This window comes from Theropithecus gelada, chromosome 2, assembly GCF_003255815.1.
Source record: "Theropithecus gelada isolate Dixy chromosome 2, Tgel_1.0, whole genome shotgun sequence".
NCBI classification, from domain to species: Eukaryota; Metazoa; Chordata; class Mammalia; order Primates; family Cercopithecidae; genus Theropithecus; species Theropithecus gelada.
The window spans coordinates 32541894-32673610 of NC_037669.1; the positions used below are offsets into that span (position 1 = coordinate 32541894).

At 38.3% G+C, this 131717-nt stretch overlaps 3 protein-coding genes across 13 annotated transcripts; 1 reads left to right on the forward strand and 2 right to left on the reverse strand.

The window, feature by feature from the left end:
• Nucleotides 1-9202: 9202 nt before the first annotated feature.
• ATG3 (autophagy related 3) lies at nt 9203-43840 on the reverse strand. Its single transcript, XM_025376168.1, has 13 exons — nt 43796-43840; nt 43349-43531; nt 40250-40291; nt 29743-29792; nt 26815-26885; nt 25185-25292; nt 20692-20741; nt 18468-18549; nt 14805-14839; nt 14397-14552; nt 13180-13307; nt 10953-11021; nt 9203-9474 (listed from the first exon to the last, which is right to left on the reverse strand). Exons 2-13 carry the CDS (start codon nt 43418-43420, stop codon nt 9393-9395), a joined length of 945 nt encoding a protein of 314 aa, XP_025231953.1. The 5' UTR covers nt 43421-43531; nt 43796-43840; the 3' UTR covers nt 9203-9392.
• On the forward strand, nt 43218-64700 carry SLC35A5 (solute carrier family 35 member A5). 8 transcript variants are annotated; one of them, XM_025376166.1, is made up of 8 exons: nt 43878-44163; nt 45287-45435; nt 50045-50143; nt 51477-51607; nt 54540-54607; nt 61086-61246; nt 61719-61866; nt 63218-64700. In XM_025376166.1, the coding sequence occupies exons 2-7, from the start codon at nt 45306-45308 to the stop codon at nt 61835-61837; spliced, it is 708 nt and encodes a 235-aa protein (XP_025231951.1). In that variant the 5' UTR covers nt 43878-44163; nt 45287-45305; the 3' UTR covers nt 61838-61866; nt 63218-64700. The 8 variants fall into 8 exon arrangements, with proteins under 8 accessions (XP_025231950.1, XP_025231951.1, XP_025231946.1 ...); XM_025376165.1 differs by lacking the exon at nt 43878-44163 and adding an exon at nt 43218-43366 and having other exon boundaries at nt 61086-61866; XM_025376161.1 differs by having other exon boundaries at nt 61086-61866.
• Nucleotides 64701-84428: 19728 nt separating this feature from the next.
• On the reverse strand, nt 84429-121612 carry CCDC80 (coiled-coil domain containing 80). Of its 4 annotated transcripts, XM_025376156.1 has the most exons (9): nt 121170-121611; nt 120578-121086; nt 118278-120166; nt 110052-110208; nt 98445-98581; nt 96514-96662; nt 89617-89720; nt 87028-87108; nt 85133-85631 (listed from the first exon to the last, which is right to left on the reverse strand). In XM_025376156.1, exons 3-9 carry the CDS (start codon nt 120153-120155, stop codon nt 85285-85287), a joined length of 2853 nt encoding a protein of 950 aa, XP_025231941.1. In that variant the 5' UTR covers nt 120156-120166; nt 120578-121086; nt 121170-121611; the 3' UTR covers nt 85133-85284. The 4 variants fall into 4 exon arrangements, with proteins under 4 accessions (XP_025231943.1, XP_025231941.1, XP_025231942.1 ...); XM_025376157.1 differs by lacking the exon at nt 120578-121086 and having other exon boundaries at nt 121170-121612; XM_025376155.1 differs by lacking the exons at nt 120578-121086; nt 121170-121611 and having other exon boundaries at nt 118278-120537.
• Nucleotides 121613-131717: the final 10105 nt, after the last annotated feature.

Sequence of the window (131717 nt, forward strand, 5' to 3'; positions counted from 1 at the left end):
TAAACATGAAGGTGCAGGAATCTCTCTGATATATAGATTTCCTTTCCTCCAGATAACCTTAGTGAGATTGCTGGATGTTAGGGTAATTCTATTTTTAGTTTTTTTGGGAAACCTCCATAATGTTTTCCATAAAGGCTAATTTGCCTTCCCACTAACAGCATATCTCTGCATCCTCGAGCATTTATTTTTTTGTCCTTTGATAATAACCAATTCTAACTCGGATGAGATATCTCATTGTAGTTCTGATTTGCATTTCCCAGATGATTAGTGATGTGGAGCATTTTTCATATCCTTGGTCATTTGTGTGTCTTCTAAGAAATGACTGTTCAGATTCTTTGTCCATTTAAAAATCAGATTTTTTTTTTTTTTTTTTTTTGCTGTTGAATTGGTTCTTTGTATATTGGGAATATTTGTCCCTTGTCACATGAATAGTTTGTAAATATTTTCTTGAATTCTACAGGTTGTCTCTTTACTCAGTTGTTTCATTTCCTGTGCACAAGCTTCTTAGTTTGGTATTATTCCATTTGTTTATTTTTGTTTTTGTTTTAATCTACTTTGATTGGTTTGGGTATACAGTGAGAGATAAGGGTTTAGTATCATTCTTCTGCATATGGATATACAGTTTCCTCAGCATCATTTATTGAAGAGGGGGCTCTTTCCCCAGCATTCTTGGCATCTTTGTCAAAAATCAGTTGGTTTTGAATATGCAGATTTTTAGGTTCTCTGTTCTATTTCTCTATGTGTGTGTTTTCATGCCAGTACCATGCTGTTTTGGTTACTGTAGCTTTGTTGTATATTTTGAAGTCAGGTAGTGTGAGACCTCTAACTTTGTTATTTTTGCTCAGGATTCCATTGGCTATTTGTGGTTCCACGTGAATTTTAGAATTGTTTTCTCTATTTCTATGAAGAATGACATTAGTATTTTGATAAGGATTGCATTAAATCTGTAGATTGCTTTGGGTAGTATAGTCATTTTAACATTAATTCTTCCAATCCATGAGCATGGGATGTCTCAATTTTTTTTTTTTGCCTCTTCAGTTTCTTTCATCAGTGTTTTATAGTTTTCATTGCAGTAGTCACTCATCTCTTTGGTTAAATTCATCCTTAGTTGTTGTTGTTTTTGTAGCTATTGTAAATAGGATTGCTTTCTTGATTTCTTTTTCAGCTAGTTCATTATTGGTGTATAGAAATGCCATTGACTTATTGACTTTCGCATTTGGTTTTGTATCCTGTAACTTTACTAAACTCATTTGTCAGTTCTAAGAGCTTTTGCATGGTGTCTTTACATTTTTCTATATATTATAGAATATCATGTTATCTACAAAGAGGAACAATTTGACTTCCTCTTTTCCACCTTGGAGGCCTTTTATCTCTTTCTCTTGCTTAAATGCTCTGGCTAGGACTTCCAGTACTATGTTGAAAAACAGTGGTGAATGTGGGCATCTTGGTCTTGTACCAGTTCTTAGAAGTAAGCCTTTCAGCTTTTCCCCAGTCAGTATGTTAGTTGTGGACTTATCATATATAGCCTTCATTATGTTGAGGTGTGCTCCTTCTATACACAGTTGTTGAGTTTTGTCTATTTCTCTCTCAAGACTTGGGAAGTTCTCAGCTATTATTTCATTAAATAGGTTGTCTATGTTTTTCCCCATTTCTTTTCACTTCCGAATCCCTAAAATGCTAATATTTGTTCACCTGATAGTATCATGTAGACATTCTTCATTCTTTTATATATATTTTTCTGCATGTACAAATGTGTTATTCAAAACACTTGTCTTCAAGTTCAAAATTCTTTCTTCTGCTTGATCTAGTCTATTGTTGAAGCTCTCAATTGCATTTTTTATTTCATTCATTGAATTCTTCAATTCCAGGACTTCTCTCTCTTTTTTTTTTTTATTCTATGTTGAATTTCTCACTTAGATCATACACTGTTTTCCTGGTTCCTTTGTATTGTCCATTTGTGCTCTATTGCTCCTCACTGAATTTCCTTATTTTGAATTTCTTTTTAGGCATTAGCTTTCCTTTTCTTTGGGATCTGTTACTGGGGAAAATTATTGTGCCCCTTTATTGTGTCCTGTTTCCTTGCTTTTTCATGTTTGTGTCCCTGTGTTGACATTTGTGCATCTATTGTAACCACTGCTTCTTCCAATTTTATGGAGCAGCTTCCATAAGCAGAGTTTTTCCTTACATTTATCTATAGTGTCAATTGGGTAGGTTGCTTTGGTTTTCATTCTGGGTGGGCACAATAGTGTAGTCTCCATATTTTCTTAAACTGTAATAATCAGTGGTGTCTGCAAGTTACTCACTTTAGGCTGCAATTGTTTGTGGAGGCTATGGCAAGACTTTGCTGGAGACAAGAATGCTGGGCAAGCCAGCTCTTAGCTCTCAGAGGGGGCATGCTTGGGTACTGGTGATGGTGACTGCAGATACCAGGTCAACCAGTCCTTGGGGCTCCTGGGCAATGGGTGCAGGCATGCAGCAGCCTTACCACTATAGCGGGCAAGGTTGCTGGTGATGGTGGGTTGCAGGCAAATTAGTCCTTGGTTCCTGGACACCATGCATAGGTGCCAGTGGCAGCAAGCCCTGGGCAGGACAGTCCTTGGACTATGGGTGGCACACATGGGCAAGTACGTCTCAGGCTCTGGGGAGTGCACATATTGGCTATGTTCTGGGAGCAGCCTCGCGGATGTTTTGGACTTCCTTTTCCCCAGGGTATAGGATGCTGACTGGGCTCAAGTGCCGAGAACAAGACTTTGCTGGGGTCCAGCTTGTGTTGTGATGCTACAACCCTCGGAGTGGATGTCAACAGGGTCCCAGGGAATGTGGAGATGCAGGGTCTACTGGGCACCTGAGCACAATGTAGTACAGTGGTAGTGCCACTCTCAAAGTGGTACTGTGCTATAGCAGCTTGGGTACCAGGGTGTCAGTGGGATCCAGTGTGAATTCTCTCTCTGAAACAGTATAGTTGGCAAGAACTCCAGGCAGCTCCCTATTCTAGGGTCAGGACCTGTGAGGGATAAGGGGCTCTCATGTAGGTAAGATTGCAAACATCTGTTGTGGGAACGAGGACTGCTGGGGATCTCCCATTTATCTTTTCCCTAGAATGCGGAATCCTTCTCAGCTAAAAGCCAATCCAAGTTGGGTGCTTTGCTTTCCCCTCTCTGTTGCCATCTTGAGTTTCTGTGCCTTAGGGTCCCTGTCACTTCCCTGTTGAATCCCCAGTGTTCTCCCTTGGACACTCTATTCAACATGTGGCTATCTACTTGTTTGGCTTTTCTTTTTGGAGGTGAGTGCTGGGCACCTTCAATCAGCTATCTTGATGCCTCCAAATTTTTTAAAATTGAGATTCCTGGCTGTGCTAGTGAGCCTCCAAGATGGTTCACAATCATCATCTAATGACATCCACACACTTGTGTAGTTCCCTCTCACACTGAATAGGCTGACCTCTATTACCAATAGGATACTGAGGAAATCACATCATGTGAATTTTGAGACTAGGTCATAAGAGATATTGCAGCTTCTGCCTTACTCTCTTAGATGACTTGCTCTGGGAGGAACCTGCTGTCATGTCCTAAAGACACTAAGCAGCCTTCTGGAAAGGTCTGTAAGATTAGAAGCAGTCAATATAGCTCGACCAATTTGCCAGTGATTTGAGTTGTCACTGCAATATGTTCCCTTAAATCTTTGGAAATAGGAAGAGTATAAATTGTAAACACAAAGTATCCTCCATTCTGTGGCCTAACAAGTAGTAAGATTTACCTATGAAACAACTTACTGCAGTTCATGCGCTTAGGCCTGCTATTCTACAGGCCTGCTATTCTACTTAATATTTTTCTACAGGCCTGCTATTCTTTCTACTTAATATTTTTCTACAGGCCTGCTATTCTTTCTACTTAATGTTTTTCTACAGGCCTGCTATTCTTTCTACTTAATATTTTTTAGGAGACGTTGGGCTTAAGTTGCTTGGTTGTCTCTCCTTTTTTGCAATAGAAGCTCAAATCCTACAAAATGAACTATGCATTCTTCAGACGAGTAAGTTTTGCAGAGTGCTTTGGGGGTTCTTATATCACTAATTTATTTGAATTATGAAAGGGGCCAGCCCCTACACACCTGTGAGTGTTTCTCATCAGGTGGGATGAGAGACTGCGAAAAGAAGTAAGACACAGACACAAAGTATACAGAAAGAACAGTGGGCCCAGGGGACTGGCACTCAGCATATGGAGAACCCACGCTGGCACTGGTCTAGTTCCCTCAGTATTTATTGATCACTATCTCTACCATCTCGGTGAGGGGGATGCGGCAGGACTACAGGGTAATGGTGAGGAGAGGGTCAGCAGGAAAATAGGTGAGCAAAGATCTCTGTGTCATAAGTAAGTTTAAGGAAAGGTGCTGTGCCTCGATGTGCACGTAGGCCAGATTTATGTCTGACTTTACACAAACATTTTAGTGCAGTAAAGAGCAGTATTGCTGCCAGTATGTCTCACCTCCAGCCATAAGGCGGTTTTCTCCTATCTCAGTAAATAGAACGTATGATCGGGTTTTACACTGAGACATTCCATTCCCAGGGACAAACAGGAGACAGATGACTTCCTCTTATCTCAACTGCAAAGAGGCTTTCCTCTTTCACTACTCCTCCTCAGCACAGACCCTTTACGGGTGTGGGGCTGGGGACGGTCAGGTCTTTCACTTCCCATGAGGCCATATCTCAGGCTATTACATGGGGAGAAACCTTGGACAATACCTGGCTTTCCTAGGCAGAGGACCCTGCGGCCTTCCACAGTGCATTGTGTCCCTGGGTACTCCACGTTAGAGAATGGCGATGACTTTTACCAAGCATATTGCCTTCAAACACCTTTTTAACAAAGCACATCCTGCATAGCCCTAAATCCATTAAACCTTGAATCAACATAGCACATGTCTCTGCGGGCCCAGGGTTGGGGCTAGGGTTATAGATTAACAGCATCTCAAGGCAGAATTTCTTAGTACAGAACAAAATGGAGTTTCTTATGTCTACTTCTTTCTACATAGACACAGTAACAGTCTGATCTCTTTCTTTTCCCCACAGAATTACATTTTAAACATATACCAACTATTTTTCAAACTGCTAAAAAAAGTAAACAACATGTTATATACTAAATGCTTAGTATACCATGAACAATCACATTACACTTCCAAGTAAAATCATTTATAGGCAGAGGTTGGAACCATTTTTCCACAATTTAGCTTAAGGAGTATATCCTGAATTGGCATTTTAAACAACATAGAGACTTCCTCCTCGGGATGTAGAAAGTTGGAAGTGTTGATTTCACCCTGTAGTAAAAAAGGAGCAGGACTAACTTCAAATTTAAGACTTTTTGAAAACTCTCAGGAGACCTGAGGTTTCAGAGAAAACAACTGGTCCAAAATCTCCTCTACAGAAAGAGATGACACAAGCCCACTTTGGGTAGTTCATCTAAAATAGCTGACAAACTGGTGAAAGTCGAGTGCAGAATAAGGTGAAAGCCCTGAGGCTGAAACCCCTGGAGAGGAGACCACATCCTCTTACAGGCTCTTCTTGCAGGAACTCCACCTGGCACTCACAGAAATAAAAAGAACCTATGCATTGTGGTGGAGACCTAGGGGAGGGGAATGTTAGCTATGCACGAGGGACAGAAACTCTACCAGGATCTTTCCCTTCTATAACTACTATAGAACAAAATTCCTTAAAAAAACACAAACTATCAAACTCACACAAGAAATTGTCCGGCCGGGCGCGGTGGCTCAAGCCTGTAATCCCAGCACTTTGGGAGGCCGAGACGGGCGGATCACGAGGTCAGGAGATCGAGACCATCCTGGCTAATACGGTGAAACCCCGTCTCTACTAAAAAATACAAAAAACTAGCTGGGCGAGGTGGCGGGTGCCTGTAGTCCCAGCTACTCGGGAGGCTGAGGCAGGAGAATGGCGTAAACCCGGGAGTCAGAGCTTGCAGTGAGCTGAGATCCGGCCACTGCACTCCAGCCTGGGCGACAGAGCGAGACTCCATCTCAAAAAAAAAAAAAAAAAAAAAAGTTGTCCTATATATAATGCTACATTTTAAAACTTAAAATATCCAGGCCCCAATGTTTTACTGGCAAATTTAGCTTCTATGCAACCTCTTCAAGAAAATAAGAGAACACATACTACTCAACTCATATTATGAGGCATTATTCCTAAACTGAAACCAGACAAAGACATTAGAAGAAAACAGTCCAACATCCCTAAAGAATGCAAATGCAAAAGTCACCCCCCCACTCCAAATTTTACAAAACCAAATCCAGCAACACATAAAAATGAAACTACAGAGTTCATTCAAGGAATGCAAGGCTGTCTCAATAGTTAATGTAATTCACCAAATTAACAAACTAAATTTTAAAAACTATATTGATCATCCCAAGAGATAAAGAAAAATAATTTGGAAAACTTCAACATTCATGACAAAAACTCTCAGCAAACTAGAATTTGAGGGGAGCTTCCTTAACAGAAGGCATCCATAAAAAGCTACAGCTAACATTCTACTTAATAGTGAAAAACTCAATTGCTCCAAGATCAAAAACTAGGCAAAGATGTCACCTGTTATCACTCCTACTCAACATTATACTGGACTTCCTAGAAAGTTTATAGCCACCTAATAGCACCAAAAAAACTCAAAGTACTTAGGTATAAATCTAACGAAATATGTACATGATGAAAGGAATTTTAAAAACCTAGAGATATATTCTATTTATAAATTTGAAGACTCAATGTCGTTAAGATGTAAATTCTCCTTTACTTGATCTACAGATTGAAGGCACTTAAAATCCCAGCAAGCTGATTCTAAAATTTATATGGAATGGCAAAGAAACTAGAATAGCCACAACAATTGTTGGAGGGTTCACACTATGCTATTTCAAGGTTTACCACAGTAATCAAGGTGGAGTGAAAGGCAGGCATGTTGGCTTATGCCTATAATCCCAACACTTTGGGAGGCTGAGGCAGACATATCACTTGAGGCCAGGAGTTCGAAACCAGCCTAGCCAAAATAGTGCAACTCTGTCTCTACTAAAAATACAAAAATTAGCCTGACGTGGTTGCACATGCTGTATAATCCCAGTTACTTGTGAGGCTGAGGCATGAGAATCACTTGAACCAGGGAGGTGGAAGTTGCAGTGAGACGAGATCGCATCACTGCAATCCAGCCTGGGTGACAGAGCAAGATTCTGTCTCCAAAAAAAAAGACAAAAAAAAATAAAATAAAATAAACCGTGTGTGGGGGGGTGATATAAGCAAAAGAATAGGCATACCAGTAGAACACTACAGTAATAATTGTTTCAGGCAAGATTCATTGATTAATGCTAAAATTACTAGATGAAACTTAAAAACTGGATATTTTTATTACCTCAAAATATCTCTCCCAAAATTTACTGATTACTACTGTGGTGGTTTCTCCAGAAAGCAAAGATTAATTCTTTTCCCTTGTGGCTATAAACTTCTATAGACTTAGTGATTCACTTCTAACAATGGAAAGGAATAAATATTAAACTACATAGAGTAGAGAAACCTAGCAAACATCACCTTAATTAAGTACTATAGACTTAGTAGTACTAAATGCAATGAGAAATACATAATGTAAAGGGAAAGACACATAACTTCTGTGGTATGCTTCCCCAAAATTCATAACCTCAGGCTAATAACGAGGAAACAATGAACAAACAACTGAGGAAATGTGAATAAAATCTGTAGTTGATAGTATCAGTGTTAATTCCTTAGTAAAATATTGACATATAGGAAGCTGAGTGGAGTACACAGGACTCTTGTGCTACCTTTGGAACGGTTCTATAAATCTTTATAAAATTATTTTAAAATTAAAAGTTAAAAAAGTTAATACCATTTGCTATGTATGTAAATCTAATGTTTTAAAATACTATGAAACTAAAATTAGAAATAAACTCGAAGTGAAAATTTGTAAGATTATCCATAATCTGAATTTCAAGCTTTTCAGAACAAATCTATTGTTCATCAAAACTCACTTTTTCAATGAGTGCTATAAATCTGAACTCATAAAAACACATTTATACCATTAACACATGCGCTTTTATTTATACACTGGATAACCATACAAATATTTCAATTGTAAAAAATATCCTGAAATTTAAAAGGTTTGACCAAAAAATTATTTGTGCCACCTAGTGGTGACTGAGATAAATATGACTACTTAACAACAACAGAATTGAGGGATTGAAGATGCCTATACTTTTGACAAATAAAACTTAACTGGGAGAAAAATGCTGACAATGTGATAACATTTAATATTTGAGATCATGTAAATGAAAGATACTAAAAAAAAAAAATTCCAGTAAAATTGGTTTAAAAGATCAATTTAAGAAAGGAGAGCAGTTTTCTGTCTACATGAACAAGCAGAATATTTTGAAGTATGAGGATGACGTCCATGTTTATCATCTCCGTATTATACCATATCAAACACCACAATACCTCCAAGTCATTAACTTCATTATGGAGATTTTCTTGTAATACAATAATTGATTGGAAAAGGGAGGAAAACAAAGAAAGCAAGGAGGGTATTCTTAAATGATGAGGAGAAAATAAAACAAAACTATGGACAAGATTAGCCATTCCACTTTGTGCAGACTACTGAAAGAACAAAGATGAGGAATGTAGTGGTATAAAGAGAACAAAGGGCTTAGGTTTTCCTCCTTGGCTTTCAGTATGTATCCTAGAGCAGAATACTTGCCTTTCTAAACTCCTATACCTAGATCTATAAGCTGATATGACAGAATAAACTTATTATCCCTTTAAATTCTAGTATTCTACCAGGCAATCACAATAGAAGAAATATTCCCGAATCCTTAATAAAAAATAATTTTGGTGCTATGAACTTAATACAACAATTGGGAAACATGTAAGTAATAGTACTTAAGAGTTCATGGCAAACAGTAAGCGCATCATAAATATTAACTATCAGCAGACAGGAAAAGGTAAGAGAAAACAAAAGGAACAAAGAAAAGAAAGAAGACAGTCTAGCACACAGTGTTTTCTAATCCTAGTTTTGAGCCTTATACATTTAATACCTTCCTCATAAATGTGAACCAAAAATAATCTGTCATCATTCTATATGAGACAGATGTCTTCACTTATTATTATTTAGGGGAAATCAAATCATAACCTTTTAATAAGAAGCAAGAAAAACTGTCTCTTTACACTGATTTTTATTAAACAAATAAGGCTGGTAGCGGAACATATTTTTATTTAATGCATAAACATATAAGTCCCTTTATTAGAGAAACTGTATATATTGATGAATATGGTCAATGGTCACATCTATGGGTTAATTCTTTGAAAATCAGAACCAATAATTAGGATAGATTTTATGCTCTCTTCACTACATTGTGAAATGCCTTGTGTAGTCATATTCTATTGTTGGAATGACAGCTTGTACAAATTTCAAGAAAATAAGAAGATACCTAAAGGTTTAGTTAAGGAAAATAAGATTTGTAAACAGTTCTATGTTTTAAGCCCATGTTGTAATTATCCATTTTATTAAGCCATTAATTTCTCAAAAAAAATCAAAAACCCTTAAATTAAGTCTATTAAAGAATTCAACTATGCAAATTTGTGTCTATTTAACATGAGGCTCTTTAAGGTTATCTGACCACTCATTCTAATATTGAATTTGAAGCTTCTTAATGAGTAGGCGTTCATATAAGCACAATTACTTTGATATAAAAATAAAGGGACAAAGCTATACATGTTTAATCGAGTACAAAATGTACTCATTTACTAGACCCCTTTAAGTTTGCTAGAGTTATGTCAGAAAATAAGGCAGAATAGACTATAAAAGTACTGTAGCAAAAGAGAAAAAACTTAAATGAAAACCCTATATAGTAGACTGATTCTAGGTTACTGTATGTGTTTGTCAGACTGCTTTACTGGACTGTCTTTAATTAAATTCTGAAATTTTTTTATGTTCATTGCACTTAAAAACGTTAAGAGCTTACTTTTCATTGGAGGAAACCAATTACTATTATGAATTATATATAGACAGTCTTCCCAGTTGCTTCCTAGTATCCAGCATAGAGATGTGCCAGTTAGGCACAATAGGACTTTAGGAGTAAATATGGTTTGGACTGGAAGTTTCAGGTTTGTTTCAATATCAAATCAGCTCATAGTTCTTCTTAGGGACACACTTTATTAGCAACGCCCCTCAGTCTGAGTCTCCATATCTAATCTAACACTTAGTAACAGAAACCACCACCATGTCAACTATTAACCTAGCATGAAACTAATTCAAGCTATCTGGCATCTTAATCACTGATTTTGACTGTGTGATGAATCTATGCTATGCGTACAGGTACTTTAGGATCCAACAGTTTGCTTGGGCATTAACTTGAATTTATTACTTTTGTCAATCCAAGAAAACTGAGTAGGAAAACTATAGTAAGATACAAGAAAGGTGCTACTGTCTTGAGAAAAATGAACATACTATATTTTAAGAATATCTAAAGCACTTCATGTAGTACATTAATTACTTTTTAATTTACCTATTTAAGTTGAATTATTTGCTTCAGAGACACCTCCGATTGACACACCCTATAATTTTACTTTTACCTGATGGGAAAGTACATTTTTGGTAACAAGTTAAATTGGAAATATACCTAAGAAAAAGATACTCATGTTATTACTCTAAATTAGTAGTTACCTCTGTAACAAGGCTGAGCTACTGCTACACATGGGGACATGTTCTAATCAACTAAGCAAGGTGTAACTACCACAAAAAACATTTTCTAAATAAATTAAAGACTTCCACTAGGATTTTCAGATATGAGAAGTTAAAACAAGTTATAGGTACTATGTCATTAAGGTTACACTAAATTTCTCAAAAAAAAAAAAAAAAAAATCCTAAAGCCATTTTGCCATTAATCCTACACACAGGGAAGGATACATATGAACTCCAAGTTCTCCCCCTCCTTCTGCAACAGTCTCAATGATTTTCTTCATCACCTCAGCATGCCTAGAAGCCAAAAAAAAATTATTAATGTAGACCGATTAGACCAAGAGGAAAAACACATTTTCATTTGTAAAGAAATCGACCGTATTACTGTCAGTGAATTAATTTTTAATATAATAGTTACATTACAAACTTATCTCTCCCACCATTCCCCAATAACTATAAAGTATTTATTAAAATAGTTAAATTATAAAATATCTCCCCTCCACTTCCAAAACACAAGATTATAGATTGTTATGCCATGCAAATAGTTTTACCAGTGGAGGGCGTAATCTTAAAAAGCTATGGTAGTCACAGCAGGCACAATGGCATTAGTTAGTGTTCTGATAATTGGGACAGATAAGGCAGGCAGAAAACCAGGGAAGAGGAAATCATGAAGGAGAAAATGTGGAATGACAGCTGTTTGCTCTAAGAAACAAAAAAGAGTCATATCACGCAAATTAAAAAAAAAAAAAAAGGCACAAGGTGTCAGTTGGACAAAAACGCAAAGAGGTATCTATAATCGTGTGATCTGGGCTGTTGATTTAGTTGAGAACAAGCCAAAACTGAGAGGGTTTAAGAAAAGATAATTGGTCAGAGTTAAGAGGTTTGTATTTGTTTCTTTGTCCTAATGCATATTCTAAAATTTATCCAATTCTATGTAAAAACAATTATTTTTGCTTATAAAAAGAAAGGTATTTATTTATATGAAGTTTCTATCCTATCTATACATCATGGCCAATTGGTATCTCTCCTGTGCTACAGAAAATAGTGGTATCAAAGTATCTAGGCACAGAAACTAAGAAAAAGACAATTTTTAAAGAAAGTCTTTTTAACATACCTTGGCTTAAATAATGCTGCTTCAGTTTTTACGACTATAACCTTCGACAGAGGCAGTCAACTTAGAATATGAGAGGGAATGTATCATTCCAGAGGATTTGAAGGCACAATCTGAGGTAGCCCATAGAACGGTCTAAAATATCCTTGAAGTTTTATTTTACAGGCACTCAGATTTTTTGAAATATTTGTATCCCATTCCACAATATAGTCATCTATTTTATTAAAATGTTTAACATAATTACCAGTTAAATTACTTTTCCCCCAACTGAGTAAATTTTACATCTCAGAAAGAAATATGCTTCAGTTTGATAAGCACCATCCTAAGACCTTAAACCATAAGAGGAATCAAGAGAATAACTCTAAAAACTGAAAACTTTTTAGATTACATAATTCAAAACTAAAGCTAATGGCTCCTAAATTGTTTTTCATAGCTAGCAATTAAAGTTTCAGACATTAAAAAAATGAAAAAATGATCAAGGTCTCCCATGGGGTTAAAGTTTGAGAGTAAAGAGGTTGCAGAATATGAGAAGAAAATATTAAAGGTTGTTTTTAACTAGAGGGAAGAGAAAACGAAATGTTTCATCTAATTGGTCAACAGAATGAGTTTCACTGAAAAATACTGTTACCAGTAGGTAACCAATATTCACTGAAAAAAACTTACTACTATTTTCCAATCAACGGCGAAAGTTATCTATTAGAAATAACCAACCTAAAGAAATTAGCATGTAATAACTTTTTTTTTTAAAGAAAAATTCTGAACAAATCATGTATATAGGTTTAGCTTCACAGATTTGGCTCTGTGAAAAGCCACTGACACAAAGAAAATCCCAATATATAAACGCACTTGACTTGCTAAGGCTGACGAACTCTCAACTGAAGAACATACATACATATATCTCCCTTCACTAATCAATAAAAGAAAGCAAATAGGTCACCTAAAAAAATCACAAGGTTAACTCTATGGTCTACATTCACAGAAAAGCAGTCACAACACAGCAAACCACATCTAAATGATGACTATTTCTGAGTCAAAAACAGAATCTTCCAAACTGTTCTGGGAGCTAAAAAGTGTAGTAAAATCACAAAGATCCATCTATTCTACAAACACCCACAGAGAACAAAAAAATTTTTAACGTATTAAACTTAAATTGGTGAGTTGTTTTTTTTCTTTTTCTTATATATGTAAGCAGAAGAAAATTTCTAAGGAGGACAAGAGAGAATTTTACTTGTTTATTAAGAAAATTTTTTTCTGTTAGGGTTCTATGTTTCAAGATTCTCAAGTAACAAATCCATGAAATATACAATCACACCAAAAAATATGTGTATCTCTACATATACATACCTGCATGGGTGAACTGAACACATAGGAGGTGGTGGCAGATGAGGGTGATTTTCAATGGTCACTGTTTTCTTCACATGATCTTGACTGATGTCTTCATACATGTGCTCAACTGTTAAAGGCTGCCGTTGCTGAAAGCACAAAAAATGCTGTGAAATTACTATTTAGGGCCGGGTGCAGTGGCTCACTCCTATAATCCCAGCACTTGGGAGGCTGAGGCGGGTAGAACACGAGGTCAGGAGATCAAGACCATCCTGGCCAACACGGTGAAACCCCGTCTCTACTAAAAATACAAAAAATTAGCAGGGCGTGGTGGCGGGGACCTGTGGTCCCAGCTACTTGTGAGGCTGAGGCAGGAGAATGGCGTGAACCTCAGAGGTGGAGCTTGCAGTAAGCTGAGATTGCGCCACTGCACTCCATCCACCCTGGGCGACAGAGTAAGACTCCATCTCAAAAAAAAAAAAAAAAATTTACTATTTAGAAACTTTCAGCCTAAATCTCAAGGTTTCTAATATATTTAGTTCTCCATCTCACGTCACTTGCAATTTAGAATTCTAGACTGTTTAGAATGATTTCCGGGAAATTTTACAATTTATTAATATCAAGGACAGGAAGGAGTCATAGCCAAGCTCTGTGACAGCTACCCCCTAATGCAGAAAAAAAATCTCACAAAAAGACAAGTTTGTGGCTGTCAAAACATTTTATAGCTTTGTAACTCATCTTTTAGACTGATTTTATTTTCTTGTTTCCTATATACAGCCATAAGAATGACAGATTAAACAAGTTAATCTTATATCAATTATCCTTTAATTCAATTAAGCAGATGAGTTTTCTGTCTTAAGGGGAAAAATACATACATACAACAATCCACTTTCTTCACATGTGACAATGGTCATTTTCTAAATGCCTACATACCCAACTGATGTAATCCCAAACAAAATTTAAATTTCCCTCACATTTTGAAGGCATAAGCTTAGAGGTCAAGGAATATGTAACAGACTATTTCTGTTTATGTCTTAGCATTATTGTTGCTACACTGAATAATTCATAGTTCATTCAAAATAAGAAAGAATCAAGTTCAACATTAATCATAAAACTGTAAAACAAATGATTTCCAACATTTAAAACACTACAATAAATACCCATGGACCTAATGAAGAAGAAATTAAACCCAACAATTTAAAATATTGATATTAAAATATAATGCTTCTAATTTTTACCTCATCATAGCCAAACAACCATAATCGTGGAGTCTGGTAATATTTATCATAAGTGATGTAAAGGTCGTAAGTTCTGGTTTGCAAAATAGCATCTTCACCGCCAGCATCAGTTTTGGCTTTACAAGCTTCTACTATTTTGCTTGTATCTAGGGTAGCCTGGCACATAATAAAAGAGAAAAATTTACAACCATTAAATCAGTATGAACGTGACATTCTAGAAAACCTATTTTTTCCATTGTATATTTTGTTTTCTTAAGGGTAAATGAACTTGAACTCAAAGCTAAATTGTATATGCTATAATCAATATGAACAAATTAGAATTTCTTTGAAAGATCAATATATTAATAAGAACACGAATCCCCAAGTTCATTCATTAAAAATTAACTAAAGAAAACTCAATTTACAAACCTCATCTGTTTCCAACAATCCACTCTCTTCATATTCTGTTATAAAAAGCAACAAAAGATTAATCAAGTTCAAGAAAATTGCCTAAACCAATTTAAGTATTACTTCATAGTAGCATTCAAAAACTGGGATTTTGCCGTTGTTTTTAACAAAGATATTGAATAGATATAAGTGAGCTAATTTGATACTTCCAAAGGCAAAAGCCCAGAGAAAGTCAGCATGTTTAAGGCTTGACATAATAATGCTGTAGAGTCCTCAGTGGCTCCACAGTGTATACAAGGCTACTTCTATAACTGCATAAACATGTTCATTAAAGTCATCGGTGACCTCCTCTTTGCTGAATCCAGTGGTAAATTCCCAGTTTTCATCTTAATTGACCTATCAGGAACACGTGGCATTTTTTAGTCCCTTCTCCTTGGAACATTTTCTTTCCTTGGCTTTTAAAATATGGCTTTCCTCCCACATCACTGACTGTTGCTTCACTATCTTCTAGGCTGGTTCCTCTTCATCACCTCTACTTTAAAAGAACCATAAAATCAAACACTGCAGTAACCAAGGGCTCAGTTTCTGGACCTTGCCTCTCCTCTATCCACACTTATTTCTGTAACGATTTCATCCAGACTCAATGACTTTAAATATTGATGACTTTCAAATTTATTCCCTGCCTGCAGACTTGGATATTTGTTTATTTCACTTCTCCACTAGATAACTAATGAACACTGCAAATATCGCATGTCTAAAACTGAGTTCCTGACTCCCTCTCCAAAGCTAATCACTCTTGATTTTTCCGCATCTCAGTTAATGGTATCTTTCTAGAAGCTCAGGTCAAAAACCTTGGAGTCACCCTTGACTACTCCGCTTGTCACATATGACATCCAATCCAGCAGCAAATCTCTTTGGCTCAACTCTCAAAATATTCCAGAATTCTACTGTTTCTCACCACTACCAATGTTATGACCCTAGATCAAGCCACCATCTTTTCTTGCCTAGATTATCGAAACAGCCCCCTGCTGTCCCCTTCTCCCTTCAGTCTATTCTTACCACTGCACCGTGGTTCTGTTGAAATGTTAAATCATGTCGCTCCTCTACTTGAAAAGAAAAAACCCTCCAATGGCTTCTCTCACTCTGAGTTATGTCAAGACCTTATAGAACCTGGTCCCTGGTTACCTGACTCCACCCTTTACTACTCTCCCTTCTCTTCTATCTGGACATAAGCATACCTTACAGTATTTTACATAAGCCACACACATTCCCACCTCAGGACCTTTGCACTCTTCCCTCAGATACCTAGTTTCATTCACTTCCTTCCAGGCTTTATTTTAATGGTGTGTACTTTCAATTAGGTTTTTCTTGACCAACTTATTTAAATTGCAACACTCATTCCCACCCCAAGATTCTCTAGCCCTTTCCTCCTTTATTTTTTCCTTAACAATTATAACTAATACAGTATATCTTTTGCTTATCTATTTTTTGTCTCCATTGATTAGAATATAAACTCCACATGAGATCATGTCTACTGCTTTAGCTCCAACACTAAGGACAATACCTGATAAATACTGTACTGCCCAATAAATAATTTGTTCAATAAATGAAAATACGTTTATATTAGATACCATCAACACTATTGTTGAGCAAAATTACATATATAGCAATTCTTTAACTCTATCTAGGGGAAATATAATAAACATACTAAATGACTACCAGATATTTAAGGCAATCCCACAGCTTGTACTTTGAAAACAGTGCTTTAATCGAAGGGTTCTATGCCACCCCACCAACCCAACTTGGTCAACTATGCCATTCAGAGACAGATGAAATTCAGAAATAATATTTGTGCAAGAAGGTGATAAGTTCAGTTTCTGACAACTATGAGACATCCAGGTGGAAATGAAACTGAAATAAATCTGAAGTTGAGAATATCTAGGCTAGAGGATTCGATATGGAAGTCCCTAGCATACAGATGGTATGTGAGGCTGCTGTGATCAATTCTGGTTACAAGTAATTCATTCAGATTTCCTTAAGGAATAGCAGTTTACTATGAAAGTAAGGACAAGAATCTCACTGAAATTTAGGAACAGATATAGCTAGGTTTCATGGGGAATTGAAAGTAATTTTGAAAACAAACAGAAAGGTACTTTTTTGGTCCAGCAAGCATCACTTGCCATTATGGTGTTTCAACTCTACCTGGCACCATCTTCTACTTCTGCATACTACAAAACACAATCTATCTCACTCTAAAGTCTATGTATTTTTGGGATTCAGCTGCCTTACAGCCTTCAATGCCTGCCCTTTTTTCATATCCTTTTCCTTTTTCCGACTTCTTACACATCCACCCTATTTACATATATAAATATATTCATATTTAAACTCTCACAAAGTATTGGATGTAATTTATACGCTATCTTTCTTGTTGCAGAAATTCTCATGCCAGACTACAGAATGCCATTACAGAAGAAAAAATCTGGCAGTAGAGAGAGTAAGCAAGGAAAAAAAAAAAGAAAGAAAGAAACCCATGAAACAGTAACATTTAATTGCTGAGGGAAAGAAAAGAATCATAGATTACTAGAAGAAAGAGTCCAGGAAAGAGGAAGAAAACCCAGTGTTATAGAAACCAAAGGAGGAAAAAAAAGAGGAAGATACGGTTAACAGAATCAATGCAGAAAAGGTAAGTGTAATAAAGATAAAATGGATTTAACAAAGAGGTCACCCTGGTGACAGCAATTTTTTCATCTACTTTTAAATATCTGAGGTTTCAAATGTATTGAAAAAGATTATCATGCTCATGAAATACAAAGCTTTGAATAACCATGTGCTAACAGACCCATACTTCTCTGATTTTAGTGGGTTTCTCTCTCTTGTAACAATGATTCACTAATGCAGTGATTCTCAACTGGCAACTCTAGGAGGAGGACTTCTCAGAATCTTGGGAAACTGAGGGGATTCTGTGTAGTTCAAAAGGCCCCATTAGCCAGGCACAGTGGCCCACACCTGTAATCCCAGCACTTTGGGAGGCCAAGGTGGGCAGATCATAAGGTCAAGAGATCAAGACCATCCTGGGCAATACGGTGAAACCCCATCTCTATACTAAAAATACAAAAATTAGCTGAGTGTGGTGGCGTGCATCTGTAGTCTCAGTTACTCGGGAGGCTGAGGCAAGAGAATCACTTGAACCCAGGAGACGGAGGTTGCAGTGAGCCGAGACTGCGCCACTGCATTCCAGCCTGGTGACAGAGTGAGACTCCGTCTCAAAAAAAGAAAAAAAAAAAAGGCCCCATTGAAACTATCTTCAGGTTTTAGTAGAAAGATGCTATCAAAGAGGGAAAAGAAAATACAAAATGCATAATAAGCAAACTTTGTTCTGCTCTGAAATAATTTGGTTAGGAATTAGTATCTTGCAGCTGTACCCAGTATTAAATATTTATGTCTAATAGTTATTCCAATAAAAATGATGTTGTCCAAGACTATGTTCGGAGTAAAATAGAGGAGTCCAAGATCAAGGTAAGTTTTACACCAATGAAATTTTCATAAACTAAACATATATAAAATATACCATAGGCTGCTATATGCTAAACTTACAACTCAATGAAGAATTCTCAATCCGCATAAATTACAAATATTCTAAATCAATATTCTAGTGGAATTGAAGCAAATCTAGAACAGGGATACCTTCCATATCTGCAGCTTCTCCTTCATCTTCCTCTTCTTCCTCTTCACATAGTGCTGAGCAATCTTGAAGTCTTATATTGTCCTTTGAAATTAATTACATTTAAATTCACTTAAATATATTCAATATTTAAACACTGAACACCCATGTGCTAGCACAGTGGTAACCACTGTGAAAATAAGAATGATAAGGCAGTTCTTCTCCACAAAAAACTTAAACTCCAATGGAGATAATGAACTCATACATCAATCATTAAAAGTAATGTGCTAAGTGCTGTGACTGAAAAATAACAAAGGTTATTATGGGAGCAGTAAGAGTCATCTAAGCTAACTATTTAAAAATAATCGCCAGTTGCACTTCCAATAAAACAGTATTTTTGGTCAATCAGTTCATTAGTATTAGAAAATCAGGTCAATATTATATTAACTTGTGCACTTATAATTTAAGGGGAAAAAGTGCATATATTTATAAATCAAATATATTATAAGCTAAAATATAAATCAAACACTATTACACTCTAATTTGTTAACAATATCCTAGCTGAATTAGGCAAGTTGTCGGACTTTACAATTATTAAAATGCACAAAATATCAGTTTAATTTCTTAACTATATTAGCTCTAGAGTGAAAGAACAATACTGACCAACAGGTTTAACATCTGGCTATTGTTTTCACAAAATTAATATTCTGAAAATCTGAAGTCAACATAAGTGGATAAATTGAACATTTAGTTTTACCTAGGTTACATTTTACTTAGGGGTGGTTTTATTTAACACTATATGTTTAAAACTTAAATCATTCTTACACCCAAAATTGAAACCACAAAACCACTGTCAGTGTCTCAGTAATTATTATATGAGCTATTATCTAACAAATTAATCATTAAGAAAAATTTTCATCATATTGGTGATATTTATACTTGATAAAGTAGAATACAATAGAAATTGACAACCAAGATTAATACTTGCGTTTGGATGGCAAGTATTCTAAGTTATAAAAAAATTAAAGGTATTACCATAAGCCCATCCACGAAAATCACTATCTACACTACTCTGCCATTTATCATTCCCAAAGTCTGAAGCATACATAGTAATGGTCAGAGTAAAAAAGATCTTCTGAAACAGCAAAGCAATTTGTGTGATTTCTCCTTAAGTCATTCAAACACTCCAAAAAGTCGAATTTCAAAATGAAGAATTCTCAGGCCAAATAACTAAATCTTAAAGCATAAAACTGTACCAAGAAACCCCACAAAACTTGTCTTAATTTCTATCACTTTCTGTTAAGCCCCAGTTACAAATCCGGAAAGATCCAAATGACAAAATCACATAAAGAATATCTTTAGTAATTGTTGTAGCAAATGTGTCGTAAGACTAGCAACACAATTATTCCACCTAAATGGTCTATCCTCTAAGTGATCTGACGGATAAAAAAATAACTAAGACAAGGGTGAGAGCATTTTATATTATATTTTCATATCATTTCAAACAACTACAGGTATATAAAAACATGAAGACAACTGCAATTGATCTCTCTGAGAAATGAAAAGCTAATCTAATACCTACGACAGCCTAAAATAACTCAGAATTTCCAAGCAGAAAAACTCTATCCAATTATGTTTTACCCCATAAGTCATGCAATAAAACTTAACTGATTAAGCTTCTATTCATTCAAAATGTTACAAATTTGAATGATGCAAGCTAAAGTTTGCTTTCAAATATTCAAACAAATAAACCCCAAATTACCAGTAGTTGAAGAAAATACAGAGAATGATTAAATTGCTTATGGCACTATTTAACCTATAAAATTTAAATGTTAATATATCCTTAGCATCTACTAGTAAGCAAGTAGTTAATTCCACCCCAAAATTCTCTGCTTACATGACATTTGGTACTAAATACATTTTAAAACAAAAGTCATCTCTTTTAAACTAGCCTAGAAGTCACTCCAGTCAGTGAAAATTAGTAGTTTGCACAAGCTACAATCTAAAAGCTGTTTTACTTAACCATACTGCAAATTAAGGAAAATACGAGATGCATTAGGCAGCAGTAGCGTTTTGGTGTGTTGAGACAAAAAAATGAATGGGGAAGAAAGCTGGAATTTAAAAGAGCTTGATAATAAATAACCAGGGTTTTTATAAGACAGATATGGTGATTATATATGTGTGCGTAGAGATAGATAGATAGGCAAATAACTAGTCATTAAATTTAAAAATATAATTAAGCAGTACCTTGTTTTCCAGTGTGATCTCTTTAACTGCTTCGGTTATTCCTGTAATACCTATGTAAAATTCAGCAGAAAAGAATAATTAAAATTAAACTGCAAACACCCTATTTACTTATTAAAGTACTATAAAAATGCTGAAAATTCTCACAATTTCTCTGAAAAAAGGAGGCAAATAATAGTAGTATCTTTACAAATGAACTCTAATAAGAATAGTCACAATGACACCTCCTCAAATTTTGAAAAACTCATTAATATTTTACCATGAATTATCCTGCCATTCTTCACTTATTATTCCTTACTTTCCTTGTTAGAATCTCTATCACACTTTCTCAGAAACAGAACAGTTTGACCAGGTGCGATGGATCACGCCTGTAATCCCAATGCTTTCGGAAGCCGAAGCGGGTAGATCATCTGAGGTCAGGAGTTCGAGACCAGCCTGGCCAACAGGGTGAAACCTTGTTTCTACTAAAAATACAGAAGTTAGCTCGGCATGGTGGCGTGTGCCTGTAGTCCCTGCTACTTGGAGGCTGAGGCAGGAGAAGTGCTTGGACCCGGGAGGCGGAGGTTGCAGTGAGCCGAAATTGCACCACTGCAATCCAGCCTGGGAGACAAGAGCGAAACTCCATCTTAGGGGGGCAAAAAAAAAAAAAGGAAAGAGAAGAGTTTAAGAAACTACAGGACTCGTATGTACATTTTAATTAAACTTGCATCAAAATTTTCTCAAAGCTATTAGTTATCTTAATATAGGCTGATTATCCCTTATCTGAAATGCTTGGGACCAGAAGTATTTCCAGTTTTTTTAGATTTTGGAATATTTGCATACTTACTTACTGGTCAAGTATCCCTAATACAAAACTTCAGAATGCTCTAACGCGCATTTTATTTGAGCATCATATCAGTGCTCAAAAAGTTTTGGATTTTGGAACATTTCATTTGGATTTTTGGATTAGGGATACTCAATCTGTTTGTTATTTGCTTCATAAATGTAGGATACCCAAAGGTAGTAATATCATATCACATTTATATGGGGCTTTCCACTGTTTCCACATCTTATTTAATCCTTACAATGACTATCCTATAAGGAAGTTACAGTAATAATGTATTCGTATGAAGAAATGAAGTCACTGGAGAGATGACCTGCTTGAGTGTTATACCCAGTTAAATGATGAAATTGGGATTAAAATCCATACAAGCTAACTTTTGGTTCAATTCTCTTGTACTCTGCTGGGCAAATACCTCAAAATCTACTTGTCTCAAAGAAAGCATTAAGCAGGTGGCAGCACCACCAGTCAGCTAGATAACATTTCTACTTCAAAGTACCTGTCAATGTTAACAAAATAGTTTAACAAGAAATACCGTAAGACAATAGCATCTAAACTTACTAAAGAAAAACCCTGAGTACAGAATGTGCTTAGCTCCTTTGCTAATCTTCTAAAATTTGAGATGTCTGTTCAACATGCCTAAACAAAAGAATAAATAGCTCACTTTCACAAATAAAATAGGTCAAAATCCATAGGTCTAGCACAAAGCTTTTACTTCAGTTTTTCTAGAAATTACTATATAATAGGTATGATTATTTCATAACAGTAAAACCCAAATTTTAACATACTGAATTGACTGTTTTTAAAGTCAATTCAGATTGATTTTAAAGAAAATCAATATCTTTAATTTGCCAAAATATAATAATGTAGTAGTATGCCATTAAAACACTTCTAAAAGTAGGATATAGTTGACAAAGAAAAAGAAAGCTCGAATGACTAATGAGAGTAATTCTCTCAAGGGTTATGATAATTTTATGTCAACTTGGCTAGGTTATGGCACCCAGATGTTTGGTCAAACACCATTCTAGATGTAGCTGTTAAGGTATTTTTGAGATGTGATCAACATTTAAATAAGTAGACTGGATAAAGCAGATTACCCTCTACAAGATAGGGGGATATCATCCAATCAGTTGAAGGCCTTTTCAGAAAAAGACTGAGGTCCTCCAGAAGAAGATATTCAGCCTCCAGAACGCCTTAGGACTAAAGCTGCAATATCAACACTCCCTGAATCTCCAGTCTGCCGGTGTGCCCTGCAGAATTCAGACTTGCCAGCCCACATAATCACACGAGCCAATTCCTCTAAAACAAACAAACAAGCAAGCAAACAAAAAAAACCTATCTACCTATATCTATACCTATACCTATGCAATAGTCCTCACTTATCTGTGGGGGACATTCCAAGACCCCCAGAGGGTGTCTGAAACCATAGATAGTACCAAACCCTACCTACGCTGTACATGACGGTTGACCTGATAACAGAGTTGGCTATTAAGTGACTAATGGCTGGGTAGCATACACAGCAGGGATACACTAGACAATGGGATGATTCACCTCTTGGGCAGAACGGATTTTATCACGCTACTCCAACAGTGAGGGCAAAAATTAAAACCCATGAATTGTTTATTTCTGGAATTTTGCACTTAATATTTTTGGACCATGGTTGACTACAAGTAACTGAAACCACAGAAAGCAAAACCTACTCTGTACACATCCTATGGGTTCTGTTTCTCTAGAGAACCACGAATAATACACAAGCTTATACAAGAAAAAGCCCAGGAAAGCAAGGATAAAGCAAGGGACTCTGAGTTGAATAAGGAACCAGTATCTGGCCTCGTAAGTCACTAACTTGACATTAAAAACAACGCACAATCAATGGTTCCAGTCAGTCAACAGAGAATTTCCTACTGATGTGTTGCCAACATCTTCCAGGCATGGAAAAACCAAAGCAGAAGAGCTAATAGACTTTCACTAGTCAGTGGGAGGAAAAGAAGGATGATTTCTGAAATTACTTTCAAAAGTTTTTCAATCTGTTATTTCTTTTAGGCTTTGATATAGCACTCAACTCACTAATAAGCCAATAAATTTCAGATCAAGGAACCCAAGTCCTAAATCTTTGCCTATATCTCCGTAAGGAAAGAGGCAACATCCTTTATTAAGAGTAGAGGAGAAACTGACCTAAGAAGAAACTTTTACTTGGGCAGATACTTAGCCCTCTGTCTACTGCAGTGAGTCTCAACTGAAGGCAGCAATTTTTTCCCCCATGAAACATTCAGCAATGTCTGGAGGCATTTTTGGTTGTTAAAACTGGGGGATGCTACTGGTATCTAGTGGGTACAGGCCAGAGATACTGCTAAGCATTCTACAATGCACAGGAAATAATTATCCATTCCAAAAAACAATGCCAAGGTTGAGAAACCCTGTTCTATTACTACTAAGGATATAGCTCCTAATCTCTAGGACTCAAAGGGAGAAAAACTTGTATTTAGTATCAAGGACTTAAACTTAGAGCACATTTTCCATTCCAAAGAGCAGTGCCAATTTGAGAAACCCTGTTTTATTACTACTATTAAGGATATACCTCCTAATCTCTAGGACTCAAAGGGAGAAAAATTTGTTTTTAGTATCATGGATTTAAACTTAGAGCACATTTTCTTCATCAAAACAAGTAATAAATGGTAGTCAGCTTCAGCAGCACTTAATATGCATTTACATAGTTATATAAATATAGTGGCGAAACAGTGTTTTAGGACTTAGAACAAAAAAGTATATTCAGGGTTTCAAATAAATCATGGAAACACTTATAAAAACCTTGCATTCAACTCATTTAACAAATATTTACTGAACAACTTCTATATCATACACTGTGATAGATACGGAGAATTCAACAACAAATCTTTACTTTCATGGAGCTTACAGCACTAAAAATTTCTTTTAGTTGTTATTTAACAATTATTAAATACTTAATAGATGTCAGTTCTCTGGGTAAATGTGAATACAGTATAGTTCCTGTCATAGAGGACCACATAATCCAGCAGTGGAATGACAATGACATGTAAGCAAGAGACAGTAAAGCAAAGTAGTATGCATATTCAGCATCTCTGATGGACTTTTTTCCCCCTCTATCTAGGAACTAAGAAAATAATATTGAGTATTTTCAAGTTGCAATGGAAGTAGCAGGTATTATAGAAATTTGGCATACTCTGGCCAGGTGCAGTGGCTCATGCCTGCAATCCCAGCACTCTGGGAGGCCGAGGCAGCCAAATTACGAGGTCAAGAAATGGAGACCATCATGGCCAACAAAGTGAAACCCCATCTCTACTAAAAATGCAAAAATTAGCTGAGCATGGGGGTGCGCACCAGTAGTCCCAGCTACTCGGGAGGGTGAGGCAGGAGAATCGCTTGAACCCGGTAGGTGGAGGTTGCAGTGAGCAAAGATCACACTGCTTGCACTCCAGTCTGGCGACAGAGTGAGACTCTGTCTCAACAACAACAACAAAAATAAATAAATTTGGCATACTCTAAAGGCTTCTTTTTTAATATTTGTCCTCCCGCTTTTTTCATGTAAGTCTACTGGGACAAAACTATGCCTTATGTATCCTCTTTTTTAAATCTAGGCTATTATAAAAGATTGTGAAAGAGTTTAAACTAAATGTATGTCATTCTATTCTCCTCTTACCTGTGTTGTGATATGTATCTACCCATCCGCCATCACCATCATCTTCTTCAATGATAGCTTCCAATTCATCTGAATATTCCATCTGTTTGCACCGCTTATAGCACGGCACTATAAAAAAATGGTAAATACAGTTACTAGCACATAATCTGCTAACCATAAACCCATTAGAAAGAAGAGCTTAGTCCATAAAATAGGGTGTTTATACCACCAAAATACTAAGTGAATATTATGTTTCACTTTTAAAGGTGATTAAGAGTTACATTCAGCCCACAGACACAAAATTATTTGGCTACATTTACCTTTTCCTAAATAGCTTTGTCAGAAGACAAGCAGAAAGTCTCTATTGGGAATGTTCTATGCATTCCTTTACCATGATGGTCTGTGAAGAACAGCAGGCTGAAGTTCAGTGTCAGTCTAATGAATAATAATACCTTATTTTAATGGCTTTACTCTCAGAACATGGAGCTACCAGCTGTCATATTCAGTGGTGGTAAAGGTGACCTCTTGTTTTCAAAGCTAAAGTAAATTTCAATATAAATTTTATAATTCATATTTAAGTTCCAGTTATTTACAATGGATAAAACAGTTTAAAATTCACCAACCTTCTGATTTTTACTTCTTTATACCACACTGGTAAGTTGTTCATACAGTAAATGTGTCAATTAACAGGCATTATTATTCACAAGCCTAAGATTGGGTAATTATACGGTAAAAACATTATGGTATAAGGTCAACAAATTGCTTTTTAATCTCCTGATTTTTTTAAACAATCAGGATATAAATTATCAGCCTTTGTAAAAAGAAATATACTGTAGAAAAGAAAAAACTGTTTTGTACACATTATTTTCCCTTTCCTATAATGAGTAAATTGGAACAGAAATCAATGTACTGTTCTGTGATTAGTAAGGAACTATTAACAACCTTTTGATGTTGTTTTTAAATTTAACTTCATAAATAAAACATTACCTGTTTCCACCAGGCGCGGTGGCTCACGCCTGTAATCCCAGCACTTTGGGAGGCCAAGGCGGGCAAGTCACCTGAGGCCAGGAGTTCGAGGCCAGCCTGACCAACATGGCGAAACCCTGTCTCTACTAAAAATACAAAAATTAGCAGGGTGTGGTGGCAGGCCTGTAATCCCAACTACTTGGGAGCCTGAGGCAGGAGAATCGCTTGAACCCGTGAGCCGAAATCGCGCCACTGCACTCTAGCCTGGGCAACACAGCGAGACTGTCTCAAAAAAACCAAAAATAAAAAAACCACTACCTGTTTCAAAATATTTTTGTGCCCTTCTATGACACAACGGGTAATAACATCTTCAGCTCTGTGCTTTTAGCTATCATAGGTAGTATGAATTACATTTTCCATACAAAATTGCAGTCTAAAGAAGGTTAAAATCAAATACCTAGAAAGATTATTATGAAGCCAACTTCAAAAAAATCCACTTAGAAGTCTAACTTTCCTTAGGGCCCTCTTCCTTTATATCTTGACAACTATATGTTTTTGGCAGAAAGAAATAACAGAAAGAGGAGATAAAACCAAGGAAAAAATTTTCAAGCAACAGAAAAACCCAGAGCTTCATTTTAATATACCTCTGTGCAAAATTTATTAATATATGCAACATAATTCTTACCATTTTTGGTTACCAGAAATTGTTTGCCTGCTGGTAGGTATGCCTTCACTTTCAATTCTTCCCCTGTAGCCCTTTAAAAACAGTGAAAAGCACCAAAATACAAAATATATTTTAATAGGCAAATATAGAGCAGAAAGTATCACATATAAATCTCAAAATGACATAATCCATACTTCTCAGAAAATTGGTTTAAAATTGATTTGGGAAGGATTCCATTAAGTAAGTATGTCAAGGCATGGAAAAAAGCGCAACAATAATCTAAGTGAAATATGCTGCTCCTCAGTAAGTTGTAGCCCATTGTATAATCTCTCACATTTTTAATCCTAAAGTACTGCTGCTCATCTTGAGAACAAGGCAGAAAAAAAAGCTGCAAGACATTATGTAATAATGTAGGTGGCTGGCAAAATCCCTGTTCCTATCACTGTATTAAAATCAGAACTAAGAGACAAAAGATGCTTTGAATCATAAAATGACAATATTAATAATTCTTGAAAACAAAAAACCCTTTCATTCAGTGCTTATTAAGTATAGAATTTAAGTCTCCAACATGTTATTTTCAATTAGTCTTCATAACTCTAAACAGTAGAAAATATAAATATCCCATTTTATAGTTAAGTAAACTAAAGATTAAACAGATCAAGTTGCCTATGATCACAAAACTAGGTGGGAGAGCAAGGATCAAAGCCAAGTGACTTCAGGGCTCCTACTTTTAAACACTGCTCCCTCTGTGGGTCAGAGCCAACTATCTACATTTCTGAGCTGCTCTGGCACCTCTTCTTAAGAATTTGTGGGTCATCTGAAAATGGTGAGAGGTGGAATGGTATGTGGTGTCTGTCACAAACATATGAGCATAAATTTGGAGTTCTGCTGTCTTTTCAAGCTTCAGTCTAAAGTTCAAACCATTGATCTGGGCACAAGGTAAAGTCAGGAAAAGCCCTAAAATTATTTGACAGTCTTCTAGGCTTCTTTTGACTAGTCCCAAGTGTCAAATTCAACAATGTCATGGCAACACCCGAAGTTCTAAGGGAAGAGTTAAAATAAGGTCATAATAGCACTTGTGCACATGAAGGTATATAAGCATGAAGGTATAACCTGTCTCTAGCACTGATTTAAAATGAATTTTTCCTTTGGCCCAGCAATTTAGCCAAAAGTGTGGACACTAAAGTGGGGTATAATTGAGTTCTAAGTTACAGTAAAATCATTGTAATTCATAAAATGGAATAAAACTCCTAGTACCTGCTAAAAAAGAGATCCTGTCCATATATACAAGCCCCTACAACAATGCTATAAATCAAATATCTACACTACTTAAACAATTAAGCTGGTAGAACAAAGAAATCTCAATGCTTATCATATTGAAAAAAATCCTAAATCACTTATTTTCACAAAGTGAATATTATTGTAAACATCATGTCCCTATTTGACTTGAAATACACATAAATTATAGACCAGAACCTAGCTAAATATAGTTTTAACAGAATACCTGGAATATAGAAAAAAGAAAAACCTTCATTAAATCAGAGAGCTTCTATGACATGAATTTAATTTTAAATATGGAACAGAAAACAAACTTGAAACTTTAGTCTTTTGGTACATAAATAATGCCCTACAAAATAAAGAGTAATTGAAAAAGGCAGTGACAACTGTTTCAGCTACATGGTAAGTACTAAAATGCAGGAGAATAACAGGCCACAGATGAAAGAGCATTTCAAGGTCTTTAGATATTAAGAAAAACATTATCAATTGGAAACTTATTAATTATAGAACTCCTATCTCCAGTCAAAACTATACTTTTCAACTACAATTGAAAAAAAATTTTCAGAAAAAAAAAGATATAACAAGTTGAAGCACCTACATCCAAACAAGGTGATAATTCCAAGCAATTCTAGTTTAAATAAAAGTTCTGCCAATATTTCAGCTACCAACAGGGAATCTTTATCATGGGTACTTGAAAGTAATAAAACATTGTGATTATTCAGAATATTTTAAAATATAGATTGTGAAAACTGCTAAATTGCTTAAAGTACTTTAGTAATTAAAATAAAAGCTATTAAAAAAACAAAAACTTAAAGCCTCTTAAAAGCAGACTTACATGAAGGCCTTAATTGGTATCATAAACCTTTCTTTTAGCTTTAGCTAGTTTCCTAAAGATGGAGCATACTTTTGAACCTAATGGAAAATGTTTATGTCTTATATTTTAAAGAAAATAAAACTGCAAAATCTCTGCATTTATTAATGCCACAAAAATGTTCAATAAATTTTGTTAATTTGAAAAAAAGCCTGTTCAAATTTTTTTTTTTTTTTTTTGAGACTGAGCCTCACTCTGTCACCCAGGGTGGAGTGCAGTGGCACCATCTCGGCTCACTGCAAGCTCTGCCTCCTAGGTTCATGCCATTCTCCTGCCTCAGCCTCCCAAGTAGCTGGGACCACAGGCACCCGCCACCACACCCGGCTAATTTTTTGTATTTTTAGTAGAGATGGGGTTTCACTATGCTAGCCAGGATGGTCTCCATCTCCTGACCTCATGATCTGCTCGCCTCAGCCTCCCAAAGTGCTGGGATTTCAGGCATGAGCCACTGTGCCCCGCCAAAAACCCGATCAAATTTTATTAACCTATTATTCAACAAACCAGAAGGTCAAACCTAAACACTCTAAAGAAAAGAAATAATAGTAAAGAAGTAAATGCATTTTTCTCAAATAAGTCCACCTATTGTGCTAACATAGCAAAATAACGTGGGTACAACACCCACTTGTTCTTCCTCTATTTTATTTTGAGTATCACTGGGGGCACCGTTTAACAGAAAAATCTGCGGGGAGTAAGTTAAACTGGTCATTCTAATTTTCATCCATCAACCTGTTTTGCAAATTGCTATAATTCTGAAGCCATGCCTTTTACTAATTTTCTATTCTTTACTCAATATTACTTACCATTGCCAGGTTGGACAGTGGTGGACTAAGTGATCTCCAGCTGCCACAAACTATTCAGGATTTAGAAGTAATATGAAAAAAAGAAAAAAGAAAAATCAAACATCACTTAATGTGCAAGGTGGCAAAATACCAAACTGATGGCCCTAGGTAACATTGAAATCCAGTAAGCAATTAAAATATAAACAGCACCAAAGCTGCTCTACTAGCCTCAAGATTTATTTTTGATTATGACTAAACTGCAACATTTTCTAACGTCCATAAAAAAATTCAAATTAATGTTGGAAGAAAAAACGTCAAGTGCTCTTTTTTAAAAATTCAGTTTTTATCATTGGATTAAGTAATGCCAAAAGCAGTATCATGAAATTGATAAAGGTAAGGCTATCAGATTTAAATTGTCAAAATCCATTTTAAGGATACAAAAATGTAGACACATTCTTGTCAAAGATTGAAAATACAATAAAAATCCAAAAAAATTACTAAATAGATATAAGTCTATGATGTAAATCTACTTTATTATATCACAGGGCACACTTCTTCCTCTTTTATTATTTTTAAAAATTTAAGTAATTTTGAAAGTGTTTTTGCACTCCTAAAAGAGAAATGCAGTGCCAAAACAATGGGAAAAAATTAGAAGCTTTTTGGTCTCACTCTGAAAACACCTACAAAATTAACAAATTGAATCCTCTAACAAATCTTAGGCTTTCTAAGCGGGCTGAAATATTGTACAAGTTTTTGTTTTTCTTCAGAAATAAAAACCAGATTCAGGGAGATAAACTTTAACCATTTGAGAATTATCAGTTTACTCGAACATGAGCTGATCTTACTGGCTAACAGAAATCCTGCTCATAGTCTGTTAAGCATAACTGCAGTGTTCCAACTCAAGCAGAATGCGCATTGTCAGGCCTCGGAGCCCAAGCTAAGCCATCATATCCCCTGTGACCAGAATGTGTACATCCAGATGGCCTGAAGCAACTGAAGATCCACAAAAGAAGTGAAAATAGCCTTAACTGATGACATTCCACCATTGTGATTTGTTTCTTCCCCACCCTAACTGATCAATGTACTTTGTAATCTCCCCCACCCTTAAGAAGCTTCTTTGTAATCTTCCCCACCCTTAAGAAGGTTCTTTGTAATTCTCCCCACCCTTGAGAAAGTACTTTGTGAGATCCACCCCTAGCCGGCAAAAAACATTGTGCTCCTAACTCCACAGCCTATCCCAAAAATCTATAATAACTCTTGATAATCCCAGCACCCTTTGCTCTCTTTTCGGACTCAGCCCACCTGCACCCACGTGAAACAGCCTTGTTGCTCACACAAAGCCTGTTTGGTGGTCTCTTCACACGGATGCGCGTGACACGCGTATACTTGCCAAATTACTTCTATTTCGCAAAAGCTCTAGCTTAAAATCTTGTATCGTTCATGGGTTTATTATACAGCAAAAAATTACAAAATATTTAATCTCTAATACTTTTCTGAGAAAGTATGTCTACATAAAATACTCTATTTTGAGCATACAATTCTATCAAATAATTTTTTTTTTTTTTTCTTTATGGAATCATGCATTTATTTTGATGTTAATGTCTTAAACAACAAAAACTTCACACATACTAATACATTACCAGTACTGCATTTCTGAAACTGATGCTTTTTCTTAGTTATTTTATTTTTTATTTTTTATTTATTTTTTTAATTTATTTATTATTATTATACTGTAAGTTGTAGGGTACATGTGCATAACGTGCAGGTTTGTTACATATGTATACTTGTGCCATGTTGGTCTACTGCACCCATCAACTCGTCATTTACATCAGGTATAACTCCCAATGCAATCCCTCCCCCCTCCCCCCTCCCCATGATAGGCCCCGGTGTGTGATGTTCCCCTTCCTGAGTCCAAGTGATCTCATTGTTCAGTTCCCACCTATGAGTGAGAACATGCGGTGTTTGGTTTTCTGTTCTTGTGATAGTTTGCTAAGAATGATGGTTTCCAGCTGCATCCATGTCCCTACAAAGGACGCAAACTCATCCTTTTTTATGGCTGCATAGTATTCCATGGTGTATATATGCCACATTTTCTTAATCCAATCTGTCACTGATGGACATTTGGGTTGATTCCAAGTCTTTGCTATTGTGAATAGTGCTGCAATAAACATACGTGTGCATGTGTCTTTATAGCAGCATAATTTATAATCCTTTGGGTATATCCCCAGTAATGGGATGGCTGGGTCATATGGTACATCTAGTTCTAGATCCTTGAGGAATCGCCATACTGTTTTCCATAATGGTTGAACTAGTTTACAATCCCACCAACAGTGTAAAAGTGTTCCTATTTCTCCACATCCTCTCCAGCACCTGTTGTTTCCTGACTTTTTAATGATCGCCATTCTAACTGGTGTGAGATGGTATCTCATTGTGGTTTTGATTTGCATTTCTCTGATGGCCAGTGATGATGAGCATTTTTTCATATGTCTGTTGGCTGTATGAATGTCTTCTTTTGAGAAATGTCTGTTCATATCCTTTGCCCACTTTTTGATGGGGTTGTTTTTTTCTTGTAAATTTGTTTGAGTTCTTTGTAGGTTCTGGATATTAACCCTTTGTCAGATGAGTAGATTGCAAAAATTTTCTCCCATTCTGTAGGTTGCCTGTTCACTCTGATGGTAGTTTCTTTTGCTGTGCAGAAGCTCTTTAGTTTAATTAGATCCCATTTGTCAATTTTAGCTTTTGCTGCCGTTGCTTTTGGTGTTTTAGACATGAAGTCTTTGCCCATGCCTATGTCCTGAATGGTACTACCTAGGTTTTCCTCTAGGATTTTTATGGTATTAGGTCTAACATTTAAGTCTCTAATCCATCTTGAATTAATTTTCGTATAAGGAGTAAGGAAAGGATCCAGTTTCAGCTTTCTACTTATGGCTAGCCAATTTTCCCAGCACCATTTATTAAATAGGGAATCCTTTCCCCATTTCTTGTTTTTCTCAGGTTTGTCAAAGATCAGATGGCTGTAGATGTGTGGTATTATTTCTGAGGACTCTGTTCTGTTCCATTGGTCTATATCTCTGTTTTGGTACCAGTACCATGCTGTTTTAGTTACTGTAGCCTTGTAGTATAGTTTGAAGTCAGGTAGCGTGATGCCTCCAGCTTTGTTCTTTTGACTTAGGATTGTCTTGGAGATGCGGGCTCTGTTTTGGTTCCATATGAACTTTAAAGCAGTTTTTTCCAATTCTGTGAAGAAACTCATTGGTAGCTTGATGGGGATGGCATTGAATCTATAAATTACCTTGGGCAGTATGGCCATTTTCACGATATTGATTCTTCCTATCCATGAGCATGGTATGTTCTTCCATTTGTTTGTGTCCTCTTTTATTTCACTGAGCAGTGGTTTGTAGTTCTCCTTGAAGAGGTCCTTTACATCCCTTGTAAGTTGGATTCCTAGGTATTTGATTCTCTTTGAAGCAATTGTGAATGGAAGTTCATTCATGATTTGGCTCTCTGTTTGTCTGTTATTGGTGTATAAGAATGCTTGTGATTTTTGCACATTAATTTTGTATCCTGAGACTTTGCTGAAGTTGCTTATCAGCTTAAGGAGATTTTGGGCTGAGACAATGGGGTTTTCTAAATATACAATCATGTCATCTGCAAACAGGGACAATTTAACTTCTTCTTTTCCTAACTGAATACCCCTGATTTCTTTCTCTTGCCTAATTGCCCTAGCCAGAACTTCCAACACTATGTTGAATAGGAGTGGTGAGAGAGGGCATCCCTGTCTTGTGCCAGTTTTCAAAGGGAATTTTTCCAGTTTTTGCCCATTCAGTATGATATTGGCTGTGGGTTTGTCATAAATAGCTCTTATTATTTTGAGGTACATTCCATCAATACCGAATTTATTGAGCGTTTTTAGCATGAAGGGCTGTTGAATTTTGTCAAAAGCCTTTTCTGCATCTATTGAGATAATCATGTGGTTCTTGTCTTTGGTTCTGTTTATATGCTGGATTATGTTTATTGATTTGCGAATGTTGAACCAGCCTTGCATCCCAGGGATGAAGCCCACTTGATCATGGTGGATAAGCTTTTTGATGTGTTGTTGAATCCGGTTTGCCAGTATTTTATTGAGGATTTTTGCATCGATGTTCATCAGGGATATTGGTCTAAAATTCTCTTTTTTTGTTGTGTCTCTGCCAGGCTTTGGTATCAGGATGATGTTGGCCTCATAAAATGAGTTAGGGAGGATTCCCTCTTTTTCTATTGATTGGAATAGTTTCAGAAGGAATGGTACCAACTCCTCCTTATACCTCTGGTAGAATTCAGCTGTGAATCCATCTGGTCCTGGACTTTTTTTGGTTGGTAGGCTATTAATTATTGCCTCAATTTCAGAGCCTACTATTGGTCTATTCAGGGATTCAACTTCTTCCTGGTTTAGTCCTGGAAGAGTGTAAGTGTCCAGGAAATTATCCATTTCTTCTAGGTTTTCCAGTTTATTTGCGTAGAGGTGTTTATAGTATTCTCTGATGGTAGTTTGTATTTCTGTGGGGTCGGTGGTGATATCCCCTTTATCATTTTTAATTGCGTCGATTTGATTCTTCTCTCTTTTCTTCTTTATTAGTCTTGCTAGTGGTCTGTCAATTTTGTTGATCTTTTCAAAAAACCAACTCCTGGATTCATTGATTTTTTGGAGGGTTTTTTGTGTCTCTATCTCCTTCAGTTCTGCTCTGATCTTAGTTATTTCTTGCCTTCTGCTAGGTTTGGAATGTGTTTGCTCTTGCTTCTCTAGTTCTTTTAATTGCGATGTTAGAGTGTCAATTTTTGATCTTTCCTGCTTTCTCTTGTGGGCATTTAGTGCTATAAATTTCCCTCTACACACTGCTTTAAATGTGTCCCAGAGATTCTGGTATGTTGTATCTTTGTTCTCATTGGTTTCAAAGAACATCTTTATTTCTGCCTTCATTTCGTTATGTACCCAGTAGTCATTCAGGAGCAGATTGTTCAGTTTCCATGTAGTTGAGCGGTTTTGATTGAGTTTCTTAGTCCTGAGTTCTAGTTTGATTGCACTGTGGTCTGAGAGACAGTTTGTTATTATTTCTGTTCTTGTACATTTGCTGAGGAGTGCTTTACTTCCAATTATATGGTCAATTTTGGAGTAAGTACAATGTGGTGCTGAGAAGAATGTATATTCTGTTGATTTGGGGTGGAGAGTTCTATAGATGTCTATTAGGTCTGCTTGCTGCAGAGATGAGTTCAATTCCTGGATATCCTTGTTAACTTTCTGTCTTGTTGATCTGTCTAATGTTGACAGTGGAGTGTTGAAGTCTCCCATTATTATTGTATGGGAGTCTAAGTCTCTTTGTAAGTCTCTAAGGACTTGCTTTATGAATCTGGGTGCTCCTGTATTGGGTGCATATATATTTAGGAGAGTTAGCTCTTCCTGAATTGATCCCTTTACCATTATGTAATGGCCTTCTTTGTCTCTTTTGATCTTTGATGGTTTAAAGTCTGTTTTATCAGAGACTAGGATTGCAACCCCCGCTTTTTTTTGTTCTCCATTTGCTTGGTAAATCTTCCTCCATCCCTTTATTTTGAGCCTATGTATGTCTCTGCGTGTGAGATGGGTCTCCTGAATACAGCAGACTGATGGGTCTTGACTCTTTATCCAGTTTGCCAGTCTGTGTCTTTTCATTGGAGCATTTAGTCCATTTACATTTAAGGTTAAGATTGTTATGTGTGAACTTGATCCTGCCATTATGATATTAACTGGTTATTTTGCTCGTTAGTTGATGCAGTTTCTTCCTAGCCTCGATGGTCTTTACATTTTGGCATGTTTTTGCAATGGCTGGTACCGGTTGTTCCTTTCCATGTTGAGTGCTTCCTTCAGGGTCTCTTGTAAGGCAGGCCTAGTGGTGACAAAATCTCTAAGCATTTGCTTATCTGTAAAGGATTTTATTTCTCCTTCACTTATGAAACTTAGTTTGGCTGGATATGAAATTCTGGGTTGAAAATTCTTTTCTTTAAGAATGTTGAATATTGGCCCCCACTCTCTTCTGGCTTGTAGAGTTTCTGCCGAGAGATCTGCTGTGAGTCTGATGGGCTTCCCTTTGTGGGTAACCCGACCTTTCTCTCTGGCTGCCCTTAAGATTTTTTCCTTCATTTCAACTTTGGTGAATCTGGCAATTATGTGTCTTGGGGTTGCTCTTCTCGAGGAGTATCTTTGTGGCGTTCTCTGTATTTCCTGGATTCGAATGTTGGCCTGCCCTACTAGGTTGGGGAAGTTCTCCTGGATGATATCCTGAAGAGTGTTTTCCAACTTGGTTCCATTTTCCCCCTCACTTTCAGGCACCCCAATCAGACATAGATTTGGTCTTTTTACATAATCCCATACTTCTTGCAGGCTTTGTTCATTTCTTTTTCTTCTTTTTTCTTTTGGTTTCTCTTCTCGCTTCATTTCATTCATTTGATCCTCAATTGCTGATACTCTTTCTTCCAGTTGATCGAGTCGGTTACTGAAGCTTGTGCATTTGTCACGTATTTCTCGTGTCATGGTTTTCATCTCTTTCATTTCGTTTAGGACCTTCTCTGCATTAATTACTCTAGCCGTCAATTCTTCCACTTTTTTTTCAAGATTTTTAGTTTCTTTGCGCTGGGTACGTAATTCCTCCTTTAGCTCTGAGAAATTTGATGGACTGAAGCCTTCTTCTCTCATCTCGTCAAAGTCATTCTCCGTCCAGCTTTGATCCGTTGCTGGCGATGAGCTGCGCTCCTTTGCCGGGGGAGATGCGCTCTTATTTTTTGAATTTCCAGCTTTTCTGCCCTGCTTTTTCCCCATCTTTGTGGTTTTATCTGCCTCTGGTCTTTGATGATGGTGATGTACTGATGGGGTTTTGGTGTAGGTGTCCTTCCTGTTTGATAATTTTCCTTCTAACAGTCAGGACCCTCAGCTGTAGGTCTGTTGGAGATTGCTTGAGGTCCACTCCAGACCCTGTTTGCCTGGGTATCAGCAGCAGAGGCTGCAGAAGATAGAATATTTCTGAACAGCGAGTGTACCTGTCTGATTCTTGCTTTGGAAGCTTCCTCTCAGGGGGTGTACTCCACCCTGTGAGGTGTGGGGTGTCAGACTGCCCCTAGTGGGGGATGTCTCCCAGTTAGGCTACTCAGGGGTCAGGGACCCACTTGAGCAGGCAGTCTGTCCCTTCTCAGATCTCAACCTCCGTGTTGGGAGATCCACTGCTCTCTTCAAAGCTGTCAGACAGAGTCGTTTGCGTCTGCAGAGCTTTCTGCTGCTTTTTTGTTGTTGTTGTTGTTGTTGTGTAGCTGTGCCCTGTCCCCAGAGGTGGAGTCTACAGAGACATGCAGGTTTCCTTGAGCTGCTGTGAGCTCCACCCAGTTCGAGCTTCCCAGCAGCTTTGTTTACCTATTTAAGCCTCAGCAATGGCGGGCGCCCCTCCCCCAGCCTCGCTGCTGCCTTGCCGGTAGATCACAGACTGCTGTGCTAGCAATGAGGGAGGCTCCGTGGGCGTGGGACCCTCCCGGCCAGGTGTGAGATATGATCTCCTGGTGTGCCTGTTTGCTTAAAGCGCAATATTGGGGTGGGAGTTACCCGATTTTCCAGGTGTTGTGTGTCTCAGTTCCCCTGGCTAGGAAAAGGGATTCCCTTCCCCCTTGCGCTTCCCAGGTGAGGCGATGCCTCGCCCTGCTTCAGCTCTCGCTGGTCGGGCTGCAGCAGCTGACCAGCACGGATCGTCCGGCACTCCCCAGTGAGATGAACCCAGTACCTCAGTTGAAAATGCAGAAATCACCGGTCTTCTGTGTCGCTCGCGCTGGGAGTTGGAGACTGGAGCTGTTCCTATTCGGCCATCTTGCTCCGCCCCCCCTCTATCAAATAATTCTAAGAGTAACCTCTTTTAAGATGAAACATTAACAAGATACAGCAACTGGATTCCTGACTTTGTTTCTGTTCTTTTACTTCAAATAAAGTTATTATTTAAACAGCTTAAGTAAACAGCTTAAGTAAAGACAAAAACCAAAATAAAAACAATAGTCTCTTCCCCAAGTTTTGAGCACTTTGAGGTCATTGCAACCAGATGCTACATTTAGCTCTGTGGTTATCAGGAACTAATTTATTACCATTAAAAGTAGTAATTTAACAAAATGAAAGCAAAATAAATAATTAAAAATTCTTTCATTGTATTGCCTTGAGGTAACAAGACAAATATTTTGTCTCATAGTCCCTATAGCAGCTTCTATTTAAAAACAAGAACACTAGAAGGCAAGAAAAATGAAAAAACAACAACAACAACAACAAAAAACCACACTTGCACTGATAATAAACACGTGTACATCTGCCCTCGTTAGCAATGGCCACCATTACTTGCTTCATGTGTTCAAATACTATAAGATTCAAATTTCTAAATGATCAATATTGCTTGCGGTAGCTTTCTCTTAGAGACTAAAAATGTTCTCTTGTGATCTTTATTATCAGTATATAATACTGACTAACTCCAACAAGAATCAATGTTTACATCTTGGTGAGCAATTCCACTCCTCAAGCTAACCTCAATTAATAGTATTCTGCTTAATCAAATCATACACATCCAACATTAGTGTTTCCTTTTTTTTTTTTTTTTTTTGACAATACAGTATCAGATACTAGCTGCTCCTCTTTTTAAGCACAATACTGTCACACCTCTGAATGAAAATAAAAAGACAGCTGATGTCTGGCAGAAACCCAGAAACAGTAAAAGGAAACAAATGAACAAATCAACTCAGTATATAATATTTACACAAAGCAAATGATGCCTTCCCATTTCCTTCTCCAGACTCATTCTACTCTAGCTCAATCCTGTAACTGTGCTCTATCCCAACACTGCATTATGTGCTGGGCACCCAGCTGGGCTAATTTGGCCTTGGATTTTTTTAGAGGGAGGAAAGTTCATAAATTGATTGATGTTGTAATTAAGTGTAACAGTTATTTATTCTAGGATGAATTCCTGTTTTGAAACTGCTTAATTCTATCCAATGACCACGGACTTGCATCTCTAACTGCAACTATCTATTCAACAATTAGTCATCTTCACAGAGGAAATAAAACCAAAGAGAGCAAGAACAGCATACTTTCATCTCCGCTCTTGATTTCAGATAAAGAGCCATGGTCAAATTACACCTGCTTGGCAAGAATGTTAATGATATCCTTAAAATCAAAACTTAGTTTTATTTGGCATTTGAGGTATAAAACCTAAGGCAGAATAGGATCTTTACAGAAGGTCTAGCCCACAACCGTTATTTTATAGATGAAGAAACATGAAGCCTCGGCAGGTATAGCATAACTGATTTCCTCACTAGGAGAAATTACAGATATAGGTCTAGAAGGCAGGTCTCCTAGATTATTTCCATACTACCATGTGTCTTCACCTAAAATAAAAGACAATTTGAGATAAAAGATCAGTTAGGCAAACCATTCTTTTTTTTTTTTTCTGAGACGGAGGCTTGCTCTGTCACCCAGGCTGGACTGCAGTGGCGCGACCTCCGCTCACTGCAAGCTCCGCCTCCCAGGTTTAAGCCATTCTCCTGCCTCAGCCTCCGGAGTAGCTGGGACTACAGGTGCCCGCCACCACGCCCAGTTCATTTTTTTGTATTTTTAGTAGACAGGGTTTCACAGCATTAGTCAGGATTGTCTGGATCTCCTGACCTCGTGACCCGCCTGCCTCGGCCTCCCAAAGTGCTAGGATTACAGAAGTGAGCCACTGCGCCTGGCCAAACCATTCTTAAAACTCACAAGGATTTGGACAGATTCCATTACAACTGAAAACTGAAAGATCAGTTAATTCTCTAGCTCGACATCCTGGACCTTAACAGCAGCAGCCTCATCATACAATGAGGTTTAAAAAGTTTGTTTCAAAACAGTGAATAAAGTTCTATTGCCAATAAGTGGTGTTTTCATTGACAGTAAAAATAAAATAAAATAAAATAAAAAGCTTAAACAGTCTTTTATTAAGAATAACATAAATCTGATAAAACCGTAACTATTCATAAAATTGGAGCCTGGAAAGGTTTTTAGCCCAGTATTTATTTCTCCAGGGACAACAAAATAAACTAAACAAAAAAGAACTCTTAAGATAAACAATATCTAAGTAGTGAGCAAAGTTTTCCAATGAAAAGCATGAAGACTCACACTTGATGTAGACAGAACCAAGACACCACAAACACTACAGAACTTACTGCACAGCTCAATATAACACCAATACAAATGAAGGATAAGTGATATAGGACTCGTTTCGATCCCTTCTTTCACCCTCATTTCTAAATAAAAAGGAACTACAGAGAAATACGAGAAGTGGCAAACTGACAGGGAAGTTACATCTTTTCCTGTATGGGAAGTAGAAATTCCCATAAATCACAAACAGTCATAAAACCTAATTTTACTCAAATCAAAATTAAAGTTCAAGATATTTTCTTATGAAGCAGAAAAGCCACCTAGTTTAATACAATTGTAAAATGAAAGGGCTTCAGTATTATCTTCAGCACTCACCTCTTCTGGGGTAATTACACCTGTTTCCTTAAACTTTGATTCCTAAAAAAAAAAAAAAAGCAAAGAAAAACATTATGTTTCACTATCAATTAAATATATTTTTGGGGCAATTATTTGCCTGGTGCCCTTCCAGGCAATGGAGCACATGCAAAAAAAAAAAAAAAAAAAAAAAAAATCAATCTATCTAATCTATAATCTATCTATCTAATCTATCTACCTACCTACCTCCCTCACTGGTATCTATCTATATCTATCTATTTGTTTCACTCACTGGTAATGACCACAGGAATATACAAGTCTAATGTAGGAAACAGACATGAAAATAATTATAATACTATCGGATCAGAGCTATAATAAAGCTCTATGTAGAAACATTCCTTTTTTTTTTTTTTTTAAGACGGAGTTTTGCTCCTGTTGCCCAGGCTAGAGTGCCATGGCGCTATCTTGGCTCATGGTAACCTCCACCTCCCGGGTTCAAGCGAGTCTCCTGCCTCAGCATCCCAAGTAGCTGGGATCACAGGCATGCGCGACCACGCCTGGCTAATTTTTGTGTTTTAGTAGAGACGGGGTTTCTCCATGTTGGTCAGGCTGGTCTCGAACTCCCGACCTAAGGTGATCCGCCCGCCTCGGCCTCCCAAAGTGCTGGGATTACAGGCGTGAGCCACTGCGCCCAGCCAAGATCTATGTATAAACATTCTAAGATTTAAATAAAAATAAAGCCTTACAGAGATTCTGTGAAATGAATAAATATCTTTATTTTAAAGCACAGCAAAAATGTCTTAAAGATGTTTAGACATCTTACAATTCAGCCAGTCTTATTTACACTGAATAATGTTAGAAACCAAATCTAGAAATCATTTAGCATCTTCCCCTAATTCTCATCTCCACCAAGATATTGACACACTATTCTCTCCTCTAAAGCAAGAATGCTACTGACTAAATTTTTCTAAACTTTAAGTTATACGTAAGATTTTCTGGTAGAGTCTACAAAAATGAAAACACTCATTTATAAACATTATTCATTCAACAAATGTTTACTATGTACCGGACACTATTTGAGGCAGTGGCGATATTTAGGTGTGAACAACAAATACAAATGTATTCTTGCCCTCATAAGGAGTTTCAACTCCAGTTGAGGAAGGAAAGCCAAATAGTAATGAATAACATGCCATAAAGAAAAACGAAGCTGAGAGGAATCTGTGGGGTGGCTGGGGAGAGATGGCCATTTAAAATAAAATGTAAGAGAACAAAGACTTCACTGAATAATGACTTGAAAACCTCAAGGAAAGGAACATGCCATAAGGCTGTAAGTGAGAAGCGCGTTTCAGATAAAGGGAAGAGCACATGCAAAACCCCGAACCAAGAGCGTGCTTAACGGAGTAATAAAGAGGAGATCAGGTTAGCTTAACCAAGAGCAGTCAGGGGATGGAGTAGATGAGACTGGGGCCTCTACCAATTAAGCAGAACCTTAGCGATGACTGTAAGAACTTCAGTGTTTACTGCACGCACATACTCCAAACAAAACATGATTTTTCTTGATTTTTACTTGCTAGGAAAAGACTACTACTTATTTCCTGAGGACTTTGTTTTTTCTCCTTGCCCTCCCTTATCTAGCAGGAAACTAAGGATTCTCTCTGTAAATCAACAGTTTGCACAGGAGTATCAAGGAGACAGTCATTAATTCTCTCCTTTCTACTAAAAACATAGATCATACATACTGACATGCTAACAGCTCCTTTTCAGTTTGGTGAGCAAGTAAGATGACTCCTGAAAACTAATTCTACATCATAAATTTTATATTTAATTTAGGCAGTCTCTTGCTCCTCTCTCCCTGAAACTAAAAAGTTGTAACAATGGTGTATTATTAAAATACTGTATACCTAGGTAGATATGATATTCTGAAAAGTTACCATAATATGTAAAAGCATTTGATTCAAATGTGAAAATTATTTTCCAATCTTAGTTTGACTGAATAATCTTAAAATGACTTTCACGGTAAACAAATGTAAGCAAAGCAACAGTTGAAATTCTCATTTATAATCGCTGGTTTATTTCTTACTTGGCCAATAAGTTATTCTTTTAAAAGGAGTTTTACAAAAACGTATTTAAAAAAGTACAGACCAAATATTTTCCTTTGTCATGGAAAGGGAGAAAAGCAAAACTCTCCACTATTCTTAGCATATTAGGGTATTTCACCCCCACATTGAGATTGGTACATTCTAATTGAAAGCTTAAAAACAACTAGGAAAAAAAAAAAAAACTAAGCAAGAACTTCCCATTAATTTACTATTATTGCTCACTTTTCAGAAAGCAAAAATGAAGTTACAACAAAACACTTAACTCCAAAAGAGTTACAAAAGCAAAGCTTGAAGGCAGTTGAAATTTACTTTTGAAAATAAAAAAAAAAAAAATCAGTCACTACTGTAACAGCTAATGTGTCACAATTTTTTACTTTAAAAATGCTGTACTGCTGCCAACATATTTTAAAAAATTACACAGCCAGGAAGATCAAACCGTGCCTTGTTATCACTAACAATCAGTTACGGCTATCTGAAAACCTTGGGAAAAAGGTTTTGCTCGTTAGATGGGTTCAAGGTTACTGAATTAGATAATGTTGCCAATTTCACCTCGTTCCTCTGAAATCTAAACGAGTTGAGATCCCAGTCACAACTTACCCACTACAGCGAACTTTCTATGAAACTTAAAGGAAAAGTGACATATGTCAAACACTGAATTCATTTTTTAGAAAGAGAAGCAAAATCCTTGTTTAAAAAGGCTAAAAGACTTCCAGTCTTTGGATTTAACGATCTTCAATCTACTCGGCCGCCAAACACCCTTCCAACTCGACGTACCCGACCGCGCAGAGTTATGACGGGCGAAGGCAAGAACACGCACAGAGCGTCCCCTTTACCCCTGAGGGGTCAGAAAGCCCTAACGAACAGCCAGTTAAGACTACGGATGAGGACTGCACGTTTCCCTGGGTCCCGAGCCCTACCGCCTTCCTACACCTTCCTACACCGGCGGGGACTCCTGCGGCGACCGGTCCCTGAAGAGTCGAGCAAGTGCCAGACAGCCCCTGGCAAGCCCGGCCTGGCTTACCTTGAGGACCGGGGTCAGGTACTCAGCCACTTCCAGTGCCTTTCCCTTCACCGTATTAATCACATTCTGCATCCTGGGGCCGGAGTAGCGGCCGGCCCCGCGACGGGATGGAAAGTGCAGCCGGGTCAGGGGCCGGGGAGTCAGAAAATGTCCTCGCTGCCACCGACTCACATCAGCACCCGGCTGGTAGCACCCGAGGGGACGGGACGCGACGCGACGGGACGGGCGGGACGAGGGGGCGGGGCGGCAGGCACCACGCGCGAAGACAGGGTGCTCGATCCTTGAGCCCCAGGCAGCCCGCGACCGACCGGGCCCAGCTGTCACCCAGCCGCGAGGGAGGGCAGCCAAGCCGAGAGGAGACCTGAGGAGATAAGCGGCCGCACGCGCACCCCTCGCCCTCTCGGAAGCTGCCTTTCCTCGCTTTGCTTCACTCGCGCCCCTTCCGGCTTCCCCTTCCTTCTCACTCTCTTGCCGTAGCTGCGCCGCCACCTGGGCCTCACGTGACACTGACTCTCCCGGCACGTGACGTGAGAAAGGCCGGGTTGGGGCGGGATAAGCGGCTTCTCCCCTCCTTCCGGAAGCCTAACACTGAACGCGGCTGCGCAATGGGTGTTGGGTGCGCTTTTTCACAGTCCCGACGTAATTGTGTTTTTGTTCCGCAATTGCCGGCTTAGAGGCAGAGGCTCTTTCGCCTATATCTACTATAGCTTCTCCACGTATGGACCCTAAAGGCTACTGCTGCTGCTACAGGGCCGGGCAGTTACTGTCTCAACTCTAGGATGTGCGTTCTTCTACTGAAAGCTCTTCTGAGGGAGGTAACCGCGCCCCGCGGGCAAGGAATTGCGCGTGCGTCTGAGGGGAAGGTGAGCCAGACAAGAGCCCTACTGCGCATGTGTGACTAGAGGGGTATTCCCTGACTGTGAAAGGAAACCTGGCTGCCTCCTGTTGGGGAGGCGTCTTATTGGTCTCCTGTACGCGTGCGCCCACTTGGGCTGTCGGTATTGGCATTTATCCCCCCTCCCCGCAGGCTCTGTGTGCTATTCCTACGGTACGCTGGGAGGCTTTGGGCAAGTTACTTACCCAACCTGGGGTTTAGTGTCCTCAACCTATTAAAAGAGGGCCTTAGACTCATTGATTCCTACGATCTCCTCCATTTCAAACACTAGTTCAGTAAAACTTTACAGCAGTGTTTCAGATATTTCCATTTTGGTCGTTATTGTAATGAAGTCTGTCCTAATAAGCTTTTTCCTTAGAGGGAAAAGAGGAGGAAAATACAATTCTGAAAGTCTCGTCTTACAGCAAAATTATTTACTAATAAAAGTAAAAGCTAGGCCGGGCGCGGTGGCTCACGCCTGTAATCCAGCACTTTGGGAGGCAGAGGCGGGCGGATCACGAGGGCAGGAGTTCGAGACCAGCCTGGCCAACATAGTGAAACCCGTCTCTACTAAAAAGACAAAAATGAGCCGGGCGTGGTGGCGGGCGCCTGTAGTCCCAGCTACTCTGGAGGCTGACGCAGGAGAATCGCCTTGAGTCCCTGTAGGTGGAGGTTGCAGTGAGCCACGACCGTGCCGTTGCAGTCTATCTAGCCTTGGCGACAGAGCGAGACTCTGTCTCAAAATACATAAATAAAATTTAAAAATAAAAGCTAAAATTGCTTTGAAGAATTCTTTTCTGCTGTTGCAAAGTGTCATTTGCTCGTCTGCTATCTTTGTCAGCACGTCTATTCTGGTTCTACCTTTTCTGTCTCTAGAGTACTCCTCTTATCAGATTTTCACTTTCCTTTTCTCATAGTTTCTTCTCTACGCCTCAGCTTTCTTGGTGTTGATATAGTCATAGCCAAACATTTTTTTTAAATTCCTTTTCTGTTCTCACCATCGATGGTATTTGCGTTTAGGGTCTGCCAACAAGGTTGTTCAAGAAAGTATTTTTCTCTTTAAGGCAATTAAAAAACAGTGGAATGGAAAAACAGTGCTGTAGTCATCCTATAATATGCTCCTTGTCGACAATGTATACGTTCCTGCTAGGTGCCATATTCATTGCTTTAAGCTCAAGTCGCATCTTACTGGTGAAGTATTCTGCCAATGAAGGTAAGTTAAGACTGGGTATATGTATGGAGCACGTCCATCTAATCACATCTCTCTCATCTTTGGTTTTCTTATATATAACATGGAGATAATAATGCCTTTTGCTTCATGTGAGTGATAAAGCATATTTGAAATTGATTATTTAACCTTGCATTCCTCAACAAGAAAAAATGTTTGATACTGGATGAAATGTGAGTCAAATACAAAAATCAAACCCTTTAGTGAAGAACCAGTCATAACATTTGACTATTGCTTCAATCAGCAGGTGTTTCTGGACCTATAGCAAAATGTGTAATTGCACCTTATTTTGAAGTAGAAGGATATATTTGTTTGGTCACTTGGCATTTGTGAGGTACTTACTATTGTAATTACTGTATCAATGGTAAAGTGTCAGCATTATATTGGGCAATGATCCTGTGTCAACAGTATAAATTATAAGCTCTGATAAGTATGTATTTAAGAAGTTTTTTTTTATGTAAGGATTTAAGCAAACACTTTAATTCCACAAAACTGTATTGAGTACTTCTTACTAGTTATTGAGGTGAGGATACATACAATCATGACATGACCTTTAATGGTCTACTTGGAGAGTCAGATGTGTACCTAAGTCTCTACTGCAGTTAACATTTATCTGCCAGGCACTAGTCTAAGTATTAGCAGCAGGTTCAACGTGCATAAGTTATAGACCTTGTCCTCAAGACTTAGTTTATTAGGAGAGACATAAATGTAAACACATCATGAAAATCCATTATAATAACTGCAATAATTGATATATCCTGAAGATGCAGAGATTATCTAGAGGATAAAGCTATATATTCTGTTTGGTAGGGGATGATGTGGAGTTCAAATGGATCAGAGAACAATTCTCTGATTAGGGGACAGTTGATCCACTAGAAGTCAAGGTGAACAAGAGTATTCAAAACAGAGGCAACAGCCTGTAAAAGGGAACAGAGGCATAAAAAGCAGGATATGTAGTTTGAAATTACCAAGCAAAAAGTTTAAGGACTAGCAGCCAGGTGCAGTGGCTCATGCCTGTCATCCCAGCACTTTGGGAGGCCAAGGCGGGCAGATCACTTGAGGTCAGGAATTTGAGACCAGGTTGGCCAACATGGTGAAACCCCATCTCTACTAGAAATACAAAAAATTAGCTGGGTGTGTTGGCATATGCCTATAATCCCAGCTACTCGGGAGACAAGCAGGAGAATGAACCCGGGAGGCAGAGGTTGCAGTGAGCCGAGATCATGCCACTGCACTCCAGCCTGGGCAACAGAGCAAAACTGTCTCAAAAAAAAAAAAAAGAAAAAAAGAAATATAAGGACTCAGAAGAGAGAGAAGGAGTGGTTGGCTGGAGAGGGTTTGGTAAGTCTCAGATTATTAAGGACTTCATATTCCATGGTAAGGAGCTAGGACGTTAGTCTCTAGGCCAGTCTGAGGGGTAAAGGATACTTGAAGGATTATAAATAGGAAGGTAAAATGAGGGCCTATTGTGGTAACTGGATGGCAGTGGAAAAGACAGGAAGCTCAATAGCCAGTTAAGGGGTTATTGCAAGTTAAAGCCATAGGTGATGAAGACTAACATTGTTTTGGAAGTAGTAAGATAGATAAGGAGTATTCAGAACATAGAAAAGACAGGATTTGGAGAATGTGTTAAATATGAAAATTAAAAGAGATAACATTGTATAGCTCCAGGGTTTCTGGTTTGAATGCTGAGTGGATTGATGATGTTCTCAGCTGAGATGGAGACTATTAGGAGGAAGAGTAGGTTGGGCAGAGTTTGAAAAGATTGTAGTTGAACAGGTCAGGAGCTATGTCCTTACTGCAGTTTTCTGCAGTATCTGGCATATCATGCACATGAAAGAAATGCCAATTATATTAATAAGAGGTAGGTTTTCATTTGGATTTTTATAGTGGGCAATAAGTTAAATGTTCTAGAATATAGATTTGGGGACATTAATGTTAAATTGATATTTAAAACTTAAGGAACAGAGAGAGGGAATGAGAAAATAAAGAGGGCCAAATTCCGAGGAATGCCAGCATTTAAGTGGCATGAGGACACTCAAAAGCATTAAGGAGAAATCGTTAGCAAGATGGGGTAACTAAATGCACATGACTCATAGAAAGGCAAGAAAGAGTTTGAAGACTGAGAAAGAATTGCGACATCATGATAAGCTAAAGATTAAAGGATACCCTTTAGAATTAAGAATGAGAAGATGTTTGATAATCTCAGAGAGGAGTTAGTTTCAGAAATCAGATTACTTGGAGGTGAGACCTGAATGGAAAGTGAGTAAAGGGCACATAAAGAATGTTGATACTGTTTCAGGGAGAGATGGAGAAGGTATGGTAGCTAGAGGGTGTAGTATTTTATATTTTGTTTTTCAGATGGGAGAGTTTTGAGCTTGTTCGTAGGCCAAGGGCAGTAAACCAGTTAGTAGAGAGGAAGATAAAGATACACTAGGCTGGGCGTGGTGGCTCACGCCTATAATCCCAGCACTTTGGGAGGCCAAGGCATGTGGATCATGAGGTCAGGAGATCAAGACCATCCTAGCTAGCACAGTGAAACCCCGTCTCTACTAAAAATACAAAAAATTAGCCGGGCTGAGGCAGGAGAATGGCGTGAACCTGGGAGGTGGAGCTTGAAGTCAGCTGAGATCAGGCCATCACACTCCAGCCTGGGCAACAGAGCAAGACTCCATCTCAAAAAAAAAAAAGGATACACTGAAGCCAAAGGAAATGGAGCCAAGTATCTGAGGAGTAGGGAAGATTTGTTTGTTTTGTTTTGAGATGGAGTCTCGCTCTGTCTGGAGTGCACTGGCGTGATCTCGGCTCACTGCAACCTCCACCTCCTGAGTTCAAGCATTCTCTTGCCTCAGCCTCCCAAGTAGCTGAGATTACAGGCATGTGCCGCCATGCTCAGCTATTTTTTTTGTATTTTTAGTAGAGATGTGGTTTCACCATGTTGGCCAGGCTGGTCTCAAAACTCCTGACCTCAAGTGAGCCACCCACCTTGGCCTCCCAAAGTGCTGGGATTACAGGCATGAGCCACCATACCTGGCCTGAAGGGAAGGTTTTAAAGGGGAGATTAGATGAATAGCCAGGCCTTGGCCCTTTCCTCTGGGGCTGAAGGGAAACCAGTGAGGATGAATGCCATGTAGAAAGGTATGTTAATGTGGGCAGGAGATGTGTGGAGGGAAGTCACATACCATGTTGTCATATGGTCTGGGATCGGCCATGAAAGAACTGCAAGAAAACCACTGAAAAGCAAGAACAAGCTAAAGAACAGTGACAAGGGTTTGAAAGTTATAATCCAAAGTCCCTCCTTCTTATGTGCACATGTTGGCTTATGTGTATCATGGATCATGAGAAGTATCATTGGAGGATAACAGTGTGAGTTAAGTCTAGCATTTAACTGAGAAAAAGGAGATGTTTTGACTGTGCTTTGAATGATGGGGTAAGTTGAACAGGCAGATATTTAAATTCAGGTGAACATTTATTAAGTGCCTACTAAGTGCCAGATATATGAGGGTGACAAACATGGTCCATTTCTTGTAAGGATCTTCCATTCCATTTCATTCCGCACACTTCCAATGTGACAAGTAGTGCCATAGAGGTTTAGAGGTAGTGCTATAAGAACAGAGATGAATGAAGAATTGATTCTGATTAGTTTGAGAAGGTCAAGGGAAACCACAGAAGAGAGGAAGAAAGTGTTCTGAATAGACAGTGTCCACTTGGTTTTTTTTCCCCTACACTTGGCCAATTTTGGTTTAATGTGACTGAGAGAAGCAAGCAAATATTTTCAAAAGTGGGGAAAATGCATTCCTGAAAATAGTACCCAATAAAGTTTATGTTTATCCTTGGCAAAATTGTAAAGCAAGTTGTTTGTAAGCATTTAGAAGAGATGGATAAAAGTTGAGATGAAGTCATACCAACCAAACCTCACCTCCTAATTCTATTGATTTGCAATTTAGGACGTAGCTTTCCAACTCATTAGTGGCTTTGGATGTGTCCAAGTATTTCCTCTCGGCCCTAAAGGTAGCAGAGCCCTAGGCTAGTTGCCTCTTGCCTCAGATAGTTTCCTTCTTCCATTTATCCCAGAGTGCCAGACAAATATTAATGTTTTCCGTGTGTACGATGATATAAAACAGATTGGAAGACTCTTAAGGGAATGTCATAGACAGAATGTACCTCAGTTTTAGCAAGGCAAACAAATCACAAGAAAAATTATGAGCTGAGTAATAATTCAGCAGGTCAGTTTATAACTGAGAAGTCGGTGTTGACTGATGGTCAATTTAGTAGGCAGTCTCTAATGCCATGCCACAGAGCATTCTTTGCCCTTAGTCCTAGCCTCCTCAACATATTTATTAGCAACTTGGATGAAGACATGAGAGGCATGTTTAACAAATTCAAAGATAATAAAAAGCCAAATGGGATAGGGATAGCCAATACATTAGGTGAATTGATTAAAAAATCCAAAGGAGCAAAGCTAACTGGAAGAAACTTAATATAGCCAGTAGTAAATCCAGCTTTTAAGTTTTTAAACAATTATAAGTTATACTGTATATAAACATATATAGAATAAAATGTATAGTTAAAAAACATTTCTGTTACATTTCAGAAAACAAGTATGATTATCTTCCAACTTCTGTGAATGTGTGCTCAGAACTGGTGAAGCTAGTTTTCTGTGTGCTTGTGTCAGTCTGTGTTATAAAGAAAGGTAAGTCTTGAAATGGTGCTATATACTTGTTAAAAATCACAAGACCAAAAAATGTTAGAACTGAAAGGAATATTTTATATCATTTAGCTTAGTCCATTAAATTTTATATGAGGAAGCTAAGATACAAACATAAGTTTGTTTTAGAGGTAGAGAAACAAGCTCAAAGAGAAAGTGTTATGCAGAGCTGCATAGGAAGGGGAGGAGCTGGGACACCAACTTACGTTTCCTAATGCCCTTCCTATTACTCTATCTTGTTACTTGTTCTGTGATAGTTGCAGTAAGTTAGTTTTTATTCAAATTAAAGATTTTCTAAATCATGTGCTGTCTAACTTGAGATGTATCATATTTCAAAATAGTTCCCATTTCCTACAGGGAAGGTAGAATAGTGCAGTGGCATCAGAGACTGTTCTGGGGCAGATTATTTTCTCTGAGCTGCAGTTTTCTGAGCTATCACATAGGGATACTAATTCATTTCTCAAATGTAAAGTATATAGTCTTCATGGAATGTATATGCTCTTTAATGTATATTAATTCTTCACCTTAGTTCCCCAATTATTGCACCTCCGCTCCCTCTGCCTCTTTTATCTACCTTCACACGAGGTAAACATAAACTTTAGAGCATTAAAGTGTTTGCCCAGCAAGATCTCTTTTCATACCCCAGGGTTTCAAACTTTGCAGTTTCTAGTTAGTGACTACTTTTCTTAATCTCATAAAACTCATGATTTGCAGGGCCTTAAACTGCCTTTGTTTTCTTTTTGTGTTACGTTCTCTGCTACAGTGCCTAAGTTTTTAGAAACCTAGAGATGGAATAATAACTGACTAGGATTACTAAAAGTTAACTTTCTCTAGTTCCATATATATCAATTTCGATTTAGTATCCCCCTTTCCTGATTTGCCCTGGGGGGCAAAAATTCCAGTATGAAGGCTTGTTTTTTTTTGTTTGTTTGTTTTGTTTTTGTTTTTGTTTTTTTTAACTTATTCTCACTTGTTGATCTCCCTCTTGGCCTTATGCTCTTACAGCAGTAAGTGAAACCACATATATATCCTGAGTTGCCTTAAGTAATACTTCTGTTATCTCAAATTAATGGGAATTAGGATAACCAGTAGTCCTAAGGTTGTTGCTGGTTGTCAGTGATGAAACTGGTGGGTTGAAGAGAGACAGTAATGAAATTCCCTATTGTCTTTGATTACTTTTAGCTAATATTCTCTTATGGAGGCACGTTTAGGAAGCTCCCTTTAAATAATTGTATCAGTAATCAAGTGCAGTGGAATTTCTCTAAAAACATGGGCATTCTCATCAAGGTCATTTATTTACACTGTATTTCTTTCTAAGATCATCAAAGTACAAATTTGAAATATGCTTCCTGGAAGGAATTCTCCAATTTCATGAAGTGGTCCATTCCTGCCTTTCTTTATTTCCTGGATAACTTGATTGTCTTCTATGTCCTGTCCTATCTTCAACCAGTAAGTAAATATGACAAAGAAACTATCATTGAAAAGATACGGAGAAATAAATCCCAGAATTAATTTTTTTTTTTTAATCATTTTTGTTGGCATTGTTAGTTCCTCATTGCCCTCACTGGCCTTCCTGAGATTTCCCCAGAATTATCTGAGTACTGAATTATCAATACGCATTCCAGATTCTCCTAAATGGTCAAGATTACTGTATTAAACTGGGCTGACTACCATGGGGGAGTTTCTCCCTAGGCCAAGGAATCCGAAGCCACCTCTTTTTATGTAACCCTAATTAGTATACCTATTTTCTGAGACGTCCTGTGGCCACTAACCTCTAATATTAATCTCAGCATCCAGGACCTCATCAAAGAGAACTTCCCTGATTAACTCAGAAACTTACACACTCAATGTACCTTTCTTACACCTGTTTTAGTGTAGTTTGTATGAATTTTATTTGTATGGTTTTCTTTTCTGTTAGTCCTATCATTTAACCAACAAGTTCTTCGAGGGTAGGGATCATGTCTTCCCAACTAGAAATGCCATCTATAATTGATAATGCTGGAAATACTTCTCATCTTTCTTGGCATCCTTTATGTCAGTTTAGAAAGCCATTAGTAATCCGAACTGGAGTTTGGTTTTCTGCTTTCACCTATTACTCAGTTTGGGTCACAATAGGTCACATGGATATTTCCCCATAATATTTTATAAAATGAAGATTGCTATTGCCTTTATTGCCAAAATGTGTTTTAAATTTCTTTAAAAAGTAAATTTAGGCATTTGATTATAAATAGGATTTCTATTGCTACCAGTCTTCTCTGTGAAATTTCTTAAATATAAGCAAATCAGTTTTAGAGTGGGGTGAAAAGGAGGGCTCAATACAGAACTGTATTAGCCTGTTCTCACACTGCTAATAAATACATACACCCAAGACTGGGTAATTTATAAAGGGAAGAGGTTTAATAGACTCACAGTTTAATAGACTCCAGAAGGCTGGGGAGACCTCACAATCATAGCGGAACACAAAAGAGGAGCAAAGTCATGTCTTACATGGCAGCAGGCAGGAGAGCTTGTGCTGGGGAACTCCCATTTATAAAACCATCAGAACTCATGAGACTTATTCACTACCACGAGAACAGTATAGGGGAAACTGCTGCCATGATTCAATTATCTCCACCAGGCCCGGCCCTTGACCTGTGGGGATTACAATTCAAGGTGAGATTTGGGTGGGACACAGCCAAACCCTATCAAAAATTTTAGTAGAAAACAGGTGTTTGACTTTCCACAATTTAGAAGCTGCGTAACTAGGCAGGCCCAACTGCTTACAGTTTCAATTGCCTCCTCTATAAAACAAATAATAATAATAATAATAATAATAATAATATACTAGTTCAAAGGCAGCAAACTGGGCCAGTTGATGACCTGAAGTTTTCTTCGACTCTGTAATGCATGTTGCTAGTAAGTGTCCAGTCCATCTAAATCTGTTCTCTCCTAAATTCTTAGAGAATTGCCATCCCCAACAACATAATCATGCAAATTCAATAAATAAATTTTATTGTATTTTATCACAGATTTGCTCTAAACTTGTGTCTCTTCTCTGTGTCCCCCAGTACCAAAGCAAAATGGCAACTTCCTTATTTTTCTTCCAGCTTATTGCTTTGCTCTTCCTTCCTGATTTTGTACAACCATATATCTTACAGAATAAAACACTTGCATACTCTGTGTATTGCTGTGCCTGAGCCTATTGAAGGAATTAAATAGAGATGCCTGGAATGTTTGGGGCAAAGAGCTCTGATGTTTTATTTATTTTATCCTCTTGCATGGAAAGAGTTTTCAGAATTTTCAGAATTCATCAAGCCAGTCAGGCTGCATGGTTAGGCACTTTTGCGTTGCCCTTACTGTGATTGATCAAGGCCACTATTTCCACACTTCGCAGCCACTTTCCTCTTCTCCTCTTACTCATCTCCTAACTATGGGTTCACAGGCATTTTTCTACAGAGAAGTACGCTGAGAAAACCTTAAAATGGTGGTTCCCATAAGAATTCAGTAGAAAAACAACAATGTTATATTCTTGGAGTTGTTGCCATTTTTAATTGAGTTTACTCTTATGTTTAATTTAGCTGCATATTAGCCATGTTTATTTTAATTAGTGGGTATATATGACTATTAATATCTTTTGGGGTTTAATCACCTTAAAGTGATAGCAAGCAGGAAGGCAGGGTGAAGTACATCCTAAGATTTGCATTAAAAAATTATTACTGTTGTCACATCTGATTATGGGCAGCAATGATGGAATTTCATGCTTTCTGAGCATAATGTATACATGTTCAGATTAATACTCTCATGTGTGAAATAGGACTGAATTCGTAAAAACAAATGGTTTTAAAATCTGGCTGATACATATCTAAGTGTTCAGAACAACTTGAATCAGTGCCCAGGACTGTCAAGTATGAGTTTGGTATTGAGTTACTGCAGTTCAACCAGGAAAATCGATACATAACAATTCTTAGAATGGTAAAGATGCTTAAAAAAATCTATACTTCAATTTTCTTACTATATTAATGGGCCAAACAGTACCTGCCTTCTATGTGACCATAGAAACAGTGTTAAAAATCCATAAGGCACTTTGAGAACTTTGAAAAGTAGGCTTCATAAGCATAGTAACTGTCATTTCTAGACCTAAACCTTTGGAATTTACAAGTAATTTCAGATCTGTATATAAAGATTATTTTCACAGGCAATGCCTGGACAATAATTTGATCACATCTACATAAATTTAACAAGCGACAAAACTGGAATTTAATCCTCAGGTGAAATTGCTACCTTAATAACCCCTCTGTTTTTTGACCAAAAAGCTTTTGTTGTCAGGTGAACTGCCAAGCTAGGACATTTCTGAGGTCAGTACTTTGTTTGGATTGTAACTCTATCTTCTCTTTCTTTCTAGGCCATGGCTGTTATCTTCTCAAATTTTAGCATTATAACAACAGCTCTTCTATTCAGGATAGTGCTGAAGTAAGTAACTTGCTGTGAAAACATATATCATACTTTAAAATAACACAGCCCAATTTCAAATGATACACCCAGAACACTGAGCCCTCAGAATCCCGAAGCCAGGATTTTGTTCCTAATTGGCTTTGTGTATTGGGCATGTTTAAGCCATGTAGAAAGCAACTCCAGTGCTAGTCCATCTAAATCCTCTGTGATCAGATGAATGAAAATGTCTTGAGCATCTTAAAAATAAGATAATTAACTGTGTTATAATTAGCATTTTCATATTTAGTGCCAGATTTTCAACAAAGAATTAATGAGCTTTTTGTGCAAAATCTTTCTGCACTAATAGGGAAGCAAATGATTCCTAAGATTGTTAATATATTTGTAATTTGGAGTTTGGAGATGATAGATAATGGCCAGTTTTCTATTAAACTATTTGAGATGAGGACGTGATTTATGCACTAATTAGCACAGGGTTTGTGTGAAAAATCTAGTCAAAATTACCATTAAGAAGGATAGGTTTTTAAACTTTTAAAAATGTTATCACCAATTTTTACTATCTCCAAGAAGACCGTTGAATAGTACATTTTTAAGTAAATTGAGCTCTCTTCAAAGCAAAAGGCAGAGTGTCCTAAGGCAGGAAGATGATACAGGATCTGCATACTTCAGTTTAATTTCTTACTTAATGATAATGATTAAATAAAATTAATTTCTTATTAAATTTGTTGCGTTTTTTGTAATTTTACATTATCTTTTTTATTGATTGATTCTCAGTGTGCTGATAGTATGTTCTTTCATAATTTGAGTATATGAAAGGGTGACTGGCTTGGTACAAAGATTTAATTTGTTGAGTCCGTGATATATTTATTATATAAATTATATAAGATTCCTGATAAATTTTCTTTTACCCTGAGGAAACATTTAATTTGATAGCTAATGTGAGAGATAAGGAAAAAGTGAACATTACATTTAGCCCAGTTTAAATGTTAGCGTTCATCGAAGTTTGTTCTACATATCTGTTTTTCAGTTTATTTGTGAATTGTGAAAATAATTCTTTAGCAAGTTAAAAATGATATTCCAAAAACATTTTGAAGTCTTTGAAATCAATTTGAATCTCACTTTGTAGTATAAAAAGTTGACTTTTGAGAAAATGTATACAAGCAATAATATTTGTATATTGATTCCTGTGATAGATGAGAGATGCACTTCTGTGAAGATAAATAGAATGGTTCCAAGACCATTTCCATATTCCAAGATGATAAAAGGATCACTATTTAATAAGGGAGTACAGGTCTCAAAAACATGTGTTTTCAAAGTGTTTGTCGTTTACTTTTAATGAGTACAGATGGTATTATACTGAAGTTGTATAATATAAAAATATTATATCAAAATTACATCAGTTTAAAACTGAATTTACTAAAGACTAAAAGTATGTATTGCCTGACTTGAAATTGGCCAGTAGCTCTAGTTCTATCCTATAGTAAGTATTCCTTGTTAACTTTTTAAGCATTTAACTATTTGTTTTAAGAAAGTTCATTCTAAGTTTAAATCTAAATTAAATTTTAAATATTTGCTTTTAATACTAATTATAATATTGATTATATTTTGCTAATTTTAATAATAACTAACTCTGGTATGAGTTAAAGTTCAAAAACGTTTCTACATACTTTCTTATTTTCAGAGGAATAATATTGATTCTTAGACATATATTTGCTTTGTTGTTGACATCTCTCTGTTTTGAATCCTTGGAAAGCAGCATGCTAATAATCTAATGTTGTCTTTTATGAGAATGTCTTTTAAGTGTTTTATTACTTTTTTTAATTTTTTGAGACAGAGTCTCACTCTGTCACCCGGGCTGGAGTGCAGTGCCACCATCTTGGCTCATTGCAGCCTCCTCTTCCCGTGTTCAAGCAATTCTTGTGCCTCAGCCTCCCAAGCAGCTGCGACTACAGGCGCACACCACCACGGCCAGCTAATTTTTGTATTTTTAGTAGAGACAGAGTTTCACCATTTTGGCCAGGCTGGTCTCAAACTCCTAACCTCAGGTGATCCACCCACCTTGGCCTCCCAAAGTGCTGGGATTACAGGTGCGAGCCACTGCGCCTGGCCTTATTACATTTTTTAACTGTTTTTTCTAATTGTGGTATAAAAAGAAAAAAAAATTTTTGCCATCTTAATTTTTTTTGGGGGGGTGGGCACCGAATCTTGCTCTGTTGCCAGGCTGGAGCACAGTGGCGCTATACCAGCTCACTGCAACCTCCACCACCCGAGTTCAAGTGATTCCCCTGCCTCAGTCTCCCAAGTAGCTGGTATTACAGGCACATGCTACCACGCACAGCTAATTTTTTGTATTATAGTAGAGACGGGGTTTCACCATGTTGGCCAAGATGGTCTCAATCTTCTGACCTTGTGATCCACCTGCCTCAGCCTCCGGAAGTGTTGGGATTACAGGCATGAGCCACCACATCTGGCCCATCTTAACAATTTTTAAGCGTACAGTTTAGTAGTGTTAAGTATATTCATGTTGTTGTGAAGTAGATGTTGAACTTTTTCACCTTCCGAATTTGAAACTCTAAGTCCATTAAACAACTCTCCTTTCCCTGCCTCACGCTAACCCCTAATAACTACCATTTCACTCTCTGTTTCTATGAATTTGACTACTTTAGATTCCTCATATGAATAGAATCATACAGTATTTGTCTTTTTGTGACTGGCTTATTTCACTTAGCTTAGCATATTGTCTTCATGGTTCATCCATGTAGCATGTGACAGGATTTCCTTCTGTTTTTTAAAGCTGAAAAATATCTCATTGACGTATATGCTTTTATTACATTTTGAAGTCAACTTAACTTTGTTCTATTTTGATCTTTTTGGAGTTGGTGGTTTGCATTGGTTTTCCCTATTTAATTTACTCTTTGTGAATCATTTGATGGTCTTTTTGCCCTTTGTGATTAAGTTTTGACCTAGGAGTAGCAGCTTAATAGTTCTATCACATATTCTTTGTTTCCCACTTTTCATTTATAATATTAAATCTGTTGTCATACTTGATTGTAGCAGACCTATCAAATACCTTTCCCATACAGGTAAAGAATACAAGGCTACAAAATAAAATAAAATAATTTTAAAAAAATTTTTTTAAAGAAAAAAACAAAAAAATAATTTAAAAAATTCTTAAAAAGAATATAAAGCTACAAAAGCAGGCAAAAGTAAGTCTGGTAACTACTGCAAGGATTACTTGGAGGAATTTGAAAGTGGGAAAAAGAAAAATATTATCTAAATGTCCTATTGTCTTTTCTAAAAAGAATAAAATACCTAAAGGCATTCTCATAAAAGACAATATTAGATTATTAGCATGTTATTTTCCAAGGATTCAAACTTAATGTGAATGTATGGATTTGTTCTTTGAAGTATGAGCCACTGCTTCATGGTAGAAACTGGTAGCAGGCATTATGCCTTGTAGCCTGCTTCCCTGGTTTGCTTGTAACCTAAGCAAAGTTGTATAATCTTGTTTGCTTTAGCTTTGGGAAATGATACCAACCTAAACATTGAGATTGGAGGCAAAAGATAACCAAGACCAGCACTTACTTTTACCTAAAAAATGTATATAAGTTTCTCTGATTTCCTCAAAGAGAGGGTATGGAAAAAAATTATTTTAAAATACATTTTCAAACATGGTGGATGTGTAGGAAGTAAAGGAAAAGTTTAGTTGCTGTACAAAGAACAGAGAAAAGTGCCACTCAGTGGTAGTACAAGCATTTCTCCAGAATCATTCATTCACTTGATAAATTTTCTCTTTGATTTCTCATTATAAATCTGCCCCTTGTCACTCTCTCTGTGCTACTAAGAAATGTGTGTTGTACAGTTTCTAGAGAAAACAATTTTGTGAGTCTTTCCATTTAATTGTCTTCATACCCTGCATTAGTTTACCAAATATAGAAGTGCTTTTATCTGACACAATTTGAACCTATTGCTTAGTTGCTAGGAAAACTTATAGTTGTGAATCATATATGTAAGTATATATAGAAAATAAACAATTTATTTTAACTTAGAGTATGTCAATATACATATATTCATCATTCTTCTAATGCTGAGCTAAAGCGCCTCCTTTGAGTATGTTACTGATTGAAGTTCCTTAGCTCACCTGTATGTTATTAGAAAACAGCTTTTTAGCTTCTGAATGATTTACTTTCCCTTAATCTTCCCAAAGTGTTCAACTTAGTTTTCATATAAACAGCTTCTTGTCTTTTACTCATAGTTTATCATTTGTGTAATCTTTATGTAGGGACAACAGTGAGGTCACCTGGCAAAAACATGTTTAGGAACAGAGATTCTGTGAGCAAACAATTCACTTGGGAGCAGAGGCCCTCAAAAAGAGTAGCCTCCTAGCCACAGGCGTTCAGCTCTGAGCATTCATTACTATGTTTTACAGAGGCAGTGGAGAGATGAGTGGAGTGAGCTTCCACTGTTTTGTATCAGTTAAACTGAAGAACGAATTCAGTCATGCAGACTCAGTTGTCATTTCAGATTGTCAGCTGACTTTACAGGGTAATTTGTTAAGCTTTATTTTCTTTCCTAAAAATCTACCATTTTTTATTTTTAGCTTAATCCTTAATAAATTTTACATTCCTTAGAGCATTACCTTGAATGAGTAATTGTTTACAGAAGGTGTTGTTTAGCTTAAGGATTTCTTTTTTCTTAATATCAGTATTAGTGACAAGTGTGTAGCTGCTAGAAAACTTTTAAAGGAACTGTAGATTATATCATTGCCTCACTTGTATGTGATTTGCAATAATTAATTTTAGAATTTTTTTGTAAAATGGACACCCATTTTTTTATCTCTGTGGTCATTCTATTTGTTTTCTGCTACTGAATGTGTACCAGCTGCACCTTCAGAAATTTAAGTGATTAGTTCACAGTTTCTCACCTGATGACATAAGACTGCGCTAACCCCATCAGTAAGCTCTAGATCTGGCTATTTGAAAATTACGTATGAGAAAGCATGTAATAGTGTGCACAGGTGTGCTGCTATCTAGGCTAGTCTGTGCATTTAGCAGTTTCAGAGCATGAAGCTTTATATGCATACAACTTCCTATATGTGCATCCTGGAAACTTAGAATTATACTTAGGAGGTATGATGATGCAGAAGGAAGACATATAAAACCATGGATCCGATTCCTTCCTTAGTCTTTAAGTACATGACCTTAGGGAAATCTGTTAGGTTAACTGTTTCCTCCCTTAAAGCAGGAATGCCTAAGTGCATGGTAGGTGCTCAATAAATGCTCCAATGTTATACAAATTCTCATAACTTCTGGTTCCCACCTATTGCTTTACACTTCTGCATTTTTTATGTTCCTCTTTTTTTCTTGGTGTTCCCCTTCTTTGCCTAACTAACTGATCTTCAAACATCAAGATTTTGTTCCCCCAAGAGGCCTCCTGACAACGCCAATGAGAATGAGATATTCCTCTTTTCTTTGTCAACATTGTACGTTCTTGTTGCCTTTGCATAGACTCTTCCCTCTGCCTGGATATATCACCAACTCCTTTTTCACATGATAAACTTCAATTTGTTTTTCATCTTTTAGCTCAAGTGTCATTTCTTCTTTGAAGCAATACCTGACTATTTACAGATTCTAGTGTTCCTCAGTATACTCCAGTTGTCCCATTAATCACTTTTCACACATACTGAGATCATTTAGTTTCATTGTTTTCTCACTATTAAAGCATAAATTCCTTGAACATGGAGATAAATCATCTTTATCTCCCCAGCTTGCCTGGCACGTAGTAGCTGCTTATTAAACATCTATTGAATAGAATGAATCAGCAAAATGGAATAACAATAGTACATATCCTTTATATATCACAAGTTTGTTGCTAAGGAAAATAAATAAAAGATTGTTAGGACTATGTAAACTGAAATACTGCCCAAAATAACATTTTTCTTTGCCTTGTCAGCCATCAGTTTGCTGTTTAATGCTCTATGATTAGGCCATGAATCTAGAGCTAACCTTCTTCTTTAAATCTTTTTTGGGTTATGGACACTTTTAAAGATTTGACAAAACTTTGCAGGATCTCCTGCATAGGGAGAAATTCATCTACGCACAAGATTTCTGAAGCTCATCTACATTCTTTCTGGTTCTGGGAAACCAGGTTGAGAATCTCTGCTGTAACTTTATAGTGTGATAAAAGTTATTGTGCCAGAGGTCCAAGATCAGCTCTAGAGGTAGAAAGAAGGCCATGTTAAACTTGTAGGTTAAAAAGACCTACACAGAGGGGAAATGACTTGAGCAACCTTAAGGGATAGGTGTTATAAAAATGAATTAAAACATTAAATTGGAGAGACAGGCACCAACAGGTTTTCTCTGAACTTGAATAGTAGGAAATGCTAACAAAAACTGGGACCAGTTTATTCAACCAAATACTCAAGTGTCTGAGTTTTCAGTAGAAACTGTTGATATGGGGGGAAAACAGTAGTAAAATCTTGTTTTTCATCTTTGAACAGGAGGCGTCTAAACTGGATCCAGTGGGCTTCCCTCCTGATTTTATTTTTGTCTATTGTGGCCTTGACTGCCGGGACTAAAACTTTACAGCACAACTTGGCAGGACGTGGATTTCATCACGATGCCTTCTTCAGCCCATCCAATTCCTGCCTTCTTTTCAGAAGTGAGTGTCCCAGAAAAGACAATTGTACAACAAAGGAATGGACTTTTCCTGAAGCTAAATGGAACACCACAGCCAGGGTTTTCAGTCACATCCGTCTTGGCATGGGCCATGTTCTTATTATAGTCCAGTGTTTTATTTCTTCAATGGCTAGTATTTATAATGAAAAGATATTGAAGGAAGGGAACCAGCTCTCTGAAAGCATCTTCATACAGAACAGCAAACTCTATTTCTTTGGCATTCTGTTTAATGGGCTGACTCTGGGCCTTCAGAGGAGTAACCGTGATCAGATTAAGAACTGTGGATTTTTTTATGGCCACAATGCATTTTCAGTAGCCCTTATTTTTGTAACTGCATTCCAGGGCCTTTCAGTGGCTTTCATTCTGAAGTTCCTGGATAACATGTTCCATGTCTTGATGGCCCAGGTTACCACTGTCATTATCACAACAGTGTCTGTCCTGATCTTTGACTTCAGGCCCTCCCTGGAATTTCTCTTGGAAGCCCCATCTGTCCTTCTCTCTATATTTATTTATAATGCCAGCAAGCCTCAAGGTCCAGAATACGCACCTAGGCAAGAAAGGATCCGAGATCTAAGTGGCAATCTTTGGGAACGTTCCAGTGGGGTAAGTTTGTGAGGGTGCTCCTTTTTGCTTGTTCTTCTCAAATTTAAAGCATAGTTAATTCAAGGAAAAAAATAAAATCAGTACTGATTTATCAAAGAATGTATTGGATCTCTGACTTTTAAAACTGAATCAACAAACATTCATTGGACTCCTGATGTTTGCAAGGGCTCATGATTAATGCTGTCAGGTGTAGAGAAAAAGTATAAGTCAATCTCAAGGACCTTATGTGTTATTTCATAGAGTACTATAGAATTATACACCTGGAAGGTACCTCACAGGTTGTCTTGTCTTGTCTCCATAGTTTTACAAGTGAAGAAACAGGCAAAATGGTTTACACATAATAAATGAAAGAACTGGTATACCTATGTCTGACTCCAAGTCCCTTGCTCTTTCTTTTCCACCATACTTAGGAAAATAAGCTCATTTGTGAGAGAAGTTGGTCTTTCATATTAGTAAGTCTTGTTGAATAGAAAACCTGGCTCCTCAATCCTCCCTGTAGTTATTCATAAGCCAGTATGCCAGAAGGGCAGGGTTTGTTTATTTCACTAGCAAGGTAGTTTTCAAAAGGATCCTTGCAAGGCAAGTAGGAGGAAAATATTTTCTAGAAAAATGCTTATGCAATTATTCCGAATATCTCCCAGTTGCTTGCAATTGTTTTGGAAGGCTCTGTCAATCATTTTATTGGCAAATTGATGATCTCTTTGAAGATTCAATTAAGGAGTTAAATATGTTTAAATGAGTGAAGTAGACATCTAGCTTTAGATTTACAATTTTCTTGAACACACAAAATATGAAATATTTTATACAATGAACATTTCACTCTTTGGGAAAAATAATCTATTGCTTAATAACATTCATGGCAGAGCTTCCCTGAGTGTAATGCCTCTGTCGTGATTCAACAGATTCTAAAGATGAAAAAATTAGGATCTTGAGTTTCAGATACCCTGCTCTTAGCCAGAGTGTATATCCAGAAGTCCTGTATTCTTTTCCAACAACTGATAATGCCATTTGCTCTAATTTTTAAGTAAAAGAAAATATATATAGATAACAAGGCCTATGAAGGCCTATTTCTCTAACCTTTAATCATTTTTCTGCAAGACCAGCAGGTGGTGCTCCTCACTTTGCTCATGTTAGCTTTGAAATTTTGAGTACTGAGTGCCCTTCACTTTTTTATCCTCTCATACTTATATAGTTAACTTTCCAAGAACGTTTTTATTTAATTTGACCAAGTTATATCTATAGCTTAATAAGGTAAGACCAATGACTTGTTAGTAAGGTTTCCCCTTAGTAATCTTTAAAAATGCTACCTTTCCAGTTTTGTTCTAATTACTGATTTCATGTTTCCTTTTAGGATGGAGAAGAACTAGAAAGACTTACCAAACCCAAGAGTGATGAGTCAGATGAAGATACTTTCTAACTGGTACCCACATAGTTGGCAGCTCTTTTGAACCTTATTTTCACATTTTCAGTATTTGTAATATTTATCTTTTCACTTTGATAAACCAGAAATGTTTCTAAATCCTAATATTCTTTGCATATATCTAGCTACTCCCTAAATGGTTCCATCCAAGGCTTAGAGTACCCAAAGGCTAAGAAATTCTAAAGAACTGATAGAGGAGTAACAATATGAAGAATTCAGTAACATCTCAGTACTTGATAAATCAGCAAGATATAGTTGCAGATTATTTTCCTTGGCCTTCAAGTTTCCAAAAAACTTGTAATAATCATGTTAGCTATAGCTCATATATACACATAGCGATCAATTTGCCAGATATTCACAATTATTTAGTTCTAGTTTACATGCCAAAGTCTTCCCTTTTTTAACGTTTTGATTATCTAGGTTGTCTCTTGAATTTTGAGGCCCTAGAGATAGTCATTTTGCAAGTAAAGAGCAATGGGACCCTTTCTAAAAATGTTGGTTGAAGGACCTAAATACCTGGCCATACCATAGATTTGGGATGATGTAGTATGTGCTAAATATTTTGCTGAAGAAGCGGTTTCTCAGACACAAAATCTCAGAATTTTAATTTTTAGAAATTCATGGGAAATTTGATTTTTGTAATAATCTTTTGATGTTTTAAACATTGGTTCCCTAGTCACCATAGTTACCACTTGTATTTTAAGTCATTTAAACAAGCCATAGTGGGGCATTTTTCGCCTCAGTTTGAGGAGAAAAATCTTGACGTCATTACTCTTGAATTATTACATTTTGGAGAATAAGAGGGCATTTTATTTTATTGGTTACTAATTCAAGCTGTGACTATTGCATATCTTTCCAAGAGTTGAGACGCTGGCTTCAGAATCATACCAGCTTGTCAGTAAAGCTGATGCCTTGGAGCTTTTAAAGGGACCCTTTCAAAAGGATCACTTAGCAAACACATGTTGACTTTTACTGATGTATGAATATTATTACTCTAAAAATAGAAAGACCAGTAATATATAAGTCACTTTACAGTGCTACTTCACACTTAAAAGTGCATGGTATTTTTCATGGTATTTTGCATGCAGCCAGTTAACTCTCATAGATAGAGAAGTCAGGTGATAGATTATTTTAAAAATGAGCAAACAAAAGTGACTTGCTCAGGGTCATGCAGCCGGGTAATGATAGAAGAGTGGGCTTTAACTGGCAGGCCTGTATGTTTACAGACTACCATAATGTAAATATGAGCTCTATGGTGTCATTCTCAGAAACTTATACATTTCTTCTCTCCTTTCTCCTAAGTGTCATGCAGATGAATATGAGGTAATACTGTTATAAATTCATTTGTGATATCCACAATAATATGACTGGCAAGAATTGGTGGAAATCTGTATTAAAATAGTTGTTAAACCTATGTCTTGTGTTGCCACTCTGTCATATAGGGTGTGATGTGGAGTACTTTTAATCTTAAAAAATAGAGTGAGATAAAAACCCACACAACTTTTAAAACTTTCTTTAAGTAGATCTTAACTTCTAAGAATAACAAAGGCATTTTAATCAGTTATGTGAAATAGGAAGATTATATCTATTACAGCAATTTATTTTAAAGGTAAGGGAAATGAGGTACAGCAGGACCTTTTTAGGAAATGTGGCATACAAAACATTTTTATCTTATAAAACAAAAATTACAAAATTATTTTTACAAAAGTATCACATGCAGAATACATAAATAGCAGATTTCAGTAGTGCATGCAGATTGATTTTCTTATTTACAATTATTTTTGTTCCTCACCTTCCTCTTTGGAAAGCATTTTTTGCACAGTTAAGTTTACTTACGTTAACTTGCCACTTATTGAGAGAGGGAGAGAAAGAGTGAGAGCACAAGATCATGTGCTGGAACTAAAAATGTTAAGTTCTATTCGACCCAGCAATCCCTGTATTGGGTATCTACCCAAAGGAAAATAAATCGTTTTATCAAAAAGACATCCCACTGGTATGTTTATCACAGCAGTATTCACAGTAACAAAATCGTAGACTCAACCTGAATGTCCATCAGTGGTGCCTGGAATAAGAAAATGTGGTATATACACCATGGAATACTTTGCAGCCATAAAAAGTAGTGAAACCATGTGCTTTACAACAACATGGATGCAGCTGGAAGCCATTATCCTAACTGAAATAATTCAGAAAAGAAAATCAAATACCACATATTCTCACTTGTAAGTAGGAGCTAAACAGTGGGTACACATGGACACAGGACTCCAAAGTGAGAAGGGTGGTGCATTAGTCCATTCTCACGCTGCTATAAAGAAATACCCGAGACTGGGTAATTTATAGAGAAAAGAGATTTAAATAACTCACAGTTCTGCATGGCTGGGGAGGAGGCCTCAGGAAACTCATAAGCATGGCCGAAGGCGAAACAGAAGCAGGCATCTTCTTCACAAGGCAGCAGGAGAGAGTGAGTGCCAACAGGGGAAATGCCAGATGCTTATAAAACCATCAGATCTCATGAGAACTTACTATCATGAGAACAGCATGGGGGAAACTGTCCCCATGATTCAATTACCTCCACCTGGTTCCTTCCTCAACACCTGGGGATTATGGGGATTACAATTCAAGATGAGATTTTGATGGGGACACAAAGCCTAACCGTATGAGATGGGAAGGGCATGAGGGTTGACAAAATACCTATTGGGTACAATGTTCGCTGTTTGGGTGATGGGTCCACTAGAAGCCCAAACTTCACCATTATGCAATATACCATATATACGCAATGTAACAAACCTGTACATGTACCCCCTCAATCTGAAATAAAAGTAATTTTTTTTAAGATGCGAAGTTCTGATGTGTATCCACTGGAGGTCTTGTGGGCACCACTGTTTTAAGAAGGTCTGAGGTCTAGAAACCATATCCTACATGCTCCTGAAATCAGTATAGTGTAGCCTGGAGAGGAGCAATTGTCATGTGAAAAAAGAAGCAGACTTTTTTTCTGCTCTGGAGAACCAAACTACAGTAAGATTTATACGGTAGTGATTATTATTATAATGAGGACTTTCCCAAAATAGGTTACTTTTCAACAGTTAAAGGAACCTTCCTGGAGAGTAGTAGAGAATAGTAATAAATTATCACTGAAGTTTTTAGGAAGAGATTATGTCATCAGGATGTTTTAGAAGATATTCCTTCATTAGTATAGAAGTTGGACTGATTTCTAAACTTCCTTTCTATTTTTAGATTCTCTTCTGCACAGTTATGACCTACACATAATGCACTGAATCTGTTCCCTTGATAGTTTCTGCATAGCCTTTGGTTGTGCCACAAGTGTGGCCTGCGGTGAATGACTTGGTCTAACTCTGTCATTGGTCCTAGGACTGAACTGTCCAGGAATGTGCCTAATCCTGAGGGAAAGCAGCAACATGGCTGTTGGTTATAGAGAGAAAGATGGCTTAGACTCAATATCTCAAATCCTTGTCCAGCTGCATCTTGCTGCCGTAAGTTTTCAAGATCCACATAGAGGGGGGATAACTTGACAGAATTACTCTATAACTCTGAGGCGTTTTTTGCCTCTGAAGTCTCATGTGGAAGTCTTGTCAGTTGTAAGCTGGACTAGACTTGGTAGATCTGCAGAGAATCTTTTTGCTTTTCTGTGTAGACCCAATAGGCTTGATTAAATAGGCCATATCCTCCTTGGCGCCTTTTTCCTTTACCTGATTTCCTGATTTTTCCCATGAACGTCTGCCTTTCCTGTGGGGAGAAGAGGCAGAGAAAGCCAAGCTCAATAAAGTGTAATATTTTTTTCTCTGAAACCTAGAGCAGAGTTTCTTAAACTTCCCTTTAAAAGAAAAAAAAAAAAGTCATAAATGTCAGCATGGACTTTTTCTACTTTACTGTTATTTAAATACATACAAACATAATATAATAAAGTATAAACTGCTTATACTTTTTAGAGGAAAACCAAAACATTTACAAATTAACATACAAAGCTTTACAACCAATAAGTGTCTATTTCAAATATGAATGTAATGAGAAGGTGATATTTTGCTCAAATAGAATCATAACAGACCCCCCAACAGTCCTGCAGAACTTCTGCCCTCACTTGCTGTTTTAGTTGCTTCAAGTACCACCCTGTGGCTGTCAAGATGACTGAAACTTGCTGACTTTGCAAATCATGCATTTAATCCTGCTGGGGATTTATCAACCCATGTTCCTAACAATCCCATACGGATGTGGTGGGGGTCAAGCTACTAACTCCCATTGGCCTTAGCGCCCTGGAAAGATTTTTAAAATATCAGCTTTATGTGTTCCCTGAAATTCTGAAGGAACTCACTAGTAAAATTGCCTAGGCTTGGCACTTTTTTGAGATACTTTATTTTTCCCTCTCACAACATTCTCTCTCTTCCTTTTCCTCTTCTTGGTTCACTCTTGATCATTTGTTTTGCTTTAAAAAGCCATTCATACAGATTTTTGAATTTATTTGCATAGGAATTTATTATTTATTCTCATAATCCTTTGAATTTTCCATTGATGTTCTGTTTTTCTCATTCTTAATTTTGTGTCTGAAAGTTTTTTCTCTTGTTTTGTAACAGTATAGGTTCTAACAAGCTATTTCTATTTATTTTTTCCATTTTTATTGTGGTAAAATGCACAGCATAAAATTTCCTGTCTTAACCATTTTAAGTGTACAATTCAGTAGTTGTTAAGCACATTTGTATATTTATAGTGTGCAACCATCACCACTATCTACCTCCAGAACCCTTTTCATGTTGCAAAACTGAAACTATACCTATTAAGCAATAACTCCCCATTCCTCCCTCCCCTCAGTCTATGGCAGCCAACATCCCACTTCCTGTCTTTATGATTTTGACTATTCTAAATACCTCATTTATAAGTGGAATCATACAATATTTGTCCTTTTGTGACTGGCTTATTTTACATAGCGTGATGTCCTCAAGGTTCATCAGTGTTGTAGTATGTCAGAATTTCTTTGCTTTTTAAGACAATAATATTTCATTTTATGTATATGCCACATTTCTTTATCCATTCATCCATCAGTGGACACCTGGGTTGCTTACAGCAATTTAGCTTTTGTGAATAATGATGCTATGAACGTAAGCATACAAATAATCTCTTAGAGACCTTGCTTTCAATTCTTTTGAGTGTATATACATGAAAAGTGGGAAAAGGACTTGAATAGGCAGTTCTCCAAAGAAGATATACAAATGACCAACGAGCACATGGAAAGATGATCAGCATCACTAATTATTAGGGAAAGGCAAATCAAATCTACAGTGAGATATCACATCATACCCATTACAATGGCCACTAAAAACACACACACACACACCAGAAAACAACAAGTGTTAGTATGTGGGGAACTTGGAACCCTTGTATACTGTTGGTGGGAATGCTGGTGAGTATAGCTGATATATACACACATGCACACACACACACACACACACACACACACACACCCCTGGATGTGGAATTACTGGATTATATGGTAATTCTTTGTAAATTAAAGGGTACATTTTTAATTTTTTGAGGATCTGGCGTACTGTTTTCCTTAGAACCTCTACCATTTTCCATTCCCACCAACAGTATACAAGGGTTCCAAGTTCCTCATATACTCACTAACACTTGTTGTTTTCTGTTTTAGTGGCCATTGTAATGGGTATGATGATGTAGATTTGATTTCCCTTGTGCTAATAATTAGTAATGTTGAGCATCTTTTTATGTGCTTGTTGGTCATTTGTATCTCTTCTTTGGAGAAATGCCTATTTAAATCCTTTGCTCACTTTTGAGTCTGGTTGTTTGTTTTGTTGCCATTGTTGAGTTTTAGGAGTTCTCTATATATCTTGATGTTAATCCCCTATCAGATATATTATTTGCAAATATTTTTCCTAATTCTGTGTCTTGCCTTTTTACTCTGTTGATAATATGTTTTGATGTACAAAATTTTAAAATTTTAATGAAGTCCAAATTGTCTATTTTTTCTTCTATTGCCTGTGCCTTTGGTGTCATTGCCAAATCAAATGTTGTGAAAATTTTTCCCTGTGTTTTCTATTGAGTTTTATAGTTTTAGCTCTCATACTTAGGTCTTGGATACATTTTGAGTTTATGTGAGTTTATTTTTGTATATGGTGTTAAGTAAGGGTCCAGCTTCATTCTTTGGCGTGTGGCCATCCAATTTTCTCAACACTGTTTGTTGAAAAGACTGTCTGTTCCCCCATTAATTGGTCTTGTTATCCTTGTCAATAATCATTTGACTACATATGTGAGGGTTTATTTCTGGAATCTTTGTTCTATTCCATTGGTCTGTATGTCTGTCTTTATGACAGTACTATACTCTTGATTACTATAGCTTTGTAGTCAATTTTGAAATCTAGAAGTATAAGTCCTTGGCTTTATTCTTCATTTTCAAGATTGTTTTGGCTATGCAGGGTCCCTTGATATTCTATATGAATTTTGCGATGGGTTTTTCTATTTCTGCAAAAAAAAAAAAGTATTAAGATTTTGATATGGATTGCGTTAAATCTGTAGATCATTTTAGTATTGACAGCTTAATAAAATTGTCTTCCAATTTATGTACATCTTTTCGTTTATTTATGTCTTTAATTTTCAGAAATGTTTTGTAGCCTTTGTTGTGCGGGTCTTTTACCTCAATGGTTAAGTTAATTTCCAAGCAATTTATTCTGTTCTTTTTGTTTTTGTTTTTGTTTTGAGACAGAGTCTCACTCTGTTGCCCAGGCTGGAGTGCAGTGGCGTGATCTTGGCTCACTGCAACCTTCACCTCCCAGGTTGAAGAGATTCTCCTGCCTCAGCCTCCCAAGTAACTAGGATTACAGGCATGCACCACCGTGCCTAGCTAATTTTTAGTAGAGATGGGGTTTCACCATGTTGGCCAGGCTGATTTTGAACTCCTGACCTGAAGTGATCCACCCACCTTAGCTTCCCCAAGTGCTGGGTTTACAGGCATGAGCAACCGCACTCAGCCGAGTAATTTATTCTTTTTGCTGCTGTTGCAAATGGAATTGTTTTCTTAATTTGCTGTTTGGATTGTTCATTGTTAGTATGTAGAAATGCAACAGATTTTTTGTGTTGACTTTGTATCCTGATACTTTGCTGGATTCATTTATTAGTTCTAGTGGTGGTTTTGTGGAATCTTTAGGGTTTTCTACACATAAGATCATATCGTCTGCAGAGATAATCTTACTTCTTTCTACTCAATTTGGATGCCTTGCATTTTTTTTTCTGCCTAATTGCTCTAGCTAGACTTCCAGTGCTATGTTTCATAGAAGTGGCAAAAGTGAGGATCCTTGCCTTGTTCCTGATTATAGAGGAAAAACTTTCAGTCTTTCAACATAGCTTATGATATTTGGTGTGTGTTTTTTATGTATGGATTGTATGTATTGTTATATATATGGATTGGATGTTGTAGTTTTTGTCTACTTTTCTAAGGGTTTTTATTATGAAAGAGTATCAAATGCTTTTTCTGCATGAATTGAGATAATCACATGGTTTTTTTTCATTCTGTTAATGTTATGTATTGCATTGATCATTCCAGGAATAAACCCCATTTGGTCATGGTGTATAATCTTTTTAATATGCTGCTGAATTCAGCTTGCTACTATTTTGTTGAGAAGTGTATATGTGTGTGTGTGTGTGTGCATGCGTGTGTGCACGTGTGCACATGCAGTTACTCTAGTAAAAGTAAATGTTTTGGAGCATAGGCATAGTGTGTTTTCTGATTCAGAGATTCTGTTTTGTTCTAGTAGGACCTTTAATTTATAGCAATTTCTTCATTCTTACCTTCATCACAAGTTTCCAGAGGATGCTACCTTGGTCCAGATCTCACTCCTTTCCCCAGCAATCTGCCTTTCCCAACATTGGCAGCTTTGATCCTCTGTACTGTGAAGTCCCTTCTTTTCAACTCCCCAGAAGTCAGTATTATTAATTAACCAGGTCTCAGTCGTGTTGAGTTTATCTATGCTTGCTCTCTGTGAATGGTGAGTATTTTTACACGTTCATAAGAGATATTGGCCTGTACTTTTGTTCGTAAGAGATATTGGTCTGTAGTTTTGTTTTCTTGTAATTTATTTGTCTGGCTTTAGTATCATGGTAATTCTGGCCTCTTTGAATTAGTTAGGGAGTGTTCTCTCCTCTTCAAGTTTTTGAAAACGTTTGAGAAGGATTGGTGTTAGTTCTTTAAATGTTTGTAAAACTCACCAATGAAACCCTCCAGTCCATAGCTTTTCTATGTTGAGTGGTTTTTTATATCTGTAGAATCAGTAATAATGGTCCCACTTTCTTTTGTATATTTTAGTAATCGGAGGCTTCTCTCCTTTTTTCTTAGTCCATCTACCTAAAGGTTTGTCAATTTTGTTGATCTTTTCAAAGAAACAACTTTTGTTGTTTTTCTGGATTATTTTCATATGTTCTATTTCATTCATCTCTGTTCAACTCCTTTCTTCTGCTAGTATTGGGTGATTTTGTTCTTTTTCTAATTCCTTAAGTTGTAAAGTTAGATTGTTCATTTCAAATCTTGTGTGTGTTTTTTTTTTTAATGTTTCTGTAGCTATAAATATTCTCCTTAGCACTCCTTGTATTGTATCTCATAAGTTTGGTATGTATTTCCATTATCATTCATTTCTAAATATTTTTAAATTCCTTTGTAATTTCTTCTTTGATCCATTGGTTATTTAAGAGTGTTGTCTAATTTCCTCAAATTTGTGAATTTTTCAGTTTTCCTTCTGTTACTGATTTATAACGTTATTCTGTTATGGTCAAAGAAGATACTTTGTATGACATCTGTCTTTTAAAATCTATTGAGACATAATTTGTGACCTATGTATGTTCTATCCTGGAAAATGCCCCATGTGCACTTCTAAAGAATTTGTATTCTGTTGTTGATATATAGCGTGTTCTGTACACGTCTGTTAGATCTAGGTACTTTATTGTGTTGTTCAAGCCCTCTATTTCCTTACTTACCTTCTGTCTAGTTATTCTATCCATTATTGAGAGTGGGATATTGAATTCTGCAAATATTGTTGTAGATATTTCTATTTCTCCTTTCAATTCTGTCCATTTTTGCTGTATATTCTTTGATGATCTGTTATTAGATATGTAAATGTTTATAGTTATATATTCTTGCTATATTGAATCATTTATTAATATATAATGTCCTTCTTTGTCTCTCATAATCATTTTTGATTTAAACTTTATGTCATCTGACATTAATATAGCCACCACTGCTCTCTTTTGGTTATTATTTGCGTAGAATACTCTTTTTCATTCTTTCACTTTTAACCTATTTGTGCCTTTAGAACTAAAGTAAATCTCTTGAAGAAAGCAGATAGTTGGATTGTGGTTTTTTTAAAAATCCGTTCTGCCTGTGTATGTCTTTTGCCTGTGTCTCTCCAGTTTAATCTATTACATTTAAAGTAATTGCTGATAAAGAGGGACTTACTTTTATCATTTTGCTATTTGTTTTATGTATGTCTTAAAGCTGTTTTCCTCTCATTTTTTGCATTAATGTTTCTTTTGTGTTTAATTTTATTGTAGTGAGCATTTAAATTTCTCATTTCCTCTTGTCTACTGTCCTTCCTTTTCAACTTATAGAACTTCCTTTAGCACTTCTCACAGGGCAGATCTAGTGGCAACAAACACCCTCAGCTTTTGTTCATCTGGGAATGCCTGTTTCTCTCTCACTTTTGAAGGACAGTTTTGCCAGATGGAGAATTCTTGGTTGGCAGGTTGTTGTTTTTTTTTTTTTTTTTTTTTTTCCGCCTATAGCACTTTAAATATATTAGCCCACTGTCTTCTAGTCTCCAAAGTTTCTGATGACAAATCTGCTAATAATCTTATTGGGAATCTCTGTTTATAATGAGTTGCTTTTCTCTTGCTGTTCTCCAAATTCTCTCTTTGTCTTTGTCTTTCAACAGTTTAGATATAATGTATCTTGGTATGGGTCTCTTTGAGTTCTTGATACTTGGATGAGTTTCTTGGATGTTTATACTCATGGCTTTTATCAGATTTGAAAAGTTTTCAGTCATTATTTTTTCAAATATTCTATGTGCCCCTTTCTCTTTTCCTTTTGAACTCTTATAATGTGTTTGTCTGCTTGAAGATGTTCCATGGGTCCCTTGATCTCTGTTCAATTTTCTTTAGTCTTTCTGTTCTCAGACTCAGTTATTTTCATTGTTGTGTGTTCCTGATTCTTTATTCCACCTGGTCCAATCTGTCTCTGAGTTCCTCTAGTGAATTTTTCATTTCAGTTTTTGTGCCTTTCAGCTCCAGAAAGGTTCCCAAAAGGGAGGAAAGAGAAAAATTGAAGTGGATGGGGAAAAGGAAAAGGGCCCCAGTCTTTTAAATCCCCTAGAAGTCACTTCAATCCAACAAAAAGTGGCTTAGGACAATGAGGGGAAGTGTAACACCATTAGCTGCCACCATTTTGTCTGCTTTTGTGTGATCAGAAGCAGCAATCAGTGATCAGTGCACAGATATCCAATGTTTGGATGACAGAGCTTCTTGCTCTGCCATCTTCCTAGAATCCTCTCTTTAATTAATTCTTGCTTTATTAAAGTTTATCTTCTTTTTTCCTAGGGTTTATGCTCTAATATCTTTTATGTGTAGTTGAAAGACATTTTTTTCTTATTAGTTAATATATTTATAGCTAGTAGAATCATTGCTTGAAGTATGTATACTTTAGGCCAGTCTTCAGAGACTTTGAAATATAGTAGTATCATTATCATTATTTTCCAACTATTCTGTTTTGAGTCAAGGGTAGTGTGTTTGAAGCTTTTATACACAATAACCTCAATTTTTGTTAATGATTAATTTCTGGTTTTTATGTCTTTGGTTAGGGGTTGATATCTATAGTCTACCTTTTATAGAATTATGACTGTTTGCTTTATGACAAATTTTGTGAATGTTTCATGAGCATTTAAACAGAATATATGCTGTTTCTTAGTACAAAATTTATTACAAGGTTATTGTCATTTTCCCCTAGTATTTTATTTCTGACTATTTTTATTTTGTATCATTCACCATTGTGTTTTTTTTGGTGCAAAAAGCTTCATGCCAGTTATATCTTAACTGATTTATATATGTCCTTAATAATTAAAAGTTACCACTTTTTCCCATCTAATGCTATTTAATATTAAATTTTATTGGTCAATATTATTATGGATAGTATTGTTTGCATTTTTTAATAATGTAAATATATGCAATTAATATTGCTAATGTTAATATATTGATACTAATGTTAATATTGGTATCATTAATGTTCTATTAATTGTTATTTGCATATTTTAATTGAATTATTAGGTGTAGTTTGGCCTATCTTTAGTACTCAATAATTTTTTTGAGAAAGTTAGTATTGGTTTGCTATTTTGAACTGATCTGAAAGTTTTTTATAATATTTGAAATTTATTACTATACTCCTAGCCTGTTTTGTTACTAGTGTTTACCTTTACATTTTTAAAAGCAACTTAGAACTTTATGATGTTATCAACTTCAAAAAATAAAATTATTAATTTACTGTCTTCACTGAAAGATGAGGAACTTAGGATATGTTTCCTCCCAACTCCCAGTTTGTTTTAATAAGCTCTGCGTATTTTGTCCAGGTCTACTATCCTCTATTGCATCGATTCTAAGACTCATGTTTTAACATATTACTATCTCTGAAATTGGAATGTTTTAAACAATAGCATGTTAAAATAGCTGCTGCCTTGTGATGGTAGTGATGAAGCTGCCTTTGCCTGTGCATGCAGGTATTTGGCATGACTGAATAAGTACAACTTCTTGACATTTCAGTCGACACACCACTGAAAGACCATTTGAAGAGAGAATAAGTGTGTTACTTGTCTAAAAATCTTCCTTTGATGCCTCCTGTTAAGAACAAGAACATGACAGCCTCAAATTATACAGAATGGGTATCGGTAGCTTAAAAAAAAAATCCTGGAGACAGCAGAGAAACTCCCTTAAGAAATTAGGCGCATCCTCAGTTCTCTCAATGGTGCAGAGAATTATTCTGTGTGGAAAACTTCAGACATCTACAGCAATGAATCAAATAGTGATTCAAAAGATTCTGGCTTGAAATGGGAAATGTTTTAGGAATAGCTTTATTTATTTAGCTTATTGTTTCCCTTTTATGTTATTAGAGAGTGATACATGATAAATCAGTCTTTAGGCAGTCTTTAAACAAATATAAAATACAAATTCTAAGTAACAAAAAGGCATTGTTTTTAGTTAGCAGCATACTTTCTTAGTGGGATATAAAATTGTGGTGCCACTTGGAATTTATGCTGTCATAATTTGTTAATTTGTAAGTTCCTTTTAAAAAATGTTTTACTATATATAGTTTTTTTTCAACAATGAATAGTTTGCCCTTTAGTTTATTAATCCCAGTTATCTCAAGTAATTAAACTTAATTTGTTCATGACATAACTTCCTCATTCATAACTTTTTAATGCTAATTCATCTATCAGCTGGAAGCAGTCTTAAAATAGATTTTTCTTTTCTGAAAGAGTTTTGACTGATAAATTTCCTGAAGTTTGGTATATATATCTTCAGCATCTAATAATTATTTACTAACTCCAGACTTTTTCTATTTGTCTTATTATTCAAAGAGGTTTTGCATTTTTTATTACTTTCTGTAGCCATTTAATACAAAGGACAACTTGTCTGGAAAATAATTTGAGTCACTCTTTTTTTCCATCAGAAATTAATCTTTTTTGTTTCATGTAGGATTACCAAGAAGTTAAAGGTTTCCCTGCTCTATTTTAAGTGACTGTGTATTTTCTTTGTAGGTAAGCAATTTTTGAGTGTTTGTATGCCTTTTACATAGGCCCTTTCTTTAAGGTTCCTGTGTACTCATCTTTAAAGAGTTTAACATTCCAGTTGGGCCTAATATTTGCCAAAAAAAAAAGCATAGATAGAATCTTCCTTACCTAATCCCTCTTTTCCTGTACAATGTTTGAGTGCTATCTTTAACTTATTCTAAGGGGCTGGAAGCTACTTTAAGGATGTAGAAGGAAGGCAGGGGCCATAGAAAATTGCAGTGAGGGAATTTTGTGGGTGTGTGCTTTTCCTCTACATTGCTTGAAACTCCTGCTTTGAGAGCCAGTTCCACACAGACACAATCACTACTGTCTGCTGTTCGTGAGGAGGAAGTATCAGTTGAATTTTAGTTTCTTCCCTTGTTTTAGATTAAGCCCCCTAATTTGGTGAGAAATCTGGTTAAGTGAAGTTCCTTGAAAGCAGCACACAACTTTTCTCTAAAGTTGTGAAATTGGTAATTAGAATTTTTTATATTTTATACTTATAAATACTATATAATATTTTATGTTTTATATTTATGTCTTATACATTTAACATACAATATAAAATATTTTAACATTTTAGATTTAATATTTTGTATATATGTTAATATACATATGCCACCCTGCAAAACCAGACTCCACACAGCATAATCAAATAAACCTTTTATTTACAGGCAAAGGATATAGTACATGAAGAAAAAGAGAATACAGATGACATCAGGGGTCCAAGAGACATTCCATACTTAAGCTTCACAATGTCCTTATTTGCACACATATACCACACTGCCTTCATTTTCTCCAGCTGATAGATTTGTGTAAGAAATCTTGACTTTGAGAGCTCAAAGTCATTCCCAACAGGGTCTTTATGTCTCTCTGGTCATGTTACCAGCCAGGCTTACTTAATGTGTTAGGCTAGTTGGAAACCATCATTAAAGAAACTGACCCTGGTAATCACCAGAGTAGTTTGGGACTGTAAACAACACATCATAAATCCCACTGCCCTTATCTTGGCCAAGAGACAAACCTGGACATTCTGATGACCCCAGAGATTATGACAGTGTTTTCTGGTCTAATTAAACCATAGTCTTCATATAGCTTTACCACACCTCCTTCCTCCAATTAGGAAGCTAAGTGGATCAGAAGGAAAAAATAAAGGCAGAGCATAATGATGTCACCCATCTTTGGCCTCCCAGCCAGAGCTGATCCTTGCATGGGCAGTAGACTATAAGGGTGTTAATTATTTTTTCCTACTGCAGAGTTTCTTCATGTTGGAATGGTGAATAGGCACACATTTCTCAAAGCTCAAAGTGCAAGTCTAAGGATATTCTCTAGTTTCAATCTTGGTGAAATTTTCTTCTATGAATTCATTACTTTTTATGTAGTTTATTTTGGGAGGGCGTGGTGTTTTTTTAATGAATTAATACAAATGTCAGCATCTTTCATGGACATCCAGACAACTTCTTAAAGATGGGAGAAGTAAAAAATCTTCAGGAGAAACTGTGCCTGAACTGTGAGTGTCCAGAAGCCATTGACCATGTTAATGGTGGCGCCAATATGAAGTACTTGCTAAATCATGTGGTGCTTGAAAGGAAGAGCAATGTTATAATTCCATCCTCCGAAAGACTACATAACCATCATCACTCATCATCTCTCCCTGGTCCCTTCCACCTGCCATAGCCCCATAAAAACCCATAATTGATGATACATATTAGCTTATAATTAACAGTGTACCTAACTGTTCTCTACTAGTCTGAGCCTCTGTACAGAGAAATATCAGTTTTGTATTCCTGGTTCCTGGAAAAGACCATATAAAATAGTATAAATACAATAAATGTTTGAATTATCATATAACTTGAGTCTAAACTTTAAGTTAGTATCCTGTATTAGGAACTGGGTTGATCAAATGGTTCTTTGCACATATCAAGGCTTTCAACTATTCCCAACCAGTTCTTCCCAAATTTGGGCATATTCCTGCCTCTGCCTACCCTGTTGTAATTTGGCAGTCTAAAGATAGTTCATGATAAGAAGCAAGCCAAAGATAGAAAAGAGAGCTAAGGCTACAGGAGGAATTTACTCTTTAACATTTGGGGGAAGGAAAATGAGGCTTGTCTACAGCAGGGACTGGCTATCTTCCAGAAATGGTTTCCCAAGGTGTTCCCTACCTCCCTTCTTCTTGGATATCCTTTTGCATTATAGATAGCCTTGGGAAGGGTGTCACCTTTACCCTATCAGTTACACCTAATCAGTTGTAGTCATCTGAGAGCCAGAATTATTATTGATAGAGGGGCCTGGGAAAGGAGAAAAGGACCAGGAGAGAGGAAGGCATGCTTATTGCAGAGGAGAAAAGCCAAAGAACGTTTGCCCATGGGCAATCTTAGCTATTTAAAATCACCCACTTCTTCACCAGGCTCCCTTGGCACATGTATCAACCCATGGATTGGGAGGTGTAGGATCATTCTTTTGCTTTCTGGAAGGAAAGCACTGACATTTAAGCTCTGTGCGGTCTGCTCAGGGGCTGCCCAGTTTGTCCAAGTTTAGGATATTAGAGAGATTACGCATTTGTGGTCTAAAGTTAGGAAACTGTGTTGAAGAACAAATATGTGCCTTATTAGAGGGACTCTTTAGATATTTAGGATGCTCAGAATCCTTGCCAACCTGGTGTCCTTGGAAGTTCCAGTCTGGCTGTAAGGAGATGATGAGGGGTTCTGTGTGTTGGAGGTGGTGACCTTATTGAGTCTCAACCACAGCAATGCATTATGCAGGAAAGAATTCAATGGAGTTATTTAATACCTTTCCCCATTCCCACAAAAATCTGGAACTGGGTTCTGAACTGGGAAGTCTGGGTTCCCTGAGAATTGGACATCAATTCAACCACAGGAAGCCTCTAAATTTAGCACTCTTCTCACAAAGGGCAAAGAAAAATTCACAAATGTCACAAACTTAGAACTTAGGTATCTAGTCCTCTCTGTCATTTTGTAATAAGAAACTGAGGCCCATAGGTAAAACATCTCACCTCCAGTCACACAGGTAAGTACATGGCAGGGCAAGGACAGGCACCCAGTTTTCCCAAGTCCAGTGGCCTTTTCATGATACCCATTGATTTCTGTTACAGCTGGCGCTTTGCCCCTCATCACCAAATCTTAACTCTGGACTTTAATAATGTGCAAATTTAAGAGGAAGTCTGGCATCAGGAGCTTTGCACAACTGGGAAAGAACTGAGGAAAAGTAGTTAGCGTGTTAACTGTGCCTCACCTTGACCTGAAGTGAAGAGCACTCACCAAGCCACAGCCTGCCATGTGCACACCCCACACCATGAAGTGAAGGACAGCCAAGGAAGAGAAAGGAAAGAAAAGCAATCTGGCAGGGAGAGCAGGGAGCGTGGTGGCAGAGAAACAACAGAGGTTCTTTCCAAGGGCCTTCTATTTCTCTAGAATCTCCACACGTTCAGTACTGAGATACATTAAGAAGGGCCAACTGAGGCCATCATTCACCCTACTCTTGGGCTGCTTTCATCCTCCAGGCTTCTAGAAGTTGAGAAAGTATGAGCTTCATTATTAACTATATTATAGAAAATGAGACCAGCTGGGTTGTGCCCACTCCCCTGTGTCTGGACCTCCTGCCTGTGTAGCAGAAAAGGATCTTTCTGCTGAATTAATATTCACCTCAGAGCCCTGGGAGATGTCTGATGGAAAGTAGTTTTTGAAGAGTCTTGTGACAACCAGCAACTTCAGTAAAGCTGTGTCCTCAAGAGTCTTCCAGATTTCCCCAACTCTACAGAATGCTTTTCTTTCTAAATACCATAATCCCATAATCTTTCTTGAAAATTATAAAACTGTATTTTATTTTTCTCATTTATTTGGGAGTTTGGCAAGAAATGTTTGGAAAGAAATGCTTTTATGGAGAAACTGCTCAGATTTGAAACTACCTCGTCTATACTACCAGAAGACAGAGATTCAGGTTAGCTAGTTTGCTAATCCTCACAGTTTCAGAGATACACCCTTGTATTTTTCCAGATTATAGGCTTTGAGGACATTTACCAATAGCATCCTCCTCTGAATGTATTTTGGTCCTTTTGCTAAGCTATGGCTTATTTTATAGTCCTCCAAATGATGATCTATGACTGCTCTGCCTGCTCGTTAGAGGAAGAAAAGCTCAGATGCATTGCTAACTCTTACTTCAATGCCAGTGAAACTGGAGAAATGCTTGAAAAAGTAATCTCAGGTTGTAAAAAAGTACTATCTTGTTTTGGTTGCAGGAGCTGGAACCCTATTATTCTGAGAGTAAAATTTTCTGTTATTCCTATGTAATTCATTTTCTTGAGAGATGAAGCTCCCTCTTTTTTTTGGTGGGAGGACAGGGTCTCACTTTGTCACCCAGGATGATGGAGTGCTGTGGTGCCATCATGGCACACTGAAGCCTCGACCTCCTAGGCTCAAGTGATTCTCTCACTTCAGCCTCCTGAATAGCTGGGACCACAGACACACCCCACCGTGCCCAGCTAATTTTTTGTATTTTTTGTAGAGACAGGGTTTCGCCATGTTGCCCAGGCTGGTCTCGAAGTCCTGGGCTCAAGTGATTTTCTCACCTTGGCCTCCCAAAGTGCTGGTATTAGCAGGTGCGAGCCCCTCACTGCTCCTGGCTCCCTCATTATTATATTCCCTGAAATTGAGAGATTTGAGCCCTTAGAAATTGTCATCACACAATTTCAGAAACAAAGATAAATCCATTTTTATTGGCAACTTTGGGCTGTGCTTCATCCTGGCAAAAATTTAAAAGCAGTACACTTCGACGTGGCACACTTTCCTGCACACCTCGAGCAGCTTGTACAGACTGTCCAAGAAAAAATGAGGAGGAAAGTGTTCCACCAAGGAAGAGGGGTGAGATGGGAGCATAACTCACATACTAAGAACTGAGTTCTAAAGTCACCTGAGCTTTCTGGAGCTCAGTTGCCTCTAAAACAAGGAAGAATGAATGGTCTTTATGGAAAATGAATGGCAGAATAAGTGATTTGTCAAGTTCATTGAACTATAAATTCCATTTTTACTGTCATTTATTTATAACAAAGTTCAGATATAAAGACAAATCTGAACATACAGTAGGCACAGATAAGCCTATAGCAAATATTCACATGTGGTTTGAATGCATTTATTAATCTCTATACTTATTAGAATTAATAATAATACCAAAACGATTTGGAGAATGATTAATAATAGTGGAAAATAGCCTTCCCATTATTGTTAGAGGATGGTGCCATCATGATGCTAAATGCGGAAGCTCATAAATATTACTTAACAATATTACTTGATAAATACTTGTTGAAAAAAGAAATGTAGTAAAGAAGTGAGGATAGCTGGGCATGGTGGAGCATGGTTGTGGTCCCAGCTAACTTGGGAGGCTGAGGTGGGAGGATTGTTTGAGGGAAGCAGAGTTTGCAGTGAGCCAAGATTGCACTACTGCACTGCAGCCTGGGAGACAAAGTGAGACCTTCAAAAAAAAAAAAAAAAAAAAAAAAAAGAAAAGAAAAGAAGCAGCAGCAAGGAAAGGAGGGAGGAAGGGAGAAAGATTACTTTGATATGCCATATGATTGAAACAAATGCTCTTTTTTCAAAGACAAGGATTATACTCCTTTGCATTCCAGCTACTTTGGTCCATTGTAACTTGGTAATCTTTGCCTTGAAAACAAAAAGAATCCCTGGATATAATCTCCTTCCTTGTAATTTTTTTTGTAAGATGTCAGTATGGTAATAGGTCCATTAGCAAGTAAGTACAGTCACATCTTATTTTATTATACTTCTCAGATACTGCATTTTTTACAAATTGAAGGTTTGTGGCAACCCTGCATCAAGGAAGTCTGTTGACATCATTACAATAGCATGTCTCACTTTATGTCTCTGTGTCACATTTTGGTAATTCTTGCAATATTTCACACTGTTTCATTATTATCTCTGTTATTAAAATCCGTAGTCAATGATCTTTGATGTTAGTATTATAATTACTGGGGGCACCATGAACCACACTTATATAATACAATAAACTTAATAAATGTTGTGTATGTTCTGATTGCTCCAACAACCAACCTTTCTCCCATCTTTCTCCTTCTTCTCAGGCCTCCTTACTCTCTGAGACACAATATTGAAATTGGATCAATTAATAACCCTAAAATAGCCTCTAAGTATTAAAGGGAAAGGAAGTTGCAATCTTTCACTTTAAATCAAAAGCTAGAAATGAATGAGTTTAATGAGGAAGGTGTGTCAAAAGCTGAGACAGGCTGAAAGCTAAGCCTCTTATGCCAGACAACCAAGTTGTAAATGCAAAGGAAAAGTTCTTGGAGGAAATTAAAAGTGCTACTTTGTGAATATATGAATGATAAGAAAGTAAAACAACCTTATTGCTGTTATGAAGAAACTTTGAGTCACCTGAATAGAAGATCAAGCCAGCCACAACATTCCCTTAAGCCAAAACCTAATTCAGAACAAGGCCCTAACTCTCTTCAATTCTATGAAAGCTAAGGGAGGTGAGGAAGCTTCAGAAAAAAAGTTTGAAGGTAGCAGAGTCTGGTTCGTGAGTTTTAAGAAAAGAAGCCTTGTCCATCCATAGAAGTGCAAAGTAGAGCAGCAAATGTTGATTTAGAAGCTGCAGCAAGTTATCCAGCAGATGTAGCTAAGATAATTAATGAAGGTGGCTACACTAAACAATAGATTTTCAAAAGAAATGAAACAGCCTTATATTGGAAGAAGATGCCATCTCAGACATGCGTATCTACAGAGAAGCAGTCAATGCCTCACTTCAAAGCTTCACCCGACAGGCTTACTCTCTTGTTAGAGGTTAATGCAGCTGGTGACTTTAAGTTGAAATCAATGCTCATTTACCATTTCCTCAAATCCTATGACTTTTCAGAATTATGCTAAATCTACTCTGCCTGTGCTCTATAAATGGAACAACAAAGCCTGAATGACAGCATGTCTATGGACAGCATGGTTTACTGGATATCTTAAGCCCACTTTTTTAGTCTTACTGCTCAGAAAAAAAGAATCTTTTAAAAATATTGCCGTTCGGGCCGGGCACAGTGGCTCATGCCTGTAATTCCAGCACTTTGGGAGGCCGAGGTGGGTGGATCACCTGCGGTCAGGAGTTCGAGACCACCCTGACTAACATGGTGAAATTGCATCTCTACTAAAAATACAAAAATTAGCTGGGCATAATGGTGGGTGCCTGTAAATCCAGCTACTCGGGGGTCTGAGGCAGGCAAATCACTTGAACCCCAGAGGCGGAGGTTGCAGTGAGCCAAGATCGCACCATTGCACCCCAGCCTGGGTGACAGAGTGAGACTCCGTCTCGAAAAAATGTGTGTGTGTGTGTGTGTATGTGTGTGTGTGTGTAGCCGTTCATTGACAATATACCTAGTCACCCAAGAACTTGGACAGAGATATACAAGGAGATTAATGTTTTCATGCCTGCTAACACAACATCTATTGTGCAGCACATGGATCAAGGAGTGGTTTGCACTTTTCGTAAGGCTATAGCTATCACAGATTGTGAGTCCGCTATTGGATCTGGGCAGAGCAAATTAAAAACCTTCTGGAAAGGATTCACCATTCTAGATGCCATTAAGAACATTGTGATTCATGGGAGAAGGTCAAAATATGAAGATTAATGAGTTTGGAAGCTGATTCCATCCCTCATGGATTATTTTAAGGGGCTCAAGTCTTCATTGGAGGAAGCTTTGATACAGATACAGTGGAAATAGCAAGAGAACTGGAATTAGAAGTGGAGCCTGATGATGTGACTGAATTGCTGCAATCTCGGTACAAAAGTTTAATAAATGAAGACTTGCTTCTTATGAATAAACAAAGAAAGTGATTTCTTGAGATAGAATCTACTCTTGTGTAAGTTGCTAGGTACATTATTGAAATGAGAGCAAAGGATTTAGAATATTACATAAGTTTCATTAATAAAGCAGCAACAGGGTTTGAGAGGATTGGCTCCAATTTCAAAAGAAGTTTTACTATGGGTAAAATGCTATCATACACATCACATGCTGCAGAGAAATCTTTCATGAAGAAAAAGTCAATCAAAGTGGCAAACTTCATTGCTGTCTTATTTTAAGAAATTGCCACCGTCGCCCACAACCTTCAGTAACCACCACCCTGATCATTTAGCAGCCATCAACATCAAGGCAAAAAGATTATGATAATTAGCAATTTTTAGCAATAAAGTATTTTTAAAATAAAATATATACATTTTAAAGACATGAAGCTATTATACACTTGATAGACTACAAAAGAGTGTAAACATAAATTTTATATGCACTGAGAAACCAAAAATTTTGTGTGACTCACTTTATCGCGATATCCACTTTATTATGGTGGTCTGGAACTGATCCTGTAATATCTCCATGGTATGCTTGTGCTGTACAGGGGGTAAAGTGTGAGGGGTCAAGAATTTTCATGCCAGAAATTCCATAGCAGCCTACTAGAACTCTGGAAGTGTCACCTCTGGCTGCAGTGCCAGATTCTGGTGAGGATTTCCTGGACCCCGATTTATATCTGAAAAAACACTAAAAATAACAGAAGCTGGGCAGAAAGTGGCTATGATAACAAAGCTGGGCTTGGTACTTTCTCTGGCTTTTGTGACCAATATCACTGGACTCCTGTGGTATCAAATTTCATAAAAGAAACATACAAAGCAGAGATATCTTAATTATTTTCAGACTGACATTTCAAAAAGTGTCAATTTCAGTAAGTATTGAAAGTTACTTGTTCTTTGTTTTATCTTTTCAGATGTTTCCTGAAAACATTTGTGGTGTGATCTTTAACAGAGTTTTCATTTACCAATTAATACAAAAATAAGAAAAAGAGCTATAAATACATATTTTATAAAATTTTCATACCAAATAAGGTCCTTTACATAAGTAAAGGAAAATCATATCCATTTTCAGTACCATTACTTAGCACTAGAGCTCCTCCAGTTAGAAAAACAATTCTTTTAAATGTCTTTATGATTTAAGGTTTCAATAATAACTCATGAATAGGTGAAAGTTTGCTATTTATTTAATCTTAAGAAAACACTGAAAGAAAAACGCAGGGAATGTAGTAGGCAGTGTGGAAGAATGGAGCTGGCCACATGTGGTTTTAGCAGCTGCAGAGGAAACTGGCTGAGTCTAAGGTTACATATTTCTGTTCAGTAAGGGTATCCATGGTGATAACTCTCATGATGACGGTAGTCATCCTGGTAACCATCCTGGTATCCTTGGTGGTAACTATGGTAACCGTAGCCTGCATACTCATCTTCTGGGCAGCGCATCCCCAGTGACTGCTGAATTGCCATTTCCTGTCTCCGAAGTTGCATCGAATCAATTAAATCGTACACAATCACCATGGACCACATTGGGGAAGGATACCAGGATTTGACATTTCCGTCTTTTCCAACTAGAAGCATGGAGAAGTACTCCGGGCTCACTTGAAAATAGTTACGAATGTCTTTCACCAAATGGGCTGGTACATCTTCTCGCTCAACAACGGAGCTCCCTAGAATAACATTGGAATAGTTATTGTTAGTGCATTAAACAGTCAGAGCCCATGAAAACATTGAAGTGTGAGGAAATCACTGCGCGAATAGGGAGGACCCATGAGCCTCTTCTCTTTAGTTCAAAATCTAATTAAAGAAGTTTGCTGGGGCTTTTTCTACTAGAAATTAAATGTCCCTGCTGTTCTGCAACATCATGAGGGTCAAACTTTCGGGCACACGATGTGTCTTTTGTAGGAATGTTACAAAGTATGAAACCAATTCCTTAATTTAATCCTGGCAAGATTAATTTCTTTAAAATTTGTCACTAGCAAGGATTATATAGTTTACATTTCTAAGTTTATTTCCAATTAGCTTAGTTATTTCTCTGTAACTACAGCTTTCCTTTTGACACATCTTTATAATAAAAAGCTTATTTCATTGTTAAAAGTGAAAATACCAATTCTGTTAAGATCTAGATGAATATTTAAACTATTGTGAATAGTGATAAGAATAAAGGGGAAGGAGAAAAGGAGCTGATACTTTCATGTCTGCTGTTTCGACACTCTGCTAAGTATTTTACACACATTATTTTATTTAAAGAGCTTGGTCTTGGAAGAAAGGACTGAATTTGCTTTCTGAAACCTTTAGTCTTGTTTTGTTTTGTTTTGTTTTTTGTTTTGTTTTTGAGATGGAGTCTTGCTCTGTCACCCAGACTGGAGTGCAGTGGTGTGCTCTCGGCTCACCGCAACCTCCACCTCCAAGGTTCAAGCAATTGTCCTACCTCAGTCTCCCAAGTAGCTGGGATTACAGGTGCATGCCACCATACCTGGCTAAGTTTTATATTTTTTGTAGAGACGAGTTTTACCATGTTGGCCAGGCTGGTTTCAAACTCCTGACCTCAAGTGTTCTGCCCTCCTGGGCCTCCCAAAGTGTGGGATTACAGGCATGAGCCACCGTGCCTGGCTTCTCTGAGCCTTTTAGTGTGTGTATCTTTCAGCTTCTCTGAGCCTTTTAGTGTATGTCCTTATCTGTTGAAAGGGAATCAACGAGATATGACCTATGTGCCTCACAAAACTATTGTGAGAATTAAATGATGTAAAATAGAAGAAAATGCTTTGTAAACCATAAGGGCCTATATGGACCCCCCAAAAGCATTATTTTAGTTAAGAAAAATGGATAGTTTTACTGTTACTTTGAATGGTTTATATTAGAAATAATATAAGTCCCTGTACTCCACACCCCTTCCCCTACATATCCCGTGCACACACATGCACACATGCACAAGTGCATGAAGTGGGAGGAGGAATCAGTGAACTTTGTTCACCTTAGAGATACACCCACTGCTAGCATACAGCTTAATGTTATTTAACTGAACTTAACACTAGTTCATACTGCTTCAAAATAACAACACATTACCATTAATTGGGAACAGTTCTAACACTCCCCCAACTTCCTCTCCAACGCCTAAAAGCTTCAGAATGGTTATGTGGCGCAGACCTGAAAGAAAAAAGAAAACCATAGAATTAGAGGAAAGGATTAGAAGTCATCATTTTCCACAAAGCCCTGATATCTGACAATTAAAAATCGTTTAAATTTAAAAAGAATATAGAGCATAACCTGATTGAGAAGAATCATCCATTTAAAATTTTTACCATAAGGAAGCAAATACTTCCAAAACCTTGAAGAAGACCAACTGTGATTCTCATTCTACTAAATGACAAAAAAAGAAAGAAAGAGAAAGAAAGAAAGAAAGAAAGAAAGAAAGAAAGAAAGAAAGAAAGAAGAGAAAGAAAGAAAGAGAGAGAAAAGATGAAGCCATTGGAACATTAAAATATCTGAGCTGATCTAAGCTAGTTAGTGTTCTGAATTTATAACAGCTTTTATGGCTAACTTAACTTTCAGAGAAAAGACCATAGACTCCATCAATTGTGATGGTTAAAGAAATTGTTCTGCTTTCTCACACAAAACTGTGTTAGCTTAAAGGATATGTTTTTTTTTGTTTGTTTGTTTTTGTTTTTGTTTTTTTTTAACCACTAATTTAGAGGATTCAAAGGCAAAACATTTAAGCAAGCACAGCTTGCTTTCATATCCTCTGCTAAAGTTTCAGGACAGGGGGGAAGGTCATGCCTTGGTAGCTTGTTGGAATTCTTTTGAAGATGAAGTGCACATGAAGAGAATTCCGGAGAAAGAAAATAGGAGGACAAAGGGGCTGTCAAGCCATCATATCAAGCTTTCATAGTTTTAAATAAAATCCCAACCAGGTCAGGGTAATAACTTGGAACTAATAATAAGATTGTTGGTGCTGTTTATTGTCCAGGAGAGAAAATTGAACACTGCCATGGGAGAGCACTTCTAAGGTGAAGCTAAAATCTAGGCACAACGCTATTCAAGAAATTTTTTTTTCACCTTTACTCTTTTCCCAGAGAAGTGAAGTATTCTGTTCTACATATTGGTTAGTCATGTTTTCAAAAGGGAAGATCATCAATTTAATTATTCGTTAATTAATACATGTGAATATTATTTGTTCACGTTTCGGATATAGTACAAAAGGGTTTGCTTTCACAATGTGACATAGGATCTGTGCGCAGAGATTTAAAAATAAAGTACCACCACATAGCTGCTACAAAAGCATCTTTGGAAAATTAACAAACTGTGGCTTTATATTTTTTTTGTAAAGGTTCTTAACTGCTGTAAGAACTTCTATCTTAACTGGCAACATTGGTGGCTATGAATAAAGTGAGCTTAAGAATACTGGCACAATCAAATTTATATGTTAATATAAAGTCTTAAATTATTAACCTTGATAATAGGAGTACAAATAAAAATTTCTGAATTTTCTATTGTTCTTACTATTATGAGCTTGGTTTTGGCCTTCCTTTGAGTTATTTCATATCTTAAAATTAAAATGTACTTATAATTTACACATACTAGGTCATAACAAGGACCTTGGCTCTGTTAATGCTTTACAAAACTTACACTCCTCCCTTTTTTAAAAAAATCAAGCACAGTTCTGTAACTAGTAGATGATTCTTCCTCCTAATAGAGGCATCAAAATAATGGTGATTCATCTATATTCTACCGGAGAATTTTTTAATTTGTTGCCCTTAGCTACTTCCCCCTGCCCCTGCCCCTGCCCAGTGAATCTCTCAAAATTCTCCTTCTGCAGAGGCATATCTCATATGAGATTTCACTCATGACTTCTACTCTTGAAATTGTAGTCATCCTCTTGATTTATCATTGAACTTAGTAGTAAGTTCTATATACTATTCATTTTACTGCCTATATATCCATATCCAAAATGATATTAGCTCCTTCAGGACACTAGAATAAAAATGTTTGGTAAATAAAGCATATATTCGTTTTCAAAATACTGAGCGGTTCACTACAAAAAAACAGTAAACTATGTTTTTCTTTGGCTTGCTTGTCTTTCAAATAAGGTTTTACTTAAGAGATCTTGCTACTTTCTTAGTGCTCGGTTATAAAAATCATTTTTTTATAAAATTTGTTCACTAAGTCTTCTGAGTTTTGAAGATAAAAATCATTTTTAAGAGAAGGGCAATATAGTCTGCTTCAATTAATATATTAATTCCCAGAGCCACTCCTATTTTAAAAAAAGACATTTAATCTATGGAGTATCCAATGATGGTATGTAAGTAGATATTCAAGTATTACCTAAGTGAATGATAATACCTAAGTGAGACAATTTAAAAAAAAAAACTGAAGACAAATGATACAGATCATTAAAAGTAAATCAGAAGATATTTTCAAACACATGAATGAAGAACTAGAGAGGAGAGAATATTGAGGGGAAAAAAAAAATCCACAGTAGACTAAAGCTCCAGTCTAAAAGCAACTTTATACTCAATATAATAGAGTATGTGTCTGGAAACCTGAACAGTCTGAACTGGGAATCATTTTGATGATCTAAGATTCTATGTTCCATTTTAGAATTGACCGGGAGGAGAGTGGTATGGGAAAGCAGTAATGAGGTGGCTTCCCACTCACCAAAATTGCATGCCTGACCACTGAGGGCAGAGAGCTGCTGTGAATAGGCCCAGTCTTCATCGTTAGGAGCAGAGATCACCAGCAACCTCCTCCTCCACCGGAACCTGGAAAAAAAGCAGGACACCATTATTCCTTACTACTTCAAACAATAGAAACCAGTGTAGGAAACCAGAGTGACTTAGGCTAGCAATTTTTTTCTGTGCCCAGAAAACAAAAACAAAAACAAAAAAACACATGCTTAGAACTATCCCATAGCTTCTCAAAGCCATTAAACTGCATTGCCACACTCTTGTAGTTTTTCTGTTGTAACTTCACAGTCTTTCTGCCTTGGCATTAGCATGACGTGTTAAGCATGAGTCTGTGGTCACCATGCCTAATGAGGTCACTTGGGGAGAGACAAACTCTCAGATGCAATGAAGACAGGCCAAAATTGTACATTAGACTGTAGCAACAGAAATGAGAAACTCAGAAGGTAACCGAAGAGAACTGGTCTTAGTAGAGTGACTGCTAGAGTTTAGAGGGAGTTAAGAAATGAATATATGGATGGGAGATAGAGTAGAAAAAGGTAACTGAATTTTAAGTAGATTACAGTGACAGGAAAAAGGAAAATGGAATAGTGGTTTAAAGGTTCAAAGAGGATTCCTGGAAAAACAAAACCCTATGTACCTTCCTCAGTAGCCAGTGGTTCTTCCAGAGGCAAATGCAATTTCTAAAATGTACCCTGTTATGAATAAGAGCCAATGCTTACAAAGTACTTCTATGAATTGGAATGATATTAAGCCTAGAACCATAAGATTTTAGAATGTATAGTAAACTTAGTTTCTGTTTTTACAGTTCCAACACAGTAGAGTAGTAGAAAAGGCTTTTGTCTTTTTGGGTGTCGTTGAGCATATCACTCAATTCACCAAAGTCTCAGTTTTTCCTTATTTCTTTTTCTTTTCTTTTCTTTTCCTTTTTTTTTTTTTTTTTTTTTTTTTTTTTTTTTTTTTTTTTTTGAGACAGAGTCTCACTCTGTCGTCAAGGCTGGAGTACGGTGGCATGATCTCGGCTCACTGCAACCTCCACCTCCTGGATTCAAGTGATTCTCCTGCCTCAGCCTCCCGAGTAGCTGGGACTACAGGCACGTGCCACCACACCTGGCTAATTTTTTTGTATATTTAGTAAAAACGGTATTTCACTGTGTTAGCCAGGATGGTCTCGATCTCCTGACTTTGTGATCCGCCCGCCTCAGCCTTCCAAAGTGCTGGGATTACAGGCGTGAGCCACTGTGCCCGGCCTTCCTTATTTTTAAAATAAAAAATAGCAGTATGTTGTTCACAGGAATGTTACAAGAATTCAGCTCTCAAACTTATCAATGCAAGTTATCCACATGATGACATGGATATAGAAGATTATGTCTTAATCTGCAGGCTTCTAGATGTAGAACTTAATCCATTAACAGACATTGACATTATCCATCACAGCACCATCAAATAACCTATTCAGTCCTTAGGTTTGTGTATCATTTTATAGCTCACTTTCACCAATGCAATATGGTTCTTCTTTAGAGCTCATTGAGGCTGCAGATTATTTTCCCCATTATGCAGATAACAAAACAAGGCTTAGAGAAGTGAATAACTTGCCCAACTAGTAAATCTAAGAAGCATTACCAAAATATAGACACTTCTCAGACTCCTGGTCCAGTGGTTTCCCTGATCTACTACCCTCAGACATGGTATTTTGGCTGCTGCTATCAGGGTCTGCAAGAGGGTATAAAAGAGAGAGGGTATGCATCTAAGGGGCAACTGTGTAGAGTTGTCTCAACTTCCATCTTCACTGGAGTTTTGCTTTTTGCCTTCAGTGCAGGTGACTGCAGGGTGTTAGTGCACTCATAGAGCTGACAGCCGGTTAATTTTATTCATGGCTTTGATCCCTGTGCTCCTTCTAGCATCAGGAGTGAACATGAGAGTTTTCAACCCCAAAGAAAATGGCCTCTTGAGGGAATAGTGGTTTGGGTGAATAAGAGAAAATGATAGTTTGATGAAATACAACCTCTGAATGGATGCCTGTCGCAAGGTTCGCCAAGTATTGCTTGCTGTGACATTACATTCACTTCCTCTGCCTTTTTTTTTTTTTTTTTTTAAAGGGAAAGAAAAACTAAGATCTCTACTGAGGACAGGGAGCTGAATGTGTTTGGCACAAAGGACAAGAGAGGAGCCTCTGAGACTATCCAATGTTTCTTAGGAAGGGAACAGTGACTGCTGTCAGATCGCAAACATGACAGTCTCAGGTACTTCTCCTGCTTCCTTAGGAGGCACGCCAGACCAGCACTGGCCCCCTAGCCAGCATCCAAACCAGACCAGCCTTCCTGGCCTTACACAGAGCTGTAGGGTGTCTTGGAAGGAGCTATTTTGGGTGAGGTCTATTTTAGTTTGTTTACCTATGTGCACACTGAATGCAGTCCTGATTGGAGAGGGATGGGATCTCAGACTCCCTGTCCCAGACACAACTAAGAGAAGGTCATTTCCCCTAAGTCATGATTTAGCTTCCCACAGACCTTCACATTAAGATACAAGGTCCCAGCTCATGACACAGAAGGAAACTTCCAAAAGATGTAACAAGAGTTGTGAAACTGACCCAGACCCTTATTTTAGACAAATTGTTTTTCTGTCACTTTAGCTTCCCAGGAAATAAAAACTTTACAAGCTATGAATGTGTTTGCTTCTCTTAACTGGCATGCCCAGATTAGTATGCATTTGCCCACTCTTTGGGGCTTCTGTCTCAGGGAAAGGTGATTATACCCTGAACCAAATGAATGCTATTGAAGACTAGACTGGCTTCAGAGTCTGGTCAGCTGAAACTAGCCTGTGTAAACCCACCAACCACTCAGCAAATTTGAAGGAAAATTCCCGTTTGGATACTGGTTTAATTGCAGGACTGTAATTTTTTTTTTCATTTCTGTTTGCCTAGGTTTCAATTCTGGAGTATTTACTAAATCTCTGGTAACTCTTCCTTGATGGCAAAGTTCTCTATAGGACCAGAATAACTGACCCTAGGACTACTAATAAGTAGCATTTATTGACTACCTGCTTTGTACTAGGTCCTGGGCCATCTTTACCTTTAGTATTGAATGTACCCTTCACAATAGTCTTAAACAAAAATACACTTACAATTTTCATTTTGCAAATGAGAAAACTGAAGCCCAGAATGGTTAAGTAATTAGCTCAGGGTCACACAGCTAGTAAATAGAGGAACCTGGAATCAAACTCATTTTGTCTTGCTCGTGCCTTTAAGTAGTACACTATTCCACTTTAATCCTTCCAATAAATTAGGATTATTAGCAGAATGATTTTATGAGTTGTGACCACAAGTCAGGTACCATTATGGGACATCCAAATTGTAATTATATATATCTCTGAATATCCATAAAAGATGTATATTCCTATAGTAGTGATGAAGATAAGAGCCCTTAAAACTCTTACATTAGGTGGAAAATACATTTACACATCTTAGGACCCTATCTAGTTCAAAAGACTTTATAGTATTTGTACATTTCTTAAGAATCAAAAAAATACAAAATTTAAGTAATCAACCTACAGGAGTATTACAAGTTTTTGTGAATGAAGAAAACTGAGACGATGTCAGCTTTCCCTTTAAAATGTTGAAACCCATGACAGTGGTTATAAAAAGACACTCTACCTAGGGATGGTAAGAAGAACCTCTGAGGATGTCTATAACTGCCAGTCTCATGACAAATCTCTGGTTTTAAGTAACATCAATGAATTGGATGATAACTGTCTGCTTTATAGGGTGGGCAACCTGAATTTACTGGGATAGAGCACTAACCCTGGAAGATTTAGAATTAAGAAGAAAAAGTTTCCAAATAATCAAAATTATAGTAACATAGTAATAATTATATATATGTTTGTGTATATATAATTCTGGTTATATATGTATTATGTGTATATATATATAATTTATATTATTGTGAAGCTTAAGAGAATTTGGCCTAATAAAATGACAACTTGAAACTCCAAATTAGAATGTGTAATTAAGTAATTGGTTTAGACATGTGGCTAAGTTGAAATCTTACAGTGTATGCAGTTTTTGGAATATCTGAGAGAACGTTAAATTCACTGTATTTGTAAAATTAACTTATTAAACTTACAGATCCTTAAGTACTCAGAAAGATTTTGTTTGTTTAATTTCAAATAATTGAAAGAAATGTATTAAATGCATAATGCCTATGTGAAATGATGAAGTTGTTTAATTACTGGGTTTATAAGCAAGATCAAACATTATTCAAAGCCCTCTTAAAAGCGATGGCAAAAGTTTGCTGGGTTACAAATTGGAAGATAAAATTTAGAAGCCTAATTCAGAAGTTTTGGAACTGAAGTCTTGAATTTATAACTTGAAATATATTTAACACTGTTAAAATCAAAAATAAATTTCTAAAGAATTTCTGCCTTAAAAAGAAAAAAACAAAAGCACCTTCAGAGCAAAAGAAAAGAAAAGAAAAACTTCTGAATTAGTCTTCTAAATGTTATTTTCCAATTCATAACCCAGCAAATTTTTGCCATCACTTTTAAGAGGGCTTTGAATAATGTTTGATCTTGCTTATAAACCCAGTAATTAAACAACTTCATCATTTCACATAGGCATTATACATTTAATACATTTATTTCAATTATCGTCACCTAAAGTGATGATCTTGGATCAGAAGTTGGTGTTTTAGTACCCCTGAGACCAGACAAAGAGAATGCATTGTCCAGTGAAGCTCAGAGCTCTTTCTCAGTGGAGGCTGACCCTAAGGCTGAGTTGATTTTAAATCCTTATGAAGGTGTATGCCTTCTATTTCCATTTTGGATACTTGCACTGCATGGAGAATTTGGATGAAGGAAGAGCCTTGGTTTCCTTTCAGAGCTGAAATTCTGTGGTTTTAAGAGTTTCTTCGTTTTGCTTCAAATTCTAGGCCTTTAGGTTCAGAACTAATAATAATTCACATCATATTTTCAAAAGGAGCATAAGATGAGAAGGTAGATTTGGGGAGTCAAATTGTCCCAGGGTACTGACTCCTAGAGCTGACACTAGATCAGTGATGAAAGTTACTTAACCTCCATTGGCTTCAGTTGTCTCTCCTGCAACATGACAATAGTCACAGTGTTTAGATAATGGGATTCTTGTAAGGGTAAAACTAGGCAATGAAGGTGAAGTGCTTGGCCCAGAGATTAGCACACAAAAAGTGGTCACAGGTATAATGGCTATGTGAAATGGAGATGGATGGAGATAGAGCTGCTTGCTACTGTTTTTAATTTTATGGGTGAGAGACTTTTCAGGCAGTTTAATTGAAAAGGGTCAACATAGCTAGTAAGTTGCAGACTCAAAACTTGGATGAATGGTAAGTTCTGTACTCTTTATATATCATGATGTTACATCCTAGAAGACCCAAGCTTCACAAATCTGTAAAAATTCAGATTATCCACTTCCTAATCATATCCTTCTTAAAGCTCTGTCTCACATATAGAGAATGTGCTTTTAGAGACATGAGTAAAGATTTGGCTTGGAGGCTCAAGCACTAAATGTGTATTACATGCTTGCTTGGTTTCTGGAGCCCCTTAACCACACAGTATAGCTGGAGTGGCGTTTATACTGGGACCTCTGTAAGTTTGTTGCGTATAGTTTTCTGCAACTTTGCACCTCCTAGGGCCCCAAAGTCTCTGTAGAAGTTTCATCCTACATCGGGGGAGTGAAGGAGAAGGGAGAAAAGTGGATTTGTCAGAGGCGTTTAAACCAAAGCAACTCCATCTTAAATAGGAGCTGGGTAAAATGAGGCTAAAATCTACTGGGCTGCATTCCCAGACGATTAAGGCATTCTAAGTCACAGGATGAGACAGGAAGTCAGCACAAAATACAGGTCATAAAGAACTTGATGATAAAACAGTTTCCAGTAAAGGGGCCAGCCAAAATCCACCAAGATCAAAATGGCGATGAGAGTGACTTCTGGTCATCCTCACTGCTATACTCCCAGCGCCATGACAGTTTACAAATGCCATAGCAATGTCGGGAAGTTACCCTATATGGTCTAAAAAGGAGAGGCAAGTATAATCCATCCCGTGTTAAGCATATCATCGAAAAATAACCACAGAAATGGGCAGCCAGCAGCCCTCCGGGCTGCTCAGTCTATGGAGTAGCTATCCTTTTATTCCTTTACTTTCTTAATAAACTTGCTTTCACTTTGCACTGCAGATTCGCCCTGAATTCTTTCTTGCACGAGATCCAAGAACCCTGGATTGGGACCCTTGTCCTGTAACAGATTGAGTTGCTTTTACACTCTTCTCTGCTCCCCCATGGACACTGGGGTTGTCACAAGATGGCCTTCAATAAATGACACTGTCGAAAAATTCATGAAACTGGGTCAAGAGGATTTCTCCTTTTGAGGTCTTAGTGGGGCTTTTGTTGTTTCCTGCAGAGTTGGAAGGAAGCGGAAAATCCAGCACAGTGTGCCAAATCCTGTTTGGAACCAGAAGGGGCCTAATAAATAAATATGCAAAATAGAAATGCTAGATGCAGAGATCTCCAGATTTACTGACTGAGTAAATTAACCTTCTTGGGAGGTCAGGATTCTATTTTCTGTACCAAAAAAAAAGAGCAAAAAAAAAAAAAAAAAAAAAAGGAGAAAAGAACTATCCAGAGCCACCAAATCAACACTGATGCTTGGAGCTGAACCCAGCCAGCCTTGTAGCCAGAGACACTTCAACAGGACAAGACAAAGCCCAGTGGTCAAAGATGGGTAGGTTTTTCTCCAGTGGGGGTTACTCTCTGTAAACACATGTGGGCTCTGTGTTTCTTTGGCATTTTCATGAGCTCACTCAGAACAAATTTGCACCTTCCTCTTTCACGACTCCAAAGGTGATGTACCTGGATAGGAAGTTCTCCAGGGACTGCTTTTTGTCCTCTTTGCAAACAATGCCCTCCTTCTTCTGCTTCTCCATATCTTTGATTCGGGACTGGAAAGTATCGATCAGATCAAACACAGACTTCATTGTTATTGGCACCTCATAGTATTGCTGTTTAAGAAAGAATAGAATGCATTTAATGTACAAGTGCATTTCTTTTCTCTATTCAGAGGATAGAGAACCTGTGAGAATTCGGAGGAGCTCTGGGGAAATCTTTGAAATCAGAGCCTGGAGGACATATTGCTTCATAAATGCTCTCCTGCAATAGTACCCTCTGCTGATGTTTTGAGGGTTAGATTCCATGAAACAACTGCTTCTCTTACAAGGAATTCTTAACTACACTCCTTTTGTTGGAAAGGGTCCATGCCTTCCTCACCATACAAGTCCTATGTTCACCTCTCTACCTTTGGCACTAAGGTTCCTATTGACTAACAACTGGAGAAGAAGTGAGAAACGCTGTACCTAACACAAGAAACTAAATGGAATGACATGTTCGAGTGTGTAACCTGAGCAATAAGAGTAGTTTTCCACCAAGGCCTGTTCTGTGGTCCCAGGGATTGTTTTACTGAGTAAGCATCACTTAATATTAAGTCATGCTTTTTACCTATTCTCAGAAATAAGTTGGGATCCAACTTAAAGACAATGAAATTCAGGTTCCTGAATCACAGTTGCCTGGACTTACAAAAGCAACCTTAGATGGATTTAGGGGCTGGCTGAGCATAATCAGTGTAAGCTGGAGAGCAGCCTGGACATGGCTCGAAGCTCCACCCTCTGTGGGAATTCAGTAAATCACAGAATGTTAGAGCTGGTAAGGACCTTAGAGATTATCTGGCCCAATCTGTCTCATTAGAAATGGGACAACACATGTTCAGAATTAGCTAATGACGCCATCTCTCCAGATCCAGAAACATATTGCATGTTGGGTCAGCTATTCTGATAGCACAGATAGCCTTTTTTCCCCTGAAGATTCTCACACAAGCATGGTATATGGATGACTTTTTCATGAATATTTTTTATGTTCCCCATTTACATGGTTTCAGAAGCCTGGAACTTTAAAAGAATATTTTGATAAGTTGTTTTAAAAATTGTTTAGGGAATGCTTTAAAAAGGTACTAAGATAAACTTTAGTAAAATGTATTTTCAGTGATATAGTGCCAGTATGCCAGAATTGTTAAGACAGTGGGTTCTGGAGCCAGCCTCTGTGGGAATGAAGTTCAACATTAACTGCATGGTGACCTTGGGCTAGTTACTTAACCATTCTGGGCCTCTGTTTTTTTCCTCTGTGAAACAAAAATAATACTAGCATTTATCTTAGACATGTAAGATAAGGATTGCAAAGGGTTGAAGAAAGTGCCAGGCATAAGGAAAGCACTTGATAAAGTGACTATTTTTGTTATTGTTATTATTACATGGCATAGTTTTTCATGGTTCAGAACCTTTGTCCGTAAGCATAGAAAGAAAGTAGGTGTAAAACCCCAAACTCTTGTCCACATTGGATCAGGAAGCACACTTTTAGACCCCTCTGAGATAGGCCTACGTTAAATATGGGTTTCTTGAAGGCAGAGACCACTCTTCACCTTTTATCTCCAGGACCTGGCACATCATAGCTCTTTAACCAGTTTCTTATGAATGTAAAACATTGGTGTTAGAAAAGAATTTAGTCTGAGTCAACTAGCTGGGCTGTGGGAAGTCACCCCAACTCAGTCTTTGCCAGATACCACATTTCTGGATGCAAATTCATACGACAACATGGAAAATTTGGCTCATCTCAAAACCTTCCCACTTATAAAATAATTTATGCTTACTCATAAATTGAATGGACTCATTAACAAAACAATTCAGATTTGCTATTCTAAAAAATAGCATTATGTTATTCAAAATAAGCAATTGTACCTTGACTCTCAGATCCACATCTGTTAGCACCATGAAGAAGTCATTATAGGTCATTCCGTACTCTTTCCTCAGCTCGCTGATGAGATGCTGGTCCACCAAGTCTTCATCATCCACCACTCGCATGGGCTTCTCATTATCTTAAGGGAAATAAAATGTGAATGAATATGGGTGTGGCAAGACAGAAATCACTGGGAAGTGAATGGGTGAAGGTTCTGGGCCTAATCACACCAGCCTTCATTAGTTTTATATATTCAACTCACATTGTGTTTGAACAAAAGTTTTCAGAGTGAATTAATAAATATAGAAACAAATACATGAATAAAGTTTTGAAAGCTACTCTTCTATAGATGATCAAGGCTCTATCTCTGTCCATCCTGTTCGTAGCAAACAGGAACAAAGTGAGAGTGGAGACTGCTGAGTCACACCTAGGAGAAGACTGCAACTCACCCAGGGAATCAGTCTTCACCCCAACTCACCGGGGAACTGGACCAACCCAGACACTTTTGTTAAGTTCTGTTTCCATTAAACGTAATTCTGAGTCTAAAATCTGTGTCTGTTCCTCTTTTTTGGTATAGAATTAACTTTGGGACCCAGTAAGCATGTCATATCTATAGAGAAAAATAGAGTTTCTGTTGAAACCTAGTCACAGGTTCATTTTGGCTCCAAAAGAAGTCAAGCTATTCATAATGCAACTTTTGTAAGTGAATACAGTTTCAAACAAAATGTGACAATTTATGGAAATTTTAAATCACTATATATTTTTTCAATTATCAACCTCAAATAAATCCTTATAATTCAGAATGGTTCCGGAAGGTGTCACTGGATTAATGGGAAGCATGAAAATCAAGATACCAGTGGTTTTACATGGCAACTTGTATGTCGGGAAAGCATTTTAACATTTTCAAGGACAGAAGAACTTTATTTACTTCTTCCCTCTCAAACAAGTCATAGTGTATCTCTCAACCCTACCTAAGATTTTATCTGCAAAATAATCCCCTATATTAAAAACAAATGTGAAAAATTAACGTTAGCAAATATGTGATAACAGGAAAATTAGCAATGAGAGCCTATCACTTATTACCAACAGCACTACCCAGTGAACAGTACTGTACTGCAATACTATACCACAGTAAAAACAACCACAATTTTGCAAATGAGATGTTATAATTTGAGTACCACAGACATTACTCTTCACTAATAAAAAGGGGATAATTATAACTTAACTGTTACTTTTATTTGATTAGGATTGTTGAAAGTGTATAAACAAGGAACTTTATTTCTCCAAAGCAAATCAAAATGAGAGAGGAAAGAATCAATCTGTATTCCTTCCCAAAGTCATAACAGTGCTTCATAGAGGTGGTCCAAAGGAAAAGGAGCTGAGAGCCTAGATGAGAACCAAGCACTGTCTGCAACATAAACGGTGATAGGTCTCATGCATATAAACTATTTTTCAAATGTACATTTTTGTTATTAGAAAAATTTAAATTAACTTACAGTTATTAGATATATATATATATATATATATATTTTTTTTTTTTTTTTTGAAACGGAGTCTCACTCTGTCGCCCGGGCTGGAGTGCAGTGGCCGGATCTCAGCTCACTGCAAGCTCCGCCTCCCGGGTTTACGCCATTCTCCTGCCTCAGCCTCCAGAGCAGCTGGGACTACAGGGGCCCGCCACCTCGCCCGGCTAGTTTTTTGTATTTTTTAGTAGAGACGGGGTTTCACCGTGTTAGCCAGGATGGTCTTGATTTCCTGACCTCGTGATCCACCCGTCTCGGCCTCACAAAGTGCTGGGATTACAGGCTTGAGCCACCGCGCCCGGCCTAGATTTATATTTTAAAATGTATCTTGTTGAGTATAAAAACAAGTTGCAAAACAAAATGCATAGTATGACTTTATTCTTGGTTATAAGGAAATAAAAACAAAAAAAGATACATTCATATGGAAATACACATAGGAAAAAGTCCATAGGAAAAGGTGAAGTGAAAACTTTTATTGTTTATTCTGCATACCTACGTTATTCAAATTTTAACAAGGAACATATTTTACTTTGTGAATAGTAACAATAATAATCATAAAGAAAACCATTCAAAAACTGGTTTTTAAAAAATGTTCTTAACAACTAACGTTCTAAGACTTTACAAACCAGATTTTATCTTGTACTTGGAAATTATAATTTTTAATTCCCAACATACATTCATTCTTGCTTTTGTTCATTCAATGAAATATTTATCACTAATGTCCAGAGTTGGTTCTGTGCTGAGTGCTAGAACCAATAACTCGGACAGAGTTCAAGCTCCTAATTAGAACCAGAATTAGACCATTAGCATCCACTTAATGGATAAAGTCACAAAACCACTGAATGGCTCAGATGGAAGGAAGCTGGAGATTGTAGTAGATTTTTAATATAGCACCAATTCTTCCCTCTCCCTATAGCTATACCCTTGCCCAGTAACTGCAGCTTCTTCATATGGGAAATGGGTTGAGCTGTCCTGCCTCTTGATTCTGAGCTCATCCATATCACTGGCTTTGGTCAATGGGATATTAGCACAATGACACAAACAGAGGCTAGAAATGGGCTTATGCATTAGGGATTGTTCTTGCTTCTGCCATTTCCATGAGAATATGCCCACACCAGCTTGCTGGAGGGTCAGTCAAGCCAAGTTACCCTGTTCTCATCCTAACCAAGGCTACCCCAGGTCAGCTGACAGCCCATTGACCCCCAACAGGTGTGCAAGCCCAGCCAAGATCAGCAGAACCTCTTACCCACCCTGTTGCTGACTGTAGATGCATGAGCAAACCTAATCAATCCCAGCCCAGATCAGCTGAACCCTAGAAACTTGTCACTAAATGGATGTTTACTGTATGTGCCACTAAGGTTTGTGGTCTTTGTTACTTCACCTTATTATGGCAATAGACAACTGAGTATAGACATTATCTGGCTCCACCCCATCACATTATTAAGGTTGAAACTAAGGAAACTGTAGTGGACACTGTGCTTGCTGTCCAGATGCTACCTTCAGAACTAAGGGTGCTGTCAATATAAGCAGTTAGATCTCTGACAACTGATCTGCTTAGAAGGGAGCCACCTTTCCCCAAGTCACACCCCTACCATGGGACAGCTCACATTCAATGGCTGATGTAGTAGAAGAGGGGATAGATATGAAAGCTATCCCCTTTGTCTCAAAGTGGACAATTCGGAAGAGCCAACTCTATTGCAGCTCAAATTCACCCTGTCCAGTCTTGTATCCCTCACCCCTCATAAGTATTGTTCCTGTGTTAACTGCTTGCAGGCAAAACTCAGAGTCTCAGAATCTGTTTCTCAGAAAACCCAATCTGTCACAGACCCTGAGATGAGGAGTGACTTGCTCAAGTTCACATTGCAGGTTAATGACAGAGTGAGGTTGGGACTCAGGTGACATCACCTCACTCCCACCCAGTGTTCTCTCTGCTATGCCAAAATGCCTCACGCTCAAGGGTAGAGAGGACCCAGGACCAAACTTTGCTTTACTAGTATATGGCAAGAAACCAATTTCACAGCCTGTTTTCTTTCAACCAAAATGTTTTCTGAAATATTTCAACCAAACATTAGAAATAAAATATTTTGCACTCACAGATTACAGGAATATCTACATGTTTGTGCTGAGTAAGAGAATCTGCCAAAGCAAAACAACGAAAGTCCTAATCAACACTGGATCAGACTAGGGTGGTGGTAACTCTATAGCAGGACAGAGTCCAGTCTAGGCCAGTATCTGTGAAGCTACATCCTGTCTCAGCTCCTGCTCCTGCCACAGGTCTTTCTTGAGCTCTGCATTCCATCTAAATCAGGGCTCAGTGTTGATGTTCTGTTTAGTCTGGAAAAGCAACATAGACTTGGCAGGTTCTTGTTAAATTTATCCAAATTCTGTTTAAGCTCACTAATGATTGTACGGATTACAGGGCTTAGAAGGAAAAATTCTTTTTTTAAAAACAATATTATTATTATTTTTGAGATGGAGTCTTGCTCTGTCACCCAGGTTGGAGTGCAATGGTGCAATCTTGGCTCACTGCAATCTCTGCATCTGCAGTTCAAGTGATCCTTCCACCTCAGTCTCCTGAATAGCTGGGATTACAGGCATGTGCCACCATGCCTACCTAATTTTTTCTTTTTTTTGTATTTATAGTAGAGACGAGGTTTCACCATGTTGTCCAGGCTGGTCTCGCACTCTTTTTTTTTTTTTTTTTTGAGACTGAGTCTGGCTCTGTCGCCCAGGCTGGAGTGCAGTGGCCGGATCTCAGCTCACTGAAAGCTCCGCCTCCCGGGTTTACGCCATTCTCCTGCCTCAGCCTCCGGAGTAGCTGGGACCACAGGCGCCCGCCACCTCGCCCGGCTAGTTTTTTGTATTTTTTTAGTAGAGACGGGGTTTCACCGTGTTAGCCAGGATAGTCTCGATCTCCTGACCTTGTGATCCGCCCGTCTCAGCCTCCCAAAGTGCTGGGATTACAGGCTTGAGCCACCGCGCCCGGCTAGGTCTCGCACTCTTGACCTCAAGTGATTCACCCATCTCAGCCTTCCAAAGTGCTGGGATTATAGGTGTGAGCTACCATGCCCAGCCAGAAGAAAAAAATCTTTAGGAACCATTGTCTAAACTGTCTACGTGCACCTGATCCAGCTGAAATGCTTCATAGATTCAAGCCCATTTTGTGGGATTTGGACCTAAGATTATTGAGGTAAGGGATTCCCAGGGAAGGTGAACTCTGTTACCTGCCGATAAGGTCTGGCCCTAGAAGTGGGACATTTGCCTAGAGTACCATTCTTTAAAAATTCCAACCCCAAACATCAGCAGTCAAATTCAGGTGGTACTAAATTTCTTCATGTATTTGTCCTTCCATGACTAATTATAGGCAGCAATGACATTGCAGAAAATTCAGCTTCAGTTATAACATATTAAACACCAAATGTGTGCTAGGCATTATGCTTAAAGCTTCCATCTGTACCTGCTTTCCTTGTGACATCCATGGATTCTCCTCCTCCAACCCTCTCTTGCCTAAGTTCAGGTAATTCCACTAATGCCTGGACTACTTTAGCCTCTCACATTGCTTCCAAAGTTCCCAATCTCTTCTAGCAGTTTTTAAAAGTATGATCCACTATCCACCTTCATCACAATCACCAGGAGTACTTGTTAAAATTACAATCCTTGGATCCAGATCAATTGACTCAGAATCACTGGTGGTGAAGCCCAGGAATCTGCATTTAAAATTTTTCCTGGGTAGTTGTTATGGACTCTAAAGACAAAGAGCTACTGTCCCAGAGGAGGAAATCTAAATCCTTGTCATAGCATGCAAGATCATTTATGGCATTATTAACTTATCTATTAACTCTTCTTCCACACATTATGCTCCAGCCCTCTATTTTCAGTCTCTAGAAACCTGTCCTCTCTTCCTGGAATGCTATCCACATGAGTACTCATTGTCTGTGAAACCTGTCTTTACCTCACTTGTGCACTTAACATTTTGGTATTCTTCAAGCTAATCACCTTGCATTGCAATCAGTTGTTTACATATCTGTCTTCCCCCTAGATATGAATAATTCAACAATAGGGACTGAGTTTTGGTCACCTTTTATATCCTTTCAGCCTAGCACAGTTCCTAGCATACAACTGGCATTCAGTAAGGATTTGGTAATCATAAGAACGCTCCCATAAGAAGGATATCATATGAAAAAGACAGTAATAAGGTATAGATAAGGTGAGTGATTCTGGGACTGTGTAGAAAACCCGCCATAAAACCTTCACATTTTCCTTTGACCTTGTGAACCCGCAACACAGTCTAATGTAATTTAAGAAAACACATTCATATATATTTATTTTCTAAAATTGGTTTTGCATGCATTAGGTCTTTTACATAAAACATATTTGTAAGGCATTTAAAATATAACTATTCTTTTCAACAAGTCAGCAGGGGCCAAAACTCTCTTGGCTGTGCTGTAGATAAGCCAGGAGGTAGATGCCAGCAGAAGCTAAATTGCTTTTATTCTCAAGAACATTGCCAGGAGTGCTGAGCAGTCCATGGCAGGTTGTTTCAGTTAGGATAACCTTGGCCTCCAGCTTGGAACTTACTTTCTTTTGATTGGAAATAGACATGTTTAAATTACTTTGCAATTGATCTGCTTACTCCTCTTTTACTCTATGAGTGGGTCATTTTCCGATCTACTACCCCACTGTGAGATGAGTGACCTGATTGAATTGATAGGTGGGACACCCCTGGCCATTCCCGATCACTTGTTCTCTAGAAAGAACAACTTGTCTTATTAATAAAAAGTGTGTCCTGTCCAAGTGATTTGCTGTACTACAGATTGACTCCATACAATCTTAAAGTTATGAATATATTTGAAAAATATATTCAGAAATATTTAGTGACTTCATATGGTTTACACATAAAGTTTGAATTCTTCGTCTTGGTATTAGAAATCTAATTTCAGGTACCAAACTACATTTCTAGCCCTGTCTTCCTCTCCTATCCTCTACCTAGCCTTCTGCTCTAGATCAAACCTAATAGCAAATCAGAATCACCTGAGCAACATTTTAAACTATAGATTCCTGGACCTCATTCCTAAACAAATGAGTCCTTATCTTGGAGTAGAAAGGGGAGGCGGGAGTCTGAATTTTTTCCAATTTATATAGAGTACCTATGCGTTGAGATGAAAAAGATGACAACTCAGTAGAAAAATGGGCAAAGAACACTAAAAAGGAAATATAAATGCTCCCTAAACATGAAAAGGTGTTCAATCACACTCACAAAATGCGAAATGCAAACCAACACTACCCTATACTGATACCATTTTTCACATATTACACTGGTCAAAAGTATCCAAAAGTTTGATCATACACATTAATTGGAGAGGTCTGGGGAAATAGACACTTTTAAACATTACTGTTGGAATTGCAACATGATTCAACTTGTATGGAGAGAAATCAGGAAGTATCCACTCAAACTACATTTTCTATTTGGTCCAACAATCCTGCTTCTTAGACTTTATTGGAAAGATGTACACACAATTTCACAATTTAATTGTAACCTTGTTCATATATCACTCTATGTATGTGTGATATATGTATAAGAACAAAATATTGAAAATAGTTCAAGTGTCCATGGACAAAATGTTTAAACTGTGATAGAATCTCACAATTTTTTGATAAGAAATGGGGAAGATTGCGATATACTCATAAAGAAAGATTTCCTAGAAATATTTTAAGTGAAAAAAGCAAGGTGTGGAACGGTATATATAATATGCTATATTTTGTATAAAAAGAAAAGATATATAGGTATTCTTTGTATTTGTCTAAAAAAGCACTAAATGAATAAATAAGGAATTACAAAAATGATTACCTGTGGGTGCAGCGAGTAGCAGGATAAAGGGGTCAGGAACAACAACAACAACAAAACCTACTCATTTTTCAAGGTCCCTCCATTAAATCAACCTACTTTTCAAAATTCTCTGACATTTTCAATACCTTACCTGATGACTACAATTGGAAGAGCCAATCCCTACACTACATTCTTCAAACCCTTGTTTTGTACATTTGACATATCAGGCACTTTTCCCCCTTGGAATGTCAGGGATTGGTCTTGACACTGATATGCTTGATGTTGGAGGCAGCAACGGCAGTGGACTAAGAAGACTGAGTAGGTTAGGAGACAGGCTCTCTAGTCTCTAGGGCACAGAATGATTGATGAGTAAAGACTTATCAAAGCAGAGGGGAACACGCAGCCACTGTGTGGAAGTCTGAGCACTCATCCAGCCTCTCCTCCCAGCTCAGTGTTGCAGGTTCTAGAGAAGGCAGTTGCCAGGCACTGTCACCACTGATGAAAGGAGAAGTTGGGGGCAGAGGGTCAATTTTTCAGGACTTCCCCAGAGGCAAAGCAGCATTTCTGAATTGTTATGGATCCTGATGACTGTGAGGCTTCTCCAGAAAGAACAATTCTCTTCAACAGGATCAGACAGAAAGGGTATTTTAGACTGATTTGTATACCATCATTCTCATTTTGTTTATTTATTGATTTATTTATCTATTTATTTTGAGACAGAGTCTCACTTTGTCACCCAGGTTAGAGTGTACTGGTGTAATCTTGGCTCACTGCAACCTCTGCCTCCCAGGTTCAATCAATTCTCCTGCCTCAACCCCTCAAATAGCTGGAATTACAGGCATCTGCCACCATGTCCAGCTAATTTTTGTATTTTTAGTAGAGATGGGATTTCACCATATTGGCCAGGCTGGTCCCGAACTCCTGGCCTCAAGTGATCCGCCCATGTCGGCCTCCCAAAGTACTGGGATTACAAGCACGAGCCAGCGCACCCGGCCTACCATTCTCATTTTAAAAATTCACTTATGAAGTCCTTAGTAAGAAATCAACATTTTCTCTCTCCATGTTGCCATATTCCACCTCCATGAACTTTGCCACCTCTCCTGATTACCCTCAAACTCTCCCTTCTTTGAAAGAAGCTATCAAAAAACTTCCCTTGCCCTATTAAATGTCCTGTGTATTCCAGCTCTTAAAATTTGATGATAAAATGCCAATGTCAAAATATTTTTCATCTCTAAATATTGCTAAGAAAGAAACACATTTGCTGTGCAATCCCCCCCCCACTTCTTTTTTCATTCTGCAATGAAGTGCCTTTAGCCAGCAAGTTTTTCCTATCTGACAAAATTTGTCTGTAATCCATTCACTTAACAAACACACCCAACATTCCTATCCTAGACTGACATTTTAAATACCACTAACAAGAAAGAATGCCTTTATGTGTTAGGCCATTGTAAATCCTACATGCAATATACACTGTACTGGCAAAACCAGATAGGCACTGGAATTCGCTCAAGCATAAATAACTTTATTTACATGAAAGCCTAAAATCTTAAGGTAAGTTTATTGGCTTTTGTAGGTTCATCAGTGATGTCCAAATACTTTTAGCAAGATGGACCAGCTGGTGAGTACGGCCTACACTGTAGTTGGATGTGTGCCCCTGCTTTCAAGGCCCAGTAAAAGTCTGGAATAGTAGGCAAAGCTTGATTTATTTGTAAGGAAAAGTAAGGCCATCTGATGGATTTCCAGCTGAAAGTCAGTCAAGGCTGGAGTTTTTTGGTTCACTGAGTCCATGGCTCATGCCAATTCTTATTTTCCCATGGCTGACTCCCAGTCTTGGCTGAAAGTGCTACAGCCTTTCCCATAAGGGTAACCTGGGACATGACACAGGGAGAGAGAGGCCTTCCAGGAATTAGATGAGAAACAAAGTAAAAGATCCCCCTGCCCAAATCAGGTCCAGGCTGCCATTCAGTGAGGAAAATGCCCAAATCATAATACCTGATTTCCAATAAGGCAGAAAAAAAAAAACAAAAAAAACCCCGCAGTCGCCTCTACAGTTCATATTCGATCCAGATGTCTAGAAAACAGTAGGATTATGCTAAAAATTTGCCAAGGCAGTACCAGATGCTTATAATGGGACCGTATAGAAGTTGAGGTGGAAGATGTAATGATTTTTCCAAACTTCTCTGAAATAAGGAATGAGAACACTTTGTGGAAGGGTTGGTAGGTAACACATTTGACATTGGGAACACCTGGTTTGTGAGAGCTTTCATCACTAGCCAACACCAGTCTCTGGCTGGATTGAATACTTACTTCCTTTCTGGACATCTGGAGTGTAATTAAGCTCACTGCCCTCATGCTATTATTTGAAAAATCCAGGAAACAAATGGTTGAATCCTAGTTAGCCAATAAACATGTGGCTTTGTAGTAGTAGTCTGTTGGGCGTCAGTTTTATCACCAAGAATAATAATGCAGCCTGATCTGGATGAGCTGTTGTGAGGGTTCGTGTGTCAACATTCTGCAATCAGCACAAAGCAATAACAAGTGTTTTGCCATTATAGGTGCTCTAGTGACAAGTGTGACAGCTCATTGATCTCCAGATGACTACCAGATCAAATGGTGATGCAGAGGATGACCACATAATAGTGCCTGTTACCTGACCAGCATTTCTGTATACTATCTTATTTAATCCTGTGAAATAGATATGATTATCTTCTAAACTAAGACTTAGGAGTAGCTTCCCCAAGGTGACACAACAAGTAAATTGTGACCCTGGATTTAAATCTGTCTGTCTCCAGAATTCATTTTTCGTCTTCTGTTTGTATGATCATTATTGTTGTTGTTTTGGTTAAGAAAATTCCTTTTTTGCTTGTTCTCCCCCTAAATTATACATATGGTGCAGGATAAATGTCCAAAAATGAATCATCAATCCACAATCATTTATGGTGGAACATTGGAAAGGATGCTATTTATTTTTCCTTTGTAGCCGTCTCAGAGGAAGGTGGGCTATTTAAAGTAAAGAATGCATAACTGATACTTAACCCTGAATCAGCTCTAGAGATCTGCTATACAATATTGTACCTATAGTTATCTGTACTGTATTGTGCACTTAAAAATGTATTAAGAGGAAAGATTTCACATTAAGTGTACTTACCACAGTAAAAAAAATATGACTTAGAAAGCTAGACCATATTCAAATCAAGTTGACATTATCGTGACATAGTATAACTGATATGTCTTCAATTACACCAAAATTGCATGTCAGAAAAATCTGTGCGATAATGTTATGTGTATTGAAGTTAAATGTTGACTAACAAATAATGAGTTATATATTACTAAATATATTTTATATTCTTTCAGGTGCTTTTAGATGAAATATATTTTATGGCAACTATGCAGAATATGCAAACAATGAAATTAAAGGATTACTCTAAGGGATTTTTTTTTTGTAGTTAAACCATGAACAACAACAAAACAGTAGAAAATACATATAAGAAAAAAAGCTTTTTGAAAAATAAAGCCCCAGAGATGCAATAATTATAAAATAAACTGGGTGGGTCATATTTTGGGCTTCTGACTATGCGGCTTAACTAATCACAGTAAATCTTACAACATTCCCATGAGAACTGCAATGAGTTAGATCTCAGCTGCCCAACACTGGGCTGTACGCCTTATGAGTCTCACATGTACTATTAATATATAAAATTGTGAAAACTCTAAATTCAGCCAAATTCTTCTGCTCTCCAAAACGACTTGGGTGCAGTTCAGTCCATATTTTCAGTGACTTTTCATTTATCTTAACAGCTTCTCTCAGTTCTGGTTAATTCCTTCCTCAGGCTTGCCAGAGTCAAGTACTTCCAAGCGTCTGGCAAGTCCCATCTGTGATGAGTCACCTGCAGCAGAGTCTGCAGGAAGATCAGATGGGGCTGGCAGAGGCAAGGAGACCCAGTACCCAGAAAAAGTGTCTGAACGTTTCTCTGATTCTCTCCCACACTGTATTACTTTTCCCATTTTCTTCCACCTTACTGACTTTCAGACAATAGAGTGTTTGCATGTTTTCCTTTTTTATAGTGCTGAAAACTTAAACCAGAACCATCCCGGAATGGCTATTTAAATAAGCAGGCAAACTGACCTGTGTTATCACAACCAAAGAGCCCTCTGAACATCCGCATTTTCTTTTGGATCCCCCATGTACCTCGCCCATAAAGTTTGTCCCACCTTAGATATGAGAAAAACAATAATATAATTAAAATGTTTAAGATAACCTAGCTGAAAGTGGTCGATTTTCATGGTGCTGTTGTTGACAGGGCCGAAGATGGTGATCACAGAGATTTTCCTGGTGGCCATCTTGCAGAAACTTTCCAGATATTCATCACGTTGTTGCACATACATATTGTTCTCAGCCTTGGGAGCAGTGATCAGCTGGAGGTGGGTGAAGACAAACAAATACTAATTTATAGTGATAGTTTCACACTGGGGCAAAACCCAAAGAGATGATTTGGAAGAGAGGGCTGGTAGTGACTGCATCTACGCTACAGATATTCTGCTGAACAGTTAGCATAATTATGGCCAAAAAGGGCCATTTGAAAAGGCCTCTTCTTGTCTCCAAGACAGCTTAGAGTTTTCTACTCACTTCCATTATTTACCTCCATTACTAGTCTCCACGTGTCTCAGTTTTCTCATTTGTGAACTCTGCAAAGGAATACTTATTTTGCAAGACTGCTGTGAACATTACATGAATACTTGGCACGCAGTAATTGTTCAATAAATGTTATTTTCCTTCCCTAATTTTGATCTTCATTATTCTTATTGGCTGATTAGATATTGGTTAACTCAATGGTTATTATTCACATTTCACAGGGTTAAGAGAGTTTCATAGCCAGGCCCTGGGCACTATGAAACTTTAGAACTTTTATTAGAAAACCTTGCAGAAAGGTTTTATGATGACTTTCAGGCCTACGTTTTGTCACATAGAATGTATTCATTGTCACATTCAGCCTGCACAGAGTTGGTGGTGTTTGTCTTTTGATATTGCAGTTTTCCAACAGGATGTCTTTTACTCTAAGTTTAGCCTTCTCTTTAGTTCAGACCTGGTATTTTTCACCTACCCCTCTGTCTTTCATCCTCATTCTGTGACCCTTGTTTTCTGGGAAAAAGAAAAAAGAGGAAAGACAAAGCAATCAAAAGAAATACTTTAGTCACCAGGAATCTGAGAAAATGTAATTTATTTTGGATACAGTGAGGATAACCCTATTTTTAAGAGGTCCTTTTGAATCTTTTTCTCTGAGAATGTCTCACTATTTTTATCTAACCTAATACAAAAGCTTCTCCACTCTCTTGATTAATTTAGTTGCCCTTCCCTGAGCCTTCTCCAATTTTACCAGGTCTTCTTGAGCTGAAGCTAGAACTGTGTTCCACACTCCACAGGCTAGTGGGCATAGTGCTGCTCAGCTTGGAGGTGAGAGGATGTGAAATTTTATTGTGATGATGACCAGGTCTTTGTTGAGATCTTTGATCCCAAATAGATCACCAGGCTGATGTCTGCAATGAACGCTGCCTATTTGCCCTTTGTTGCGTCATCACTAAGCTCGGAAGCAAGCCTCTATAAATCATTTTTCTGTAAACAACTTTTTGCATTTGACTAAATACAAAAGTATCAGCCAATTTTCTTGCATTTGACTAAATTCAAATTTATCAACCAATTTTCTATTTATCCACCTAACCTTATAAAATATTTCTGAAGTTTATGACTATTGGCATTTTTCAGAGGGCAAGTCACCAGGCTGTGTACCTCTTCCAAATATTTTATCAAAAATGGTTAATAAATCTGGTCTCAGCTTGATCCTGTTGTTTATTTTTCTCTATCAGAGCTGTCTGTATTGCTGCCTGCAGGCTTTCCCTTCTAAGAATTCTCTCCGCATGACAAAATACTCTCCCTCAAGGAAATTAAACGTGTTCAATCGCCTTTGAATGGAACATTAACAAAGGTTTTCTGGGATGAAGTTTTTGTTTTGTTTTGTTTTTCAGATCACAATTAATTCTAAATAGACATGCTTTAGTTTATTTTTCCTGTGTTTCTATGCCTGCTCATATGGACATTCTGGGTAGGAAATGTTTGTTTTAGGAACAACAATTTTTCAAGGGGAAAAACAATTTCTCCAGATTTATTCATTGATTCACACTTAGCTTTAAAACAAGATTTAAGGCAGCTACAAAAAGATGTGGTGATGGTATTTTTAGTTACTTGGTTTGTTTTTAATTAGCTTTATGGCATCTGAAAATATTTCTTCAGATTTCAATGGGAGCCCAGATACCGAAGTTTTATTTTAAGTTGGTATATTTTAGGTCTTTTTTTCTGACTGTTTTGTGCTCAAAAACACACTATTCTGAAATAAATAAAATGAATGTTTAAGTAAAAACACAAAACAGTAAAAACAAAGGTAAGAGAAAGGGACTTACTGTTAATGGTTTTGGACTCCCTATTCTAAATTAAGGATAAGCACATATTTAGAATATATTTAGAGGAGTTTCTAGGGCAAAGCTGCTTAGATGTTAGATGACAGAAAATTACCTGTTTCTGTAACTTCAAATTCATACATAGATTCCGTTTCATTCATCCCATACTTTGCCATAGACCCTTACAATCTGTGGACAGACCATGGTATGACAGGATTTTAAGAGTCCTCAGCCCTCCTCTAGTCTTCTCCTCCTTGTGTATACTAAGAATATCAGACAGTATGTAATCACACAGAACCTTATCCTCCCCTATATGGTAGATTCTCCCACATGGCTCTATATGTAGTGATGAGAGGCCATGGATACCCTGTGGGAATCTCATTTAAATAAATAAGAGCCTCTGATATTTACTTTCACTGCAGACCCTTTGCCCAAGAATGCCTTTAACCACCAGGGGGGTGACATTCGTTTTGCAGGACTCATTCCCTAACTTCCGGCCCTCCATGTTCTGATCCCGGGCTCTCTTTTGCTAATGTCCTCCTATACCTCCCTTACCTGACCTCTTTACCCCCTAGAGCCAGACCCAGTCTAAATTAGGAAACGAAAGGAATCTTGGGCAGAGAGGCACAGAGAAAGAATAACTGCAGTCAAAGTCAGGGGGTTGTCATTTCGGTCCTAGTTCCGCCCCCCGCTAGCCTGTAGCCTGAATAAATCCACTTCATCTTCTGAAGCTCAGCATTGCCATTGTTACAATGAAACAATTTTCCTGCCAACCTCATCAGGTTGTGAGATCTGAGCAAAAGTAAATATATCTGTATATCTTTATAAGTACAGAACATGAACTTATTACAGGTTGATTTATTCTTAATAAATAAATATGTGTTCCCCAAGCACACACAGGTATGTCGCCTCTGAATAATTCACCCACAATCCCTCCTCTGTCTTTGCCCGTGTCACTCCTCCTACCTCAGAAACCTGCCCCCTCCCTTCTCTAAATCTGATTCTTTCTTTCAACGTACTATCCTCCTTAAAGTCTTTTCTAGCACACAGAAAAGTCTTTTCTATCACTTCTTCCTTTTAATTACTGCTCTTACTGTCTGCCCCGCCCACTTGGAATTTAAGTATTTCCTTAATTTACTATATAACGGTCACATCTCCCCAGGCAGAATGTAAGTTCCTCAGACTCTATTACCGTCCTGCAGATGGTGGGGGCATAAATGCTGGCCAATACTCCTTGGGTTGTATAGATCACCCCAGTCAGAGGAGAGGAGAGGGACTCAGGAACAAAGGGGTCCCCTGGTTGTTGTGAGTGTCTAGATGCAGGCTACAACCTTACCAGTTGGTAAAAACACTCTCTTACGTTTAGTCTGCTCCTCAAGTTCGCAACTTTTAGGGAAGACTGACCATCTGAACCCATTTCAGGGACTCTTTCCCTATGTTTTGACATCTCCATCCCATTCACTTTCTAGTTTGGCAGTATTTCAGACAGTGTTTAAAATGGGAACCATTTCCAGTCCCCTCTTCCTAAAAAGAGCAGCTTAGAGCTCCTCAGTAAACACTATTTTCTGTCACTTGGCCTCTTTCCAGTTTGATGGCAATAAATCAGGGCATGTATCATGAATTTAAAACTGTGTTGTATTTCTTTTTCATGCTTCTGTTCCAACTGGTGTCTTGGCTCAATGAGCCTCAGAGGATAAGGAAGCCTGTTTGCATAAGTAAAGAGAGCAAACAGCAATGGAAGAAAGCTAGAGGGAAGGTATTTTAAGTCTCAGATTATTCAAAATACTGTGTTAGGCTCAAAACACTAGAGTCTTTTGTTTTGTTTTGTTTTGTTTTGTTTTTACAGGATTCTGAAAAATAACTTTCAAGCTAATAGTCTGCCCTAATTAGTACAGCAGGAAACCTTAAATCCTTTCCCAAAATTAAACCAAGTAAGTTGATTGTTGTCCCAATACACAGATGTCTGAAGTAAGGTTAGAAATACTAACCCACCTGAATTACAGGAGATTCGGTCACCAAATAATTCTTTTTTTTTTTTTTTTTTGAGATGGAGTCTTGCTCTGTCGCCCAGGCTGGAGTGCAGTGGCGCGATCTCGGCTCACTGCAAGCTCTGCCTCCCGGGTTCACGCCATTCTCCTGCCTCAGCCTCCCGAGTAGCTGGGACTACAGGTGCCCGCCACCACGCCCGGCTAATTTCTTTTTGTATTTTTAGTAGAGACGGGGTTTCACCGTGTTAGCCAGGATGGTCTCAATCTCCTGACCTCGTGATCCGCCCGCCTCGGCCTCCCAAAGTGCTGGGATTACAGGCTTGAGCCACCGCGCCCGGCCTCAAAGAATTCTTAAACTTGCACTTGAATTCATTCAATTCAGCATTTGAGGTCCCTTGTTCATTGACAAGTGAATAGATCTCAGAGCGCAGAATGATGGCTTGTCAGCTATACTCCCCATAGCGCAATGCTTTGGTGATAAGCTTACCTATACTCTCACTATCGTCAACCTCAAACTGACACCAAGCTGTTTGAAGGATTAGGTTAACTGGAATCCAATCTATTGTTTTTGACTGACTGTCTGGAAAGCCAGAGAATTGAGTGCAGAGGACTAGCTGTGTATTAAAGGCAGAAACTCCACATTTGTGCTTAGCAATCCTTTACCACTTATCTGGGTGACTCAAGGTTGAAAATGAATTTTTAAATTTATTTATATTCATATGTATTAACTTTTTAAATTCATATTTATTAACTGGCAAGATCATTCCTCAGTTTCCCCTTCACTTTATGGCATGTCCCACAGGAAGTTCATATTCAAAAGAGATCAGAAAGGGAGATTGGCCTGAATTTGAGCTTTCAACTCAAACAGATCTGAGTTCTAATTCTGACTTCACCACATATTAGCTATATATCTTGGGTTCTGTTTTCTCATGTGTAGAAAGGGGTTAATAAATCATTCATTGAGGAATTGTTTCGAGAATTAAACCACACAGTCTTGGCAAAGTACCTTGCAGGATGTGCCCTTCTTCCTCAACAAGTTTAGAGGCAGGAGGTTTGAAAGAGTGAACACTAGTCTAAAAATAGGACACCCGGCTCCACCTGCAGCTCCTGTGAAGGCCTCTAGGAAGCCATCCACCTGGGACCTACACCATTGCTGTTAGTGTTTCTGTAATTGTTAAGTAGCAGTTATGTGATATGTCCACATCTAAAGAATAGTATAAATAAGGACAAAGCACTAAGGGTTTACAATAAATGGTAGTTAAGTACCAGGTTACTGAAAAGCTGAGAAGATGAGCTGAAAGTCCTGCACAAAATTTCATGGAATGTAAACCTGCTTTCAGTTTGAGTTTACTGGGTTAAGTTAAGGCCAGTTGGAGGTAGCTGTTCTCAGCCATATTTAAATAGCTTGAGAGTGCTAAGCCTTAATGAATAGTAATTGAATCACTGAGGTTCCTGAGTAACATTAGCCAAGTTTGATGGGAAAAGTGAGTGGAAAAGGCTAAACCGCACCAACAATGTTTTTCACCCATTGGTCTCCTCTCTGGTGAAAACTTCTTTTCTCTCCATCTTTTGCTTTGGTATCATGTTTATTTCATTTGGTCTTTTCTAATCCATTCTTACTTTAGACATCATTAGCTCTTCAGAAGACACATTTCTGATATGATCATCAGCTGGGCGCACATAGGATCAAAAGTCTGAAAAGCCTTCTGTTAGTATTTTCTTTCTAATAACAAACCTGGTTCTCTCACTAGCCCAAAGAACCAACACTGCCAGGAGCAATTCCAGCTGGTTTCTGTTTTGCCTCACATGACATCAGCAGAAGCTGTCATTTGAGTTTCATTTGCTAGAAATTTATAAGCAGGGATACCATTAAAAGCAGCAATGGCCCAGCTGGGCTTTCAGATCCCCGACTAAAGGAGTGGGGAGAAGGAGGGAGAAATGAAAAGTATGACTAATATCAGGAATACACTATGAAAACCCCTTTCTTTTGACTCACAAGCTGGCGGCAATGGGAAATATTTGCCAGATGGGTGCACAATTACAATCCTGACATTTTACCCGTGATTTTCTTTTTTTAAACCTGACCATGAGGAACATTTTGCCTGCCCTGTTGGCTAAATGAACAGAGTTGGGTGATGTATTTTAATGGGTTGGATAAAGTTGTAGATACTCAGGAGGAGAGCATTGGAGCAAACCACTAACGCTTTCCCATGCCCCAAAGAGAGCAGTTTGCCCCCAGGGGCTCCCTAACAGACATTCAAGTGTCAGGTAGAGTTTTACTCTGAAATCTGATTTCTTTTTTGTTCTAATGGGAACATTCCCATTTAAATATATGTACACTGAGAATATCCAAGCGGCCTATCACCTGATAACCTAAGTTTATATAGACACGTTAAGGCTCTGGTTAGATATTGCACCAATATACAGAAAATATATAACAAAACACACAGAGGCATACAAATAAATCCTTAGAATCAACCAGAGCTAGGTTTTGCTCTAATACACAGACCTACTATCCATGTAAACAGCTAAGAGAATTTGCGCTATGTCCCACTCGTGATAAGCATCACAAAGAACTTTGCTCTGAGTAATATTTCAAATGTACATTTAAACTTTCTGAAACAACATATGATAAATGGGCACCAGAGTTCCTCTGCCCAGATCATTAACCAAAATTTAGGCTAGCTTGGAAAACCTAAAAGATTCTCTAAGAAATGCCTTGAGAAAAGAGAGCCTGTTTCTTTTGGTGGGGGAAATGCAGGGTGTGCAGTCACCTTGTGCCTTCAGGAGGATGGGTGCTGCCCTCAATGGCATGAGTTGATTCTCTCACCCAGGCATCTGAAAAAATCATTTCTGACTCACACTACCCAACATCAATTTATTGATCTTTTACCCAGAATTAATGGCAACAATATCCTTTTCCTCCTTGACAGCCTGGAGTAAAAAGCTAGCCTTAAGAGCCAGGGGTAGAAATTTTGGAGGGGCAGTAAGAGGGAAAGAGAAGACATGAAGAGGAGAAGGAGCCATTTGCACATCACTGATAAAATCTGCCCTTTTATTTGGCTCATTCCTGCCCAAAGCCCTCATTTGGTGGTGGCAAGTGATGGCCAAAAGAGAGGGTTGCTGAGATGCATCTGTGACTTACTCAACACGAGTGGCACTCAGAACCACAGACCAAGGGCAAGTAGGGACAGCTTGTCTCCTTTTTCACACACTGGTGCACAGGCACATGCACGTACGCATACACATTTTACAGAGCCCCCGGAGAAACTGACATCTAGATTTCAAATTCAGGTGTATTTCTAGAGTAGCGGAAATTGAAGCAATTAACTCAGTTCCTCACATTCCACCCTTTGGCTCTTCCTAGTAGTTGGACAGCAATGGGAGAGGTAGGCTTTAAGGGGAGAAGATTTCTGATAGCTCATTTTAAAAGGGTCCATGAAGGTCACACTAACAAGGACCCTTCCCTACTCCCAGTCATCCCCACTCCCCACCCAAGCTGTCTTTTTTTTGAGCACTCCAGTGTTGATATAGACCTAATTAGGGAAAGAGGGGACCTCTGCTATTGTCCCATAGACAAGATTCTAGTTCCTAAATCAGACAGACAGAAACCCTTTTAATAAGATGTGACTGAAGTCAATGCACTTCCTTTTAGGAATTTCATCATTCTTTTCATCCTTGGGACTTGGTAAAGGGAGCTCTGTCCAGAAATATCCCTTGGAAGAGATGGTAGAAATGGGGGAAGGGTCCCTACAGGTCTGGAAGAAGCTGACTACAGGTGTTCTCCTGGGCTCATGTGTAGGGTCCCCCAGCCATTGACTTTGTGCACAGGGCCATGAGTTGTGTGAGCAGAACTTCGTAGGGCACTAAACCAGAAGGAGCTATTGGCCTGCTGCCCTCATTTGCCAGACTTCTGAGCTTCTTGACACAGTACAGGTTCAGCCACAATCTGGCATCTAGCAATATGATTTTTACATAACTAATAAGACAGACATTAACATGCCCTGCCTCAGCCCATAGAACAACGCCAAGGAGAAGGCTACTTACAAGGAGCCTTCGTTTGCCTTCAAAGGACCCCAGCAGGTCGGCCACTGACTTCTTGGGACTCTGCGTGAAGTGTTTGTTGGTGGGTTTCTGATAGCCATCCTGTTCTGTTTTACCTCCTTTTTTCTTCTTGCTCTTCTCTTTCTCTTGCTTGCTCTTTTTCTCAGACTTCTTCATTTGCTTTTCACTCTTAAGTAATTTGTCTGCATTCTCATTCTTCATCTTTTTTTTCTTCTCCTTCTCGGGTTTCTCAAGCTTTTCATGCTTTTTAGACTCCTTTGCTTTTTTAAGGGGAACATTCCCCACCTGCAGCTCCTCCTCCAGCTGAGAGGCAGTAGGCCGGCTGAGGTCATACTTCTCCTCATACTCATTACTAAGAATTTTGTCCTGGGCCTTCTTTTTGGGAGGTTTCTCCTTTGCTGGCTTGGGAGGACCTGGCACCACATTTGGGTCTCGATGGCCATGTTCCCGCCTGTCCATGCGGTTGTCCCGGAAACGGCCCGGGACAGCAGCCCTTGTGCTGGGCTCTGAAATGGTGGTGGGAGGGGCATCTGTGAAGCTCTCCAAGCTGGTGGCCTTGCTGGGTCTCCTGGTTGTCTGTGGCCTCTCCCTGTGCTGATCCTTCCGGGATGGAGGGTAAAGATTCTCTGAAACTGAGGGTCTCCTGGCAGTGGTCACCTCAGTGGTTGTAGGAGGCCTGTGGGAGGGTGAGGGGGTCCAGGGCCTCTGCGTGGTGGGAAAGGCAGTGGTGGTCATAGGTCTTGCAGCAACTGTTACCGCCCGGGACGTGGACCGAGTAACTGTTGTGGCTGGAGCAGGAGGAAGGATGGTGGCCCTGGGGGTTGAGGGAGGTGGGGGCAAAGCTGGTGTAGTGGCAGCCAGTTTTCTCAGGACCTTCACCCGACTCTCTCTGGTTGGTGGGAGTTGTGCTCTCCTGGGATCCTCTTTCCTCTTCTCGCTGCCCAGGCTCGGCCTTCCTGCTCCACCTCCACCATCATTCCCCTCCTCCACCACCTGGCCCTCTACACCAGCTGCCTTACATTTCTGGACAAAGCCCTTCTGCCTGATCTTCTCGATCCTACGGATGGGGCCTTGGTCGATGACCTCGTACATGGCTTCCAGCCTAACGGGGTATGGGTAGCGCTCCTCCACCTGCAGCGTCTTCTTCAGCAGCACCATGCCAAACTTGCCCTTCTCCAGCTTCAGGAAGCTCATCAGCTTAGGGATGAGGCTGGGGTCCAGGGTCTGCTCCAGGATCTGGCCCTCACTGGTGATCCTTCTCACCTTGCCTCCTTCCTCGCCTGCCTGGTGGAAGAGCACAATCTGTTGGATATGCCTCTCCGCCAGCTCACAGTACACATCGTCCTTCAGCAGGCTCATCATGAGGCGGTAGTAGCCTTCCGAGGCGTGAGGGGCTGAGATGACCCACACTCTGTTCTTCCCTGCAAAGCTGGCAAGGATGTTGGGAGAGCTGGATCCCGAAGGGAAACGCAACATTCTTGACCGAGCTGAGGACCCCTCATCTCTGATCATCTCACGCGGAGAGCTCCTGGCCGCTGGTCTTTGCTCAGGTCTCATGGGGGCCCCATTGCCGTCCACGCGGGCTGGCGGCTCCGTTGCGCGAGCTAGTCTCAACACGGGCACACTCCTCCTTCTCTGGAGAGGCTGAAGGTTTGGTTGTTCCAGAGTGGATCTCTCAATTCCACGAGACCTCCCAGTGTGCCTCAGAAACCGAGCTGGCCTACTGCTGTCCGGAGAAACCAAAGGCACTTTCCGCCCTCCATGGCTGTGTCTGATCGTGGCGTGGGGGTGGGGTTCTGATCCACACACGAGCCACATGGCCAACAGCATAGTGAAACGGGGTCCCATTCTCCATGTCATTGTGTAATCCACTTTGCGATGCACCGAGGTCATAAGACAAAGGGGAGGGGGAAAAAAGGAAGAAAATTATTTAACTGGAAACAGAGCTGGTCATTTTCTTTTTCTGCATCTCAGCCAAGGGGAGGGGAAAAGGGTGGTTAGAGAAGAAGGAGGGAGGTCAGGAGATGGAAAATGGGATGAGATTCTGTTACTTTCAAGCCCCTATAATTTGTTAGTGTTTAACAGAGACAGTTACATTAAGCAGGAAATCCAATTCAGTTTCCCAGTCAGCATGCTTGCACTGTTTCAACTAAGGCTCTGGATGCTCCAAAGAAAATGCAAACTGGCATATTAATTATGACAACATTCACATTTCATTCCTTCAAAATAAGCGACAAAGAAACAAATAAACACACCAAAGACAGAAAGGATTACACACTTACATGGTGGCTCATAGAGATGGAATGCAGAGGGTTGCAAAAGAAATCAGAAGTTTGGTTCCCAGGACAGTTTCCTAGATGAACTACTTTTCCTCCCAGCCCTCTCTCTTTTCCGAGGGTGAGCAATACAAAAGGGGTGTGCTGTAGCTCCAGCTTTCAGAGTACCGCCACAGATCCACAGCCGGTCCTGATCTGAGAGCTGAGCCGGTTCCTCTTCTTTCTGGCTGTGTCTTTTTACCTTCTGGACAAGTAGGATGAGGTGAAAGGAGCTGTCCTTATAAGTCTTTGTATCTCCATTTGTCTGCAGTTTCTCCTTGGTCTTGTGTGTCTGTGTGTGCCAGTCCCTTATGCCGACACAGGACGTCCCTTAAAGTCCAGTCCCGGTGATTTCTGAATCTCACTCTTTCCCTCTTTAAAGTTCCAGGATCCTTCTTATCTCCCTTTCCCCCACAGTCTGGCTTAGTCTCTTTGTTTCCGGGCGTAAAAGCACTGGGATTAATATGTTTTCCAGGCTGAGGGAAAACACAGGAATGTGATGTCGAAAAAGGACTTTTTTCTTTCCCTATGCTTCTCTCCTCCCTTTATTTCTCCCTACCTTTTTCCTCCTCTTTTTCTTCTTCTTTTTCTTCTTTCTCTTGCCTGGATTCAGTCCCAGAAATGTTAGGACTACCTCAGTTTTGCTCCAAACCAAACTCAAACAACAGCAGCCACTGGAAATCAAGGAAACTTCACTAAGAATTTAACAGATCAGCAAAACACCGCCTCCTTCCCATTTCAGCACGTTCGGAGTGGACTCAGTGAGGCGGGAGAGGGCTGTTCTTTGGGGTGGGGGAAAGTTTTGAAACTCCACACATCATCATAAATCACTCTAGAATAGGATGACTGGTGACTTAACCCCTTCCAAACCAAGTCATCGGGGTACCTTCTCTTCCAGTCTGTTCTTACACTGCACTTTGGAAGGAGAAAATTCTCAGATTTCTGCATCAGGCTACATGCTTTTCTTAGAGACAGATACTCATTTGGGTCAGGGTGCTTGGCTGTGCAGACACAGACAGTCTATATGTATTTATAGTCCCATGTGTATATTTTTATATCTTTCTCCCTGCTTTGTGCTTTTAGTTTGAGGTTGGAAAACCCCATGGAAAACATGACTAGGTTGTTTTTATTTTATGCTAATTGGGAATCATATTACTGTGCTCTTGGTCCTAGTTTCTCCTCGGCATGGAAGGAAGCTGGTAAAAGGTTAGAAATGCAGGCAATGGCTGCAAGTCGAGATTGCAGTTGACTATTACATCAGGGAATGGGCATTATGATCTCTAGCTTCAAAGATCTGGCTGCAGATGGTAGACTAAGGGCTTCCTTGGAGGTCCCGAGTCACTGATTGTGTGTGTGTGTGTGTGTGTGTGTGTGTGTGTAGTGCAATATGTTCCTCTGCAGAGACTTTAGATGTCTGAAGGGCTTCAGGCAATCCGTAGAAGTAGCCAGAAGGGAGGGTGAGGCAGCTTTGGGCTTCTACCTCCTGAGTCTGCCATGAGGATTCTGTCAGTGGAGAAGGAAGGGGCCTCAGGTTACATGGATATTTCTTCTGGCCATGCTGGGCGAGCTGACCTTCCAGGTCACTATTAACTGCCACCAACAGTGGCAAGCCAGGGTTCTCAGAAACCTCCTTGCAAGCTCAGTCATGCTAATAGCGACCTTCACTGGATCAAACTTCATCCCTAGTTGTTACGCCTTGATCAGCCCCATCTGGCCCTGGTCACATTTGACATTTTTTCACATAAGCTATGAGCATGGAACTGAGGAAGTCCTGTATAGAGGTTAACTGCAGAGCTGCCAGGCCACACCTTAAACTCCCAGGGGTACCAAGAACAATGGCTGGCCCTGCTGTGGCATTCTGTCAGACACTTGTGAGGACAATAACAAAAGTGGGCTTCAGGCAGAGACCCTCTGTCCACTGGAGTCATAGATTGCAGCCTTCATGGCATTCACCTGTTGGGCTGACCAACCTGGCCTTGTGCTAAGTTGGAGGGTCCTAGATGTTACTTCCTTTCTCATAATTTCCTAATGCATCCTACCCTATCCTTACTGGGCTTTCTCCCTTCTGTCTTTTCATTTCCTTTTCTCTTCTCTGCTTATAACAACTACCCTTTATGGAGCATTTTCATGTGAAGCTTTGGGCTTAGTATTTTTGTGAATTCTTTTATTTAACCCTCACAGTATCCTTATGAAGTAAATAGAATGATCCTCATTTTATAGATGAGCAAACTGAGGCTTGGTGAGTTTAAATAAATTGCCTATTGTCCCATAAACGGTAAGCAGGAGCTCTGAAATGTGAACCCAGGTTTAGAACAGCCTACAAAATGTGATGCTATCCTGCCTCTCTCTTTCATTTTCTACCCATGCCTTCAGTTTTTTCTCTTCCTTCAATTCCTTTTTGCATTTCCCATGTTCATAGAAGAGTTTCATTTATTTGTTCAACCAGAGTACTTATACTTTCAGAGTCCTAGTGTCTGGAATAATTGTGTAACAGTACTTTTTGCTTTTCTCAATAGGTCCTTGAAGTCCTTTATTATTTTCCTCGAATAAGTCATGACTTACACAAACCTCTCCATGATGTGCACAACATTTGTCACCTGTGCGCTGGTAAAGCTGAAATACAGCCACTTTAGCAACCTAGAGTTGACCCTGAGGAGCCATCCCAACCCTGAGTTGTGCCTGTCTTCCTAGGACCTCAGGCTTTCTTCCCTCTGTGAGCTTCAGTCACCAGATGGCGCACTAAACACACACATCAGAGAGGACCTAACACTCCACCACCTCCATTAGTCCCCATCCCACACCCAGCGCCTTCTCCCAGTCTCTTCTCACACACAGATACATACACACACACTGGCAAAGTGGGGCTTCTCATGTTTGTTTTCATCTCAGTGCCCAAACCCTTACCTGGGGCTTCACAAAATCCTCCTGAAGAAGTCTGGTAGGCACATACCTAATAAGAGCAATGAAAAATTCTCATGCATTCATTTCCGGTGAGGCCTATAATGATTAATGGCTTGTAATGATTCTCAATTCCAAGTCTGTTATTTAAGAGCTCTGTATTTTCTGAGTCCCCCATTTAGATATTTCTATTTTTCTGCAATCTAAGAAAGGAACAATTAACCAATTAGTGCTAGGGGTTGGGCAGGGATGGGGGCGGTGGGGGTTAGTGATATCTGAAAGGAAGACATTAATGTTGAGTCAGAAAAAGATAAAAGGAAGAAAATTTTAAAGTAGACTTTAGAAATGCTAATTTGGGAATTAATTGACAGGAGACTACCTGACATCGGTTTTGTAGTAATTTGCGGGGAGGAAAGGAAAGAATGCACAAACCAGAACTGCTTTAGAGAAACTAGGGTCGGGATAGTTATCTGATGAAAGCTGGAGTGAATGTAAGACGGCATCCAAAAAGGAGCATGCTAACTGGTCAGACCCACACTAATGCAAGAGTTCAGCGACCTGGGACCAAGGCTCAGGGTAACACATTGTGCCAGGCACGCTAGAGAAACCAGGGTTTCTGTCACATACTGTTGATTCTCTTGCACAGAGTAACTCTCAGGGATGTTACTGAACTGAATTCAAAACATTGTTCTATTGCTCAAAAAAAGCATTTGCTTAAGAAGAAACAAGAATAAAAAGAAAAGGAGGGAAAGCAACAGGCTCTTCAGTGTGATTTTGGAGGGAAACCACCTCTCCTGCTCTGTGATCATCAGTATCCCCAGCAAGAAAATTCGCTGAGCCATTTTATCACATCTTTGTGGCAGAGGCACAGATACTCACACTGAGGATGCTGCTATGTTTTTCTTTTCCATTTGCAGAACTCTATCAAATGTTCAGTCTTAGGCAGGATTTGTGTCCTTCAGAATGAAAAAAGAATTCTTCTCTTTCTCAGTATTTGCCATGTAGGACAGACTAAAGAAATCAGTTGCCAGGTCAGAAAGCCGAGGATGACTATAAATGCAGGGTGCTGCTGCAGCCCAGGTGATACCAGTGAGCTGGGGGGTTCCCAGGTGTCGGTGGGACCTTGACCCCAGCTGGTGTCCAGGCTCTTGACACCGTCAAAAGAATGAATTCAAGGATATTCTAACCTGTCATGTCAAGAGTCTCCTCAATTGTGATGACCATGCCTTTTATGGGAGCTGCCAGGGCCCTCAAGCCCCTTCAGTCCTCAGTTATGGCCATTACTGCATCGGCTTTCCTCCTCTCCCTTCAGAGCTGAGGGCAATTCCTTTTCCAATGGCCCTCCTGCTTGCAGTGAGGAAAGGGTCTGGGTGGGCTTCCTTGGCTGGCATAGCCCTTGCTCCAGTGTCCTGACTTCTCACACTTGGAGCAGCAACCGTTGCCTGCAGATTTGCTATTGAGCCTGTTTGGTCTGCAGTGAAGAGTCTTTCTGGGTGACCCTGAGATTGCAGGGGACTCTTTACAGTGCTGCTATCATTTGGGCTGGCTGTCTATCCCATTTTTTGCCATTCTGGGTCATTTCAGCCATTTCAGCCCTTCAGCCAATAGAGCCCCGTCTCTATTATTGAATACCCCGAAAGCCACATCAAATATGTCATTAATAGGCATGTAGAGTCCCAAAGCCAATTTCTATAATGTTCTTCTTCTGTCAGGTACTGACTGGCTAATAAAGTGTGTCTCTAGTACAATTTGGCCAGCATCAGTACTGAGATCAATGTTAGTATATATTCTTAGGGTCTCCACAAAGGCACCCTTGAAACAAAGCTGAATTTCAATCCTGTTCTTATTTCTTTTTTTTTTATTATTATAGTTCACAGGCTTAGTGGTATATTGTTTCATTCCCTCCACTAAACAAGTCACCATATGATTTTTCTTAGATCAACCTGGCCCTGTTGATAGTTCCAGTAAGGGTCATTGCTAAGCATGGATGTGGCTCCCCACAGTGTATTGTTCAAGATCCCCAGCAGACAAGTTGTAAGCATAAGCCTGGGCCTCTACCCAAATACACTGCTTTTCCCCAGGGGTACAAATCGTGGACAAGATAATATGAATATCTCCCCAAGTTAACTCAAATAAGCCCAAAACTCCTCCATGAATTTAGTTGGATCCTCTAAAGATCGGCCCAACCTCTGCCTGCATTGTGCTAGATCACACACTGAAAGAGGTACGTGTACCCAGATGATCCCAGCATCCCCTTTGGCCACCTCTCTAAATGGGCATAACGTAGAACGGTCAGGAAGGTAAGAGGTGCCACGGCGGGTAACCCCAGCAGGGAAGCATATATAGGTTGGTAAGGAGATAGACTTGTGGGAGTTTGGGGGCTGGAGATGGTAGAACCAGCAGCCTCTCCCCTCTAGAAGTTCACAGCCCATTGGAAAAGATAAATATTATACTCTCCACAGCAGTGCTGCCAACTTTCTCTGCACATAAAATTTCAGTGCTGACTATGGCTGCAGCCCGTATGCACAGAGTTCATTTCTGTTGGAGAATTTGCCTCTTCAATTCCTTGAGCAGGCTTTCCACTGAAAGAGGCTTGCCATGGCAGCAACAGTGTGTCACCTGTAAGATCTTGCTTGGATATCCTTTTGGCTCTAGAGTCCCCAAGAGTTCCAGATACTCTTGTCTGGCAGACAAGTGCTGTATCTCATTTTCCCAGTCCCAATCTCAGCCCTGCACCAGTCTTGCTAGGATTGCCCTATCCTTCAGTGGTCGGTTCACTGTACTGACCTTGCATGGCAAGTCTTGACCACATCACTTAGAATATCACCTTACATAAGAAAGTGTGAACCAACAGGATGGCAGCTCATTCATTCGACAAATATTTACTCAATGCAAGGCACTATTCTACTCAATAGGGATCCACCAATGAACATTCCCTGACCCCAGGGAGCTTACATTACAATGGTGGGAAACAGACAATAAAAATAAAAACAAATATACCTAAAACTACATATGTACTTAAAATAATTTTTTTTTTTAAAGGAAAGGAGTAAAAGTTGATGAAGGGGAAGAGGCCATTTTAGATACCTTTATCCAAAGAAAAGGATTTTAAGTGAGAATGGAAAGCAAGTCACTCAAGTATTGGGAGAGGGGAAGAACATTCAGAGTAGAGGGAACGGTGAGTGCACAGGCACTGACACCAGGGCTATTTGACAAGCGTGTTCCAGAAGAGCGATGTTGGTGGATTTTAAGCAAGGATGTAGCAAAGCTTGATATGTGACTGAAAAGGAATGCTAGGAATGCTGCCTGGAGAATAGAGTATGGTGGCAAGAATGACAACAGTTAACCAACTGCTGAGGAAGATAATGCAGTGGTACAAGTGAAAGTTACAGTCTATTGAACCAATGTGCTGTAGCACGGTAAGTGCAGAAAAGTCACTCGATTTGGTATATATATTCTGAAGACAGTGCTGACAGGAGCAGTTTGGGGCAGAAAGAATCAAACATTTTGTTTGAAATTCCTGTCAGACACTCTGATACAGATGTCAAGCAAGCAGTTAGATACATGAGACTGGACTTTGGGGAGGACTGAGGCTGGAATTATACATTTGAGAGGCTATTTAAAGCAAGCTTGTCCAACCCATGGCCCATGGGCCATATGCAGCCCAGGATGGCTTTCAATGTAGCCCAACACAATTTGTAAACTTTCTTAAAACATTATGAGTTTTGCTTGTTTGTTTGTTGTTTGTTTTTAGCTTATCAGCTCTCGTTAGTGTATTTTATGTGTAGCCCAAGACAATTCATCTTCTTCCAGTGTGGCCCAGAGAAGCCAAAAGATTGGACACCCCTGATTTAAAGCCTAAGGCTAGAATAAATTACTTAGGGACTGGTAGAGGAAGAAAAAGAGTAAAGGACATGAAAGAGGAACAACTAGTGTGATGGGGGAAAGGCAGGAGCACGCAGTGTTTTTCAGTGGCCGGAAGCTGGGACCATGTTACTTCTTTGGCCCTTTCTCCATAGGTCCTTGCTACATGTGTCCAGATTCAGCTTATTCATCAGGGTCCGGGCCCTGCATCACCTCCTCCACAGGGTTTTCCCAGATGCTCCAACCCAGACAGCTCCCTCTTCTCTGAGAAGCAATTCTGTAGAGCATCACTCATCTGATCTTTTTGTACTTCACGCACAGGTTCGTGTTCTTCTAAGCAGATCTTTAGCTTCTAAGAACATGGATTATTCTTACATGATTTTTCATCCTCCTTATCATTCTGGTATATAGTAAAGCTACAAGAATTTTAAGTGCATGTCAATCAAATACATTTTTAAAAAAGATGGAAAAACCCTAGAAGCCAACCCAACTATGAATTATCACTTTAAAGAGGGAAAGAAAAGAAGAAAAAAACTCGACACTGCTTTTGAACCAGGGAGTCTCTTTAGCCTCTATGTACTAAATAATAAGAGTGGAAACAGAAGACATAGCACTGTAAATAATCAAAATTAAATCTCTTTTTTTTAAAAAAATTTGAGATGGAGTGTCATTCTGTCACCCAAGCTGGAGTGCAGTGGCACTATCTCAGCTCACTGAAACCTCCACCTCCTGGGTTCAAGTGATTCTCCTGCTTCAGTCTCCTGAGTAGCTGGGATTACAGGCATGTACCACCATGCCTGGCTAATTTTTTTTTGTATTTTTAGTAGAGACGGTGTTTCACCATGTTGGCCAGGCTGGTCTCGAACTTCTGACCTCAGGTGTCCCCCTGCCTCGGCCTCCCAAAGTGCTGGGATTACAGGTGTGAGTCACCGTGCCCAGCCTACATTCACACTGTGTGCAATCACAACCACTATCCATCTCTAGAACTTTTCCATTATCTCAAACTGAAACTTGTTACCCACGAAACAATAACTTCCTGTTCTCCCTTTTCCTTAGCCCCTGGTAACCACTATTCTACTTTCCATTCCTTTGAACTTGACTGCAAATAGTTATTTTTAATGAATGAAATGTGCCTACCACAATGCTAATACTCAGTTAATGGTGGAGGAAATAATACCTGCACAAGAGCAGTCATAAACTCTTAACTTCCAGCCTAAGGCAAAAGGCTATCAAAACAACATAGATGGCATGCATCTGTAGTTCCAGCCACAAGGGACGCTGAGGTGGAAGGATTGCTTGAGCCCAAGAATTTGAGGCTGTAGTGAGTTAGGATCACAACACTGTACTCCAGGGTCAGAAGGAACTCAAGGGTCAGACAAAGGAGCTAAGCACCTAACACAAACAGAAATTACTGAAAAATAGTAGATTTACCTGTTAAGTATTAAGTATTGCCATGCCAGTTTGTCATGAAATCAGAAGCCAGGGCAATATGTGCACTTTGTGTCTCCTGTATGCTATCAACTCTACGGCTGCAGTAGTCTTTCAGTTGGTCTTCCAGCCAGCAGACTGATCCTCTCTAATCCATCCTCCAGTGGCCATCACTATAATTTTCCTAAAATATCAGTGTTTCATTCCTGCTGCAAATTCCTCAACATTTTTCTCATTGCCCTCAAGTTACATTTCAGCATCTTAATGAGGCTCACAAGCCCTCCCATGATCTATTCCACTTGTATCTTGTTGGCTTCCCTACACTGTTGCATGCCTACTCTTCAGACCAGCTCTCTCACTATTCCTAAGACACCTCCTCTCTCACATCTTGGCATTCATGGTTATAATATTCCTTCCATCTTGAAAGCTCCTTCTTCTTCACCCTGGATCTGCCTGTAAATTTTTATTTACCCTTCAAGACTCTACTCAAATGTCATGTCATAAAACTTAGAATAATTTTCTGGCTTCTCTCCAACCAGACTGAATTTGGTGCCCCTCTCTATACCTCTGTAAGAACCTATGGGTTTCACTTTTTAACATGTATCATTTCTAGTCTGTTCCTCTACTCTACACATTAAGCATTTTGAAGGTAAGGACTATGTCCTTATCATCTAGCACAGTTTGATTAGCAGATGGTAAACTCCCAATTGCAATTTGTTGAATGAGTGAATGATATAACAAATAAATGCAAACTCATAAGCTTTGTATTCAAGACAGCATTTCGGAGTAAGCAGAGAACTGTTTTCTAGTTTAGTCAGAAAAGGAAACTCAATGATTAAGCAAACATTGATAACTGTTAAATATAAATGTGAGAATCTCTGACTATGCCTAGGTATTTGTATTTTATTTCTTTAAACTCACCCAAAGTTCAGCATTACTTAAATATATTTACATTTATATTTATATCTATATCTATCTACACACACAAGCAAATATATATGTTTACAGATACATACATATCTGTAAATATGTATATACACATACAAACACACAAGCAAATATGTATGTATTTGTGTGTGCAGATATATACACACATATATATACATATACATATCTGTAAATTGCTGTACCTATAAGGTTCACACTTAGTGTTGCTATTATCTCATCCTTGCAGGGAATAGTTTTTCTTCTCAAAGAATACAATGAGATATTTTTTACTCCATGGCCATTTCAAATATGTGCCAAGTAACCAATCAGATACTGTGAAATGACATCGTGTGATTTCTGAGCATAGGTCATAAAAGACATTGTGAGTTCTGCTTCTCCTTTCTTGGATAACTTGCTCTGAGGAAAGCCAACTGCCATCCTGTGAAAACACTCAAGTAGCTCCTTGGAGAGCTCCATGTGTTAAGGAAGTGAGGCTTCCTGGCAACAGCCAGCCCCGACTTGTCTTCCTCATGAGTAGGTGATCTCAGAAACACATTCCCCAGCTCCATTCCAGGCTTTGGGTGACTACAGCCCTAATGAACTTCTCAACTGCAACCTCATGAGAGACCCCAAGACAGAACCACTCAGTTATGCTGCTCCCAAATTCTTGACCTACAGAAACTGTGTGAAATAGTAAATGTCTATTGCTGCTTTAAGTTTGGGGGTAGTTTATCATGTAGCAATAGATAACTAATATCCTTGACATATATGTTGGGGAGGTTCACACATTTTTAAAAACATAAAGAATGTTTAAAAGCAACTGAAAGCAATAAAAAATTCATAGAATTGACTCCGTTGCTGGGTTGCAAAGAAGACATCAACTTGAGTATCCTTTTCATTATTATCCAAACCAGGTTTGTGAGAGTGAAAGAGGAACACTTTTAATAATTATAAGAGAACACCAGGTATAAACTGATATGGTTACAGGAAAACCAGGACGTGCAGTCACCCTATATGTCATCTGACCTGAAAAGAGATCGGCCAAAAAAAAACTGTCACTGGGTGTAACCAGTGAAGAATGGTGTCACCAGCTCAGGCTGTGAGAAGCAGCCCAGGACACCAGAGAAGAGGCCTGGGAACTTTTTGGACTAAAATGCAGCATGAAATCAAAAATAAAATCTGGAGAATTGAGCAAAAAAAGATGTTGCTTTCTCAAGTGAGCAGAGAACTTCAGAGAGATAACTCAAGGCTCCCCGGGCCTAGAAGTTCCCTGAGCTGAGACATAGGTAGTGATCCCGGTAGTAACAGTGGAAATCGAATGACGGTCTGAAGTTGGATCCAGCTGAAAGGAGTAATAAGATGCCTACAATGTAATATCTGAACGGAACTTGCTACCCTGAGATTTCCTCCTGCAAAGAAGTTTTTGAGCTCTAACCACCAGATGAGTATGACACAGAGGACGCCCTGGGGAAGTCCAAGAGGAATGCGTGGCTTCAGGGCTGTGATCATCCCGAGAAAACCACTTGGCGGTTTGAGTGTGGGCTGCACAGACTTACTGGAATTATGAAGCATGCTAGACACACCTCACAGGGCATATGGAATCGTGAACATTCCCATATATGAATGCAGAGCAGAGCCACAGAGCCACAGAGCCACAGAGCCACAGAGCCACAGAGCCACAGAGCCTTTGCTTCTAGTTAAACAGCAGCTTAGTAGCATGATTTGGAAATTGGGAAGCAGTGATTCCATTAATTAAGGCTTTTAACAACTTGGTTATTAAAAAGTTTGCCTGGGTCTAAACTTGGAATAAGATGGAAAGAATTTGTTTTTACCATGTTGGGCCTAAATTAACCTGTCTATACAAAGAGTTGCTTTTTTTAAGAAAAAGAAAAGGCAGAAAGAAGATGTGGTTTAAGTTTTATTTTAAGAACAAAATGGCTTATTCTATATATATATATATATATATATATATATATATATATATATATAT

What these genes read in the sequence shown, in the direction of transcription:
- SLC35A5 (XM_025376160.1), top strand. An exon ending in GAAGTATTCTGCCAATGAAG is followed by an intron (nt 45,436 to 50,044) that starts GTAAGTTAAGAC and finishes GTTACATTTCAG; the next exon opens with AAAACAAGTATGATTATCTT. An exon ending in TTTGGGAACGTTCCAGTGGG is followed by an intron (nt 61,867 to 63,217) that starts GTAAGTTTGTGA and finishes GTTTCCTTTTAG; the next exon opens with GATGGAGAAGAACTAGAAAG.
- CCDC80 (XM_025376155.1), bottom strand. Translation starts at nt 120,188, where the DNA reads ATGACCTCGGTGCATCGCAAAGTGGATTACACAATGACATGGAGAATG. An exon ending in AATCGACCACTTTCAGCTAG is followed by an intron (nt 98,582 to 110,051) that starts GTTATCTTAAAC and finishes ATTTCCCTTAAG; the next exon opens with ATAATGAGAAGCCCATGCGA. An exon ending in CTGGAGAACTTCCTATCCAG is followed by an intron (nt 89,721 to 96,513) that starts GTACATCACCTT and finishes CTTTTTTTCCAG; the next exon opens with GTTCCGGTGGAGGAGGAGGT.
- ATG3 (XM_025376168.1), bottom strand. Translation starts at nt 43,420, where the DNA reads ATGCAGAATGTGATTAATACGGTGAAGGGAAAGGCACTGGAAGTGGCT. An exon ending in ATTTCTGGTAACCAAAAATG is followed by an intron (nt 25,293 to 26,814) that starts GTAAGAATTATG and finishes ATTTTTTTATAG; the next exon opens with TGCCGTGCTATAAGCGGTGC. An exon ending in GATTGTTGGAAACAGATGAG is followed by an intron (nt 14,553 to 14,804) that starts GTTTGTAAATTG and finishes ATTATGTGCCAG; the next exon opens with GCTACCCTAGATACAAGCAA.